This window comes from Engystomops pustulosus, chromosome 7, assembly GCF_040894005.1.
Source record: "Engystomops pustulosus chromosome 7, aEngPut4.maternal, whole genome shotgun sequence".
Taxonomy (NCBI): domain Eukaryota; kingdom Metazoa; phylum Chordata; class Amphibia; order Anura; family Leptodactylidae; genus Engystomops; species Engystomops pustulosus.
Window position 1 is genome coordinate 78,406,281 of NC_092417.1, and position 144,179 is coordinate 78,550,459.

Here is a 144,179-nt window from a genome sequence, read left to right on the forward strand (position 1 = left end):
ATGGCGGCGCCCACGCACCGCCGGCTCTTTAATGCCGCCGGCAGCTTTGCCGGCGGCGATCAAAGGGTTAACACCCGCGATCGGTGCAAGCACCGATCGCGGGTGTTAGCGACGGGCATTTGCTTCATTATGAAGCAAATGCCCGGTGAGTATGAAGAGGGCTCAGCCCGTGAGCCCTCTTCATACTCCCCCATGCGCAGTAAGACGTAAGGGTACGTCTTATTGCGCTATGGGGTTAATGCTGTATAATTGTGACACAGACAGAATTGTGGTGACGTCAGTAATAAATGTGAGGAAAAATCTGACTAACACGCTCCTTTATCTGCACATTTTTCTGTCTTGTTGGATACAGAGCAGCCGTGACACAAAACTGGTGCAAACACTTTAACCCCTTAATGACGCCCGCCTTAATAGTCGGGTGCAGGAGCATGGAGAGGGCTCATGGGCTAAGCCCTCTCCATAGCCGGTCAGTTTATGCCGTATATTGCAGCAAAGACTTACCGGTAACACCCGCGGGTGTACTGATTGCGGGTGTTATCCCATCAATAACAGCTGCCGGCGGCTTCAAAAAGATGACAGTGCATTGGCGCCCCCATCTTGGTGATGATCATCGCTCACTGTGTCATCATCGGGGAGCGGTGATCACTCGCTATGGCAGCCTCGGGTCTTCTGTCTTGTTTTAACCATTTCATTACAATGTGCAATTTGCACATTAAAAATTCTATAAAATTTATCACAAGGTTGTACAGTCCAAAAAATGGTAGCATCGGAAACTTCATCAAAAGTCACAAAAAATGACACCACCTACAGCTCCGTGCACCATAGTATAAAAAAGTTATTAGCGCCAGAAGATGGCAAAATCCCCAAATCATTATAAAACCTATACAAATTTGGTATCCCCGTGATATAAAATCCAAGCCCACAAGAAAACGGCGCATATGCATTTTTTCACCATTTCACTGCATTTGTAATTTTTTTTCCCACTTCCCAGTGCATGTCATGGAATATTAAATACCATCACTATGAAGTGCAATTTGTTATGCACAAAACAAGCCCTCACACAGCTATTTACGTAAAAATAAAAAAAAACTTATAGGGGCACATTTACTTACCTGGTACCTGCGCAATCACCGAGGTGCGTTGTCTGCCGTAATGCCCATCTTCCGCGATTCATGAAGATCCTGTGTCCGACTTCCTGCATGTGTCGCTTCCCCGCTCAGGTCCGCTGGAGTTCACCATCTTCCTCTCAGTGTATGTAAGTGCATTGGATGCGCCACAATTTTAAATGTTAAATCCCGCACGTTGTCCGAATCCGTCAGGTCATCCGTCGGCCATGCCAGCGCGATTGCGACACAATCAAATCGCCTGCGACAGAATCCCCGATGTGATCCCCGAAACCGTCGGAAAACCCAACGGAAATGCGGCCACGGGACCTTAGTAAATAAGCCCCATAGAGTTTTGAAGGTGGGGAGTGAAAAATAGAAATGAAAAAACAAAAAAGGGCCAGGTCGTTAAGGGGTCATCAACTTGGTCATTTTGCACCTTCCTGACACGGCCCTTTTTTTAAAATCTGATATGTGTCACTTTAAGTGGTCATGACTTTGGAATGCTATAACATATACAGGTGATTTTTTCGTGACACATTGTACTTCATGAAAAACAGAATTGGATTGGTGCTGATTTAAGAAAATATGTGAGGGAACATGGTGTCACTGGTAACAATAGTTGGTGACCTGCAACCAAACTATAATGTGGGTCACTGGAAAGTAAACCCCTAAAATCAACTGACATAAACCAAGAATACCTGCGCCAACCAATAATTACGGGATAAACACTAGAAATATACAGCAAGAAAATACCTATTTTAACCCCTTAACGCTCTGCGCCGTAGCTCTACGGCGCAGAGGTATAAGGGAAGTATGAAGAGGGCTCACGGGCTGAGTCCTCTTCATACAGAGGTGGGGGTTTTTGCATTTTGCACAAAACCCCCACCGCTAATAACCGCGGTCGGTGCTTGCACCGATCGCGGCTATTAACCCTCTAAACGCCGCCCGCAAAGTCGCGGGCGGCGTTTAAAAGACGGCGGCGCGCGGGCGCCGCCATCTTTTTTTCGATCGCCACGCCCCCGAACGTCATCGGGGGGCGGCGATCGGTTACCATGGTAGCCTCGGGTCTTCTCTTGACACGAGGCTACATTGTTTATGCAGGTTCGTTACAATGAGCCAGTGGCTCATTGTAATGTAAGACCTGCAAAAACGCCATATATTGCAATACTGTAGTATTGCAGTATATGGTAGGAGCGATCTGATCATCTAGGGTTATTGTACCCTAGATGGTCTAAAAAATAGTGAAAAAAAAAAGAAAAAAAAAAGTTTAAAAAATAAAAAAAATTAATAAAATATTAAAAGTTCAAATCACCCCCCTTTCCCTAGAACGGATATAAAACATAACAAACAGTAAAAATCACAGACATATTAGGTATCGCCGCGTCCCAAAATGCCCGATCTATCAAAATATAAAAACGGTTACGGCCGGCGGTGACCTCCGAGGCGGGAAATGGCGCCCAAATGTCCGAAATGCGACTTTTACACCTTTTTACATAACATAAAAAGTGAAATAAAAAATGATCAAAATGTCGCACAGACCTCAAAATAGTAGCAATGAAAACGTCGCCTCATTTCGCAAAAAATGACCCCTCACACATTTCCGTGCGCCAAAGTATGAAAAAGTTATTAGCGTCAGAAGATGGCAAAAAATTTTTTTTCTTTTTTGTACACATTCGTTTAATTTTTGAAAATGTATTAAAACACAATAAAACCTATATAAATTTGGTATCACCGCGATCGCACCGAACCAAAGAATAAAGTAGGCATGTTATTTGGAGCGAAGAGTGAAAGTCGTAAAAACTGAGCCCACAAGAACGTGACGCACGTGCGGTTTTTTTTCAATTTTTCCACATTTGGAATTTTTTTTCAGCTTCGCAGTACACGGCATGTTAAAATAAATAACATTACGGGAAAGTAAAATTTGTTACGCACAAAATAAGCCCTCACACAGGTCTGTACACATAAAAATGAAAAAGTTATGGATTTTTGAAGTTGGAGAGCGAGAAATGAGCCGGAAAACCCTCCGTCCTTAAGGGGTTAAATCACTATGTCTGGTTATGTAGGTTATATAGGTTATGTCTGGTTATATCGGTTAACTGGTTATATGTTGAACTAGATACTTTAGATTGTGAGCCCCATTGGGGACAGGGACCGATTTGGCAAGCTCTGTGCAGCGCTGTCTAATATGTGTGCGCAGCGTCGGACTGGCCCACCGGAGGACCGGAGAATCCTCCGGTGGGCCCCGGTGACGCTGGTCACGCGTCCGCCGTGTCAGGGGGCAACCACCGTAACAGGTATTTCCCCATAGTTCTGGCGCGGAGTGCTGGCGCGGCCGCGATGACTGATTTCCTGCGCCAGCACTATGTTGCTCCGCCGCCAGAACTCATAATTACTTTTCTCAGACTGTTCCGGCGGAACTCCTTTGCGGAGTGCCGGCGCAGGAGAGAAGTCTGTGTGCCGGGGCGGACGCTATTTCCTCCGCCGCCGGAACTAATTATGAATGCAGCCATCGCGTCCGCGCCGGCATCTGAGGGAAACTGCCTGGTACGGCCTCCGCGGCTGCGCCTGAATGTCCTGTCAGCTGTTTCTTCTGTCACCTTGCACACCTTGGCCGAATGGAGGTAAGTATAATTTTTTATTTTTATGGACCGGGACCATTCTGAACTGATTGGTGGAGGACTTTGGACTGTGCTGGGCCAAGGGGGGGCCCTATGAGCTGGGGAGGGGGGTCTAAGACTATAATGAGAGCCCAGACAGGGGGGGGGGGCGCTTTAGAGTGACTGTGACTATGACTGTAGTTGGCTAATAATGGGGCCCTGTGACTATACTGGCTAATTAGGGGGGCCCTGTAACTATACTGGCTAATTAGGGGGGCCCTGTAACTATACTGGCTAATGGTGGGGGCCCTGTAACTATACTGGCTAATGGTGGGGGCCCTGTAACTCTTCTGGCTAATGGTGGGGGCCCTGTAACTTTACTGGCTAATGGTGGGGGCCCTGTAACTATACTGGCTAATGGTGGGGGCCCTGTAACTATACTGGCTAATGGTGGGGGCCATGTAACTATTCTGGCTAATGGTAGGGGCCCTGTAACTTTACTGGCTAATGGTGGGGGCCCTGTAACTATACTGGCTAATGGTGGGGGCCCTGTAACTATACTGGCTAATGGTGGGGGCCCTGTAACTATACTGGCTAATTAGGGGGGCCCTGTAACTATACTGGCTAATTAAGGGGGCCCTGTGACTATACTGGCTAATGGTGGGGGCCCTGTAACTATACTAGCTAATTAGGGGGCCCTGTGACTATACTAGCTAATTAGGGGGGCCCTGTGATATACTGTCTAATTAGGGGGGGCCCGTACTATACTGGCTAAATATGGGGGGCTCTGTGACTATACTGGCTAATGGTGGGGGCTCTGTGACTATACTGGCTAATGGTGGGGGCTCTGTGACTATACTGGCTAATGGTGGGGGCTCTGTGACAATGACTATGTTGACTGCAGTATTGCTGTTACAGTATTGGCTACTGTAGGGACACTGTGCCTAATTGTGGGAACACCATTAGTATATTGAGTACTGTGTGGGAATAGTGATTATTTTGGCTTCTGTGCAGGGCACTGTTAATGTTTCAGCTACTGTTTGTGAAATATGGAACCTAAAGTTTTTGTATTGCTAAATCTGCAGAGACAAGTCCTGGCGACTTCAATATGCTAACATGGCGGACATGGAATATGATAGAGACTCCACATATCAAATGTGGGGAGTATGAAGGGGAGCTGCTGGTGGCACAGTATGAAGGGGAGCTGTTGGTGGTACAGTATGAAGGAGAGCTGCTGGTGGCACAGTATGAAGGGGAGGTGCTGGTGGCACAGTATGAAGGGGAGGTGCTGGTGGCACAGTATGAAGGGGAGCTGCTGGGGGGACAGTATGAAGGGGAGGTGCTGGTGGCACAGTATGAAGGGGAGCTGCTGGTGGCACAGTATGAAGGGGAGCTGCTGGTGGCACAGTATGAAGGAGAGGTGCTGGTGGCACAGTATGAAGGAGAGCTGCTGGTGGCACAGTATGAAGGGGAGCTGCTGGTGGCACAGTATGAAGGGGAGGTGCTGGTGGCACAGTATGAAGGGGAGCTGCTGGTGGCACAGTATGAAGGGGAGGTGCTGGTGGCACAGTATGAAGGGGAGCTGCTGGTGGCACAGTATGAAGGGGAGCTGCTGGTGGCACAGTATGAAGGGGAGCTGCTGGTGGCACAGTATGAAGGAGAGGTGCTGGTGGCACAGTATGAAGGAGAGCTGCTGGTGGCACAGTATGAAGGGGAGCTGCTGGTGGCACAGTATGAAGGGGAGCTGCTGGTGGCACAGTATGAAGGGGAGGTGCTGGTGGCACAGTATGAAGGGGAGCTGCTGGTGGCACAGTATGAAGGGGAGGTGCTGGTGGCACAGTATGAAGGGGAGGTGCTGGTGGCACAGTATGAAGGAGAGGTGCTGGTGGCACAGTATGAAGGAGAGCTGCTGGTGGCACAGTATGAAGGGGAGCTGCTGGTGGCACAGTATGAAGGGGAGGTGCTGGGGGGACAGTATGAAGGAGAGCTGCTGGTAGCACAGTATGAAGGGGAGGTGCTGGGGGGCCACAATATGATGGGAAAATGATACAGGTCCTCAATATGAGGGGAAGCTGCTTTGAGACACAATGGGACACATTTATTAAACTGGCTGCACCAATTTTCTACCGAACTTTGCACATAAATACATGTGCAAAGTACTTGCACATGTGTTGCACTGTGTCCGCCAAGACACAAAACTCTGCATCTAAAGGGGCGTTTGGGTGCCATTCACCAGAAGTGTTTCCTTTTCACCAAATTTGATAAACCAAATTTTAACCAGGTTTATAAATGGACGGTATGAGAGTAAAGTTTTAAAAAATATTTTTTTATATTTGTCATGTGGCAGCTGAAAATAGAATTTGGAACAGTAGCCTCAGCTTAATGGAAGTTTATTGAAAATATTTTATTACAATGCAGAAACCCGTAGAGATTCTCTTGACCCCTGTGTGCTCTTAGGTGTCTTTGGACACTGTCAGAATTTTCTGCTGACGGGTCTTTGTTCAGAATTAATATACCTCTGCTTTAAGCCTGTAGGAAGCACTGGAATTTACATTAATCTGAATCTTTACTGGGGTATCCTATACCTCTGCAACTTTCCAATATAATAAGCTCATATTTACTACTATCTCAAAAGTTGCTTAAAATTGTAACAGGTGTGAATTTGACACACTTAGCACCATATTCCAGGAATAATAAATTAATAAATCTGCCCTTTTATATTTGTGTACCTTTTTACTATTTTTTTGACCCCCTAGGGTACTTTAACCCTAGGGTGTCTGATTGATCCTACCATATACTTCCATACTACAGTATGGCAGGATATTGGGATTTCACTGATCATATATTACAATTACAATTTGATTCATGTTGTTGCAAAACTTCTGCCAATGCAAAGGCAGGCTGGTAGTTGTGAATAGCGTCCTCTCCAGGTCAGGAGTTGATAGGGAGACTCAGCCTACAGACACCTCAGGGGTTGCCCCAGGGAGAAACCATTGCATCAGCCTCTCCCTGCTTATTTCATGCACACACCACCTACTGGAGACCTACCAGCCTGTAGGCCTGTCCTCCGGTCCCAATACCAAGCACTGTGACCACACCGTGCCCAAGCCCGCACTAGCCAGCCACTCTGATATTCTGGGCCCCGGCTGCCTCCAGGTCAAGAATCGGCTAGGCCCCAGTGGGGGATGTTGCATTGTTGTGACACAATTGTGTCGAATCGCAGTAATAAATGTGCTTCAAGCTATGAACACATAGCAACACTCCCCTTTAATTGCACAATTTTCAAAAGTATTGGACAAAATGCAACTGTGACACAAATGTGGCGCAAACACTTAATAAACACATATCCAAGATCCAAAGACACGTTTTTTAGTGCAAACTTAGACAAAAAATACAATAATATATCTGGGCCTATGTAAGCTGACATGTGTACAGGCAGTCCCCGGATTTCGTACAAGATGTCGAAACTGTATATTTTATAATTGTAGCTCCAGACAAAAATGTATATTGCCCCAATATAGAAAAATTGGATTTTCTATATTGTAGCTGCAATGGTACCAAGGATTATCAATTACATTACTGACACCTTACAGCTGATCATTGCAGTCTGGGACTAAAGTAAAGCATCTAGAGAGCTTCACTAGAGGTCACAGTGGGCACAGGGGCCTGTCTTTAACAAGGGGTCGTCTGTAAGTCAGGTGTAGGGGACTGTCTGTATAAGTTTCTCCAGCAGCTGTGTTGTTTAATATGATGTTCTGAAGCAGCTGAGGTTTGTGTTTGGATAATGTGTGTGTTAGGAGGTTCTGCAGTAGCTAACTTGTGAATTAAGTTCTGCAGCAGCTGAGGTGTGTATTAGGATGTTCTGCAGCAGCTGAGGTGTGTATTAGGATGTTCTGCAGCAGCTGGGGTGTGTATTAGGATGTTCTGCAGCAGCTGAGGTGTGTATTAGGATGTTCTGCAGCAGCTGAGGTGCGTATTAGGAGGTTCCTCAGCCATGCCTGGGAAACCAGCCATAGACTCGGCGGGGTTATATAAGAAGGGTCTTCAACAAAACTGTTCTAATTGCTCATGGCAAACAGACTTCAACATTCAATTTCTAATCTGTTGTGGGAAAATGAAAGCTGAGCTCCAATTGGTTTCCGTGAGCAACTAGAACAGTTTTGCTCTCAGACACTTATGATAAATATTCGCATGGCATAACTTGTTTTTTTTTCTTCTAGAATTCATCTGATGCCAGAGTCCAAACTAGAAAACCCGGAGCTGAAGGTTGTGCTCTGGAATCCTCTGCAGTTGATAAGTTGCATTTTCTATTTACCATCAGAATTATTTTTTTTTTAAGTACATTTTTGGGGGCCTCCACCAACCTTTGTAGGGTACAAGCAAATTTATTTAGATTCAATATATACCTTGCATATTCAATTTTGGAAATCTGCTAATGAGGAGCATATTATTGGGGAACAGGAAATGGAAGAAACATCTTAGAGTTTTGGAGAGATATATTTCAACAAGCGTTGTGATCACTAACAGGATTCAGTGTCCTCATCAAATATTTGGGACAAGTGGTTGCTCATTCGATGTGTCAAATGTATTATGCCGCCGATCACAGTCCATCTTCCTGTAAGTTATTATAAATTTCTCTGGAGATATCTACAGCTCTATGTGCTCCCCCTTTTCCTCTTGCATTTTCTGAAACCTCTGAGGAAGAATCTCAGTCCAGAATTTGTACTCTTGGGCCTTTAGCTGTTTTGTAGCCTTCTGCTCTAAGTTTAGCTCCAGGTAGTATTCATCTTGGTTGTACTGTGGCCAATGCTTCAGGCCTGGCCCATTGGGATCACTGTAGAGGAGTAAAAAGAGAAAGTGAAGCAATTCATCAACTGCATTGTAAATATGTAGAATATTTAGTGATTTAATTTACTGTTTCTTGTGAGAGGGACACTAATTCCTGGAACATGTAAATTGGGATTTTTACCACCCTTTTGGCACTCCCTGAAAAGTGGTTGGCCGTCAGTCTTTAGAAATGATTCCAGTTATATTCATGTACTGGAGTTTTTTCCTTCTTATGGGGTTGGAACCACCGTGATCCCACAATTCCCTACTACAAAGGTGGTGCGCTGGCTGAAGACCTCCACCTTATAACCTGCACCTCCCTTCCTGCCCTGCCGGATCTGTGAGCCTACGCCTTAGAGAACCTGTGTTCCCGTTCCCATCTGCCTAGACCTCCCGTTGCTGATCCTGGATTGGACTTGACCTTGCATCTCAGCCGCCTGCCCTGACCCTGTGTCTGAACATGACCAGGTACCTCGACCTCGGGTGCCACCGCAGGCTAGTCACACCTGTGGAACGACCCGGTGGTACTCTGCCGCAGCAAGACCATCCAGTCTCTGGTGAACAGGCACTGGTGAACACCAGGTGCCACTTAGACTCCGGTCCCAGGTGTCGGCTAGTACTACCTCCCACAGTGGTCCATAGGATCCACGCATCCCGAATCCTGATACCAATCTCTTTATGTCCCAAATTGTAAAAGTTTTGCTCTGAGTAGGTCATTGTGTAGATGAGCCTTGGAAATATGCAAATAAGTTTACTTAGATGGGACTAGGAAAACCACACCTCTTTTGCTACTTGTAAGGAAGCCTCCTTACTGTCAAGCATGACTTGACGGTAAACCAACATGATGTCATTAGGCTTCCTGAAAAAGAGGGATGGTTTTCCGTGACACATCAATGGCTATAAGTCTTCACATATCTGCAGGGTGGCCTTAATTGGCAAACTCTCCATAAGATCTGTTTCACATTAGTTTGTTATCACGGATGTAAGAAGTGCTGTGCCACGGACTGATCACTCTGCTGGGGACTGAACTCCGTGCATAATATTGATATACTGAGTTTTTGTTTCCCCGATGTAATAGAGCCAATACTGTTGGCTCTGTTGCATATTGGGAAAACAAAATCTCTGTGCATCATATATCAATATAATTCAAGATATAATCCAATGTTATAGATCAATGGTTCTCAACCTTCAGTATCTGTACCCATGGGGTACATCCCCAAGGGGAACAAACTGCACCTGAACAAATAATACAACACTGTCTTTCCCATTCCTGATGTCCCCAGAATGACCAGTATAAGCCCATTATGCTGCTTCCCATGTTGCTTCCTTGGAGTAAGGGTTGCAGGTCTGATCAGTTAAAAACGGATCAGTGCAGCTTACCAGAAATGTGAACTGATCCTTTTAGTATATATCTACCTGTATATGTAAAAATGATATTGAATACAGAAGGACACAATGGAAGCCCTTGAATGCAAAGATGAACTGAGCCTATAATTAACTGTTAAGCAACCTTTCCTTTAGCATGTCCTGAATACCAGATCGCACAAAAGTTGTCTTCAGGAATTTTTGTCATATCACTTCTTTATCTGTTCATAGACCATCCTCTTTCTCAATTGCTTCCTCTCATTTCTTTGTGACTGATAAGAGTCTGGTTTTCACAGACTGTAAATTTAAAGTTAGCATCCCTCATAGCCTCATAGCTACTATCTGCATGCAGCATACACTCGTGTGCTCCAGCTTCTTACCCAGAGCGGGCAAAGTTGGCCCAGTATTTCATAATGGTCTTGCTCAGAATCTCCTCTTCTTCGTTGCTGTCTCCTGTGAATTATTACAAATTGTCAATCAGACCACAAAACATTTTCCTGTACAAGTATATAGAGTGTTATGTGTAACAACAAAAGTTAATTTTGAAAACCCAAATTTCTATGCCGTAAAGGGATATGGTAAAGCAGCAGGTATTATGTGGTATCCTCAGTTGAAATAATGAACATGGAATGTTTCTCTTGGAAAGAACTACTGAATTTGCTGATATTTGCCTTTGTATTATTATCAGCGCCCACTATGTATCCAAGCAGGCTTGAGGACTCTGACTAGTCTGTATGTAGATCACCTTTGAACAAAACATCGCTCTTCAGAAATGGACCTCCTATTACAAAGAACAGCTCATCTCCATGATCAGCCTTCACAAAGTCTGGCTTAGACTCCTTAAAAATCAAGGGACGGTGCTGGAACTCATAGAAGTAGGTTGGATTGCCAGAATCTGGAATAAAAAGAGAGGTAATGTTACATGGTGGGGAGCAATACATATTATATGGAATGTATTGGGAAATGTATCAAGCATATATAAAAAGAATTTCTGCACTTCTCATGTGTTTATGATAAATGGTATGACAAGGTTATTTTGCTTCTTTCTCTTCATACCTCTGTGATATTTAGCTGTTTTCAGTGCTGGGATTACAAATACCAGGTCTCCAACCATATCAACAAAACTGGTACGGATTTTAGCAGCATCTGTCTTATCCCCAATATATTCATCTATTAGAAGACTTGTGGCGCTGGAGAATATACCCTGAAATACATCAAAATATAATATAACTAGAATGTTGATTTGCAGAGAGAAGGAGTAGACAAGAAGCTGCAGGGCTGAGGGTGAAAACTGGTGCAATCTGCCTCTGTGCAGCTGTTGTGCACTTTGCACTGCATTATTGAATAAAGTGGCACACTTAGCTACTCCGGTCTGTTTTCAGGATGTGCGCACAGTTGCATCTCTTTTTTATTGTGCACATTACTTCATGCTGAACACAAACCGACAAGCCCTTTAAGGTGCACAGTTTTCAAAGGTGTTGGGCAAAATTCAGCCGTATACAAAAGTGGCGCAAACACTTAACAAATACACGTGCAAGCTTTAAAGACACTTTTTTTAGTGCTAACATAGACAAAAAACTGGTGCAGACACAATAATATATCTGGGTCCATGATTCTGGTAGTGGTTTAAAGGGGTTAAAAAAAACCATTGGTGGCAGGATTGGGGCGGTCTAAAAAAAAAAAAAGTACTTACCTCCCGCTGCCCTCCCGAGCTCCAGCTGTGATATCCTTCCAGTCCGTGCCGCATGTAAATAAACACGGCACAGTAGCTGGGCATGTTCTGTGCCCCTGTTTCTTTACTGGAGAAATTGCAGTGCTGGAGGCCGGGAGGGCGCCGGGAGGTAAGTACATTTTTATTGTTTTTAACCCTCCCCTTCCCGGCTACCACAGCTTTTTTTATACCCTCAGATAACTCCTTTAATGATGGAAGCAAGTTCCTCCTTCATTAGTGTCATGGAAAAATTCATATTAATTGTTGAAATATATGACAATTGGCCTCTTTTTATGTATCCAGGCAGCTTTTTATGACATACTGGGGTTTTTAAAGCCTGATAAACTCTGACCTGAAGACTGGTCTGTGCAGACCTCAAAAGACACTTGGTCATCTCTCCCCCCTCCTGCATCAGGACTTGAAAACAAAGAAACTGTTTAAATATTCCTGGATTCTCCCCCTCATTAACACTTTGTCCAATCCTGAATGACCCTGTGCACTAATTAATCAATAGGAGGTTCTGAAACCTGAACCAAACAGAGATCATATTAAACAATATGATATAGTGGAATACAGGGTTCACTCTATGGAGGCTGCCGGACAAGCTGGGTGTCTCATATTTCTCCCACCTCCAGGGAATCAGGAATTTCTTTAATTTGTAAGTTTCTGTTATTTTTCTCGCTTTTTATTTAATAACAGTTTTGCCATCATGTGTGTCATTTTATTTTGTAACTCTTTTTGTTTAAACATCCTTTTGAAAGCACTCAACAATCTTTTGTAATTAAAGCTTTTACTTTAATTTTGGTCCCTGTATGCTCTGCAAACTCATAGCCTTTTTAAAGAGGACCTGTCACCCAATTTATCGGCACTAGGAGCTGCTTACTAAAGTAAGCAGCTACTAGTGCTTGATCAAACGCCGCAGTGTTACAGTGATATCGTTACCGTAAACCTCCGGTAACGCTATCAAACACTGCGGCGGGGTACAGTGTAATCATCGGACAGCTTGCAAAGCTGTCCGATGTATTCATGAGGGGGCAGGGTTGGGGCGTAGCTAGGGGCGGTGACTGCCGCCTAGTGCAGCAGTCACTGCCGGCCTATGGAGCGAGCGGGGCGGTCCGGGAAAGAGGCAGTGCCTCGGACCACCCCCTCATGAATACATCGGACAGCTTTGTAAGCTGTCCGATGATTACACTGTACCCTGCCGCAGTGTTTGATAGCGTTACCGGAGGTTTCCGGTAACGCTATCACTGTAACACTGCGGCGTTTGATCAAGCACTAGGAGCTGCTTACTTTAGTAAGCAGCTCCTAGTGCCGATAAATTGGGTGACAGGACCTCTTTAAGTGTGGTTAGCTGTGTGACTGTGTGCTGAGTGTTCATGTCTAGTGGTGTGATGAGGTGACTGCTTGAGAGGCAAGAGTGGATGTAGATTGGGATACTTATTGGTCCCAGTATAAATTCAATAAGTGGTGGCAGTGGTCGTCTTGACAATTGTGCTGCATAGTGCATCAGGATATTAGGACTATAGAATAGAGCCACATACAAGACCCTTTTTGAAGGTATTAGGTGGACATGTGGCAGTCTTATAGGGGCATTCCCACAAAGAAAAAATGTAAAATATATTTATTAAAAAAAATTACTCAGGATGGCAAAATAACATATTATCTAATTCACTGTTATTAACAAAAATACAGCATTTCACACCTGTCTCTATCAGTACTGCTATTGTGTGTCTTGGCAAGGCATATGACCGCCTGACTATGATCTGGTCAGATTACTCTCACATGGACACTCTACTGTAAGAGCAGAGAAGAAGTAGGCAGAGGTCACTAGAGCCAGAGGCACTTCCTTTCCAGCAGCGTGAAGAGGAATGCAGCTCTACAAACAAGACATAGTAGTGCCGATGTGTGTTTTATTGATTAGGTGAGGCAGCATAGCAGAGGTTGTTATTAGGGATCTTACAATTATCTCATGACTCTGATCTGTCTCATCTCTCTTTTTCTATGTGTCAGCTATTACTAGAAGCTAAATGAAAGTGTAGCTAAACCCTGTACCATGATAATCTAAGAACATTGTCAGCACATAGAGACCGGTAGATAAGAAGATGTGCATGAACATAGCATACAGCAAGTCACTGCTCAGCTAGTGCCTGCCCACAGGGCTGAATTTTATATTTAGGAGCTAATACTGCAGTAGGAGCAAAAGTAGCAAAAAAGTGAGTAAAATTGCAAAGTAATGGATTAAAAGTTATCTTTATCGTGTTAACATCACTAATGGATTAAGATTTGATTACTTTCTTTCATGAGCAAATCCCTTCTGGGTGGTTATGTGCTGAGTTTTACATTTAGATTTAAATAAAGTTTGCCATTTTTTGTGACCCACAATCTATCCACGGGTAGTGGCACTTCCGTTAACCATCACTCTTACCAGAAACGGGAATTTCTGCAGTATTTCTTGTACCGTCTCTATTTGCATTTCTCCAGGGAATCCTGTGATGTTCATAACCTGGGAATACAACAAGGATGATTTTACCTCTGTAAATATTAGTACAGGCAGTCCCCGGGTTAAATACAAGATAGGGTCTGGAGGTTTGTTCTTAAGTTGAATTTGTATGTAAGTCGAAACTGTATATTTTATAATGGAAGTTCTAGACAATTTTTTTTCTTTTGCCCCAGTAACAATTGGAGTTTCAAAATTTTTGGTGTAATTGGACCAAGAATTATCAATAAAGCTTCATTACAGACACCTTACAGCTGATCATTACAGTCTGGGACTATAGTATAGCATCCAGAGAGCTTCACCAGAGGTCACAGTGGGCAGAGGGGTCTGTCTGTAACTATGGGTTGTCTGTAAGTCGGGTGTCCTTAAGTAGGGGACCGCCTGTACTTTCTAATCATTTTCTTCTTTGTCAGTCTCACCGATGGGAGAATCCATCCAAACTCCTGGTTGGTGACTCCAGTCATAAACGGGACTCTGTTTGCCTCTTTGTCAGCCAATATCTGCTCAGGAGGTTTAGGGAAGAACACTCCATCGATGCTTGCAGGCAGAGGCATCATTTGCTGCAGGTGAAAAAAAAGTGGCAGGTAAATGGCATACCCCATGATGTGTGCTTTAGTCCTTTGCCACCACGCCAGTTTTCAGCTTTCGGAGAGAGACCCATTTGATCACTATATGATAATAACTCTTTTAATTTTTTTTAATAAGCTAAGTCATTTTGACAGTTTTCAGTGACACATTGCACATTGTGTAAATTTATGTTATATTACTACGGAGCAATGTTACAGCTAATTTAATTGCATCAACAGCTTTGTGCTGCTTTTGTGGTGTAAAAGAGTTGTACATTTTTTACAGCAGCCATAGCTGCTTAAAATGTGCAACTTTTCTTGCCCCATTTATCTAGAAAGGCTACTTAAAAATCTGTTGGGTTTCACAGGGAGTTGTAGGCCGACACTAGTCTGGCACATTAACAGTGGGTTGCTGAAGAATTCATACTGCTTGAAGTTTCCTCGAATTACAACCACAGACTTAAAGAGGGCCTTTACCACCTCACACATGGAGCTAAATATACCATGATAGAGGGGCTGCTGCAAAAATTTGGGGCACTGAAATATCAGTCCCAATATCTGACCATTATGATCCTCTCCATTGTTAGAGGGAAGATGCTGGAGCATCTCTTACATTATCACAACACACATCCCCTCCTCTGGCACCTCCTCTATGATAATGGAGAAGATTGCAATGGTCAGATGCTGGGATCATATCTCAGGAACCACAGGGCTCGAAAAAAATTCTTTTAATCTGTGTAGCAGTCCCTACATTATGGTATGTTAAGCCACATGTGTAAGGTGGTGAAAGGTCCCCTTTAAGTGTACTTTTATTTATATTTCACGTGATCAAGCAACACAAAGTATCAAGTGTTTTGGAAGTGTTAAGAAAATAAGGTGTGCTTTTCCAAGTTTGCCTAAAAGGGGTATTCCTACGAAGACAAGATTCTTAAATATACTTAGGATAACAAAATAACACATTCTCTAATTCACTGTTATTAACAAAAATACAGCATTTCACAAGTATAATTCTAACCTGTTTCCATCAGTTATGGTGTATACAATTTTGGTTGCCCCTGGATCTGACCATAAATCTTCTGACTATGGTTGGGCAGGGCAAATTCCTCTCATGACTAGCTTCTGCTGTCTGCATGATGCAGTTGCAGAGACTGATGCAGGATGCAGTGTGCAAAGACTTACTCTACAAACTACAAATAAGATAAGATCTTTATAACAGGGGAAGGAGGTATAGCAGGGCTGACTGAGCTAAGATGTATCAAAGCTGCGAGTGTCATTGTGTTTTATATCCATCTCATGGATCTCATCAACTCTTGTCTTTGATCTGTCTCATCTCTTTTTTACTATGTGTCAGATACTAGTGAATTTTCAGTAGCTAAATGAAAGTGTAGATAAACCTGTACCCGATTATCTAAACACATTATCAGCACACAGCATCTCATAGCACAGAGGAATCATGAAGTGTCTGAGAGTCCCCGCCCACACTCTGGAATCTTACACTGACAATCACTGACTGATAGGAACTAAAACCCCAATAAAACTGAGTAAAATTGTAAAGTAAGGGGTTTAAAAAGATCTTTATTGGGATTCAAATCTGATAACTTTCTTTCATGGGCAAAGAAGTCACCTTATTAATAAACAGAGCACATCTGTATATAATGTATTCTGATAACTACATCTGTATTGTGAAGGCTCCAGAGGTATATTAGAGTACATCAGTGAACAGCATTATAAAAACCAAGGAACACACAGGCAATAGGGTGGCAAAATGTTTAGCCTGAACCGCTCACAGAGAACTGTACAATCCATCATCTATACAATTTTCAGTCTTTTAATTGACAAAACTTTGCAAAAGAACATATAATTTTCATCACACTTTAGAAATATTTTATACTTTTTGCTGCTCTATAACAAAACATATTTATAAAAATACATTTATTTTTGTGTCTGTAATGTTTTAAAATTAAGGAACACATGCAATGCACTATTTCATTACTAATAACAGTAATTGGTGCAAATTATACCACAAATATATATGCATAAGGCAGTTGTGGAACAGACATAGAACTGCTTAAGATGCGCCAAGGGGTGCATGCATTACATGTATGGTGCATCTGCAGCAAAGATTGGTTTGAAACTGGTGTATAAAATTATCTTACCATAGCTGCTCCAATAGCCTGGATCTCTTCCTCAGATTTTGCCTTCAGACAGTCCACCAAGTTGTCCCCAACACAGCCAGATATATTAGCCACAATCTGCCAAAGTGAAACATTAAACCTGAATGCTAGTGACATATTATTGGTTACAGAATTGGATTCATTCCTATTTGAAAGATCTGCTGCATATGATAATGTGAACACGCTAGGGAATAGCAACAGCAGTACAGAGAATTTACTATGAGAGAGCTAATTTGGCACCTGTATCCAGATGAGATGATGATAGTGAAACATTGGATACAAATGGGGTAAATGTTACATATTATAATATCATCTTGTCCTCTGCTCACATTTCCAACAATAGAGCAGCTGGGGCAGTAACCACAGATAAGTTAAATTCACACTGTAACTGATACTTACTTTACTGATAAACACAACTTCTTCTGTAGATCTTGCTACCAAAGCTGGCATTATGGCTACACCGCTCTCAGCAATAGCTCTGTGGAATAAGCCTTTGGCCAATGGAGACACTACCTGAATAGTTGAAAAAGATGAGAAGATCAGATGTTCTCCAAGACCAAACCTATTATAATAACCAAGAAAGCCTCACAGCAACTCACCAGTGAGGAAACGCTGACACCCCCTGCAGATTCCCCAAATATAGTCACTGTGCCCGGGTCACCACCAAAATCTTCAATATTCTCCTGAACCCACTTAAGAGCTGCAACCTGATCCAAGAAGCCATAGTTTCCAGGAGCTTTGTCATCTCCAGTGCTGGAATGGGAAAAAAAGTTAAATTCTCTTAACTGATGCAACTTGAATGTTTGAACATCTGTAGCAGATGTGGGCAAAAATGACCTCCAATCAATTTTACTCTAAGCAAATTACAGTACAGAACCAAGCTTTTCATGTAACACACATAAGATTGTGTCATCATGCAGCCTAGTATGATGGTGATTATACCAAGGTTTTTCTACAGGAGTTTGTTACTGACACATGCAGTTTATGTTACCTAAAGAAGCCAAGGACCCCCAGGCGGTACTGGATGGAGACAACAACAACATTTTCATAGGCACTCAATGCAGAACCCTCAAACATCATCGCTCCTCCCATCACCAGACCTCCTCCATGTATGAACACCATGACCTGGACAAGGAGAACACAATTTAGCATAAACGTGATGTCCACACTACAACAAAAACATTTTGTCTCCATATGGGACATAAAGTCTGAATACAGGCACACACAGCCAGCAGTGGATTATACTATGGGCACTTTAGGTAGCTACCCGGGGCCCAAGGATCCAAGTGGGCCCATAGCCAGGAGCGGATTAAGTCTGCCATAGGCCCTGGGCTGAATGAATATTATAGCCCCCAGAAGTCTAGAATTTACTATCTACATATGGTACTAGAATTAAGCTTCTTGGGGAATGGATGATGTGTATTTTCTGCCTGCTTTCAATATGCAGTTTCAGGACCTTTAAAGGACCTTCATGTGTTTTGAGAGTTGGAACAGATGTATGAAGGATTTCATAGGTGAAGGTTCTTCTGAGTATAAAATTTGGTAGGTGTTTTAGGTGACCATGGACCCCCTCAAAGGCTTGGGCTCAAACCACCTATATTATAATCCACTACTCCCCATAGTCAACAAAACCACAAAGTTTGATACTTTTATACTAATATTTAGAGATAATAAGGAGAAGTGTGACATTTGCACACAACAAATTACAACTACTGTACTCTTGTTTTGAATATGTGGCCACTGCACAGAACTATTATTCTTTCACTGAACAAAACTACTACTTCTAACCTGCACATGTGGCACAGGACAGCAATACGATTCTGATGCTACATACATGGGCTCTATACAAAATGTCTGCTACTGCTAGCTTGCATATGTGATGCAGGGCATTTTAGCATTTTGTCAAAAACTATAAAAAAAAATGTATTTAAAAATGATGCACTGAGGGTGGTGGGGGCCCAAAATGAATACACAAACCAGGGCATGAGGAAGTCTTAATTTGCCTCTTAATACAGCAGAAATATAAACAGACTCACTTACATTGATATACACACAAAACACTTACAGGTAGTTTTTCCCCCTTCACTCGATCTCCTGGTGTGAAGATATTCAGATACAAGCAATCTTCAGATACTTCAGGTATATAGATCTTGGCATTGACTGCCTTCACTAACTGCTCCATCATGTGTCTATCCTGCACACACCTGTAAATATGAATAATCAAAACTTACATGATACAATATGGATGTGTGCTAAGCCCTATTCTACGACTTTAATGTGAACCTACATTGGGGCATAGTTTGTGGCCTCCCTGGTTGAGCTCCATGCTTCTGGGGATTCTGGGGCTGCAAATCTCAATGAACCAACTGGAGGTTTGGCAAAAGGGACTCCATAGAAAGCATTAACAGTCCTGTCTATTCCCTTGGCGGACAGCGTCTTTCCTTGCAGCTTGCCGTATTGTGTTTCCACAAGTGGATGACCATCCTGCTGTTCTAGAGTCAAAAAGAGAACAGATAACTGGATATAATACATTGCCATTACATCATTATCACATCTAGAGCTTCAGTCACTCTTCTGTTATTACCTAATGTCTCCAGTGAGGTCTGGAGCTTCATTCACAATTGTGGATTGTGGATCCAGTCAGATCTAGAGTTTCAGTCACTTTTCTGTTATTATATCCTGTGTGGCATTCCAGTCAGATCATGAGCTTTAGTTACTATTATGCATTGTAGCAGGTCTAATACTCCAGTCAGATCTACAGCTTCAATCACTCTTTCACAGTCTAGTTAAATCTAATGTGATGGTATATTATGCCTTAAGGATGGTAACAGAAGCTTCCTGCATATGTACAGTAACAGAAACAAGTTTAATGTATAGATATAGTATCAGAGCCGACTTTACTGTATAGATATGACAACGGAACTTATGGTAACAGAACCAAGCTTACTGTGTAGAAATGGTATCAGAGCTAAGCTTACTGTATTCATATGTTAAAAGAATGAAAGGTTACTGTATAGCTATGGTAAGAGAACCTAGCTTACAGATACAGTAACAGAACCAAGCCTAGCAACTATATAACTATATATGTATATATAATGGGACAGATTTACTTACCCGGCCCATTCGCGATCCAGTGGCGCGTTCTCTGCGGTGGATTCGGGTCTTCCAGCGATTCACTAAGGTAGTGTGCCCGATGTCAACCAGGTGTCGCTGCTGCGCTGAAGTTCGCCGAGGCTGGAGTTCACGATCCTATACTTGGTGAAGGTAAGTGCGTGTCCCGCGACACTTTTTTTTTTTTTATGAGGCAGTTTCTCCGAATCCGTCGGGTTTTCGTACGGCCACACCCACCGATTTCCATCGCGTGTGCCAAAAACCCAGGGCAATACAGGGAAAATCGGTGCAAATCGGAAATATTCGGGTAATACGTTGGGAAAACGCAAATCGGGCCCTTAGTAAATGACCCCCACTGTATATATCAAGCATAGAATAAAGTGCCGGTGATAATAGTGTAAAGACATGATAAAAGATCCAAGTTTAGTATATAGATATGGTAATAGAACCAAGCTAATTATATAAATACCTTACCAGACCCACATAGTATATGGTACCAAAACCAAGTTTGCTACATACATTTCATAGCAGAACTAATATCAGTGCATAATTAACTTCTTGATTCTATAATATATGACAAGAATTTGTCAGTTTGGTGGATAGCAGTAAAGTCTTTCTTTTGTTAAATAATGTAGAATTATATTGCTTTAGGAATGGTCAGCCTTTTTTGTTTTTTTTTAACATAGCTTTTGGCACATTTCTACTTAATAAAAGTAAGGGGTTCCTGCTGTGATTTCAGCACAGTATAGAATGCTAATCTGTGCAACTTGTCCCTGTGTCCAATTGACAACAATAGGACTGTGTGGTTATTTATAATATGGAAGTGCTCGTGCACCAGCGCATGATGATATAGAAATATTCTGCAGCATGCAAACTTTCATTACTGAAAGTTCGCTTGCTGCAACTTCGCGCCACCCCACTCTGCCGTCAGATTCCCCCCCCCCCCATCCTTTCTGCCCCTCCACTCCCCATTGGCGGGAGGTAGCGTAAAAAGGGGAAATAATCGCAAGTGCCGGCAGATCGCCAGACATTTGTGATTATTTCAGCACTTCTACACCAGTTTTGTAGAGTAGAAGCCCTGATAAATATCCCCCTGTGTGTTTTGTGTTTTCATAAAAACCTCTGAACATTTCCTTAGTAATGTCTGGGTTCACAGCTCTTTTCTGTCATGTAGTTTATGTTAGCTATAACAAAAAGAAAAATGATATCTTTAAAATCCAGATGTGGGTGTATTTAAAAAGTTGCAATTTTGGCACAAATAAACTACGATTTATTTTTGCCTACAGCAAACATAGGCAAAAGTTTAGAAGTGGAATACAGAAGAATTTGCAACTTTTCTGTGGTACAAAAAAAAAGGTACAAAAAAACAACATGCATAATATGTCACCCTCTAAGATTCAATGTCAGCCATAGATCCAGGTACCATGATTGTGGTAATCTTCTTATATTTGTTATCCATGGCTGCCTTTCTTCTAAAACCAACTTTTAAAATTATCCTAATGAGCCTGTAAGACATCTCCATTTTCATGTGCATCCCCCATACTCTGGAACTCTACTACAAAAATATATCAGACTGTCCCTCACATTCCAACCTGATTAAAGCTGTCTACAATACAAAATAATCCACTACTATGCTCCTTCAACCAGTGTTCCTATATCACAGGCAAAGTCTTCTTTCAACTTGTAGCAGTTCATTCTAGTTTTCTGTTATTTGTGCTTGTTCATATGCTATGTATGTGAACCTCATAAAAGTGCCTTTATGACCCCAAATTCCTGTTGAGATAATTGGCAAAGGCAATATCCATAAGAAATGTTATTCCCCTTCCTGATGTAATATACTATATTCAGATCTACAGCTTCAGTCTCTATTTCAAATAAAACCCTGTCTCATAATCTGCTCTAGAGATTATATCATTATTCTATGACAGGAGTTAAACATAAAGGGTGCAGTCACAGGTTGCGCTACAGTTACTAACACATCGCTAGCACCCAGGGAGCGGGCCTTGACCTGCCTGTGTTACCTGTGAAACGCATGTTATTGGTAACCAGCACCTGGTGTCTTGTATTATTGTTTAAATGGAAGACACTGGGTGCTGGTTACCCATCGCATATGTTTCACAGGAAACGCATATGTGAGTGGGCCGAGGGCCACCCCAGGGCACTAGCACTGCATTTGTATATGCAAATCTAGCACAACCTCTGATCGCACCCATAATGCGAACATTTATAGACTGGAACAGATTTTGTACTGCAGCCACATTCAGAGCTCTAGTCACCATTGTTGTGTTTCATTGGGGCAAATTTACCTCCTGGTCCTGCCACGATCCCCAATTCGGACAGTCCGATGAGGATGAAGTCCGGTGCGATTCATGAAGATTGTGCGCCCGAGTTCCTGCATCCGTCGCTTCTTCGACGAAGTTCACCTGCTTCTTCCCGGTGCTTGTGTGTGTCTAAATGTTAAATCTTGCGCGTAGTCCGAATCCATCGGGTTGTCCGGCGGCCACGCCCCCCGATTTCTGTTGCGTGCAAGCCGGCGCCGATGCGCCAAAATCTGATCGTGTGCGCCAAAAACCCAGGGCAATTCGATGCAAGACGGAAATCGGCGGGAAACTCGGCGAAAATGCGCTCCGCGGACCCTTAGTAAATGAGCCCCATTATGTCTTATATCCCAGAAGCTGTAGTTACAATCTGTTGTTACAGTACATTGCTGTACAGCTGTAGAATTACTGGGGATTCTGAACTTGGTTGCACAACAAGATCAGACCTCAGCCAACAGACACACCCTTAAAATAGTCTTTATCAGATAAGTACAAATTAGCCTTGATATTTATGGTGTATTTGTAACTTGTATTTGAAGATTTGATGAGTCAGGGATTATATTTTCTTACCATTTACATAAGTAAGCACATTCGGGGTCATAACCTTCTTTTATTTATAAAAGAATAAAAATATGCACTTTAAATAATAGAAGCATGATAGAAACTATGCTCCTATATGTAAAGGACCATACATTTAGTTATCACATTTAGCCTTTTGTTATCCTCTTCTATAACAGACGGAAACCTCTAACCTCCTAGTATTCACTGCTTTTCACTTGTTGCCCTGCATTATAGTTCAGTAAAGTAGACTGCAGTATATTGCTGATAATGATACATATGATACAGTAAAGTGTCTTATGAGCACCATTGTTAATAATATGTTCATGAACCTTCAGGACTAATCAGGAGGGAATATTATTATCTCAACACTGCTGTGCATCATAGAACAAAGACATCCCCCAGGCTACACTTCCCAGGCTTTATATGGTTATGAGCTCCCCTGATTATTTACAGAAGGTGTGAATAGGTATGGAATAGAGAATAAATCACAGCTCAAACAACCCCTCCCCTTTGCTTTCAGATATGTGGCCTGTAAGTATTGCCTACTGAAATATAATACTTGCCCTGGCCCTCTATAGATTTAATAATAATTACCCAACCCATCCACGATACACTACAAGAAAGATCGTGTTACTGGAATGTCTATCGTAACAATGATCCAAAATCTGTCATGTGCACTAGATGAGATTATAACTTTAGAACGCTTTAATTTACCAAGGTGATTTTCAGAAAGTTTTTTCGTGACATGTTGTACTTTGCCTTAGTGGTATATTTTGTTTGACATTTAGCAATTTTACTGATTTGTATATGTTTTGCTCATCATACAATTAGTCTTACCTCCCAAATAAATTACTAACTTACATTAACCATATATGTCTGCTTTATGGTGACATTTTTTATGGTATTCTATTTTATTAGGATGATAGGAGGCTTACAAATCAATCAGCAATTTTCCAGATTTTCAAGAAAATTCAAGATTTAATTATTTAAGAAGTCTAGTCATATTTATAGGGGCTTTAAAAGTTCTATTAATTAGAAACTCCCAACAAAGCACCCCATTTTTAAATTGCACCCCTTAAACTATTCATAACAGTCCTGGTTAAGCCTTTTAACCGTTTATGCAGCGAACATGAAGTAAATCAAAATGCAGGTTCTATATGGAATTTTTTAATTTTGACAATAAAATTAATTTTATTTATTTATTATTTATTTTTATTATTTAACCCTAAAATTTAAATGTTCTTTCCAGATAAAATGCAAAAACACATAACAGATTTTGTTGTGCAGTTTCTCTCAAGTCTGAGAATACACCACATGTGGATGTAAACCACAAAGGGAAGGAGTGCCGTCACGCTTTTAGAGGGCAAACTTTGCTGTAACAAAATTCAGGTGCTAAGTGGCATTTACTGAGTTTATAACATACCAGAAAAAGTGACCCCATTTGAAAACTAAACCCCTCAAGGAGTATACTACTTTAGGGTGTTTATAGCGAATTGATTACATTGTATAAACTTTATAAATACATGCGCAAGCAGTTTGCACATTGTTTCTAGTGCAAAATCAGGCAGAAAACTTGTACAAACCCTTCAAATCAAATTTAGCACAAAAAGTCTGGATAATACAATGATTCTCTTGTGCCCATGAACTTCACAAGTGACCTAGGAATCAGCAGCAACAATCATCTGCTGAGCTGTCATTCTTGATATTCAATAGCAACCTTTGTAACAATGCCATAAATACAGCTTTGCCAGCACACGGTTAAGGGGCAATTCCGGAGAACATCAAGATTGTCAACAGAGCTGAACCAAAAGATTGAATACTACATGACAGCTACTGAGTAACATCTGAGGGTGAAAAAAAGAGGAAAGTCTAAGGGACGTATTTATGATTGACTTCACATATTTCCTGCAGTTCTAGTTTTCTACCAATACTAAACCCCTTGTGATTTCACATTTCACATTTCTGACGCTCATTTGTTCTTTTTACAATGCGCCTAATAAATTAAGGCCATGTGCCATAATATAACATCATAGTGGAAAACACTGCTAAAATGCCAAAGGTGGCAAAAAAAAACTAGCGCCAAAAATAACGAATGCCCCGCTCAGAGCTTACACTCTAAGGAAAGAGGACCCTACTGAGCATAAAAGTTTACTTTATAAGACACAGATGATCCTGCTGATATTATATTATACAAAAAAGAGGTCCCTGCTTATCATATTACTTTACACTCTACATGAGAGAGGACCCTGCTGAACATAAAGGTTTGCACTCTACGGTAGAGAGGATCTCACCGACCATAAGAGCTCACACTATACAGAACAATGACTAATCATAAGAGCTTATACTCTACAGAACAGAACATCCCACTAACCATAACAGTTTGACTATACAGAGTATAAGAAGCCAATGCCTTAATAAAAATGACCCTGCTTGCCATAAGAGCTTAAACTCTACAGGGGAGAGGACTTCCTGACCAAAAGAGCTTACATTCTACTGGAGAGAGACACCGCTGACTATAGTTTACATTCTATAGAAAAGCAGACCCAACTGACCAAAAATGCCTTCACAGTAAATAAGGCCCCACTGGAAAACCCCAAAGGGGCAAGATCAGGAGTAGAAAAAAATTACAAAGTGTACTCTGATTTATGGCTCCAGCATTGCTCTGGTCACCTCTTCTTCTCCACTAATTGGTTGCACATCACCAATACTGGAACTGGAAGATGTCCAGAACACTTTTTCCCCTTACCACTGCCCTGAATTTTTCCCGAATTCATGAAAACTTCCCTTAACCCCTTTGTGCAGGCTGAGCTCTCACCAAAGCTAACACTGGAGGGCGCCGATTGGTTGCCATGGAAGCATACAGTCTCATAGAGACTTGTAGGCCTGCCATGGTTAGTGGTCTCTAATAGCCTGCCTATTGCAGGCAATTAGATATCAGCAGTAAAAGTACTATATACTGCAATACAATACATAGTGCAAATGGTTTGTTTTTTTTCAATTTCACCACAATTTTTTTCCCAGCTTCCCAGTACACTGTATGGAATTTGTCCCATAGATAACAAGTGATCACACATCTCTATAAACTGAAAAATTTAAAAGATACAGCTTTTTGTATGAGGGGAGTAAAAAACAGAAACTCAAAAATGAAAAGGAGTCCTGAAAGTGTTAAACCTTCCTGGGAGTGAAGGCTGCAGACTGTATTCACAATTCTCATGCTCCCAGTGTAATGTGACTGTCATTGTGAGAATCGACACTGCCTGTCCCACCCACCATTATAATGTCTCCTCACCTGATCCCAGGACTCCCAGAGTCAGGGTGCACAGCACAACAGCCCACTTCAGAGCCTCCATGTGTGTGTGCAGAGTGCTCGCTCTTGCCGATAAACTCTGTGAATCCTTATAAAGAAGCCACTATGGGCTGAGACTACATGCTGGGCAGAACTAGCCTTGCACTTGTGATTGGCTGCTGAGGATTTCCTTGTGAAATAGTGTGGCTTGTGTCAGCACATGCAGATAACTGTCACTTATTACATCACATATTGCACGGTTGTAGATTTTTTCTTTACCAGCAATTAATATGTCAGAGACCAGGGGCGCCATCTAGCAAAAAGCTTTACTCTGCCTGAAGAAGACTACAGAACAAGTGCTTCCTTTTCACCAAATTTGATAAAACCAAGACAAATTACAACCAGGTTTACATGGTATAAAGGTAAAGTTTTAGGAACATTTAAAAAATATTTTTCTGTCATGTAAAAACACAATTAAGGCCAGCAGGTTCAGAACAAAAGAATATTTATTGAAAGGATTTCATTACAATGATTACAATTATTTATCACCCTCTTGCCCCCGTGTGCTCTTAATTCTTTTGGGATAGTGTCAGGATTTTCTGATGAAGGGTCTTAGTCCAGAATTCATATTCCTCTGCTTTAAGCCCGTAGCCAGGACTTGGGTTTACATTAATCTGAAGATAACCTTTGTATTGGTCGTACTGCGGCCACTGGACCAAGCCTGGCCCATTAGGATCTCTGCAAAAGTTGAGGAATGGAATCGGTATTAAAAGTTAATGGGTAATCACTATAGAGTATAACACCCTATTGATATGCTTTTTCAGACCCCATTTTAAGACCAGTATCTAGAAAAGTAATTGCTGTAAATTACATTAGTACTTTTTTGGGTAAAATAAATCTGACCTTTTTGTTACAGTGCCTCAAGGTTTGAATGTCTGATTGCTGCTAGGGAATGCAAAATATTTCATATTAGCTTCCAACCATGCCAGATTCGGGTGGGGGTGGTCTTTTTTCACCATTATACTGGGGATTTTCTAGGTGTACCTTGCTGTGTCCTACCTCCTCCTGATCCCAAAACACTACAGTTGCAGAGCTGCAGCGCAGCCTAGATATGTAGACCAGGACGAAGGATCAGTTTCCTGCTGCCTCCACACTTTTTCTTATTATTTTCTTATTATGTATTTATAGAGCACAATTAAATCCAGGATGCTGTACAATAAGTTAGGAGTTCACATACATTACATTGGGACAAAAACAAATGTGAGTAGAAATACGAAACTACAGTCATCAGAAAACAACTGGAAGGAGGACCCTGCCTGTAAGGGGTTAACAGTCCATATGCACGGCATATTATGCACGGCAAAATATAGTACATGTCCAAGATTTTTCCGTGTTAGGGCGCAGGCCGCTTGCTTCTCTATGGAGAGGGGAGGGGTGCACAGCGTTCAACCCCCTCCTCTCCAGCTTGCTTCCCGTGTGCCCACCCAGCATACATAAGTGTGAATGAATCCTTAGGGTACAATCACACAATATATGTTATGAACATACAGCCGCGCGATAGAGAGGAGGATGGGGTGACTGCTGCTCATCTCTTCCCTCTCCATAGAGAAGCAAGCGGCCAGCGCCGTAACATGACATGTCCTATATTTTGCTGTGCATAATATGCAGTGCATATAAATTGCTAACCCCTTACAGGCATATACACATTTGCATTTACATAATATGTGTAAATAAGCCCAAGAAAGAAAACTTCCCTTCAACATTCACAGCGGGATTTATTATTATAAATTATCCTATACACCAAATACACAAGATAATTGAGATAATGGTGAAATAAGGCTATTTGTGCATTGACCTCTGTACCGGCTTTAGGTTTACAATATCAGTTTGCTTAAACAACCTTTAGCATAGCATCAGAAGTAAACATCATTTAGGATTTTACCAAGTATAGGAATGTTCCATGTAGATGAGGGTAGCTGTAGCACAAAGCACACACAACATAAAAACTTACCCTTTACGAGCAAAGTTGGCCCAATATTTCATAACAGCTTTACTTAAATTCTTCTCCTCCTCTGTGTCTGGTCCTTCAATATAAAAGAAAGTTATCAATGGAATAAATCAACAAACCTTAAGTACCCCCCTGCATCCCTTAAGACTGCGCACAACCAGGAGAATAGTGAATGCAGCTCTGGTGTAATACAGGATATAACTTATAATGTATGTACAAAACTCATAATCAGTACAGGCAGGGCCGGTGTTTGGGGGGGGGGGGGGCGCAAACTGGGCATTTGCCCAGGGCTCCACTGTACTAAAAGGTCTCCCTGCATGTAGACTTTCATGGGCAGCAGACATATTGCTCTTTAAATATCCCTTGGTTGAATGCCCGGGTGAAGATACTTATCATCTATCTCCTGTCCATATATATATACTCCATTCAAGTGAAAAAACTGTGTTTATTCTATCCTATGCAACGTTTCAGCTGTATCCCAGCCTTTGTCAAGATTTGCTGCTGGACTTTTTTGTTTATTTAAATATATCTGTCTAGTTATCTATCTCCTATAATTTGTCTACAGCATATATCTGTCTATCTAACCATTTATCCATCTAGCTTTTTGGTTATTTTTCTATATATATTCTACCTATCTATCTCATATTATCTATCCATCTATCACTCGATCTTCTATCTCTCTTCTATTGTATATATCTCTCATATCCATCTTTCACATTTATCTATCTTCTATTATCTATCTAGCTATCTATATATCTATATATAATCTACCTTATATTTCTGCATTTATACATATATATATTAGTTATCTATGAATTTATCATCTTTCATATTTATCTTCTATCATCAATCTACCTATTATCTGTCTATCTGCTATAACGTTCTCCTACAGTCCCATATGACAAATTGCCTTACTATTCCACTGTTTGTAAAAGTGTTATCATTTCATAAAATAGTTTTATTTTGGGGCCCAATTTTAAGTTTTGCCCAGGGCCCCATTTTGTCTAAAACTGACCCTGGTACAGGGTAAGTAATCTATTTAAACAGTGATGATACTAAAAGAATGTTGAGTGCAGCTCTGCAGCACGGGCGTTGCTAGGGTGGTAAAAGATCCGGGGCACGGGCCCCAATGCATTTGTATCAACTTTACTGAGGCTGTATACAGCTACAGAAACCACAGGAGAAATCCTAACTTACATCCAGTGACTGCTGCTGACATGTCCACTTCACTATTAGGGTGGTGGCACACGTGACGTTTTGAACCCGCTGTTAGTACGTTTTTAGTCATGCGTTTTCAGTCAGTTAAAAAACGCATCCGTTTTTGTCCAGTCTTCCCAATTATCTTAATTAAAAACTAACAAAAATGGATGTGTTTTCTAAAAACGGGTTCAAAGCGCCACATGTGCAACCACCCTTAGGCTGGTGCCACAAGCACCGCTTTGTCTGCGCTTGAAAACGCAAACGCAGACAAAGCCGCGCCTACCGGGGCGGGCCGCGGCCCGATCGCATCAGCGGTTCTATGGAAACGCCTGGGATCAGGAACGAGCCGCCGGTGTTTTGCGTTAATTTAATGCTCCTGATCGCAGGCGTGTCCATAGAAACGTCAATGGCGATGCGATCGGGCCACAGCCTACCCAGGTGGGTGCGGCTTTGTCTGCGTTTGCAAACGCAGACAAAACGGCACGTGTGCCACCACCCTGAGGTTACGCTCACACGATTGCATTTAAACAAATACAAGACACCAGGCACTCGTTATCCATCACACGCATTTCACTGGAAACTCATGTGAGATCAAACCTAGGCCCTTCCTACTGCAACATGTGAACACGCCTCAAGGAATGTCCTCACACAGCCCCCAGTAACGTCTCCCACACATCCCTCTCAGTAATGTGCCCCACACAGATCCCCCTGTAATGTGCCCCACACACAGATCCCCCTGTAATGTGCCCCACACACAGATCCCCCTGTAATGTGCCCCACACACAGATCCCCCTGTAATGTCCCCACACAGATCCCCCTGTAATGTGCCCCATACAGATCCCCCTATAATGTGCCCCACACAGATCCCCCTGTTATGTGCCCCATACAGATCCACCTGTAATGTGCCCCACACAGATCCCCCTGTAATGTGCCCATATAGATCCCCCTGTCATGTGCTCATATAGATCGCCCTGTTATGTGCTCATATAGATCCCCCTGTCATGTGCCCCATACAGATCCCCTTGTTATGTGCCCCATATAGGTCCCCCTGTAATGTGCTCATATAGATCTTCTTATGTTCTCCCTCTCACCTCACTCCTGCAGCTCAGTGCACAGCTTCCCCCTGCAGGTCATGTGATTGTGACATCATCACAGGTCCTGCAGGGAAAGCAGTGAACACTAGGACCGTGATGTCCTGCTGACCCAGGGAGATCCGGGGCACCGGCCAAAAGATCCGGGGCACGAGCCCCGGATCTTTTGACCTAGTGACGTCCCTGCTCTGCAGCATTATATAACATGTAATTCAGGATCACTACAAGGTGAATCAGGATCAGCACAGGTTAAGTTATGTCATGTATGTATACATACTACTTCACCAGCAGAATACCATAAAAAGAAATTCTATAAAACTACAAGTTGAGATAAGGATTTGTACCTTATTTCCACACTGCAATGATTTTACTCCATCTACGGTCATGCAGCTTTGGAGTATAGTGTAAGCACACATCTTTGGTTTTTGAAAGGTATAAAGAGAAATAAATACCCCTCCCATGACCGGTACAGAAACTGCAAGATGTCAGTGAGTGGCAAAGTTGTTACAGGACTGGTTGACAGTACGGAGTACCTCAAAAGGCCAGATCTGGGATTCTGGAGGTTGTCAGATCCTTTTACTCTCAGCTCTTGAGCAGGAAGGATCTATACTGTGATGTGATGTTGGCTTTCCTGGCTGAAACTGTCCCTGAGCCAGGAGTAGAACCCTCTCTCAGAGCAGAGGAAGTCAACCTGGCAATTGAAGGGCTTGCCCTCAAGAAATCTCTAGGTCCAGATGGCTTAACTTCCGAGTTTTAAAAGACCTAAGGGGTTGTCTGATATTTATAAAAACTTTATTGGGGCTGGGGCTGTAACTAAAAATAAACCTATACTTACCTCACTTGGCACTTCCAGTGTCCCACGCAGCTGTCCATCCCTTCCCTGCCCCTGTTTGTTTACACGGCATAGCAGTCTCCAGGGACAGGTGGATGTGCCAGGCAGGTGCCATTGTCGGGGTGGAGCTGCCATGCCCTGTAAACAAACAGTTAGCAGATAAGGTAGGTAACCCTACTGTACAAGGGTTGCATATGGCAACCCTATGGTATTCCTCTGGAAAGAGAGGGCTCCTCCGTGAAGGGGATGCTTTTAGCCTTTCTTCCAGGAATGGAAGGATTTTTACACACTGCTTCGGCAGCTTCTGGGTTATGCTACCCCGATTCCAATGGGGATTCAGGGGGGGGGGAGGCAGATCAGGACCATGTTAAAAAAAACTCCCTAACAAGATGGTTCTGTTGACCCATTTCCAGAAGCCTGTGGCCCTCAGGGATTACCCAAATCTGGCTCAAGAGCTCTGAGGAAAGAGGTTGTCCGCAGGAGAAGTGTGGGGGCCTACTTAAGAGCATGGACTACTTCCTGCTATATTGTCCATTTAACACATAGGTGTACAATAGGGTGGGACTTTCCATCAATTAGCCCGGGTTGGCCGGTCTCTCCTATGCGGAGCAGACCTATGGGTCATTCAGAGGCCTGGCTGGGAGAGACCACTGCATGTTATTCCTAGTTAGCCTAGTGGTCAGGTATTACATGTGGAGATCAGGGTGCTTAGTATCGACATAGCGTAAAAAAACTCCTCCTGGATGAGGTGGTTAGGAACATTCTCATCGACCAGGTGAAGATGAGCTGACTTGAGTCTCAGAGACTGGGCACAGGGAGGGCATTTCTCCTTTGGAGGGGGTTCTCAGTTAGTGGTCCTTAGTCTGTCATCTCCCCTCCTTGGTGATGGGCTGTTTCTACATAGTAGATTCTTGTTTTGGTTATTGAGTATACAGTGATGTAGGGCTTGCAGACACCAAACATGGGTTTGTGTTCTTGTTTGATGTTGTTTAGTTTATTCTTTGTATTATGTCTTATGCCTTATGTTTATGCTGTAAATAGTTTATATAGTACGAGTATATAAAGGTGGTCCCCGGTTACGTACAGGATAGGTTCTGTAGGTTTGTTCTTAAGTTGAATTTGTATGTAAATCGGTACAGTATATTTTATAATTGTAACCCCAGACAGATTTTTTTTGGTCTGTGACAATTGGATTTTAAAAATGTTGGATTGTCATAAGAACCAGGATTAACAATAAAGTTTTATTGCAGACACAAGGAAAGTTAGGATTAGTATAGGTTAAATTATGTGATGTATGTAGAATACCATAAAAAGAAATACTAAAGAGCTCCAAGATGAGATAAGCATGTGTACTTTATTTCCTCAAGACTCACTACAATGGTTTAACTCCATCTATGGTCATTATTATGCAGGTAAGAAGTGAACAGTGTTCACAAGCAAAAACATTACTTCATCAATCAATGATACATAAATAAATGATACATATATTACCTGTCAAAACTGGTACAAGACCCAAAAAGAAGGGGGGGGGGGCACTCTTGGGTCTTATCTTTACCAAAAGACCTGACAAAAACAGGTTGAGGGTCACTAAGTAACAGTGACCTTCAACATAATTAACTTTGAATTATTCTGCAATATGACTTTCAGAAGAGAGGCAACAGGAACTCTAAGCTTTAGAAAAGCAAATTTTCAACAGTAAAGGGAGGAGCTTAAGAGCATAAACTGGGACAATGTTCTCAAAAATAAAATTGAATAAATGGAATAAAAAAAAAAAAATTCTAAGAAATTCCTGTGAAAGACAAATAGCATATGAGAATAAGCACAATAGAAACTGGAAAAAAACTATGTGGTTAACTTGTACTGTAAGGCAACAATAAAGGAGAAAGATAAGGCGTTTAATGTATTAAAAAAACAAAGCATTACAGGATTATAAAGAGAAAAATAAATTGGGGGTCAAGGTGGAAGGGGATGAGGAATGGGACAATGTATTAAATGTTGCCTTCTCAAATGTCTTTACCTAGGAAAATCTCACGGGAAATGACATGATGAGGAATAATGTAAATCCTCCATTAAATGTCAGCTGCCTCAACACCACTAAAATAGACAAATTCCTAGGCCCAGATGGCATACACCCCCTGGTACTGCATATATTATGTACTGTGATAGACAGACCATTATTTCTAATATTTGACAGGTTATGGTCCACAGGACTGGCGCATAGCAAATGTGGTGCCAATGTTTAAAAATGGGTCACAAAGTGATCCTGGAGACTATAGACCTGTGAGTCTATCATCGGTTGTGGGGGAAATATTTTAGGGGGTTTATTAGAGAAGCTATCTAGGACTATGTCACTGTGCATAACCTTACAATCCAATATCAACGCGGGTTTATGAGCAACCGGTCCTGTCAGACTAGTCTGGTCAATTTCTATTAGGAGGTAAGTTCTAGACTGGAACTGGGGAAAGCGGTGGATGTTATCTGGACTATTCCAAGATGTTTTATACAGTGCCACATAAAAGGTTGGTAAATAAAATGAGACTGCTTGGACTAGGGGGAAATCTGTGTATTTGGGTAAACAAATGGCTTAGTGACAGAAAACAGAGGGTCATCATTAATGGCACATTGTCAGATTGGGTTAAAGTTGCCAGTGGGGTTCTACAAGTGTCAGTATTGGGACCATTTCTTTTTAAAGGGGACCTACCACCACGATTCTATCTCTAAAGGTAGAACGGGTGGTAGGTGGATGAATGGGACGTAAGGATAGCCCTTTTTGGGCTAATCCTTACGTCCCGGCTATCCTTTTGTAAACTTTAATCAGTTGATATGCTAATTTAATTAAGCGGCTACTGGGGCGTGGAGTAGCCGGACATGAGGCTACTAGTCGCGGCTACTCCCCGCCCCAGTAGCCTTGTTCCTCCGCCTACCGGGTAATCTTCGGTGCGCAGCTCCTCGTAGCTGCGCGCCCTCGTGGGAATATCCTGCGTTCTGCGCATGCGCAGGACGCAGGCCTACGGGTGCGCAGCCGTAGCTCCGAGGCCGGCGCTACTGCGCATGCGCAGACGCCGGGTGCTCGGACAAGGGCGCGCAGCTAAGAGGTGCTGCGCGCCGAAGATTACATGGTAGGCGGAGGAACAAGGCTACTGGGGCGTGGAGTAGCCGCGACTAGTAGCCTCATGTCCGGCTACTCCACGCCCCAGTAGCCGCTTAATTAAATTAGCATATCAACTGATTAAAGTTTACAAAAGGATAGCCGGGACGTAAGGATTAGCCCAAAAAGGGCTATCCTTACGTCCCATTTATCCACCTACCACCCGTTCTACCTTTATAGGTAGAATCGTGGTGGTAGGTCCCCTTTAATATTTTTTATCATTGACCTCGTAGAAGGGTTACAATGTAGAGTTTCAATATTTGCAGATGATACTAAGCTCTGTAAATTCCTATGTAATTTATACAGAGGAGGATAGTATAACATTAGAGAGGAATTTGTGAAAACTGGAGGCCTGAAAAATGACAGATGATGTTTAATATAGATAAATGTAAGGTTATGCACTTGGGTCGAGGAAATGAAAATGATAATTATGTGTTAAATGATACATTTCTTGGTAAAACTGATGGAGAAAAAGACTTGGGGGTATTGGTGGATGGTAAACTCAATTTTTATTGATCAGTGTCAGGTACCTGCTGCTAAAGCAAGTAAAATTATGGGATGTACAGTATCAAGAGAGGCATAGATTCTCATAACAAGGACAAATTTTTGCCCTTGTACAAATCTCTCGTCAAACCACACATGGAATATTATGTACAGTTTTGGGCACCAGTGTGTAAAAAGGATATAGTAGAACTGGAACGGAGGCAGAGGAGAGCAACCAAGATTATTAGGGGAATAGGGGAAACTAGAATATTATAAATCTTATAACTAGAATTACTATTCATCTTATAAAAATGACCTCCTTACAATGTACAAATACCTTGAAGGACAGTACAGACATTTCTAAAGAGCGTTTCATAACTAGGCCTGTGGCCAGGACTCCTTAGTAGTAATGGGGGGTGACTCCCCTAACCCTCAGTATGTTTTTTTTTTTTGCAAATATGGGGCTTCATGGATGTATTTCCTTTATATTACAGGTGAAGCTCTTGTATAGGAAACATCTGGTCTCCAGGGTTTGTCTCCTAATCCTTCCCCCTTCTGTGGTATACTGCTCATAGGAAGCACTTGGTGATGTTTGGTGTGGCTACAACTCATAGCATAATACCGCGTGCTTCTCCAATCATGAATAATGCAGCTCCCCTCTGCTTTCTGCTGATGTGGCAATCCCCTCCTTCTTCTTCTGATGGAAGATTTTATTTGATGATAGGAGGGTCAGGGGGAGGGAATAGGGTGGTGCAAATTTTTGGAGCCCAGTGTTAAGTTCCATTGCTGTTACAGGGTTCTCTGCACTCATAACCCTGAGGTATGATGTTATTTACTAACTGCATTCTAAAAGTTTGTCCTTTCTTCCATGCTTAGATGGCCCCTCCTTCTTCCTCACCCCCTTTTACGGAAGAGATCCAGGAAAAGTAAGCATACCCTTTTCATCAGGTGTGATCAGCCATTACCTAATGACTGCAACAGGAAACATGTGTGGTATGTTCATCTACCCACCCACGAGCAAGCAGAAGCTGCTAGCTTTATTTCTTGTTTTCAAGATCAGCTGTCAGAGACTTTCCAAAACATACACTCTGCTCTAGCTTCTGAGCCTGCTAGTAAGCAATCTAGAAAGACTACAGAACAGTGTTTTTCTCAGATGAAAATCTTTCAGAGAGAGAATTATTAGGAGACTCTGACTCATTTGATGACATATATTTGCTTGACAAAGGTAATAGGGGGATATTTATCACATGCTGGAAATCGTGCGCAGCTCCTGCCTCTTGAAATAAACGGCGGGGTCCTGCGCAGAGTTTCACATATGAAAATTCGAAAGCTGCAGCGAGTGCGCAAGTGTGGGGGACAGGAACACACTATGCCGGCCCACTGCCCTTTATGATGTGCCCCCCTTTCACGCCCCAGGTGGAAGACTCAGGAAAATAATCCCAAGTGCTAACTACGAGCTAGCATTTGCGATTATTTCATGGCTTCTACGCCACTGACTTGATAAATATTCCCCAAAGTGTCCAATTTGGTCAATTTGACTATTGTGGACTTAATAGGATTACTGTTGAGAACCGCTATCCTCTGCCATCGATCACGGAGCTCTTTGTCCGCCTGCGCGGTTCCAGGATTTTCTCCAAGCTGGACCTGCGTGGGGCCTACAACCTCATTTGGATCCGCGAGGGTGACGAATGGAAGACAGCATTTAACACCCGAGATGGACATTTTGAATATCTTGGGATGCCTTTGGACTTTGTAATGCTCCAGCTGTCTTCCAGGAATTTGTCGATGACATCTTTCAAAATTTGCTGTATACGTGTGTCGTGGTCTACATTTTGGTCTTCTCCCCGGACCTTGAGTCCCACCAGTCTCATGTGCAGCAAGTTCTTGGCTGTCTACGGGATAATCCTCTCTACGCCAAGCTCGAGAAATGTCTGTTCCACCAACGAAGCCTACCTTTCCTCGGTTACATAATCTCCGACAAAGGTGTCAAGATGGATCCAGCCAAACTGTCAGCACTTCTGCTGTGGCCGCGTCCAGAAGGTCTTCGAGCCATTCAGAGGTTCCTGGGCTTAGCGAACTACTAACGCCAGTTTATCCCACATTTCTCTACTATGGTATTTCCCATTTCCCAAAGGTCACTCTTCTTCTCCCGCTTCAACCGGATGATCCACTTCCGACCTGCGGAGTAGAATATCAAGGTGGATGCCCTTTCCCGTGCCTCAGATGTCATTGGAGAAGAGCCGGTTCCTCAGCATATTATCTCTCCGGAACATTTGGTTGCTGCCGCTCCAGTGAATCTTCGGCAGCTTCCCCCTGGCAAGACGTATGTCCGACCTGCTCTGCAGAAGAGGATTTTGTTTTGGGGACCCTCTTAACGCCTGGCTGGCCACCCTGGGGTGTAACGCTCCGAGGCCCTCATCTCCCGCTACTACTGGTGGCCTGACTTGGTCAAGGATGTTCAGAACTTTGTGGGATCCTGCACCTCCTGTGCCTGTAATAAGCCTTCCCATATGAAACCGGCTGGTCTCTTGCTTCCGTTGCCGATACCCAGTCGCCCGTGGTCACACATGGCTATGGACTTTGTCACGGACCTTCCATCCTCCTCTGGCAATACCGTCATCTGGGTGGTGACAGACCAGTTTTGAAAGATGTCTCATTTTGTCCCTCTTCCAGGTCTGCCGCTTGCTCCACGTCTTGCCAGCCTCTTCTTTCAACATATCTTCTGGCTGCATGGTCTTCCTCTACACATAGGGGCAAATTTACTTACCCGGTCCATTCGCGTTCCAGCGGCGGCTTCTCCGCTCTGGATTCGGGTCCGGCCGGGATTTAATAAGGTAGTTCTTCCGCCGTCCACCAGGTGGCGCTGCTGCGCTGAAAGTAAACTCATCGCGCCGGAATGCACCGAGCTGGACCAGGTGAAGGTAAGCGGTCCTTATGCGACACATTTCGGTTTTTAAATGCGGCGGTTTTTCCGAATACGTCGGGTTTTCGTTCGGCCACGCCCCCCGATTTCTGTCGCGCGCATACCGGCCCCGATGCGCCACAATTCGATGGCGTGCGCCAAAAACCCGGGGCAATTCATGTACAAGCGGCGCAAATCGGAAATATTCGGGTAACACGTCGGGAAAACGCGAATCGGGCCCTTAATAAATGACCCCCATAGTCTCTGATCGGGGAGTTCAGTTTGTTTCCCACTTCTGGCTCTCTCTTTGCAGCCGACTGCAGGTAAAGTTGGATTTCTCCTCAGCTTACCGCCCTCAGTCCAATGGACAAGTGGAGAAGGTTAACCAGACTCTGGGATGTTACCTTGGTCATTTTGTTTCTGCTTGTCAAGACGACTGGTCCACTCTGTTGCCATGGGCGCAATTCTTGTACAATTCCCTGGATTCCGAATCTTCTGGCTCCGCTCCCTTCTTCATTGTCTATGAACAGCATCCACACCCTCCTCTTCCTCTGCCCGTTTCCTCAGATGTCCCTGCTGTTGAGGAGTTGGTGTGAGATCTGAAATCCATCTGGGAGCAGACTTGCCTTTCGTTGTTACAGGCTTCTGCCCATACCAAGCTCCAGGCTGGAAAGAGACGCAGACCTCCTCTTGTGTTCTCTCCTGGTGACAAGATCTGGTTATCCTCTAGGTGCATCCGTCTGAAGATTCCTGGGTACAAGCTTGGTCCACGATTCTTGGGTCCTTTCGAAGTCCTGACTCACATCAATCCAGTGTCCTACTAGATGCGCCTTGCCCCCACCATGCGCATCCCAACTCCAAGCCTGTCGTCCTGAACCACTTCTCCCGGCAAGTATCTCCTCCTGCTCCTGTGGCTGACTTCTCTGACATCTATGAAGTAAAGGAGATCCTCAATATGAAGATGGTGAAGAGTAAGCGGGTTCTTCTTGATTGACTGGAAGGGTTTCGGGCCAGAGGAGAGATCTTGGGAGCCCGCCGACAGCATCCTAGATCGTGATCATGTCCTACGTTTCTGTGTGCCTGTGTTCCCGTTCCCATCTGCTTGGCCCTCCCATTGCTGACCCCCGATTGGACTTGACATTGCATCTCTGCCACCTGCCCTGACCCTGTGCCTGGACCTGACCCTGAGACTGTCTCCTGCTAAGGTACCTCAACCTCGGCTGCCACCGCGGGCTAGTTGCACCTGCGGAACGACCTGGTGGCACCCTGTAGCAGCAAGACCATCCCGCTTTGCAGCAGTCTCTGGTGAAGACCAGGTGCCACTTAGACCCTGGACCCAAGTGTCGGCTAGTACCACCTCCCATGGTGGTCCAGTGGATCCACGCATACCGAATCCTGACGGATGGAAGATTGGTGATAAAGTCCATTGCCACATGAGTCCACGGCAGCTGGGTATGGGCAACGGCAGAAGAAGACCTGCAGGTTTAAGACAAGATGGTTTATTTCAGGCACAAGAAGTGCAGGAACCCACAAAATCCCATATATCCCTGACCAGATCTGGTCACCAGTAGAAACAGGACATGAGGGCGACAGGTGCTCAGCTACCCGCGAGCAATGTCCCCAAGTCAGTATCCTTTTCCGAAGGGCAGGTAGGACATAAGTCTTGCTAGGAGGAAGTTGCCGAAGGTCCACTGGAGCAGCAAGAACCAGCCATTCAGGAGTAACGATATGTTTGGCCAGAAGCCAGAAGCTCCCAGTCATCAATAGAGTAGTTCCTTTCTGCAGCTGAAAAGGTCTTGAAGAAAAACCCACAGGTGAGAGTTCAGCCTTTGGGCCCCTTCTGGGTGAGAATGGCTCCGGCAACGGATGAGGCATCAACCTCTCTACCAGGAACGGTTTCTCAGTATCAGGCTGGGTGAGAATGGGAGCAGATGAAAAGGCAGACTTCAGCTTAGTGAAAGCTTCTTCAGCCACCGCAGGCCAGAGCTTAGGGTTGGCATAATGGGAGATACCAGGGAACAGAAATGTGGAAAAAACTGCCGACAGTCATTGGTGAATCTCTAGATGGCTTGAAGTCCCTCTGGATGAGGCCACTGAAGTATTGCAGACAACTTTGCAGGATCCATCTGTAGACCCTTGTCTGAGATAATATATCCTAGGAATGGGAGACTCGTCTGATGGTATTGGCACTTCTCGAGCTTGGCATATAGGCGATTAGCCCTTAGACGGCTGAGAAAAATGACGTACATGGACCCGATGGGACACAATGTTATTTACTAAGGATCCTGCGGCTGCATTTTTGTTGGGTTTCCCGATTTTTCGGGGATCACGTCGCACACAATCGGATTGTTTCGCAACCACGTTGGCTTTCACGCGACACAAATCAGATTCGGACTAAGCGCGGGATTTAACATTCAAATTTGTGTCGCAAGCCAAGCACTTACATGCACCAGGAAGAAGGTGAACTCCGGCGAACCTGGGCGGGGAGCGACACATGCAGGATATTGGGTGCAGGATCTACGTGGAACGTACCTTGGGGATCGTGATTCGGACAGGTAAGTAAATGTGCCCCAATGTCTGGGGAGAACACCAGGATGTTGTCTAGATAGACGACAAACTCCTGGAACACCACCGATGCGTTACAGAGTCCAAAGGGCATAACAAGGTATTCAAAGTGGAGTATTGAAGGCAGTTTTCAATTCATCACCTTCACATATGTGGATGAGGTTATATGCCCCCCGCAGGTCCAACTTGGTGAAAACCTTGGCGCAAACCTTGGCGCCTCATAGACGATCAAACAGTTCCACGATCAGGGGTAGTGGATTTTCACTGTGACCTTATTGAGACCGCGGTAATCCATGCAATTATGGAGAGATCCATCCTTCTTGGCCACGAAGAAGAATCACGCACAAGCGGGGGACGAAGACTTGTGTATAAAGCCCTTTAAAGGTTCTCCTTCACATAGGCTGACATGGCCGCGGTTTCGGGAACAGACAGGGGATACACTATTGGACAGTCAGAGGGTCGATGTGGTGACAGAGTCTCTGCTTGCTTCTCTGAAAAGTCATCAGCAAAGTCCACATATGGAGCAGGGAGACCCACCAGAGGCTTGGAGGACTTCGGAAGCGAGACCGTGGAGATTGGACAAGGCAATTTTAGACAACTTGACTGGCGTTCCAGTCCCCAGCGGAGAACTTCACCAGTCTGCCAGTTGAGCATGGCGCTGCAACCACAGAAAGCCCAGAAGAACTGAAGGCATGCAACGATTTAGTACATAAAAGGAAAGTCTCTCCTTGTGCAAGACCCCTACTTGTAGGAATAGGGGTTCAGTGCGGTACTGGATCGGGTCTTGGAGAATCTGCCCACTGACTGACAAGATGACCAGTGGCTTCTCGAGACGGACCATAGGAAGACGGTACTGAGATACCAGGGCAGCATCCACGAAGTTTCTTGCCGAACAGGAATCCAAGAAGGCAGAAACCTGGAACTGGCTACCAGTGCCTGTGCTGAGAAGAATGGGAATGTTCACCTAGGGACACTTCTCCCGAGAATCTTAGGTGCATGCATTTCCCGGACGGAGAGGACAGGACTGAAGGAAGAGTTCCGGGCTGGCACAGATTCTCCTGATGTTACCTGGAACGCTCCTAGTTAGACAGCCAAGCTCTGTCCACTTCCATACAGCAGGTCACGTGCAGACAGCGCGTCTTTAACTTGTCCCGAAATTCCCTTCTTAAAGGTCACTATCAGGGCTGCTTCGTCCAGGCCAGCTCAGGAACCGAACTGCGTAATCATTGACAGATGAGTCCCCTTGATGCAGGTTCAGCGGTGCGGTCTCAGCTGAAGACGTCTGTGCAGATTCCTCAAAGACAGATTGGAAGAAAGGAGGTTATGTCAGCTGTAACTGGGTCTTTTCTGTCACAGAGGGGAGTAGCCCATGCCATGATGCCATGAAGAATGCCACCGTAGACCATTCTGTGATGAACTGAGTCAGAATAAGCTCAATGCACAGGGAGCACTAGGTGTTAAAACCCCTGCACAACTTGGGTCCCCATCATACTTTGATGGAATGGAGAGTCTCAGCTTAGGTCCAGAGGAAGGCAGGCAAACCGGAGTCACAGAAGAAGTCTCTGAGTAGCCTTCAACTGCTGCAGTATGGCGGTGACTTGTCCGAGCTGTTCACCTTGCATGGCAATCTGTTGGGACTGCTGGACCACGATGGTGGTAAGATCAACCAGCATAGGTGGCGGAACTCTGGCGGGGTCCTTGGCTGGATCTTACTGTCAGACTCTGGACCACCACGGACGATGACATAATCCAACACCTGCTAGGCAAGTCCCTTGTGTATGTGCTGCTTTAGGACAAACAGGAAATGTGAAATTTACTTGCCTGAAATTTCCATTTCCTAGAGTCCGCAGGCAGCATACAAGTTTTCCCTCCCTATATTTCTATTAAATATTGATAATCAACATGCATCATACTATGGTCTCAGGTGCTCTCATGCTCCAGAGAGGTTGCTAATTAGTTTAATTGATAACTGTTGTACTGCTAATTAACCTGTCTGTTCTAACTGGCAGTAGGGAGACATTAACCCCTTGTGTATGTACTGCCTACGGACTCCAGGAAACGGACATTTCAGGCAAGTAAATATCACAACACATACATGCACAGCACAAAGATTTTTTTTTTCTGCTGCAATGAGTTTAGGAACTATGCTACACTATATGGATCATCTCTATGATGAATATGGATATTCCTGACTGTGAACATAAAATTGGAAAGAATGGTTGTGTAGATGGATGTATGTATAATGAAGGTTGACCACAGAAATGCTCTACATACTGTGGCTAGGGTTGCACTGATACTAGAGTCTTGAGTGCAATACGATACCCAGAAAAGTATTATGATACTCCATCCCGATACAATATTTTCAAGAAAAGAATGTTTACATTGCGTTTAGAAATGCAATGCATACGACTGAGGGCGGGGCTCAGTCTGATCGCATATGCATTTCTTTGAAATTCCAGCAAGGGAGGAAAGAATCACAGTAGAACAGGCACAACCCCCGCTGCTTCTCGCTGGTTAACTCCTGAAAAATAAAGACGGTGTGCAGTACCTGCTGGAGTCTTCAGATGCAATTGGATTACTTGCGGTGCTCAAGTCCCAAAGGTAAATAGACGTAACAGTTCAGATCCAAGGATATGACGGCACTCGCTGATACGATCCACAAAGTTTATTTAGCGTACAGGCAAGCAGACATGTGAGGACGCCGAGGTCCGAAAGGTGTACCTCGGAGTCCTCACATGTCTGCTTGCCTGTACGCTAAATAAAGTTTGTGGATAGTATCAGCGAGTGCCGTCCTATCCTTGGATCTGAAGCATTTTCTTTGAAACACATGCGATCATTTACAGTTAACCAGGGTTTTGTGAGGAGAAGCTTAAGTGTTTTATGACAGTGTAGTATATGTATTGTAAAGGTTGTCCTAGTAATGTTAATATAAAATAGTATACTAAAGAGTATAATTTAGGGCTCATTTAGATGGGTGTTTTTGATGTCCATGTGCTATACTTTTTCTGCAGATGGAAAATGGACCCACTTTTTTTCTATGGGTCTGGTCACATGTCCCTTTTTTTCATGGATGTGCAGCCAGTGAGAAAAAAATTGCAGCATTCATATTTTATCTCGCATGAGGACCATGTACATCCATAGAAGTCAATGGATCCGCAAAAAATGGATGGCACATGTGAAAATTACGGATGGTATACAGATGTGAAAAAAACTTATACAATATGGTCTGAACACAGACATCATGGGGCTCATTTATTAAGGGTCCACGGACCGCAATTCTGTCGGGTATCCCGAATATTTTCTTTTTGCAGCAAATTGCCCCGGGTTTTTCGCACACGCGATCGGATTGTGGACAACCTGACGGATTCGGACAAACCACTGAATTTAAAAACTAAATTGTGTCGCAATATCAAGCACTTACATGCACCAGGAAGAAGAAGGTAAACTCTGGCGGATCTCAGCGGGGAAGCAACACATGAAGGAAATTGGGCACACGACCTCAGTGAATCGCAGCAGATACGAATCCTTGTCGGACAACGCACCGTGGGGATCGCAACAGGACCGGGTAAGTAAATGCACCCCCATGTCTGCATTTTTTCCAGAAGAGCAGCGGACATTACCCCTTATTTTTTTTAATACATTTTTATTCATTTAATTTAACTGTATTATATGCTAAATAATATTAATAATAATGTGATGATATAAAAAGAGATCTCTGAGAACATCCATCTCTATATAACAAGACACAAACCTCTGTTTCATCTTTGACTTCGATCGGGAAGGTAATGATGCACACCCATAGGTAATTATTATATACAAACATTAATCCCACATTCAATTCCTGTACTAGTTATTACACATTTCACATTGGTTTTGAATCAGTGTAGGATTTTGCTAGTTGCGGTGTTGAGGACCTAGCTTTTGTTTGCTTGTTTAGTTACCTGGAGAGGTGTCGCTGTGTTTGTCAGCAAATATCTGTTGCAATTATTGAGGTTGGTACAGTTGTATGAGATATTTTGTAAAAACAGTCTCTACTATATCCGATTGCATAAGAAGTGAAGTCCTGAGTGGTGGCCTGAGGTTAATCCAAGTAAACAAGCACTATATTGTCCCCCTGAATTAAACAAAAACAGTTTTTTATTAGAGATGCTTTAAAATGTAAACAGGTCATACATAGCCTGCATGTGTTTTAATGCATCTCTAATAAAAACTTTTGGATTTTAATTTGGAGGTGCCACAACGATCCTGCTTGTTTACTTAGTTATATTATAAGTACACCTTTATAATATGTATACCTATTAATTGGCATACTCTTTTACAGAAATTTGTGACACTATTTTTACATAAGTAGGTGGCATCTTAATCCTGCCTCCTTTATAGTATGTTTCCTTTTCCAACAAAAACATATGATAAATATTGTGCACATGATGTAGGAAAGGTTTCCTGTCCATTTTTTAGGAAGCAGCTGAAACCATGAATGCAGTCATTGCTCCCATTAACTTTCTAGCCCCAACAGGGAAACATAGCCAACTTCTTCTGCCTCTGTGTTCCAAGTTTACATAGTATCAAGAAGCTGATCAGTGAGGGCTGATCATATATTGATGGCTAATCCAAGGGATAGGCCACCATTATGAATTTCCAGCCAACCCCTACAAAAGACATTCAGCAACAGTGGCAGCCGAAAGTCTGGTGTATTTATCTTAAAAAATCTGTCCCTATCCTTCTTTACCTGCATGGAAAATTGTTAGCAACTTACCGGAAAACATGATGCCTTTATCAAGAAATGGTCCTCCTACCACAAAGAAGATCTCATCTGCATGATCGGCCTTCACATAGTTGGGTTTTAGATCCTTGAAGAGTGAGGGCCGGTGTTGGAATTCATAGAAATAGACAGGAGCTCCAGAATCTGCAAATAGATAAATCTGTGACTATATTCTGTTACTCTGAAAATGTCAGTCAGAACTTTAAAGGGCATTAATTGTTGTGGAGATAGATGTAGTACATCATGAAGCATTATACAATAGTCAGATTCTCAAATTCCAGAATAATGGAAAGAAATGGAGAGTTGACTGAAAATTTAAGGTGACCATGTAAATTACACAAATGTTAACCAAACTTATTGTGGATCATTTACTAAGGGCCCGAATCGCGTTTTTACGTCGGGTTACCCGAATTTTACCGTTTTGTGCCGATTTTCCCTGATTTGCCCCGGGATTGTGGCGCATCGGCGCCGGCATGCATGCGACGGAAATCGGGGGACGTGGCCGTCGGAAAACCGTTCGGATTCGGAGAAACCAAAGTATTTTTAAAAAAATTTGTGTTGCTTGACATGCGCTTACCTGAACCCGGCCTGCCTTGGTGAACTTCACTGCACTCCGACGGAATTCAGCGCAGCAGCGACACCTAGTGGACATCGGAGGAACTACCTTAGTGAATCGTCGGAAGACCCGAATCTTCCACAGAGAACGCGCCGCTGGATCATGAATGGACCGGGTAAGTAAATCTGCCCCATTGTTTCAGAGAGACTGACTAACCCACTAATGTTTTCAGGGGTGATGGCAAATGTTGGGGGAAAGAAAACTTAGGCGTGTTGAAATATTTTTGTTCTCAAAGGAAAAAAGCCAAAGAGACGTCTGGTATCAGCTTTTCCCCCCATATATATTAAAAAGACATTTAAGATTGGCCTAAACAAACTTTTTGGAAGGATTCTATAAAATAGGTGATGTGCCTTTGTGTCTACATAGTGTAATGCTGTGACAGCCCACATCTGTATAACTGGCATATGACATGATGTAAATAGCATCTCTGGATGTAGATGGAATATAAAATTGCATACAGTAACTCAGAAGTAGTGAGAGTGACAGGATTGCCATACAGGATCAGTCCAGGAGAAACACACTAAAGTTACTACAAACATTATACATGGAAGTAATCTATAATCTCTACTAATGTATCTCATACCTCGGTGATAGTTGGCCGTGCTGAGGGCTGGAATCACAAACATATAATCACCACATAAATCCAAGAAGTTGTCCCTGATTTTAAAGGGGTCAGTGGTGTTCCCAAAGTACTGGTCCATCACTAATGCAATTATCTCCTGTTGTACACCCTACAAAATGTACAAAATGAAAACTTTAATTTAGTGACACAATACCAGGAGATCTGTAACAATGAAGCAAACAGGTTCTATTTAGTGTGCAGATACCAGTAGGCGCTTGCTCATCAGAATGTGTTGAACGTGATCTCTTGGCAGCCCTTCCTTAAGTCCAGTAATATTAAAGGTCTGTGCACAAAACACAAAAACAACATTGAGCAGAGTGAGGTTATCCATGACAGCACGGGCATATTTTGAGCGGGTGCAGTCGCAAGCGGTCCAAAGAGGCTTAGGGGACCCATAAGGTGTCACTTTCCCATATGAGAAGACTACTACTATAAACCATACGTTCTAGTCAGGGGCCTGGCACAGATTTTGTACTGGGGCCCCTCAGGTACAAGTTATGCCGCTGCATGACAGTGTTATTTTTCATGTCTGGACCACTACTGCCATTGCAGACATAGGTCTGGAGCTCATTATAAGATCATTAGAAAACATCAATGTCTCACCATAGGGAGCACATATCCAAACTCATGATTATTAACACCAATAATAAACGGAACTGGAGCCACCGCCTTTTCAGTCAACAGCTGCACTGCTGGTTTAGGGAGAAACTTCCCATCAATCCGTCCAGGAAAAAATATTTTACTCTGCGCAGGAAGAAAATAAGGCTGCATATTAAAACCACATCCCTGTCCAGAATTGGCAGTCAAGCAATCACTTTAGGCAAATACCAAAATACATCTAATTCTTTATCGCCTTTTATACAAAACACGTACCAAGGATCCAGATATCAAAGAGATTTCATCTTCTGTCTTTTCCCTCAAGCAGTCAATGAGCACAATCTGGTCACAGGCAGATATGTTACTGACAGTCTATAGCAGAAATATTAATTGTTATATATAAATATGATTCAGGCAGAAAGCAGAAGGTGAAGTATTTACATTTTACCCTATCTATTCTCTAGAAAGCAATGGTGATTTTTTTTTAGAAAGCAGCCCATTCATGCACTAAAGAGCACCGACATCACTGAGAATACAGCCTATCCAATCACTAGAAAGCAGCAGTGACATCACTGAGGATACAACCTATCCATTCACTAGAGAGCAGCGGTGACATCACTGAGAATACAGCCTATCCATTCACTAGAGAGCAGCAGTGACATCACTGAGAATACAGCCTATCCATTCACTAGAGAGCAGCAGTGACATCACTGAGAATACAGCCTATCCATTCACTAGAGAGCAGCAGTGACATCACTGAGAATACAGCCGGTCTATACACTAGAGAGCAGCAGTGACATCACTGACAATACAGCCTATCCATCACTAGAGAGCAGCAGTGACATCACTGACAATACAGCCTATCCATCACTAGAGAGCAGCAGTGACATCACTGAGAATACAGCCTATCCATCACTAGAGAGCAGCAGTGACATCACTGAGAGTGCAGCATATCCATTCACTAGAGAGCAGCAGTGACATCCCTGAGAATACAGCCTATCCATTCACTAGAGAGCAGCAGTGACATCACTGACAATACAGCCTATCCATTCACTAGAGAGCAGCAGTGACATCACTGACAATACAGCCGGTCTATACACTAGAGAGCAGCAGTGACATCACTGAGAATACAGCCTATCCATTCACTAGAGAGCAGCAGTGACATCACTGAGAATACAGCCGGTCTATACACTAGAGAGCAGCAGTGACATCACTGACAATACAGCCTATCCATCACTAGAGAGCAGCAGTGACATCACTGAGAATACAGCCTATCCATCACTAGAGAGCAGCAGTGACATCACTGAGAGTGCAGCATATCCATTCACTAGAGAGCAGCAGTGACATCCCTGAGAATACAGCCTATCCATTCACTAGAGAGCAGCAGTGACATCACTGACAATACAGCCTATCCATTCACTAGAGAGCAGCAGTGACATCACTGACAATACAGCCGGTCTATACACTAGAGAGCAGCAGTGACATCACTGAGAATACAGCCTATCCATTCACTAGAGAGCAGCAGTGACATCACTGACAATACAGCCTATCCATTCACTAGAGAGCAGCAGTGACATCACTGAGAATACAGCCTATCCATCACTAGAGAGCAGCAGTGACATTACTGAGAATACAGCCTATCCATTCACTAGAGAGCAGCAGTGCCATCACTGAGAATACAGCCTATCTATTCACTAGAGAGCAGCAGTGACATCACTGAGTATACAACCCATCCATTCACTAGAGAGCAGCAGTGACATCACTGAGAATACAGCCTATCCAATCACTAGAGAGCAGCAGTGACATCACTGAGAATACAGCCCATCCATTCACTAGAGAGCAGCAGTGACATCACTGAGAATACAGCCTATCCATCACTAGAGAGCAGCAGTGACATCACTGACAATACAGCCTATCCATTCACTAGAGAGCAGCAGTGACATCACTGAGAATACAGCCTATCCATCACTAGAGAGCAGCAGTGACATCACTGAGATTGCAGCATATCCATTCACTAGAGAGCAGCAGTGACATCCCTGAGAATACAGCCTATCCATTCACTAGAGAGCAGCAGTGACATCACTGACAATACAGCCTATCCATTCACTAGAGAGCAGCAGTGACATCACTGAGAATACAGCCTATCCAATCACTAGAGAGCAGCAGTGACATCACTGAGAATACAGCCCATCCATTCACTAGAGAGCAGCAGTGACATCACTGAGAATACAGCCTATCCATCACTAGAGAGCAGCAGTGACATCACTGACAATACAGCCTATCCATTCACTAGAGAGCAGCAGTGACATCACTGAGAATACAGCCTATCCATCACTAGAGAGCAGCAGTGACATCACTGAGATTGCAGCATATCCATTCACTAGAGAGCAGCAGTGACATCCCTGAGAATACAGCCTATCCATTCACTAGAGAGCAGCAGTGACATCACTGACAATACAGCCTATCCATTCACTAGAGAGCAGCAGTGACATCACTGAGAATACAGCCGGTCTATACACTAGAGAGCAGCAGTGACATCACTGAGAATACAGCCTATCCATCACTAGAGAGCAGCAGTGACATCACTGAGAATACAGCCTATCCATCACTAGAGAGCAGCAGTGACATCACTGAGAGTGCAGCATATCCATCACTAGAGAGCAGCAGTGACATCACTGAGAATACAGCCGGTCTATACTCTAGAGAGCAGCAGTGACATCACTGAGAATACAGCCTATCCATTCACTAGAGAGCAGCAGTGACATCACTGAGAATACAGCCGGTCTATACACTAGAGAGCAGCAGTGACATCACTGAGAATACAGCCTATCCAACACTAGAGAGCAGCAGTGACATCACTGAGAATACAGCCTATCCAACACTAGAGAGCAGCAGTGACATCACTGAAAATACAGCCTATCCATTCACTAGAGAGCAGCAGTGACATCACTGAGAATACAGCCGGTCTATACACTAGAGAGCAGTAGTGACATCCCTGAGAATACAGCCTATCCATCACTAGAGAGCAGCAGTGACATCACTGAGAGTGCAGCATATCCATACACTAGAGAGCAGCAGTGACATCCCTGAGAATACAGCCTATCCATACACTAGAGAGCAGCGGTGACATCACTGAGAATACAGCCCATCCATTCACTAGAGAGCAGCCGTGACATCACTGAGAATACAGCCTATCCATTCACTAGAGAGCAGCAGTGACATCAGTGAGAATACAGCCCATCCATTCACTAGAGAGCAGCCGTGACATCACTGAGAATATAGCCTATCCATTCACTAGAGAGCAGCAGTGACATCTATAAAAGTGCTAACTATCTACTGACTATTAGATGTCAAAGTGTTTGGGTGGCTGTCTTTGGAAAATTATGTCACATGCAGAAAACTTACAGTACCTTCTTGATAAAGGAGAAATCTTTGGTATTATCTGCCATCAGATCTGGAATTAGGGCGACTCCACTCTCAGCAATGGCTCGGTGGAATAAACCTCTTGCCATTGGGGACATCATCTTTGGTCATCAAAAATAAAACAATGAGATCATGGATGATACAAGAAAGAGCAACCAACTATACTCTGACATTAGTCATAGAATATCAGTCGGACAGTCATATTATCTATTGAACATCTGCTTTATTGTTCCATTAAATGTAAAAAGAAAATGTAATGTATAATGGATAAAGGGGTGATGCATGTTTAATGGGATCTGTATCCCATATGTTATAGCTTCTGATTTTAAAATAAATTTCACCCTTTCACGCTCTGCATGGTACATGTACAGAGGTGGGGGTTTGTTACATATTGCAGCAAACACATACCGCTAACACCCGCAATAGGTGCCGCCATATTGGTTACAGGACGTCATTGGGGAACGGCGATCGATTGTCAGAACCGAGGCTGCATGGCATCTGCAGTTTCGTTACAAAGACCCAGTGACTCATAGTAATGAATACTGTGTAAAAATGCTATATAAAAATTGAAATCAATCCCCTTTCCCTAGAACTGATATAAAACATAATAAACAATAAAAAATAAAAAATACGTTAGGTATTGTTATGTTTCAAAATGCCTAACCTAACAAAGTATCAAAACGGTTATTGCAGGCACAAACCTATAATTTACGAAAAGCTACTTTTACACCATTTTACATCACATAAAATGCAATAAAAAGTGAGCTAAAGGTCGCACAGTCCTCAAAATGGTAGCAATGGAGATGTCAGCTCATTTCGCAAAAAAGACACCTCCGTACACTGAAGTATAAAAGTTATTAGCGTCAGAAGATGGCAAAATAACTTTTTTTTCCGTACACATTAGTTTCATTTTTGAAAATGTATTGAAACACAATAAAACCTACCGTATATACTTGTGTATAAGCGAGTTTCTCAGCACAAAAAATGTGCTGAAAAATCTCACCACGGCATATACACAATTCAATAAAATAAAATTATATACTCACTTTCCGGCGTCCCTGATGTTCGTCGCGGCTTCCCCATGCCCGTCGCAGGTCCTTTCTGTCTTCTTTCCACTGTAACAGCCAGCAGAGACGCGGATGCGGCCGCTGGTGACATCATAGTATGCGCTGGCTGGCAGATCGCATGGACACATCTCAGATGGCTGAAAGAAGACAGAAGAGGACCTGCGACAAGCGTTGAGGACGCCGGAAGGTGAGTATGTAAGTTTATTTTTTATGCGGGCTCGATATATACTAAAGGGGGCTGGCTGTAGAGTAAAGGGGGCTGGCTGTATACTTAAGGGGGCGGGCTGGCTGTATACTACTGGGGGCAGGCTGGCTATATACTACTGGGGGCTGGCTGCCTATATACTACTGGGGCTGGCTGCCTATATACTACTGGGGGCTGGCTTGCCTATACACTACTGGGGGCTGGCTGCCTATATACTACTGGGGGCTGGCAGGCTATATACTACTGGGCGCTGGCTAGCTATATACTACGGGGGGCTGGCTGGCTATATACTACTGGGGGCTGTACGGCTATACTATGGGGGGTGGCTGGTTGTATACTTAAGGTGGCTGTCTGGCTATATACTACTGGGGGCAGGCTGGCTATATACTACTGGGGGCTGGCTGCCTATATACTACTGGGGCTGGCTTGCCTATACACTACTGGGGGCTGGCTGCCTATATACTACTGGGGGCTGGCAGGCTATATACTACTGGGCGCTGGCTAGCTATATACTACTGGGGGCTGGCTGGCTATATACTACTGGGGCTGTACGGCTATATACTACTGGGGGCTGGCCAGCTTTATACTACTGGGGGGGGGGGCTGGCTGTATACTTAAGGGGGGTGGCTGGCTGTATACTTAAGGTGGATGTCTGGCTATATACTACTGGGGGCTGGCTGCCTATATACTACTGGAGCTGGCTGCCTATATATTACTGGGGGCTGGAAGGCTATATACTACTGGGCGCTGGTTGGCTATATACTACTGGGGGCTGGCTGGCCATATACTACATGGGTTTAGGCTATATACTACTAGGGGCTGGCAGGCTATACACTACTGGGGGCTGGCAGGCTATATACTACTGGGGGCTGGTAGGCTATATACTACTGGGGGCTGGCTATATACTACTGGGAGCTGGCTATATACTACTGGGGGCTGGCTATATACTACTGGGGGCTTGCTGACTATATACTACTGGGGGCTGGCTGACTATATAGTACAGGGGGCTGGCTGACTATATACTACTGGGGGCTGGCTATATACTACAGGGGGCTGGCAAGCTATATACTACAGGGGGCTGGCTATATACTACAGGGTGCTGGCAGGCTAAATACTACAGGGGCTTGCTGGCTATATACTGGGAGGCTGTGACCAATGCATTTCCCACCCTAGGCTTTTACTCAAGTCAGCTTATACTTGAGTATATACTTGAGTATATACGGAATATACATTTGGTATCATCGTAATCGCACCGAACCAAAGAATAAAGCAGAGGTACTTGAGTGTATACGGAATATACATTTGGTATCATCGTAATCGCACCGAACCAAAGAATAAAGCAGAGGTATTATTTGGAACGCACAGTGAATGTCTTGAAAACTGAACCCTCAAGAAAGTGACGCAAATGCATTTTTTTTGCCAATTTCACCACATATGGAATTTTTTCCAGCTTCCCAGTACACAGCATGGAATAATAACTAAAGTCAATGGGGCACATTTACTAAGGGTCCGTCGGACGCATTTTTGTCGGGTTTCCCAAATTTTTCCATTTTGCGCTGAATTGCCCCGGGTTTTTGGTGCACGCGATTGGATTGTGGCGCATCGGTGCTGGCTTTCATGTGACACAAATCCCGGGGCATGGCCGTCGGACAACCTGACTGAATCGAACAAACCTCAGCGGGGAAGCGACACATGCAGGAAATTGGACGCACAATCTTAGTGAATCGCGGCAGCTCCGAATCCTCGTCTGACATTCCGGATCGGCGGCGGGACGGGTAAGTAAATGTGCCCCATTGAGATGTAAAATCTGTTACGCATAAAATAAGCCCTAACACAGCTCTGTACATGTCAAATTAAAATGTTATACATTTTTAAAGGTAGAGAGCGGGAAATGAACGATAAAACCTTCTTAAGGTGTTAAAAAAGTGACCTAAAAAAGCAGGATAACAGTTAATTATTGTAACAGCTATGTAACAAGTATCCTTTAATTTTACTGACACTTTACTTTCTGTTTGCATTGGATTAGCATCAGTTCATTTGGGCAATTAAGGTTTAACATGTAACCTAGACTTGCATATTAAAAGTCGGTTAAAAGTAGTGAGGAGTGTGGTGACTGACTAGACTGCAGCTCCGTATCATATATTTAATAGGGAGCCGTTTAGGAGCCAGAAGAGCCGGCTCTTCTTAGTGATTAGAGCCTAATGAATCCGCTCACTAAGAAGATCCACACTTCCAATCACTAGTAGATGTTGCAAATGTAACAGGACCTAATATGACATCACCAGGGTCACACGACATGCTGAGAAGAGGCATGGGACATGGGGAGGATTAGATGGGAGGGGTCGGCCGAGCAGGACATCCTCCCTCTGATTCCAGGTAATATAAACTAAAGTTGAGTTATGGGGATTTAGAGGAAACAATTTTTAGCTAAAACAGTGTCAGTTAGTTACTAGGTCTCTATGAGAACTTGTCACTAGCTGTATTTATGAAAAATGTGGTAACAGATTCCCTTTAATATCACGGCTAGTGGAGCTTACCAGGACGGAGACACTGATTCCACCAGCGGATTCACCAAATATGGTAACTAAATTTGAGTCACCACCAAAATTCATGATGTTCTCCTGTATCCACTTGAGAGCAGCAACCTGATCCATGAATCCATAGTTTCCAGGGGCTTCTTCATCACCGGTGCTAGATGGTGTTATGATGTTTAATCAACAATCAGTAGGCATGAAATAATGGTTATTTACAGGTGTAGTGAATCTGAAATTACATTGCAAAGTGATATTACATAAAAAAAGCAAATTAAATAGAAATATTACAGTTTATTAGGTGTTGGCCCAAGAGATTTGGTTAAAAGGGTTGTCTGACTGTAATAAAAATGTATGTTCTGGGGCTGAGGAGGGTTTTTTTAAAAAAATAAATAAATAAACGTGTTCTCACCTGCTCTGGCTCACCCAGTGTCCTCCGCCACCTGAAAGTAGTCGGTGCAGAAATTACAGAAAGGGGCATTACTCTAACCAACTGCGGCGCTGGACTCTGGGAGCAACGGAGGAGGTGAATAATACACTTTTTTTTTTAAAAAAAACAAGCCCTACCCAGCCCAGTACGTAAATTTTTATTACAGTCAGACAACCCCTTTAACTTTATCTTTGTGTATGTTGTTAGCAGCATCGGTACTCTGGAAAAAGCATTTGTATTCCAAGATTGTAGCTGGACTTGGTGAACTAGGGGTGTTCCCTCACAACTCTGCATTAAGGTGCCCCCCAACTCTGTGCTGACCATGCAGCAGTTTCATTCAGAATTCTCACAACAAACCAGTTCAAAGATACAATTCCAGGCACATTGCTACAATCCTGAAATATAAATCAATTTTTCACAATCCTGCTGCTACTGACTGAAGGGAATTTCCAGGCTTACCTATCCATTGATCGGTGACTGCAGGGTTGCCTGGCATCACTACAGAGCAGAAAACAGACAACTCCATTTATAGTGTAGATGCCATCCCAGCTCAGTGGACACTACAGACCAAGCTGATCAACGGTGGTGCTGAATGTTGCACCTTTACTGTTTACCTATTAATGACCTACGCCTGGAAAACCGATTTAAAGCTAAAGCTGTAGATTTCTTGCATTTGAAACAATAGAGGAAAACCAGGCCTCAGCCTCTAGATGGCGCTGTAAATCATAGCCAGCCTTTGTTTTTGCTATCCCTTGTTTGTGTTGATCGCCACCTATTGGTCTGTCAGGTTATTGCATTTCTCCTGTGATTACTCTTATTTTGATTTTCAATACTCCAAAAAATATGTCTCAGAGCACTCATCTTCACATCATTGCCTACATCTTTACAATGCAGCCATATTAATCACTTACCTAAAAAATCCTAGGAAGCCTAGCCTGTACTGGATTGATACAACAACTACATTTTCAAAGGCACTTAGTGCTGACCCCTCGAACATACCTGCTCCCCCAAATCTTAAACCTCCTCCATGGATAAATACCATGACCTGAAAAGACAGGGACAAAGTTACAGAATAAAACACATAACAGTAATGTCTTAATGTTTAGACTCAATACAATCAGAGAAATGCAGGTCCTATAAGAGAACTGTGGAAAAGCTGGAAAGTTGTCAGTCATAGGTCACAATGGATTTAATTTAAAGCCTAGCTAAACCATTGACATTTTTATTGTTATAGTAAAGTTTGTAATATACTTCATTACAGAAAATAATTCTTTATCCCATTTTTGCTCATTTCTTCTCCTGCAATAAGTAGTGTTTCTGAAAGCTTTTTCAGATTCATACACAGCAATTAGAAATGATCAGAAGCTATTGATTAACTCTTTCCTACCTAGAGAATATTTTACTTGAAAATTCATCTCCATAAGGAGATAGGTCTGTTTAGTTACTGTCTGTAAAGAGTTTTTAGAAACTTTATCAGCTTCACCTTATAGCCATCAAGACCTGGGTCACTACTGTCTATAGTGCTCTAAAGGTTGGGGAAATTACATTTACAAGTTACTCACAGGCAGTTTGGAATCTTTTTCTCTTTCGGCTGGGGTAAAGATATTAAGGTACAGACAGTCTTCTGACAATCGAGGTAACTGCAGGGGAACTTCAAAGAAACTTGTCATTTGCTTCAGGGTATGGTGACTTTGAAGACATCTGAAATTGGAGAATTCTTAAAAAATCTGAGTTGATGTCTTGTTTGTATGTACGTTTGTATGTACAGCACAATAGCAAATTGCATAATCTCTCTTCCAATAAACATGATAAAATGGTCACAATGGTTTGGAGGAAAATCAATGTGACTAGTGATAACTCACAAGGGGGCATGTTCTTGGGCCTCTCGTTGTGAGATCCAGGACTCAGGGGTTTCTGGGGCTGCGAATCGTAATGAACCCACTGGAGGTTTGGCAAAAGGGACTCCATAAAAGGCATGGACGGTTCTGTTTGTCTCCTTGACGGTCAGCATCTTCCCCTGCAGTTTTCCATATTTTGTCTCCACAAGAGGGTGACTGCCCATCTCGTCTGTGAAAAGCATAAGTCACACTTTATAGATATCTTTATAAAACAATGAACATACCTGTGATTTCAGTCCTTCTGTACAGTAGCAGGCAATGATGTATTTTCACAGCAATAATTAGTCAATGTTTCCATTGTCACTAAAACTAGTGTACTGAGATCCTAAGTAGTTACAGCATTGCCCACTCTATTACCAGCTAACCCCTCCAAATCGCAGAAGTGGTTCAAACAATAGGCACTGCTTCACCTGATCCCAGGGTTCCCTGGAAGAGGGGCCACAGGAGAAATGTAAGGACCAAGAGGGCCATGAGAAGATGTAAGGCTTCTGGGCTGTAAATGTGTGAGTTAGCTGAAGCTTTCTGTGGGTAACCTGTGATCTCTGCACAAGTCACACTTTGTTCTGTGCTGCAATCACAGAACCAGCAAAAGGGCAAAGAACTGAAGGACACTGCCCGACCGGACACAAAGTGGGATCACGCCCTGAGGGCTACACATACTGCGTGAACATTTACATACGGTATACAGCAGCTGCTGGTTGCCTCATATGTGGGAAGGGATCTGATGGCTACTACACACATCCATTTTTCATCAATGTTCATTTTCACAGATAGAACACTGAGATTGTGAACCCACTACGCCATTTACACCCAATTGATGTTTGAGCCCATTGGTATTCACCCTTTCACTTCTACAAAAGATCTAGCTCAAGGATGTAGAATTCTCAGCAACAGTCTAAAGGGCCATTACTGTTTATTGTAGTCCCGGGAAAAGTGACAGCTCCCACGAGCTGACACTGCAAAAAGGCCAGGACACTAGCAACTTGGGATTCTGCGTTCACATGCAAATCACGAGGTGCTTGTTACTGATTGCAAGTGGTTCAGTAGAAAGGCTGCCGCTGAGTTGTGTTTCAAAACACAATTCAAGTTTCTCTGCGCATATTGCAATGGCTCTGGGATTTACCCCAGCGGTAATCTGCAGCCATTCTACAAATCTGCACATATTAGGCTCTACCTCACTGTGTCACTGGCGCTGTAGTGAGGTAGAGACACAGTGGGGCACATTTACTTACCTGGTCCAGTCGTGAGCCAGGGATTCACTAAGGTCCGTGCGCCCGATATCCACCAGGTGTCGCTGCTGCGCTGAAGTCCGCCGGAGTTCACCTGCTTCTTCCCGGTGTATGTGAGTTCTGTTCTTGTGACACAATTTTTTTTTTTCAATTCTCGCGGTTTTTATGAATCCGTCGGGTTTTCCGACGACCACGCCCCCCCCCCCATTACTGTCGCGTGAAAGCCGGTGCCGATGTGCCACAATCCGATCGCGTGCGCCAAAATCCCTGGGCAGTTCGGAAATATTCGGGAAACCCGACGAAAATGCACAATTCGGACCCTTAGTAAATGAGCCCCAGTGAGTTGGAGCTACAGCACCAGTGACACAGTGAGGTAGAGCCCCTGCTACAGCACCAGAGACACAGTGAGGTAGAGCCCCTGCTACAGCACCAGAGACACAGTGGGCCACATGTATCATAGTTTTGTCTCTCTGAGGTGAATTTTAGAGACATTTTGCGGCTCTTTTTTGCGCCTTATGTATGATCTTGTCTTTTCACTTGTGATACATGTTCAGTTTTTCCTATCCTGGCAGGCGCAAATTCTGGCTTCTTTTTGAGACTTTTTGTTGCAAATGTCTCAAATCCACATAGACACAAGCAACCGACGTGAGGGGCTATATGCAGGAGAGGACATAAACCATGTGAGGGAGTCATATGCAGGAGTGGACACTACTGTTAATTTGGGATTTAACATGTTGCGTTTTTAATGCATATTGAAACCTATTACAACAGCTGAGGAGAGGTTATTTGCCTAATTACATTACTGTTAACATTTGAATTTACAAAACGTATAGTAAATGCAATGTTAACACATGCATTAACGTGGCCTTTATATTGCATTTTGTAAACGCAAATGTTAACAGTAATGAAATAAGGCAAATCACCTCTCCTAAGCTGTCGTAATTAGTTTCAAAATGCATTAAAAACGCAATTAAACCGCTACGTGTGAACTCACCCTTAGAAGTAACCAATAATTTTTTTAAAAATTGCAAAAATTTCAGAATTTTGACAAAAGAGGTTACTGTGCAAAATGTTAAACAGTTAAAGCATGTGAAATAATTCCAATTTACATGTTAAAATCGGGTCCATGAAAAAAAAACTTCCTTTGCACCTGCCCTGGACCAGGTGCAGATTTGCGCAAAAAAAGTGAAATGTCGCACGGAACATCTAGAAAACAATGATACTTAAGGCACACTGCACAAAGGTGCAGACTTGAAAAAGAACAGAGTTAAAAATTGCAAAAATGGCTCGAAAACGGCAAAAGTCGCTAAAATTTGACAATTTGACCAGTTGAAACTATGATACATGTGCCCCAGTGAGATACAGCCCCTGCTACAGCACCAGAGACTGTAGCCGGGTCTCTACCACACTGTGTCACTGGTGCTTTACCAGGGGCTCACTGTGTCTCTGGCGCTGAAGTTAGGACTATACTTCACTGTGTCTCTAGTGCTTTAGCTGGAGCTCTACCTCACTGTGTCTCTGGTGCTGTACCAGGGGCTTTACCTCACTGTGTCTCTGGTGCTGTACCAGGGGCTCTACCTCACTGTGTCTCTGGTGCTGTACCAGGGGCTCTACCTCACTGTGTCTCTGGTATTGTAGCTGGGGCTCGCTTTGTCTCTGGTGTTGTAGCTAAGGCTCTACCTCACTGTGTCTCTGGCGCTTAAGCTAACGCTCTACCTCACTGTGTCTCTGGCACTGTAGCAGGGGCTCTACCACACTGTGTCTCTGGTGTTGTACCTAAGGCTCTAACCTCACTGTGTCATTGGTGCTGTAGCTAAGGCTCTACCTCACTGTGTCTTTGGCGCTGTAGCAGGGGCTCTACCTCACTGTGTCTCTTGTGCTGTATCAGGGGCTCTACCTCACTGTGTCTCTGGCATTGTAGCTAAGGCTCTACCTCACTGTGTCTCTGGCATTGTAGCTAAGGCTCTACCTCACTGTGTCTCTGGCATTGTAGCTAAGGCTCTACCTCACTGTGTCTCTGGCATTGTAGCTAAGGCTCTACCTCACTGTGTCTCTGGCATTGTAGCTAAGGCTCTAGCTCACTGTGTCTCTGGCGCTGTAGCTAAGGCTCTACCTCAGGCTACATGCACACGATGTATGCCCGCCGTACCGTAGATGAGTGCTCCTCATCCTGCCCCTCTCCATAGGCATATACAGCTCACGGCGCCGTATCACGTAAAAAGATATGACATGTCCTATCTTTCTATGGGCTACGGAGCGGTACGGTGCCGCATGTGTGCTGCACCGTACCGCTCCAATATGGTGCCGTGTGCCCATAGAAGTGTATGGGGGACGTATATCGGTCGTATATTCGTCCCCCATACATGTGTGTGAATGTAGCCTCACTGTGTCTCTGGCACTGTAGCTAAGGCTCTACCACACTGTCTTTGGCGCTGTAGCAGGGGCTCTACCTCACTGTGTCTCTTGTGCTATACCAGGGGCTCTACCTCACTGTGACTCTGGCATTGTAGCTGGGGCTTTACCTCATTGTGTCTCTGGTACAGTAGCATGGGCTCTACCTCACTGTGTCTCTACCTCGTGTCTTTCTGCTGTAGCTTAGGCTCTACTTCCCTGTTTCTTTGTTGCTGTGTTTGTAGCTCTACCATGTTGTACATAAGCTCTAGGTCAGTCTCTCTTGCTACCTCATGTTACGATGTAGAAGATAAGATAACAGATATTATCTGTGGTGCTTCCAACCCAGCGACCTGTCCCTTGAATTGCTACAGCTTCCGACCACTAGGCGTCGCAGTGTTGGAAAACGGGATATGAGAGTCCTCCGGCCTGTAGGGGCCGCTGTGGGCGGTGTGGTGTCCATTCTTGCTGGCCGGCTCTCTGTTTTGTCTCCCGCGCTGTGAGGCGGCGGAGGCTGAGGATGGCGGTGACCGGGGCGCTGCGCACTGAACTGGCGGAGGCTGTGTCCAGCTGTCGGGTGCTGGTGGTCGGCGCCGGAGGGATCGGCTGTGAGTTACTAAAGAACCTTCTTCTTACCGGATTCAGCAACCTGGACGTGGTACGGAGCTAATATGTGCAACAAATGAGTGTGGAGGTCGGGGTATAGGGAGGGAAGGTGGTGCTGTCTGGCCGGGATAAAGAAGGGCTCCATTAGACGTGTTGTTGCAATGCATGAGGCACTTGCTGTTGCCTTTTGTTCTCATGCACCTTCTTCCCCAACAAATAGCACTCCCCAAACCTTGTGCTCACAGCACCATATCGACGGTGATCGTGACCCTGCAGGGGATCGTGAGTGGGGTCCTGCAGAGGTTCAATGGGGTCCCATGGCGAGCGGCGCAGGCGAGGGGGCCCCAGTATGCAGCTGCATGGCGAGCGGCGCAGGCGGGGGGGCCCCCAGTATGCAGCTGTATGGTGAGCGGCGCAGGGGGGGGGGCAGTCTGCAGCTGCAAGGCGTGCGGCGCAGGGGGGGGGGCCCCAGTTGTGCGTCTGGGTCCAGAAAGCAAACCATTAGATGCTCTTGTACTCTGTGTTAGACCCTTAATTTTGTTGTATTGTTATTTTGCTGCAGTCACATGTCTCCTTTCCCAGGAAGAAGCCCCCAAATCTCCCAAGGATTGGAGCATTTGGGTTTTTATTCAGGGTCCAGTTATACCCTTTGTTGGGCTGATATGCCTTATTACTTCCGTAGCTGGAGGTTTTTCATGTTTCTCCATAATATTCTGTCTTTTTTTCTAGATTGATCTGGACACTATTGATGTCAGTAACCTCAACAGGCAGTTTTTGTTTCAGAAGAAACATGTAGGGCGGTCAAAGGCGCAGGTAATTACTTTTGTCTCTGGGGGTCTCATGACCTATAGCTATATGGATGACTTTCACCACCTCCTCCATCTCTTTGCATCCTTTAGGGTTCACTTATTCCAAACACGTGTTCTTTTTCTTTAGCCGCCCTGTTCCTGATTAGTGTGTAGCATCACGTGGGGTTATTTATCAGGACCTCTGCTGAAGTGGGCCGGTGCGGGGCGTTACTGTCCCTGCGCAGGCGCACTCGCTGCTGCCGGCGACTTTCGATATTTGAGGGGGTGGGGGGTTGTTGCATCCTGAACTGGCTGACTAAATTCACAAGTTTACAGTGCAGAGTGGAGGGGTCCATTTTACCATTTACAACTCATTACAGTAATTTATATATGATCTTCAGTTTGGGGGAGTTAGATGTGCGTGACAATTCTTGCCCCATCTAAACATGATTTGAGCCCTCCCCATACAGGGCAATTTATTTTCATAATGGCTACCACCAATTTCAATTGACCGTCAAGGATCATGCAGATCACCATAAATATAACAATAAAGTAAATGTATCATCTGGAAGTGAAAGCTGTAAAATGAAAGCTTGCAAAGAAAAACCTCTCTAGTACATTGCATGGAATATTAAATTGTGCGGAGCAATTGCGCGATGGAGAGATGGATGTGGTGAAAGGTTTAATGTGCAATGACTTTCTTCTATATATTCATTTTTTTTTCCTATTGTCTCATCAGGTGGCCAAGGAGAGCGTCCTGCAGTTCTGTCCTGGGGCTAGTATCACCGCTTATCACGACAGTATCATGAAGTGAGCCATTATTGAATCTAGTAACTCCCCCTTTACTATAGCTAGATGTCATGTATCTGGCTGCCTGACCAATATAATATGGTTAACTACCCCCATGGCCAAAGTATTGCTAGAGGCTTTTATTTCTGGGGCTCTGTGACCAATAGCTTCAGTAGGACTCATGGGAGACTAAATGTATCGGAAATTTCACCTGCAGTGTGGATGCTTTTTATATGCTGTAGAGCTGAATAAGACCCGTCTACAGTTATCAGGAGCTCAGTACAGGGTTGCCAGCTTGTATCCTGTTTGGCGATGCTGTATTGAGGCTGATGCTCCTCAGACTTGTACTGGGCTCACTGGTCTCCTGCTTTTGTTTTTCTACAGTGTAGAGTACGATGTTGAATTCTTCAGGAAATTCACACTGGTGATGAACGCCTTGGATAATAGAGGTACAGCTATCATTATAAAAAAAATATATCGCTTTTTGTGTTTTTAACCCTTTTTCTTGTAACCAATGAAGTTGCACCTGGTCCTGTGTGCTTTGGGGACACGTATTGAATTAATGTGGAGAGGTGCAACAGATTTGGTGGTGAGGGATTTGTCCTTTTTATCAATGTTCTTGAACAAAAAACAATTTTTTCTATTACTTGTAAAAAAAAAAAAAAAAAAATTGTATATAAATATTGGGTATAAGAACAGTGGAACTGAGGCTTTGGGTGACTTGTTCTCCTTTCACCATTGCGCAGTCTTTTCTGTATATTTACCTCTGTATTTTGTCTTGTTTCCAGCTGCACGGAACCATGTGAATCGGATGTGTCTGGCTGCAGATGTGCCCCTGATAGAGAGTGGCACAGCTGGATACCTAGGTCAGGTCACAGTCATCAAGAAGGTTTGTAATTGTAATCTGCAGGTTGTGTGTGATCATCACTGTGATGTGACCTGTACTATAGCTCATCTCTTACTCTGTTTATCAGGGGGTCACTGAATGCTATGAGTGTCAACCTAAACCCACCCAGAAGACCTTCCCCGGCTGCACAATTCGAAACACTCCCTCTGAACCCATCCACTGCATTGTCTGGGCAAAATACCTCTTCAAGTAAGATGTCAGGGTCTGGAATGAGGGGTATAGGATAAATGTGCTTGGGGCTAAGTGGCAATTTATCACTGTGACACACCTGCTATACTGTCACCAGTATGAATGTTGTGTATTCATGGATAATACTATGGCTATGGAGTGGGTAGGCCAATCTTCCAACTCCCACGCCTCAATTTCCCGAATTCCAGCTCCACAAAAATCGTCAGACTCTGACATACAGTCCTGTTTTCCTGGTCACTCTAGCAGGGCTGAGATAGATGCAGGGATTCCTTCCCAGTGCCATATTCTTATGATCTTCTAGCACAGGAGATTTACGACTGAGCTTGTACATAAACTACAGCCACATTCATATCAACTAAAAACCTATAAGAAGGGTGCACAGAATGTAAAGCCATGGATGTAAGCCCTAGGTCTTATAAGGAAAGTATTTTCGGTCACTATTGACTCAGCACCTTGACAATGTATCATTCAACCACTACAGGTGTACAAAGATCTATCAGTTTCAGTAACAGTGGCCCACTGGTTAAGACACCACCATCATTAAGGGTGTACATAGATGAACACAGTAATTAGATTGGGATACGGAACATATTTTAAACTATATAAAATCCCTAGATTATTAAAGATTTGGGCTAAGTGGATGGACACCCCATGTTTGCATTCACAAGCCCTAATACAGATTTCTCTTCTCACTTAAACAATATTTCTATGTTTTCTCTGCTTACAGTAGCTAGAGAATGGTAGATCTCTCTGGGGAGCTGGTACTTGGGAGTGAAAGTGGGGTAGTTGTGTTTTTTCTTGTTTTGTTCGTTCAAATTTTTTTTATGTGTATGCTATATTGCTTTATTCATTCTGCCACAGTGATAATTTGCCTTTAGTTTTATATTGTATGACTCAATTTACTTGTCTGTCATCTGTTCTTATTTGGAAAAACTAAACTAAAAATGATGAAAAAGGGGGGGGGGGTGCAACTTGCCACAACAGGCTATAATGCCATGATTTGTGGGCTGCTCCCTGCTGACCATCAGTCCAATGAGCACTTCCACAGTTTGGAAGTATTTGTTGGTACAAGGGGCCAGTTAGCTAAAGTGCAGGGTGGGGGGGAGTCCTCACTGCTCCTGGGCCCTCTCCTTTTGCTCTGTTCTATATTTTGACTCCTGCCACTGGCTGCATGTTTGTCGGGTTAAGGACACTCAGCAGAATGGTGCTCCAGGAACAGGAGATAACCAAGGAGTGGTAAGTCCTTGTCGGCTGTATTGTACTGCTTCCGGGTCCTCTCCTGTCGCAGCTCTGCTCTAAGTCTGATGCTTGTCGTACAACCAGCGTGGGACATAGCAAATCGGCACATGGAGGACGGAAGAAGCTGCATTATGGTGCATGGCCCTTAAGAGGAGCCAGGAAAGGAGAATGTGTGTGTGATAGATTTCCAGTAGCATTTTGTTTTTTTGCGTGACATTTTATGCTGTACTGTGAGAATTTAGGGTACTGGTTACTGGTCTGCCCCCTCAAAGTTGAGCAGTATGACAATATGGCCTTTGCACCAATAAATGTTGACCGCTCTCCTAAATCTAGGAATATAACTGACATTTAAAGGAAATTTTAGAATTTTTACAATTTTTTTTTCCCACCCTCCCCCCACCAAGTAGTTATGAGGCTTAATTTCTCAATCTAATGCTTCTGAACCTGTCTTGTATTCTTTCTACAGCCAACTATTTGGGGAGGAAGATGCAGATCAAGAGGTGTCCCCTGACACAGCTGATCCAGAGGCTTCTTGTAAGTATAAGGCTTTACTAAAATGTGCTAGGTCCATGAAAAAGGACCACTATGCTGATAGGATCCTGTGTACCGAGCACAGTGCATTAGATGGGAGCCCTTGTTAGGGTTGTACGATGCATCAACCCCTTGATACTCATTTTTGGTATTGCATGACTTCTGCTGTTGTACACACTCCAAGTACTTGTCTGCAGGGGAATACTCGGTGGAGACATCAAGCAGGGAATTAGTGGCAGAGCAGGAGCCACGCTGTCAAAGAAATATCATCTCCTGTCCATATATTGTGTTTCTACGTATCCCTCGGCTTCCCTTGACACAGAATAATCAGAAGTGTCTGAGAGCAAAACCGTTTTAGTTCCCCATGGCAACAAATCAGGGCTCAGCTTTCATTTTCCCCACAGCTGTTTATAAAAGTAACGCTGTGCTCTGACTTGTTTCCATGGGCATCTGGAACAGTTTTACCTCAGGCACTTCTGATAAATCTCTCCCACGGTCTCTAACTTATTTCATCTTATTCAATTAAATAATGTTGTTGTTCACAACCTCCACTCTCTACCGGCCATATATATACACCTAGCCTCTATCCACTTGACTATGGGTTGTCAACTGGAGGATTTTTTTTATGACTAGAGCTTCCAGAGTTAAACTGCTAAACAAACTTAAAGGATGTCTTCCACCAGGATGAAGCATTGTAAACCAAGCACACTGACATACTGGTGTGTGCCCACTCTGGCAGGATATGCTCTTTTTTTAGCTTCTTATGCCCTGTTGTTTTATTTAAAAAAGGCTTGTCAAATTTTGCAAATGAGTCTGAGGGGCTCTGTCCTCCATAGGTGTTAATGGACCCCCTCAGGCTCATTTTGCATAATTTAAAAAGCCTTTTTAAAAAAAAAAAATCCAGGGCTTAAGCTAAAAGAGCAGATCCTGACAGAGTGAGCACACACCATGTCAGTGTGCTTGGTGTACAATCTTTCATCCTGGTGGTAGATGTCCTTTAATTCACTGGTATATAGGGATGGCTCTTCTAGGAGACTTCTTTGTATAGCACTACATTATCTGTTTATATAAACAATACAGTTACATTGAATTATTGAAAATGTATGACAAAAAATAAATTATACAGTTTATAGTAACATTGCCAGGATCTCATATGCGATTGGGCTAAGCGCCACCCCCAGATATTTGCATTCTGTTTCTAAATGCAAAGTAAACGCCCCATGTGACCGCACCCCAAACATTGAATATAGATAATAGTTTTTTTCTTTTCTAGAACTTCTCCGGGTATCAGTATCAATCTTGAAATTCTGGTACAACCCTAATCCTTGCATCATAGTTTTATATGATGCTTGGAGTTTTTGCATAGTATTTCTCTGATGCATGGACTGGTCAGTCCACGGGATCTCGCCAAAACACAGGTCTGTGTGTATGTAATACTGCACCCAGTATTGGACAACCCACACTACATATCACTGCTCTTATAAATTTCCATGCCCCTGACATTTATTCTCACAACCCTAATATCTTGTCATTTAGGGGAGCCTACTGAGGCTGCACAGAGGGCCAACGCCTCTAATGAGTATGGGGACATTAAGCGAGTGTCCACCAAGCAGTGGGCCAAGTCCACAGGGTATGATCCAGTCAAGCTCTTTAATAAGGTAATTCTTTCCTGTGATGTGGTAAAGGGATGCATTGTCACACCTATGGTGTGTGAATCCCACGATTTTGATCACATCATTTTACAGCTTTTTAAAGATGATATCCGCTATCTCTTGACCATGGACAAACTGTGGAGGAAGAGAAAGGCTCCAGTGCCCCTGGACTGGGCCAGCCTACACAACAGTGGTAAGTCCGACATTTTCAACTCTTTTTCTCCATAGCACTGCAATTTATCTTATGAGCGGACCTTTGAGAATATCAGCTGATATCTGTAGTTTCTGCTTGATGTGATCTCCAGGTCTGTCTGAACATTTTGAATAGCTTGATGGCCGCTAACTTAATAATTTATGGTCATTGTTTTCTATATGGGTTTACTAATTTCTCATTATTTTACAATGATTCAATCAGTTTACAATGTTTCTTTATTTCATTGAGCTCCACTGAAATTTTTGAGGGGCTCATGTGACTCTCTTCAGCCAATGGGTGGCAGGACAGGGGACACCTTTTATATGTAGTTTATCCACTTCTTCTGTTATTTTCTTCCATAGAAAAAGACTCTACAGAACAAAACAATGCATCATCTGTTGGTTTGAAGGATCAGCATGTTCTGGATGTTGCTGGCTACGCACAGTTGTTTTCTCAAAGTGTAGAGACTTTAAGGGATCAATTATCTGAAAAGGGAGATAGTGCTGAACTGGTGTGGGACAAGGTGAGTGTCCCTGTAGATTACAATTTTCAAAGATTTAATACCAAGCTACTTTATTTTTGTTTCAACAATCTAAAAGCAATTCATCTATATTGCATGCTGATTAAAAACATCAGCCAGCCGTGGGAGAGAGCATAGGTTGTTTTGCAGCCTCAGTCTTTTGAGCCAGGCTTTCTTAGGTCCTACAGATGTGCGCTATATAAATGAAGAATTATTATTATTACAGAGGTTGCATTTGTGTGTGCCTTAAAAAGAAAAGGCCCTTGATGCAGCCCCGCTTCCAGAGCTTAGAACCTAGACCAAACATTAGGCCACTAGGCTCTCACTCAAGCCCTGCCTCCAGGCATCAATATCTCTGGCCTCTAAAACTGGATCAGTCCTCCACTGTCATTGTTGCATTTTAGGGGGAGGGAGGCAATATCATAACTTATAAAACTGGGGTAGTATTGTGAATGGAAATGGATATGCGTGTGCGTATGGTGTGTTCCTAAAAATTCCTCCCCCCAGAAAATGGAGGCAAGGTAATATAGAGGAGAGAAATCCTATAAAGAGTTACTCCAGCGCTGGCAAAAGATATAAGTGAACAAAAGATCTGATTGCAGTGTGAGTGTGTGCCTGTGCTAAGTTCAATGGCCAACAGTAGTAGTCTTGTATCCACAACAAGGTGTTGATCACCATATCGCTTGTATGTTCTGTGTTGTCTTACGATTTCCTGCACAGCTCCATCGTAAATCTCTGGCTGAATCTGAGAGTCTGGTGGTCTGCTGGGATATAAAAGCTGAAAAAGTGGCTGTAAGTGTACGTGAGCCCTGACCAGTGGCTCAGACTCTACTGCAGATACAAAAATCCTGCTGTGGTGACGTAGCCTGGGGATGCACAACAGATTTCTAATTAGTTTCAAAGGTTCACTGCCTCCTACTCAGGGATAGGTTTGTCCTCGGAGTTGGATTTAAAAGATTTAAGTCTTTCCAGGTGATGTCACCACAGCAGGATTTCTCTATATGCAGTAAGGTCTGAGCAACCAGACGGGCTCACCTATGTTTCCAGCCAAGCTTTTAACACCCGGCAGCACACTTGATGGATACCCACCACATCCAAGAATCAGATTTAGCAAGAAATTTATGTGAGCTATGATTGAAGTCATAGCTGATTAAGTCATTGCGGAAACACAATACTATAGCCAAAAAGATGGAGGAATATGGGTTAACTTTTTTTTTTTTTTTTACCATTTTTATGTTAGTGCTAAAATAACAGTGTTTTTACTTACCTGAGGTTATTCATTGGACCCCTGGCTCTTGTGTAACAAGCCACTTAGACACTGCAGTGAATTTGGGGTTAAGCATCCTTAATTTCAGCTTTTCAGATCCTGTTACCTCAAGTGCTCAACCCAATACAGAAGTCACAGTACCGTTTTTTTTAGGAAAATGCATCCATGTTTATGTAAACAGCCATAGAAGTTACTGGGTAATAAATCACAGTATATGCAACTTAAAGTTGCATTTCTAAAACAATTAGGGTTTTTAATTTGTTATAGGATGATCCCCCAGCGATGGACTTTGTGACTTCTGCTGCTAACCTCAGGATGTACATCTTCAGCATGAACATGAAGAGTCGATTCGATATTAAATGTAAGCTTTTGTGTGTGCTGTATAATGTTGGTGACTGCTAGTTACTGGTGCTGCCTGTTGGGACAGACTGGTAACTTCTCAGGACATACTTGTTTTCTATACACAGCCATGGCTGGAAACATCATTCCAGCAATTGCTACCACCAATGCTGTCATATCAGGGCTCATCGTGTTGGAGGGGCTGAAGATTTTATCTGGGAACATAGAGCAGTGTAGAACGGTATGTGGTTTATTGATAGATTCTTGTTATTGTGTTTTATCTGAAATGCATTGTTGTGAACCTATCCTGTCCTATAGGTGTTTCTCAACAAGCAGCCCAATCCTCGCAAGAAGCTACTGGTGCCCTGTGTGCTGGACCCTCCTAACCCAAACTGCTATGTGTGCGCCAGCCGTCCAGAAGTCATGGTTAAGTTAAATGTTCACAAGGTGACAGTACAAACTTTACAAGACAAGGTATGTGAAAAAGAGGGGTTATAATTATAGATTAGTTTCCTCACTCCAATACGAAGGATCAGAGATATTTATAGTTTAACTATATACCATGATGTACAGTTAGACCATAGTGTTTGCACAGCTCGGGAGGTGCAAGATCCCCTTTACCATCTCTAGTAGAAAAATAATCGGCTATCATTGTAATTGTACTAACCTACAGGGAAAAGGTACTGTTAGAAATGCTGTATGGTAAGTGTCAAAAAATAATACAAAAATGCTAGGATTTAAGTTTTCAGTCATTGCTAGGAAAAGTTAATAAACTGAAGTCCATAACGGGGGGTGGCTGTGTTTTTTGGAATCATGTACTGAGTTTCGCAGTAAGTACATCCACAGCTTTACTAATCTTCTACAGGCTAAGTCAATTCATATGCATAGAATGACTCCACTGTTCATGTGGATAGGTTACATATAGAACCTGTCTATTGGGATCAGTGATGCCTTTTCATTACTGTCATTTTTGTTACCTTGTCTACTGCCTAGTATATTTAAATAATTTTCATCTTTCAGATAATAAAAGAAAAGTTTGGCATGGTGGCCCCAGATGTCCAGATTGAAGATGGTAAAGGCACAATCCTGATCTCCTCTGAAGCCGGAGAAACAGAAGGTGAGTGTCTACTGTATCCCTATAGTCAGGTGTGACTCCATCATTTAAAAGGAAGCAATCATAGGGATAAAAGGCAACCTGGACAACAATGTTGCAAGCCCAGAGGAGACATGCCATTGTGGCTTTTCTCCGCTCCTGCCACTAATTATCGGTCATTTGAATATAGCGTATATAGCTTAACTTGTTGGTTTTTTTTTTTTGTTTTGTTTTGTTTTTTTACCCCTCTACAAAATGCAGAATCTCCTATAATATAGGACATAATTGTGATGCTGGAGATTGCATGGTTAGACTGTAGGGTTTGTTGTGTGTAACCATGAAGGCACAGAGGAACTATTGACAAATGGGAGATTACACATCAAGATTGTTTGCACAGTGGATTAATATTTTACATTTAGAAGAATTAGGTTGAAAAAGTAAATCTCTCTGCTCTTGGGAAAACCTAAAGTTAATTTCATGTACATCAGTTGAGAATGTCCTCAATGGGATTATGACTTCTCTATCATTTCCCCCGTTAAAACTTTTATATGGTTTGTACACCAAAGATCCACATGTCACGAAGTCTTCAGTGTAATTTTTCATGACTGATCATCTTTTTCTTTAAGCAAATAACAACCGAAAGTTGTCAGACTTTGGCATCCGGAATGGCACCAGGCTCCAGGCAGATGATTTTTTGCAGGACTACACCCTGCTGATTAATGTATTGCAGAGGTAAGTGGCATTGGGTGCTGGGTTCAGGAGTTACTAGGGCCACACATAAAGGCAGCTGCATGTGACTCTGTATGGCTGTAAAATCTCTTTAATTCAACCTGGAGGCGAAGACAAAGATAACAAACACATGTCCTGGTTCTGGCTTACCTGTGTGTGTCTGGGTTTTTTTTTTTTTTTTTACTAATGCCCCAGGGGAGTTTTTAGAGATCCTCAGGAAAACCTGTTTATTAACCCTTCCTATTGGAGGTGCCGCTTAAAGGAGTTTGCCCATGAAAGAAAATTCTCAAATTTCAATCCCCTAGTAATGTTTACACAATAAAGATCATTTTTAACCCGTTACTTTGCAATTTAACATCTTTTTCAATTTTTCTCAGGACCAAAAACTGTCATAAAACTGAGTAAAATTGTAAGGGGTCAACAATGATCTTTACTTTGTAAACATGACTAGGGGATAAAAACTTGAGACCTTTGTTTCCTGAGCATACATGCCCCTTTTAAAGAGGGACTCCCACAAAGACGAGATTCTTAAATATACTCGGGATAACAAAATAACACTCTAATTTACAGTTATTAATAAAACTACAACATTTCATGGATATAATTCCAACATGTTTCTATCAGTCCTGGTGTACACAATTTCAGTTGCCCTGGGATCCAAACGTAAATCAGAAGTCTAGGGTTGGGCAGGTCAGATTGTTTTCCTGTCTGACGCTGCAGTGAGCTCCTTTCTGCATCGCTCCTCTACCTGCATTCCAAGACAAGCTCACACACAGACTTCCTGTCTGCAAAGAGCGGCGTGAGGAGAGTATGGGTGGGGACTCTCTAAGCTGAAACCTCATGATTCCTCTGAACTTTGAGATGCTGTGTGCTGAGATCATTTGGGTACAGGGTTTATCTACACTTTTAGATTCTGAACAGTCTACTAGTATCTGACACCTAGAAAAAGAGAGATGAGCCTGGGAATGAGATGGATACAATCACACTCAATGACACTTAGGACACAATAACACTCAGCTCTGCTGCCTCACCTAATTAATAAAACAGTCATCACTCCTAGGTCACCCCTCCCCTTGGATCCAGAGCATATCTTGTTTGTAGAGCTGCTGCTTTCTCCTCCAGGCTGCTGAGAAGTGTAGAACCATGGCTGAACCAGGAAGTGCCTCTGTCTGCAGTGTGCTGACTGTCTCCTACCCTCCTCCTTCTCCTGCAATACAAGAGAAGCTAAAGGAATCTGTAGGACCATAGTCAGGAGTTTACGGTTGGATCCAGGGACAACCAAATTGTAAAAACCAGGACTCAGTGTGGAATTATATGTATTTTTGTTAATAACATTGAATTAGAGAGTGTTTTATTTTGTAATCCTGAGTATATTTAAGAATCTTGTATTTGTGGGAATACCCCTTAAAGAGCTACTCCTGTGACTGGTCTGTATGGCTAATTGGAATGCAAAGTTTCATATCTATATTGTGACTTCTGTTATAAATTACCTTGGAGCTATACATGATGGTCACTTTGTATTGAACTTCTCAGTGAGGAATTGGAGAAAGATGTGGAGTTTGAGGTTGTTGGTGATGCCCCAGAAAAAGCTCCTCAGAAACCCCTTGAAGAAGGTGCTAAAGGTATTACCAATGGCAGTGATGACGGCGCTCAGCCATCAACATCCACAGGTACTAAAGTAATACATTCACAATTTAGTTTGTTACATTGTAGCAGTGCAGATTAAACAGTGGAATATTCTACGTCCTCTTTACCAGTCTGATGTCAATTTCTAGTCTGTCATTTCAGGATATGGCTACAATGTCAGTACTGAACACTACTTGCTTCCTTAGGACTCTTTTACCCACAGTCAAATTTGTTCTGAAAAAATTTGCACCATGCAGGATATACAGGGCTGAATGCCGCTTATCAGTTGAAAGACTTTGAGAAGGAGCTTTATTCAAAGGAGCAGAGGAGTATCTGCAGGCTACTGTGCTCCGGCATGATGCCAGCTGCAATTTTTATGGAGGTTAATTGCAAACTGAAGACAAGCTTGTTGCAAGGGAAAATGAGGAACATTGGCAGGGTATAAGGCTCTGGTTAGAAGCAGACGTCTCTGTTATAGTGAGAGTATAGCGGCTGTGAATTAGAATTTGCTGTTGAGGTGAAGAGTCTGCAGGCAGCTATGCTCTAACCATATGTAGAAATCTGCCACCCCTCATGTAAGAAGCTTACCTGACAATGCACACGCTCTGTGTGTAAGGGACTGAGCCGCCTGATGGTTAGACCTATGTCCTACAGTGTTGAGTTTCCTGCTCCCCCACAATCTACTGACTAGACACCACGGAACAGCAGACCCATATAGCCTTTCACGGCAAGCTCATAAGCTATACTCCTTTTTATACTGACAATTAATAGACAGATTTGTCCTTTATCTACTTCCACTGCTAGACATAGGGAAAAAAGACTCAGCAGTGTGTTACGCCTGAACTGACAATCTGCACTGCAAATGTGTCATATATATTTGCAATTCTACATTTCTGTTGTAAAAATCTGCACATTCTTAGACTGGATAATATGGGATGCACCATATTATTTACACTATAAGACGCACCCTAGATTTGGACATCAAAAGAATGAATATTTCACACCAATTAAAATTCCCTGGTTGTCACACACATCTTTGCAATAGTTCCAACACAAATTGCCCTATAACAAGCACACCAATGGCTCTGCTACCATACATACATATTCATTAGCTCTCAACCACTTAAAATTACTAAACCTAAGCTCACTATCCCCTCAGTTTAGCCCCCCATCTCCCCAAACACATATAACATCAGCTTTAACCTTCTATTAATAAATCCATTCACCCCATGATTCTCTCTGCAAAACTGCCCTCTCCTTCCCCTCCAAGTCCCCACCTACTTAGTCTGTAGCACAGGCAGCTAATCGGAGCTATGCTTCCAATTACATCATTGCAGGTCCTGCCTGGTGCCTCACAAGTCAGGACGGCAGGGAGAGTGAGTGTTCATAGGAACTTCTCTCATGGAGATCTATGTCAGCATGTCACCCGATCTTCATTACAGCGGTCAGTAGGGTCTAGCAATGCTGGATCCTCCTGACCTTTGAACTATGACACAGGAACTTTTTAGTCCGAAAAATATGGTGATCACGGCAGGTTGGTGGCAGCAATATCACTTGTAAAGTCATTTCACACCTTTCCCATCCACATGATGTGTAAACAAATCTGCCTCCTCAAATGACGTTACTGATGGTATAGAATTCACAGAATGTTATAGTGATTTTCCCATCTGCCTACTTTTTGACATATCCTGTGCATATGTCATAAATAGTTGATGAACTCTCGTGCTACATCTGGCACTTGCGCCTATCTCTGGAACGGAGGTCCGTTGGTTTAAATAAAGTGTGTTGTGCATAAGCAGCCTTTCTCAATTTGTCTGTGGTAGTGACGACAACAGCCAAAACTATACGCTAGCTGCTCCCATAGGGGTGAGTTCATGCAGACACTTTCCATTTAGTTTGGCTGCTGGAAACAGACTGTTATTCATGAGATGAGACCCCCATCTATAATCTATTTAGGACCTCTCCACAGAATGTCATAAATAAACCCCTTTATTGGCTTTACTACAAATTGTGAGGTGTAGGAGGAGGGCTGCCGCTGAGCAGCAGGACTTGCTGGAGCTTATAAATTGGGCTGCTAAGTGAGATGGGGCAATGGATTTGACTGTAAATCGTGGATGGATTTTAATGAGGAAGCAACAGGAAAGTTCTTTTGTGTATTTAACCATCAATGCGAACTGCTTTGCACAAAAGGTTGGACTTTTTTAATTCATCCCAATTGGTAAAAATATTAAAAATTGGTAAATGTCTTTCTCTTTCTCTCGCTCTTTCTCTCTCTTTCTCTTTTTTTTTTCTTCTCTCTTTCTCTCTCTCTGTGTGAAAACTGAAACTCACAAAAAGGACATGGTCACATAAGAGATAAGATGCGTCTGGTAGTTGGTCACATTTGCAGAATCAAAAACACTGGAAAAGTTATAAAGCTGTTCCTTCCAAACTGATAAGAAAATCCATGTAACTGAAAATGTTCTAGATGTTGAAGTGAGAAGTTTTGACTTGAAATTCCAGTTACTTCCCTCTACAGTTGAGGTGATCATTTTTTTTAATGTTTTGTTTCTGAAGCTCCAGAACAAGATGACGTGTTAATTGTGGACTCTGATGAGGAAAGTCCCTCCAGCAGCAGTGACGTCAGCATGGAGACTGTGACACTGAAGAGGAAGCTGCCAGATGAAGAGGCTGTGAGCAACAAAAGGAAGCGGATGGAGCCATCCGCGGAGCAGGAGGATGACATAATCGCGCTGGACTGAGGGGGTCTGCGGAAACAACTGTTATTTTTTTTGTTTTTTATTTTTTATATATAAAATTCCTGTTGTGATATTTTTAGGGTGTGTTGAATGTTTCTTTGCAGCTAGAACCCCCTCATAGCACTGCCGACTGTCCCCTACCCCAGTTCTCCAGAGGTTGGAAGTCATGTTTATCTGGTCATCCATATGTTCTTGGGAGAGCAGCTCTCCCACTCTCTATTCCTGTCCCTGTGGTTACATTGCTGTTTGTAGAAGGTTTCAGGGTGGTTCTAGAGCAATGCCTTTTTCACACCCTTATTAGTTAGTGACTGTTTTCTACCAAGTGCTACATCAGATGTCCACTCCATCCTGCAGGGGGCGCTTACATGCAGTGATAGTGACAGTAACAGCGGTCTCTCTAGCAGCTCTGGGCTGGTGCTGTCATTTCTATACCCCGCCTTATATTTGATGTTTTGTAAGACTGCAGCTTTCTCCCTGTACATCTGAAAGGACCAAATAAACTATGCCATCTTGTATATACGTAGTGCCTGTGCTGCCTCTGTTCAGGGAAAGCTGGCTCTGCCAGCCACCATCTAAGTCCATCTATTACAGTACTAAGTTTATCTATCCCACCTCTGTTCATGGATTGGATTGTTCATTGGAGACTAAGTGCATCAAATAGATCATCCTGGATATGACTTGCCTATAAAGCTGATGAATCGGTGGCAGCCTAAGCCATATTATACAATCTATAAAATGAATGCCCTTGTGTATGTACATGATATCATATAATACCAGCAGATAAGGGATTGCAGATTTGGAGTCGCAGGATAAAATAGGTACAGTATTGAAGTAATGTATGTACTCTCCTGTATGGAGGGTATTATTGTATTGTGTAAGGCTCAGCTCACGCCTTTCTGTTGTCACAGCCTGTAAATTCTGGGAAGCGCCTTTCTGGGATTTATTCAAGTGACTTAAAGGACACCTGTCATCAGGTCTGTGTCACTTGTCCTGTCACTACTACCTGTTGGAGCAGCTCACAAGGATCCCATCCCAGTCTTTATCTAGTTATTTCATACATTATTCATTGTAAAATCATCTATTTTTTATCATGTAAATGAGGCTGGTCACATGGTCAGAGGCAGTGATGTCACCCCTGTTACCCCTCTCCTCCCCCTGCTCATATCTGTGTGTAAGGTATAGTAAAGCATTGCTAGTGTGTGTGCTGCATCTGCTGACATGCTGCATCCTCCTAATATACAGGTGAGAGACACAGACATCAGCTACACATGAATCTGACATGTTCTGCTGTAACATGGCTGCCTGGAGCTGCTGTATCTCTCTTAAACACACACACACACACATGCACACACACAGGCTGCAGGGGGCGTGGCCACCAGCACCAGGAAGCACATCATTATACAGCCTCACATCATTATACAGACTGTCAGTCATGCACTGGGGGTGTGGCTGTGCCTCCCACTCATGAATAAGCTGGACAGCTTGAATATGCTAATGCTTCATTGGACATTTCACAGGTCATTTGCATACAGCTTTAGGACCTCATTGCTTAGGTTTACAGGCATGTAGAGGGACAATTAAGGGATAGAGGCAATGCTCTCTAATGGCAGTTTATGAAAATATATTTAGTTTAGGGGGGGTTATTTTGCATGACGGGTTCTCTTTAATATTCATGGGGTGCCTGAAAGTACAGAACATTGCGATCGGCAATGGCACAGAAGAGGTGCCAGTGTTTCCGCCCCTAAAAATTCTCAGGTGATTTCTCTGTTTTGTTCCTACGGGTCATATGGTGAATATTCAGTCACTTGAAATCACCTAGTGGGTGGAGGTTGTCTGCAGCAAACAGGCGGCCTTGTTCACTATTCTCTCCATTAAAGGTTGCCATGACTTCAGGCTCAGTGTGATTCTACTTTTCCTCCCTATATTCTCCATTTATACTTAAAAGCGCCACATGTCAGAAAAAACTTCAGTTTCAAGCGACTGCAGGTACTGGTTTGTGGTTTAACCCTTATCTGGCTTTGCATAGAGCACACGATTATGTGGCTTCAGCTGGGTTCACATATAAGATCATATACTGTAAGTATTAGGGCTCATGCATTTTGCACTGTCAAGGCTAAAAAGAGGAATGTGATCGCTTGTTTGGTGCCTGTTTGACATTGGCATGTGACCACAGCTCACACCACCTATGCCAATATAAATGACTGCCTGTGCCGCACAGATGGGCGATAATAGGACCCGCCCTATAATTTGCAATATGGGACGTTGTCCCGCCCGCAGTACGGTGTATGGTGAAAATAACGTGGCTTTGTTTTAGCCCAATAAAATGGTTAGCACACAGCTCCATTACATGGTGATGATGCCAACCCCCAATGAGTATATTGTGTGTTATTTAGACGATAAGGGCACAAGTAAGCAGAGAAAGATCCTTTTTTTTTTCTAAGATATTACAAAGTTTGTTGTATTCATTTTCATTTATGGAAGGTATTAACTTTGTAAAGCAAAATGTTTGGATGCATTAATTATTAGGGGACATTTACCATCATTTAGGATGAACGCCCTGCCCCTACAGCACCGCCGGCAGCTGCACAAGTGTACGTTTCCCTGAAATCTTATGCCGCTTTGCCGATGCAGGTGGCAAAAAGGGGGAAATAACTGATTATTTCAGCACTTGTAGGCCAGTAAACTAGTGCATAAGCCCTGGAAAATGTGCTCAATTGACCATTATGTATATGGTGCTGTACATTTGATATGTTTACATACGTTAGATGTAAGAACAGATCTGTACAAAAGAAACAAAACTACATTTTAAGTGGCAAGAGGACCCTGCCTGTATTAGGACTCATAATCTATATGGAAGGATAGATGGAGACATGAGTGGAGGTAACAGGTGGGTTTTCAGGTTATGTTTGGAAGGTGGAGGACTATCTTACGCATTCGGTAGAGAATTCCACAATATTTGGGAAGCAAAAGAAACCATTGTGAGAAGTTAGTAGGAGAGTAAAGCAGAAGGTCTCATGGGGGGATGGACTATGAAATAATTTTAAAGACAAAATACTGCGGTAGACTATACTTTTCTGTCTTCCAAAAAATAAAAGCAGTGTGTAAAGGAGATGAATATACAGCACATGCATAGTTTTCATGTTTCAACTTCTCTACCAGAAGGGGACAGCATACAACCCTGGGAACTATTATTTACTAACCCCCCTCACTCTAAATACCAAAAGCTTGTGGGAAAAGACTGAAATAGGGGAAAGAAAATATGTAGCTGTCCCCCCCCAGGGAATAATCAGACTATTTCCAGCTTCCTCCATAACGTGCATCAGCTTTCCTATGTGAACAGTAGAACATTTGTCCCATAATTCCCTGTTAGTTCCCACTGTCCCCTTGTTCTGGGAGGTCCATGGAGGGACAGATAAACATAATCCACAATTACTCTGTTCAGCTATGTAAATGGGAATAAGGGAGGAGGGGAAGAAGATAAATGTACTATGTATCTGAAGGGCATTAAACCTCAATGTGCTCTACCTTGACCTGACCCCGGAGGTACAAAGTACAAAAAAATGAACAAACTAATGGGGGGGGGGGGGGGGGGGCAACAACATTGTGTCATCTGTTGGGATTAAACAATTTGACCTAAAACTGCACCAAAGTCCTGATTATTCACCCCATAATGCTCGTGGTGCTGTGTGAATCAGCGCAATGGCCTCTGCAGTAGTCTCCTGCCCAGACTGACAGCATTATGGAAGGTATACCAGCCATTCCTGCTCTATCCTCATTTCTATTTTTGAATGGAGTATTTCACTTTTTACTTAAAGGGGTATTCCAGGAATCAGCATAATTCATATACAAATGGGCACTCAAAATATAAGCTAATATGTAATTAGTTGTTATTTAAAATTTTTCTCAGAAAATGCTGCTGACATAGACTGTAATGAAGAATTAAAATGCTACTGGCCCTTTAATCAGTCCGTCAATTTCCTCCGCGCGGTCCGTTGCAGGACAGAAGATGGCTGCTGGTCACATGTCCACATCACATGTCCTGTAGCTGCCTGGGCAGGTCATGTGATCACCACTAAGTTTGGCTGTAGTCGGTTGGTTGCAGTGCATCCAGTATGGACAGTGGTGTGGTGATGGCAGTTATACATCATTACTATGGTAACAAAGCAAGAAAGTCTGTTATATCATCACTGTTAGCAGAGCATAAGAGGGAGGAGGAGTTACTGAGAACTAAAGGATCTTGGGACTTGAAGTTTCCAGTGGCGGCCATCTTAGTGATAACTCCACCTACTTTAGAGAGGCCATAAACTTTGTAAATCATAAAATCAAACTATTTAAGCTCCGTTTTGTGACTAATGACATTGAGTATTGTTATATTCATTTAGTTATATCATCATGGATTTTTGTGTCAGACGTTCATATTCCCGGAATACCCCTTTAAGAATGAGGAGCATTGGAGAGAATAAGCTGATTGCCTCCGGTAGCGACACCTCTGCCATACTGTATGCACTCACTGGGTGCCTGGCACATGGGTGTTGCCAGTTATATTAAGAAATACCCACGGATGTGGTTTGGGGCTTTGGAGTAGGTGGGGCAAATTCTTCCGCACTGGATGAAATTATACATGAATCATCCACCAAACCCAGGCTTCATATTTCCAGCATGAAATCCAGAGCAGTGCATCTGACAATATATCCAACATGAAAGCCATGGAGTGTTAAATAAAGTGGCTGCATGCTAAGCGTTTACCCTACAGCAACGTAGTCTACACATGCTGGTTGTGAGATGAAGATGATGAGGAGGAGGGAATTTTCAGGTCACACAACAAGACCCTGCCTCGTGCCTCACCTGCTGCCAGGTTAATTTTTAACTTCTAAGGACAGTTTTAGCTCCATTCCAATTGAGTAAGAGATCTGTACTTACAAATACCATATTTACAGTGTATCCAGATACATATTGTGCTATTCATGGTGCATGGCACACTGGGCACGTCATACACTAAGGTTTACACTACTGTACTCAAAATTATATAGTGCATGGCACCCTGAGCACATCATACACTGAGGTTTACTCTACTGCAGTGGTGGCAAACCTATGGCGGGTGCCAGAGGTGGCTCTCGGAGCACTCTCTGTGGGCACCTAGGCCATCACCCCAGAACAGAGTCATCATCCACCACTGCAGGGTACCATTGGCACATATTGTACACAAAATAAACATGCGTTTTTCATGTTACCATGTGTTTAGCTGCTTTTTTCTTCATTGCTGAATGTATAAGCAGTTGTGTTAACATTTTCACACCTGCTTACACTTTCAGCAATGAAGAAAAAAGCTTTTATAACCATGCACTTTATGTAAAACGCATGCATTTAGACACATCCCAAAATACCAGGTGTGAAAGCCAGTGTATGGCATTGTGTGCACTTATCACACACAAAGTATAACATTAACACCTTGACACCACAAGACAATATACCGTATATACTCGAGTATAAGCCGACCCAAGTATAAGCCGAGGCCCCTAATTTTACCACAAAAACCTTGTAAAACCTATATATTTTTTACTCGAGTATAAGCCGAGTTAGGGTTTTCAGCACATTTTTTGTGCTAAAAAACTAGGCTTATACTCGAGTATATAAGGTACATCGTCCTTATCAGCAGGCCATTGTCACATAAGGACGATCTATATCGTCTTGGAGATCACGCTGGCACTGTCAGTGTGCCAGAACTATTTGCAGCAGAAGACCAGCTGTTCCTGCTACATCTGCCCAGCATGAAGATAGCTCCTTGCAGGGCAGTTTAACTCATTAACCCCCGCAATCGAGTACGAACGCGGCAGCTAAGGGGAGAGAGAGAGGGAACAGAGCGATTGTGGGGTGTCAGGTAGTTGGCGGCCGGAGGTCTTTGTCTTCTAAGACAAAGTTAAAGTTAAAAAAAAAGTTAACTAAATAAATAAATAAAATAATTAATAAACCAACAGAATCCATTTCTCTATATATACTTGTATATAAAATAAAAAATAGAAACCCACCACCACCACCCAAACACAAAATAGGTATCATTGTGTCCATAGCGACCTTTGCCAAGCATCTATTACATTATTACCGTATATACTCGTGTATAAGCCGAGTTTTTCAGCACAAAAAATTTGCTGAAAAACGTCCCCTCGGCTTATACATGAGTCAATACTTGTAAAAAAATAATTAAAAATGGACAAAAAAAAATAAACTTATATACTCACCCTCCGGTGGCCCCGATGCGCAGCGCTGCTCCCCCGATGTCATAGCGGCTCCTCTTCTGGCTTCCCGGCTCCTCTTCTTGCTTCCGCGCCGTCTTCTGTCTTCTTTAACATCGTGCCGGGCGCCGCCATTGTTCTTCTCCTGTGCGGTGCGTAGTATGACGTCAGCAGCAGCGCGTCATACTAGGCGCCGCATGGGAGAGAACAACACGATGTTAAAGAAGACAGAAGACGGCGCGGAAGCAAAAAGAGGAGCCAGGAAGCCAGAAGAGGAGCCGCGATGACATCGGGGGAGCAGCGCTGCGCATCGGGGCCACCGGAGGGTGAGTAAATAAGTTTTTTTTTTTTTTTAAATTCTCGGCTGACTGTACACTACTGGGGGCAGGCTGTATACTACGGGGGGCAGGCTGTATACTAGTGGGGGCACGCTGTATACTACTGGGGGCACGCTGTATGCTACTGGGGGGCAGGCTGGGGTGGCTGTATACTACTGGGGGCAGGCTGGGGTGGCTGTATACTACTGGGGGCAAGCTGTATATTATAGGGGGCTGGCTATATACTTGGCTGGGTCTGTGACCAATGCATTTCCCACCCTCAGCTTATACTCGAGTCAATAGGTTTTCCCAGTTTTTGGTGGTAAAATTTGGGGTCTCGGCTTATACGGTATACGTATTGTCGGGGTTTAACAAATAACAAATTAAAAATTGCAATTTTAGTGCTTCCTACCTCCCAAAAATATGTAATAAAAAGCTATCAAAAAGTTAGATGTACCCTATAATAGTACAAATCTAACTGTTACCTTTTCCCACAAACAAGCCCTAATAACCTTGTTTAGATTGAGTAATAAAAAAGTTATAGCTCTCAGAATATGGCAACACTTAGGCAAATGTGGTTTCCTTAAATAGGATTTATTTATTTGCTAAAGTAGTAAAATATAAGAAAACTTGTACATGTTTGGTATCTCCTTAATCATACTAACCTATAGAATAATTATATCATGTTTATTATACTGTATGGTGAAATGCGTAAATATTTTAATTAATTAACAAGGAGCAAAACAACTTTTTCATTATGTACTGTTGCAGGAAAGAGTTAATAAATTTGAATTATTATGCTATTTTTATCATAATTAACCCATTGGAAAATACAAATTTTGTGGCAAAAACAAGCCCTTGTATGCCCATGTCAGATAAAAAAATAAAAAAAGTTATGTCTTTTGTAATTTGAGCAGTGTTGACACATTTTTTTTAAACCCAAATGTTATGTGTGAACGTAGCCTTTTTTTTTTTTAAGGCTGCGTTGACACGTGGCATTAATGTATGCATTTTCAAACGTGATACAATAACTGAGAAGAGGAGATCTGCCTAATTACATTGCTGTTAACAATGCATTAATGCAATGTTATTGAATGTGATAGACTCAGGTGTTAACATTGCGTTCACACATGCGTTTTGTAAACACATGGTTGAAAGCATATATAAATACTTTTATAAGGATTTCTACAACACAATATCATATATAAAAGATCTTTGCAAGACAACTGGGACCCCTTTTCTTGTTCTGACCCACTGTTTCTCACACTTTAGGGAATGTATCAGGGCAGATAGCAGCTTCAGCATTCATTTCAGGAGAGAGGTGTGTGTTCTGCTGTGTTTAGATCACTTAGCATTGCCTCTACAGGTACATTGTAGCAAACTCTTAGCTCTTAGGGACTACCAGGGACTTTTGATATAAAAACTACCAGATAATATGGTGCCATATTAGGAAAATGGCTTGAATATCCATACTACAGTTTACATAATGTCTGTGTAGGGTCACCAGCTCGAAGTGAAGGAGTAGCGCGGGGGAGGAGCATACGTCAGGGGTGTGGTCAAGGGATAGTATGGCGGAGCTCCTACTTGCTGCCTTGAGATAACTCTTCTAAGTGTGTTATATGTACGGGAGGGGATAAATCAATATTGTGTGTTGCAGTAGTTGTAATGCAGGAAGTGCACAGGGACTGGTGCTTGTACCCAGGCTCCGCCGCTTTGTAGTGCGGGTTATAAGGTGGGGGGTCGCACTCAGTTCTTGTACGGGCGCAGTGATTCAGCTGGGCATTGTGCGGCCGCAGCACATTCCTCACAGCCCCAGCACCGCCATCTCCCTCCGCGCATTCCTGTCCGGGAGCAGAAGACACAGAAGTGAGAGAAGCGGCGGCGGCAGCAGTAAAAGAGTCCGCCCGCCCCCCTGTCCTGTTCTCCGCCTGGCGGGGCCCCAGCTGCCCCGGATCCCTGAAACGCGCAGCCCGGGCTGGGATGAAGCTTCTCCCTCTGACACCAGCCGCACCAGTGTCCGCTCCGCCGGGGGCCCCTGCAGCAGCATGGAGCAGTACATGGAGGAGGACGTGGGCCGGCTGATGGAGGAACTGTGCCTGGAGGAGAGCCGGCCCCGGAGGCTGAACGGCGGCGGCGGCGGCGGCCACCTGCACTACCTGCCGCACTGCTCCTCCGACCCGTACAAGACGTACCCCGCGCAGCCCGGGCCCCTGAGCCGCCAGGAGGCGGAGGTAGCGCTGCCCTGCTACTCGGGGCGGCCTGGCATGTACCCCGGGGGGAGCGGCAGTCCCAGGTCCAGCACGGCCCCCGCCTGCTCGGAGCTCGGCAAGTTCTCCAGCCCCCGCTCCAGCCTGGTGGTTCCGAGCCCCCGCTCCAGCCTGGGCCAGTACGAGGCGCTGAGTCCCCGCTCCAGCTACGCCAGCACCGCCAGCGACACCAGCAAGCACTCGAGTCCCCGGGCCAGCCTCAACGACTGCGGCTCCAAGCCGAGCAGCAACCGCACCAGCGGCATCAGCATGGGCTACGACCAGCGGCACGTCAGCCCCCGCTCCAGCTACTCCACCGGCAACCCGGAGGCGGACGGCGGGGTGCACGGCGCGGTCATCAGCCCCCGCTCCAGCCTGTGCCTGCAGGACGGCAGAGCCGCCACGCTCGCCAGCCCCCGCTCCAGCATCTCCAGCCACAGTTCCCGCAGCTCCCGGAGCTCCCGCGGGTCCATGGGGGCTTACCCCGATGCGCCCGGGCCCTCCCCCCGCTCCTCCATGCTGGGGCCGGGGCTGCAGGAAGAGGCCCTGCCGCAGGAAGTCGGGGAGGTCGGCCACTACAAGCTCCTTGCACAGTCTCCCCCCCGGCACGAGCAGCACACCACCGAGCCCGGCCCGACCACCGCCTCCTACGGATACAGCTCCGCCAAGGGCTCTGCCACCCTGCACCGGTTCAAGCTGCCCTACCAGGTTACCCCGTCCAAGGAGAGCGGCCCCAGTCAGGCCGAGAAGAGGCTGGAGGCACTCACCCTGGAGCTGGAGAAGGAGCTGGAGATGCACATGAAAAAGGAGTACTTCGGTAAGAGGGATGGGGGACAGGGCAGCAGCATAAAGAACTAGGGGCCAAGATGAGTACCAGGATAAAGGGGCCTGGACCGGTCCTTGTGTGTGTGGATGAGGATAAAGGGGCCTGGACCGGTCCTTGTGTGTGTGGATGAGGATAAAGGGGCCTGGACCGGTCCTTGTGTGGATGAGGATAAAGGGGCCTGGACCGGTCCTTGTGTGTATGAGGATAAAGGGGCCTGGACCGGTCCTTGTGTGTATGAGGATAAAGGGGCCTGGACCGGTCCTTGTGTGTATGAGGATAAAGGGGCCTGGACCGGTCCTTGTGTGTATGAGGATAAAGGGGCCTGGACCGGTCCTTGTGTGTATGAGGATAAAGGGGCCTGGACCGGTCCTTGTGTGTATGAGGATAAAGGGGTCTGGACCGGTCCTTGTGTGTATGAGGATAAAGGGGCCTGGACCGGTCCTTGTGTGTGTGTGTGTGTGTATGAGGATAAAGGGGCCTGGACCGGTCCTTGTGTGTGTGTATGAGGATAAAGGGGCCTGGACCGGTCCTTGTGTGTGTGTGTGTGTATGAGGATAAAGGGCCCTGGACCGGTCCTTGTGTGTGTGTGTGTATGAGGATAAAGGGCCCTGGACCGGTCCTTGTGTGTGTGTGTATGAGGATAAAGGGGCCTGGACCGGTCCTTGTGTGTGTGTGTGTATGAGGATAAAGGGGCCTGGACCGGTCCCTGTGTGTGTGTGTGTGTATATATGAGGATAAAGGGGCCTGGACCGATCCTTGTGTGTGTGTATATGAGGATAAAGGGCCCTGGACCGGTCCTTGTGTGTGTGTGTGTGTGTATGAGGATAAAGGGGACTGGACCGGTCCCTGTGTGTGTGTATGAGGATAAAGGGGCCTGGACCGGTCCTTGTGTGTGTGTATGAGGATAAAGGGCCCTGGACCGGTCCTTGTGTGTGTGTGTGTGTATGAGGATAAAGGGGCCTGGACCGGTCCCTGTGTGTGTGTGTGTGTGTGTGTATATATATGAGGATAAAGGGGCCTGGACCGATCCTTGTGTGTGTGTATATGAGGATAAAGGGCCCTGGACCGGTCCTTGTGTGTGTGTGTGTATGAGGATAAAGGGGCCTGGACCGGTCCCTGTGTGTGTGTGTGTGTGTGTGTATATGAGGATAAAGGGGCCTGGACCGGTCCTTGTGTGTATGTATGAAGGAGGATGAAATATCAGGGGGATGTGCGCATGCATGGAGTGCAGGGACCGGGACTGATGTGTAGAAGGAGAGGGAACATCTAGAGACTTGAGTAGGTATCCAGCTCACCTGGCGATACACGGCTTCAAAGGCTGAAGTGCTGACAGCACATCCAAACGAAAAATTTGCAAAGAATGAACCAGCAAATCCACTGGGATAAATTGTAAATGCTGTTTCTTTATTTCTTCTTCTTTCTATAACCAGTACCAGATACAAGGCATATTTGGAGAGTAGTGGGTCCAGGCATCTTACATGTTCCAAGTCATTCCGACTCTTAATCATAGATGACTTGGAGGCAGAGATGACTGAGTCGGAATGACTTGGAGCGCGTAAGATGCCTGGACCCACTACTCTAAATATGTCTTGTATCTGGTACTGGTTTTATAAAGAAGAAATAAATAAACGGCTTTTACAATTTATCCCAGTGGACATGCTAGTTCATTCTTTGCAAATGTCTTCATCTAGAGACTTGTCTGTGCTGGCGGAGGTGCATATGTGAGGACATGTTCGCTGTTCACACACGGGTGTGAGGATGAAGCATCCAGGGCCTGTGTGTGTGTGAAAATGGAGAGTCAGAGGACCTGAGGCCAGGTGATGTCCAGGGACTGTTAAAGAATATGTAAGCATGGAGCATCCCAGGACCAGTAAGTCAGTGTACAGATGAGGCCACAGCATCAGGTGCCATGTTTGTGTGCCCCACCTGTGCCTGTCTTTACACATGGGTTGTGCACATGATCATTTGAGTCGGTTAATACTCTGCAGGCTCCCACACGGTTTACATAGCTGTGTAACTGTGCCATTGTATAGTATAGTTACTGTGTGTTGGTATAGTAATGGTGTAGAGTATAAACCCCCCTTTTTGCCAGTAAGGGGTCAGATCGGGGGCATTCTGTCTGCTGGTTCTTATTGTCCTTACCGTTAGAGGTGACACTTTAGTGTATATTCACACTCAATTTCATGGAGCCGATGTTTTCTACTTTACAAACTCTACTAAAAACTGATGGTTTTTAGAGAAGTATTGTGTATTAAATCTTTTTTTTTTTTTTTTAAGGAAATCAACCGCATGTCTTTGGTTTTATCCTAAGCATACTGACACACTGGCATGTGCCCCCTGAAACAGAATCCTTTCTTCATTTGCCTGTTAATGACTTATTTTTCACTAAAATGCAGATGAGCCTCTTGGGCTCCTGTGTACATCACAGAATCCCCTTCCCCGGCCACCGCTAATTATTCTTGCCTTCCTTCTACACTTATGGTCGCCTCTTCCCTTCCCCTGCCAGAGTGTCAGTGACGGTCATTGAGCCAAAAGTGGCTTCTGTGACATACACAGGAGCCCAGGTGCTAATTTGCATATATATATATATTTTAAATCCTTATTCCTGAGAAAATGCCATTAACAACTAAATAAAGAACAGATCAAGTGTGTAAGCATGATTGTATTAAAACCACTAAATCAATGTGGTTAATTTCCTTTTATGTGGTTTTGATGAATTTTTTGGCTCCCTTTTGAACTGAAACGGTTGTGTTGACTCTGTATGAACAACTAATTATTGTGGTTTAAAAAAAAAAAACATGCAAAAAATTCCCAATTAATCCAGTGGCATGGTTTTCTACGGAAAGCAAAAGGATTTGTGTATGGAAAATGCTTCAAAATCCTAGCCAAAACCTATGTGTGAACATGCCTTTATTCTGGGCAGGCCACCTTGTCATATCATGTGATGTAGCAGAGCTGAGGTGTTGGAGAGCGCTGTGCTTGAGTGTAAGAGGAAATGATGGGTCCATTTTGGACGTGAGGCTTTTGTCCGTACTGGGTGTGACCTGTCCTTTGTTTACATGTGGAGGGACAGGTCTCTTGCCCCCATACACCGTTGAGGGAGTCTGTATTCTAGTAATTGTTGGGGAACCAGGGTCACAAACTCCACAAGACTGACCCTAATCGGATGACAATCATGCAAGACATAATAAATGTCTGCCTCTAATGGTTCCTGATGGACACAGTTTTATGACTAGTACAACAAAAGTGCTCCAAAGATTATGCTAATGCACCAGCATTTTGGCGCAGCTTTCTGGTGTAAACTTTGTCTAGTCCTACTCCAGATTTCTCATCCAGCATCAGGTTAGACTACTCTACCTCTGCACCATCTTGCTTACTTTTGATAAATCTGGCCCTGTGTCACAGCGTTATGGAGGCCTAATTACCCTCAATGAAACAAGCCACCAGGGTCAGACCTGTATTGCTGGCAGTTACGGCCAAATGTATGTCTTGAAATTGATCTTGGCAACCTGAAGAGCACTGGAAGAAAAGGAGACTAAGGAGACCTCAGTCTTGGGTCTAGTCTGATATAAGAGGAACGCGGTAAAAGTGTTAGCTCCTCAGACACTGTTCCAGTCTTGGAAGCCAAGGTTGCCTCTCTTATGGTTGGGTATGGAGTACTTTTTTGCTGGTCCCCTGTGTAAAGTGGATCTTTGTGATGTGTTTCCCTTTGTGGGAGAGTGTACATGTCACAGGAATCCCTGAAAGCAATTGCTGGGGGCCTTTTGGAATGTCTCATTCACCACAAGAGCTTACACTTTACAGCAGGGAGGACTCTGTCCCAAGAGCTTAAATACATTAGGAGAGAGAGAGCTGGTGACTATATTGGCTCACACTCTGCAGAGCGAGAACTTCTTTTCTGTAAAGTGTAAGCTCTTATGGTTTAACGTAGTAGCTGCTGACCATATAAGCTCACGCTTTACCAGAGGGAGGACTCTGCTGGTCATAGGGCTGTAGAATCTTGAGTTATGTTATTGTTGCAGCAATGGGGGTAGGGTCAAATTCTTGTAGATGTTGTTGTGCTGGGAGTATTGAGGGTGTTGCTGGTTTTTGGGGTCTGCTTGTATACTGGGTATTTTCTGGAATTCCTGGGCTGCAGTTTGAGGTCAGAGGATGGGATCTGTCTACAATGGGGGATTGAGCGCGCTCAGTACAAAGAGCACGTTCAGCCAGGCTGGAGGCAAACACAAAGATTCCAGCGAAAACCTCAGTGAGCACATTCCAGCCGCTGTGGCCACCACATTAACCCCTGCAAGGCTACAGCTCTACTGAGGACGCCAGGTTTTTCTATGGCATGATGACCATGTAGGTGGCAGTCACATACACAGAAAACCTTGCACCCATGCTGTTCTGTGTACATCTGTGGAATGAGCATGGAGCATTGTATCATAGGCTATGTCTTTCAATAGCGGCACTTGCACGTCAATTTCTAGAAGGAGCGATACAGGGTAAGCAGGGACTGTAGAGATATTACATTGGTTCAGCAGAGAATCAGTAAGGTGTCATTTGCTGCTTATTATTTTATCTACTGTAAATAACGGGTTAGTAGTAGTAGCTACCCTTCCATTTATTGAACTTTATGAAGAATTGAGCCAGATATTCTAACAGGTTTACATAGTCAATGATTGGTGGCAGCATCCTCCTTGTATGGCATGCAGTATGATGGCGATATATTGAATCCAATCACACAACTCATCATCTAAAGGCTTATAACCAATGATAGCCATTTATACCTCCAGATCAGCATAGTCACACTGTTATCTGTATAATGGAGGCCTGTTTCCTTGTAACGGAAGGATAATGATGGCATAATCTTCTCTGAGGGTTGCAGTGGCCCTTTTCTTTGTAAAGGGAAAATCCCTCTAGGTTGCAGCAGATGTGAATCTTTCATTGTTGTTTGCTGGTCTCTTGTCTTGTGTAGCAATGGCGTCTTTCTCTTCATAGACACCTGTGGCATTAACACAAGGTCCAGGAATTCCTAGAATTTGTCCTGATCTCATGGGATTAGAGTCTCATCGTTTTTTTTGCTTTGGAAGTCCAGGGGAGGGGGTAAAGACATTGCTTTGTGACTCCCACCCATTGAGGAACTACAGCTCTCAGGAGCCTCTAGTAGGGAAATATTTGCAACTCATTGCAAAAACCTCTTTTGAAACTGAGGTTAAGGGGATAGCTGGGCGTTATGCTGGGTTCCAGCACCGTGTCCTCTAGAAGACTTGAATACTAATTCCTCCCATAGGTGGAGGCGCCAAGTTAATGCTTCAGCACCCCACATTGCTGCTCCATAAATAATACTCAAAGTAATTATCTTGACTTTACTTGGTACATTACTTTTATAGCACATATATCCAGTGGGCATAGAGCATGCAGTACTGGAGCCGCCGTCTGTAATTGCAGAGCCACAAAGCCTCATTTATACTGCAGAAAGCAGTCATTAGGGCGCACTTCTGGAGTCACAGGACTGAAATTAGGTGGATTTCTCCAGGAATAAACATAGGCTACACAGAATGCCTTGTATCAGGCCGGGGCATGTCTCGCTTTGAAGCTGACGTTCCGCTTGCGCCCTTGAGATGTTTCATGTCTGAGCTGTTGATTCTGCTGGTTTTGTTGGGTAATGGGGAGGTTATCTCTCACACTGGTGTTTACCCTGGTCCATATTGAAGTTCTTTATCCTGCAGTCACACTAGTGGTATCCACTAGATGATGAGAGCTGTAATCCACAAATGTTGAGGCGTTAAAGTAACGTATACAGGAATTTGCGCACAACAAAGTAGGGGGTAGGCAAGAAACCTTTTCCTCCAGTCACTGCTGAGTCACAAAATATGTGGAACCTCCATGATGTTCTCATTCTGAGGTCTTCTTATTTCTGTGTGTTGCATCTTACTAAAGGATTATTGCCCTGATGTCTTGTTTTGTTGTTGGTTCTTGGATGATATTAATGAAGTCTTTGAAATCTTTTTGTTGTCCTTTATTATATTTACAGGATGAAAATCCATCATGTACCGTACCTGATAGTTTGTTTTAATGTTGGTAAACCTAAAATGTATATACTGATGTCCAGTTAGTTTATCTCAAAGAGGATTATCCATACTGAACCCTTAGCTGTGAGACCTATTAGTTCTGTAGAATGGAGGTGAACCAGATTGTATGCAGATCTTTATAGCTTAAGATCTCTGCTTGCTGTTCACGAAGCGGCACAAAGTCTGCCAAAAAGTCTTTCCAATCTTTTCATTATCCATGGATTTAGCTTTAGTTCTATTGTCTGTAGGATGCTCTGAGGATGGTCACTTGCATCCGCAGTGGTCTGACACAGGAAGCTGTGAGGCTCATCCAGCACTGATGGATCATTACACATTCCCCGGAAGCGCTGCACAGGAACACAACGTGACTGTTTGCTGTGTACATTGGGTATCTTCTTCCTGCCAAGTTATTGCAGACATTCCAGCAGGCCCAGAGATCACCAACAAGCGCTCATTATCCCCCAGCCGCCGCTGCAGTTTAACCACTTCTTTTCTGGCAGACCAGATGAAAATTGAGTGCAAAAGGTGCCTGTTGACAAAATTGGATGGAGATGGTTCATGTTACATTTTAGACGAAGCCGATTATATCACCAGTTTTGGTTTTTTTTCTTTTCTTTTTTTTCCTTCCAGTAGGTGAAATGTATTACTTTTTTTCTAATATGACAGGATATGTTTTCGTTCCTGTTATGTAGGCTTTTATATTTTTCTGTTGAAGATTATTTAAGGTGCCAGTTTTCTTCAGCTTTCCTTTTTTTGCCAATGATGGGTACGGACTAGGGCATGTTTCAGTTTTAATGGATTGGTCATAAGGTCCATTAAAAAAAACACAAATAAAACAGATAAAATAAAAAAGTCAGTTTCCACAGTCCATCAAAAAGTTTTGCACTGGCACACGCCCCAGTTCACGCGAACTTCGGTCGATGTTAGATGGATTTAGTGGTTCAGTTTACCTGTGTGGCCTTCTGGACGGCATATTCGGCCAACATGAACTGAGTTTCATGCGGTGTGCAATTGTCCGAGGTGATGGCCATAGACTGGAGTTGACGCATTCAGGTCTTTTGGAGGTTTTTTTTTCTTTAGACATGCAGGGAGAGGGAGAAGATAACACCATCACATCACAAGTTATCTTAAAATGTATTAATCTGATGTAAATGAGGTGATTGCTGCAAAGAAAGCCCCTAAAGTATTTGCGAGTGCCAGTGTACTATTCTGCTTAGTGGTCAGAGTGACACTTGCAGGATATAGTACGCTTTATTAAATATGGATAGTTAAAACCAAAGAATCCTAACAAATTTGTTTTATGTGAAAAAAGTTCTCTTTCCCCGTGGCATGTTCCTTTTATGACCCTCGATAAGGGTGGAGATGAACCTTGGAGACATCGGACCACACCTTTATTATAAATGTCACCTTGTTTCCTTACATTAAGTTTTAAAGGGAGCCTGTCGGGGTGATTCGGGACACTAACCCTCCCACAGGCCCTCATTGGTGGTTTAGTGTTGATTTCACTGTGGGGTTTTTTTGTTTGGGTTTTTTTTTACCCGATGCCTAAAATTCAAACAACAAAACTTACCTCGTCCGTCGTTCTCTCAGCACCTGTGCGTTCCAGCAAGCGCAGCTACTGTTCCGACTTCACTTCCCACATGGCGAGAAGAGGCGCCATCACGGGAGCTTCTTGTGTGAGTCCTATGTACCAAATCAGACTCGCATCCTGGGAAGTTTTCAAGTTTTTTTTTTTTTTTTTTTTCTTTTTGAAGTCCCATGTGTAAAAAAAATTTATGGATTTGATTGTCTTATATTGGTCATGTGGGGACTGTAGAAGTGTGTTTATAAATAGGATTAACCCTGCTCTACCTGCAGCAGGGTTGAAAGGGTTAATGTTTGGTTTGGAGAAATATTTTCCCAAACCCGCTCGCCCCATTGCCAGTCTCCGCCTTGCCGCCCACATTTTTTCCAAGATCACATTCCAAGACAAGCAAATACATATCTGACGGTGCAGCCTCACCGTCTTTACCAAGGTTCCTTGTGATGTCATTCTTCTACGGAGCAAAGCAAATACTGGAGCAGAATCTGGAGTCCAAATAGGATGGAAGACGGCAGGGGGTGGGGAGTAGTGATCACAGTCTGTCGTGTGAGGGGATTGGTTTTTCTGGTTGTGACAGGTTGATGACTTTGCTCTGCCCAGGTAGTTTTATATTTCAGAGTTGAAGAAACTGGCAGAATGACACGGGAATCTCCGCGTGCATGACTAATGGAGGGTCGCACGATCTGTGAGCGTCCGCATTGGAAGTCATATGACCCTGCATAGGATGAGATTGGTTTTGGCTTTGGACATTGGTGTCTAGAGACTTTGTTCTGTGGGTTTTGCTGTCTGAAGCTGCCACCATGATGTGCTGTCAGGGTGACGCCGGGGGCAGTGATGGCTGGCTGAAATGTTAGGGCTGTGGCTAATCCTTAGACTATATCTACGGTATAAGAAAAACGACTGTTATCAGAAGCTTATTTTTAAATTAAGCATAATTATTTAAATTGTCTGCAGTCATATCTTGGGGGTGCAGTAAAAACGTTCAATGAGATACAATATACATTGTGTAACAAAAAGGATGGCAGGAGGAATATCTCCCGAAATACACATTGGATCAAAAAACTAAATATATTTATGTAAAATATTTTTTTAAAAATCTATCCAATGATGCCAAACTAGACCCTCTATCTCCACTCCCTTTGGCGCAATTTAAATCTTAAATGGGAATCCCCATATTATTTTTTGCAGATAAAGTACATTGATTTGTCTCTTTCAATTTTGGTGAAAGTCTAAAAACAAAGCTGAAAAATGAGATATTTTGATATATACGCATCGGATCATAAATCTGAAAATAAATGAGTGCAATGTTTTTTCTAGGAGCTATAAGTTGTTGTTCCTGGGTTACACTGAATGTAGTTTCTACACAAAAAAATTAATAACACCCACTACACTCTGGGGGGTGAGGGGGTCAACTTTTAGTATCTTTGCATAGATAAAAATATTTGTTCCCATTTTGATTTATGATTTCAGCGCTATCTGTCAGTGAAAATCACTTTAATTGACGGTTGATTTAGTGTAATTTTTCCTGGGGTATTTGAATCTGAAAAAAAAAAAAAAAAAGGCGGCGTTGGGTTTGGGAGATAGGAGGCCATGTTTGGTATCATTGGATAGATTTATTTTTTTTTAAGAATATTTAACCCATATATTTTGTAGTTTTTCGATCCGATGTTTATTTCACAAGATAATCCACCTTCCTGTAACACTCCGAAGACTAATCTTACACATCAATTTACAGCAGAAGAGAGATGTATGATCTTGAGAGTTTTATAGTGTCGGTGATGCTTACTTTAACACTCTTTCTACCCCATGTTGGCCATGAAAGACCTTGGTATGTTTGCTGTTTCTCATGATTCCTTCCTTTTCTCCTTTTCCATAGGTATTTGTATCAAATGTGGGAAAGGAGTGTATGGTGCAAGCCAGGCCTGCCAAGCCATGGGGAGCCTATTCCACACCAACTGTTTCACCTGCTGCTCGTGTGGTAAGTTGTCCTCTCCCCTCTCTTCTGGATATTGGGACTGATCTGCACATGCCAATCAAATACATTTAAATCTGATGTCATGGAAAATCCCTTTAAACTGTATTTTTGATACTCTGAAACCTACTGGATTTTTAAGAAGTACATTTCAGTCTCTGCTTCTGATATTTATACCCCCTTTCCTTGCATATTTTGGGATGCAGACTTAGGCTACATTCACACTAACGTATGGAGGACGTATACACGGCCGATATACGTCCTCCATAGACGGCAATGGGCACACGGCGCCCTACGGGAGCGGTACGGTGCAGCACACATGCGGCACCGTACCGCTCCGTACCCGGAAAAAAGATAGGACCTGTCCTATCTTCACCCGTAGTACGGCGCCGTGCGCCATTACTTCCTATGGAGAGGGACCGGGGTGAGCTGCACTCACCTCCTCCTCCTCTCCCCGTGCACTGCCGTTGCCCGCTACGGTACGGTACGGGCAGGCAACGGCAGTGTGAATATAGCCTTAATGTTGGATGCAGTGTGCTTCTTCATGTCAACTCATGGCGGTCAGTTCTGTAGTTCCATTCTGCTTTTGTCACTCTGCGCTATTGTGTTTTCGGACATATTTCATTCATCCTTGCAGCACTGGTTCATCACAGTGGATGATTCTGCAGCTTGGCAGGAAACATTGAGCCCGGGGGAGGAGGGGTGCATCTATTTTTGCTGCTGTGGGACAGGATATTGTGTAAACTTCACAGTCAAAGGGTGAAATTTGAAGTTTGCCAGAGATGAGTGCCTGTCCCTCCCCGTTCAAGCCACGATCATCCCCAGGGTCACTGTATATCCTGTGGGGTAAAGATGAAGTAATCGGTTCACGGTAGGATGGAACTTGCTGGTACATATAGTCCCACAGAACAGCAGGGATCATTAAATACAAAAACATTTCTGCCAATTACCGTATATACTCGTGTATAAGCCGAGTCCCCTCGGCTTATACACGAGTCTATAACAAAAAAAAATAAACTTAAATACTCACCCTCCGATGTCAGCGCGGCTTACCGATGTCAGCGCGTCCCATCTTCTTTCTTCTCCGCGGCTCCTCTTCTCTCTTCTATCTTCCGGCATGGAGGCATACTATGATGTCAGCAGCGGCCGCGGCATAGTATGCGCATGCTAGAAGAAACCATGGCCGCGTCCATGCCGGAAGAGAGAAGAGGAGCCGCGGAGAAGAAAGAAGACGGAACGCGCTGACATCGGTAAGTCGCGCCGACATCGGGGAGCCGCGCTGACATCGGAGGGTGAGTATGTAAGTTTATTTTTTTAAGGGCCGTGGGGGCAGGCTGGCTGTATACTACTAGGGGCTTGCTGTATACTACTAGGGGGCTGCTGTATACTACTAGGGGCTTGCTGTATACTACTAGGGGCTTGCTGTATACTACTAGGGGGCTGGCAGGCTGTATACTACTAGGGGGCTGGCAGGCTGTATACTACTAGGGGGCTGGCAGGCTGTATACTACTAGGGGGCTGGCAGGCTGTATACTACTAGGGGGCTGGCAGGCTGTATACTACTAGGGGGCTGGCAGGCTGTATACTACTAGGGGGCTGGCAGGCTGTATACTACTAGGGGGCTGGCAGGCTGTATACTACTAGGGGGCTGGCAGGCTGTATACTACTAGGGGGCTGGCAGGCTGTATACTACTAGGGGGCTGGCAGGCTGTATACTACTAGGGGGCTGGCAGGCTGTATACTACTAGGGGGCTGGCAGGCTGTATACTACTAGGGGGCTGGCAGGCTGTATACTACTAGGGGGCTGGCAGGCTGTATACTACTAGGGGGCTGGCAGGCTGTATACTACTAGGGGGCTGGCAGGCTGTATACTACTAGGGGGCTGGCAGGCTGTATACTACTAGGGGGCTGGCAGGCTGTATACTACTAGGGGGCTGGCAGGCTGTATACTACTAGGGGGCTGGCAGGCTGTATACTACTAGGGGGCTGGCAGGCTGTATACTACTGGGGGCTGGCAGGCTGTATACTACTGGGGGCTGGCAGGCTGTATACTACTGGGGGGGTTTGACCAATGCATTTCCCACCCTCGGCTTATACTCAAGTCAGTAGTTTTTCCCAGTTTTTGGTGGTAAAATTAGGGGTCTCGGCTTATACTCGGGTCAGCTTATATTCAAGTATATACGGTACTCTAAAATGGCATACAATCAGTTTTAAAAGGAAGTTTGATTTTGGTTAAAGATCAATCCTAGTTTTATCCCTTATTTTATCTGTTTTTGTAGTCCAAAACATCATCGGAGTTTTGTTTGATTTTCATGCCTGATCTCCTACAATACAAATTGATTGCACTAGGATGGCCTTACTTTTTTTTTTAATGCCATTTTTTTTTTTCAATGGGCGAGTTCCATGCATGACTTGGATGAGAATAGGGCAGAACATCGGATGCGTGCACAGCGCTATAGACTAGTAATGTTAGAGTCTACATCACATAGCACTCGGATGAGAAAAACATTTGTGGGCAGGAGACCTAAGTTTGAGGGTGCGTCCACACGTTCAGTTTTTCAGATTTATTTTTTGATGCCAAAACCAGGAGTGGAGTGAAAATAGAGGATGACTAGCACTTCTTAATGATAATCCTCACCCATTATCACCCACACCTGCTTTTGGCTTCCAAACCTGCATTTGAAAAACTGGTCGTGTGGCTGCACCCTTATACTCTATGTAGCCGTGCCGAAGTCGTTCCTGCTGCTGTCGTGGATTACAGGCAGTCTCCAACTTAAGGACACCTCCAACTTACAGACGACCCCTAGTTACAGACAGACCTCTCTGCTCACTTGGATCCCTGGTGAAGCTCTCTGGATTCTTTACTATAATTATTAGCTGTAAGGTGTTTGTAATAAGGTTTTATTGATAATACTTGTTCCCATGACGGCACAAAACTTTGAAAATCCAAATGTCACGGTGCCAAAAAAAAATCGGAGCTGCAATTTAAAAAATATACCAGTTCCGACTTGCACACAAATGTAACTTGGACATTTACCACTCAGATTTACTGATGGTAGACTGTCCTCTGTGACCTGCTCATTACCTTAGCGGGCTCTGGGCACTTGTTCTCCTATTCTTCAGAAGGTCCGTTATCCCAAAAAAATAACTACTACATAAATAGCTCTGGCCACTCCTAAATTATGCACCAACCCCTTCCCCACTATCTGTATTAACACTAGTACCACCCGCTAGCACAAGTTTCACCAACTTAAATTTGGTTGGTGTATTTAGACAGACCACAAAAATCAAAGCATAAAAGAGAAGACTCCAACACCAAATGATGGCAAGGGTTAAAGCGTTATTTTCAATTATCGAAAAATGTCCGAGGCTGGAATCCTAGTCTAAACGTATCATTCTTACAGCTCAGGGTTTGTTACAATGCAAAAAGAAATCTCAAAAATAGTGAGGAATGAAAGCTATGTTGCAAAGGAAAAACAGACTGGATTCTTCCCTCTTGTAGAGAGGATGGAGTCAGTATGAAGTGCTCTCATCCTGTACCTGACAGCAAAGGAAGTTTCATTTAAAATTCTTCCTCCTACTGTCACTGTGATAAAATGATCAGGGCAGCCACCTCTATCACTGGAAACCATGCCGATTTATTACCAGTTACTACTTATTTACTAGTTACATGGAGCAGTGGATCTGCTCCACACATGGAGATACTGACATTGATTTTCAGGCTGCCTTGTGTGTTAAGTCATGTGACATCAGTGCCTCATCTGCGGTGCTGGATTGTTATAGGTACAACATGAGTTTTCTCCTCTGTGAAGTCAGACTGTGACCACTGCTCTGTGCCCAGTATAATGGCCACTAGTGAGGATGGAGTCATTGCAGTTTGGAAAGTTGTGTAGTCTTTGTAAGATGCAGAATATACAGCACAAGACGCAAATGTAATGTTCTCAGCAGAGTAGTGTCTGACAGCATTTGTTATTTCTTGTCTGTGGATTATTCCTACTCTGACTAAATATTCTGCGTTGTGCAAATGTTTATCACAGACCATCAGTCATTTTGTGTCTTTAGTGCCCTGAATCAGTTATAATGAAGAAGATTCTCTGACAGTGGCTTGATGGTGTCTTTCTAAATGGAATGCTACTGCTTTCATTTATAGCATGGCGGAACCACAGCAGGAAATAATGTCAGATTTATCATGCGGTCTGCACCACAAATCTGTAGTAATTTGCACCAAAAAAGTGTCTGAAATGCCTTGCGCAACATTTATTGAATGTTTGACAAAGTTTTAGGCTAGTAAGAAAAAAGGTTGTGACCTTATAAAAGATGGAGTGGCGTAGTGTAAAGGTCTTTGTGCCAAAAAACTGCTCAATGAACTAGACCAACTTGCAATAGATGGTGCAAAGTACGACTCAACAGTCTTCAAATACTCCAGATATATCATCCAGTATCAGACACTGAAAATCTGGTGTAGTCTTACTCTGCGCTGATCTTCTATCAAAAAACACATTGATAAATTCCCCCCCCCCCCCCCCCCCCATAGTATTGTTGCGGAAGAGAGAAATGATAATACATATATTGCTGCAGAACCGAATAATCATTTCAAAAGGGGAACCCAGATTCACTTTAAAAGCAATCAATATTTTTACATTCAAAGTTTCTCTGTTTTTTTTAGTGATTATGATATGTATGTTATAGGTAGGAGGGCGCAAGGCAACTGGGATATGTTCACAAAATGTTTGGGGTCGGCAGGAACATAGGACTGCTGACATTGTCCCCATTATGTTTTTGTTTTCCGGCAGGGAGAAGATTACGTGGGAAAGCATTTTACAACGTCAATGGAAAAGTTTACTGTGAAGAAGATTTCCTGGTAAGTTGTGCTGACTCTGCAGTCCTTTTATAATGTCACTTCATATTTGTCAGCCTGCTCACTGGACATAAATATTACCGCAAGATGGATAAATGGAACCGGTCACTAGGTTTTACCCCATTAAAACTACTATCCCCCTCAGGTAGGGTATGAAATGTCCTTTCTAGAATTCTCACGCTCCTATATACAGCGACTGTACCACCGCTGCCCCAGAAACTCCAGGGAACATGTCATCAGATTTAACCCCCTTTAACCTGCCCCCTTTAGGTAGGATGTGCTTTCTAGAATTCCCTCTTTTATGTGAAATCTTCCCTGTTTAGAAATCCTGTTTCTAGGAACTATTGAACCAAAGATGGGGGCGTCTAATTTGACCTCCCGTTCCAGGCTCTAAACTCATTTCAGACAAAAATGACTACCTGTGCATCAGTCATGTGAAAATGAGCAGCAATATCGCCCATTACAAATCCTTCCAGAGGTTTAGGTTAAAGGGTGAAAAGCTGGTGACTGGGTCCCTTTAAGAAGTAGAGGCATAGAAATAAAATGGCTCTGTGGATGAATAATCGCTGCTCGCTGGATTCCAGTGTGGTTACATCACCTGACATTAGCAGCCAATCACTAGTTAAGAAATGATGTCATGACAAAGAATTCAGAGTAGAGTAGCAGGTATAATGGTGGGGGGCAGAACTGCCCTGGTGCCAGTCATGTGATCTGTGTAAAGAGTCCTTTTGTTCTCAGGATTCCTGTATTATTATAACTTATTATTATCACAGCATGGTGGGGTGTTGGGGGTTGATGAAACATTATTCCTGTTGTCTGGTTCCTCATCTTTTATAAAAGGTCAAATGCATCCTGTGGGAGATTATGGGAGTTGTAGTCTAAAGCTGCTGGAGACTGTAGATATCCATTAAGTGTTCATAAAGCACAGGCAGACCCGGGTTATGTACAAAATGTATTCTTGCGCTACATTTCTATAGAAGTCAGAACATGTATATTTTGTAACTGCTATTTTGTAACAATTGGATTTTTAAAAAAAACTTGGGTTGTCATGAGAACCAGAATTAACAATAAAGCTTCATTACAGATGGTCGTATTCGCACCAGGCTGGGTACTCCACCCCTACTTTTCTGAATTATAAGATTTTTTTTTTTTTTTTTAATTGCCGCTGTAGAGGAAGGATGAGTGCTGCTTACCCCTCCACTCTCCATAGAGCAGGGCAACCGCCATGACACAGAGAAACATAGGACATGCCTTATATTTCACCATGCCCGATGAGACAGGGTGTGCTCACCGCACAGTGACCGGGCACAATAGACTTCAATGTGGCTGCATATCAGTCCCCATTTCGTTCGTATGAATGAAGCCTTCGGCTGGTTTCAGATCACGTTTTGTGATCAGGAGTATCTCCACGTGTCCTTAAAACGTATGGCACAGATGTATCCCACTGTATGTGTACTTACAGTGGGATACGTCGGCTGGGAATGCGGGGGGGAGGAGTGTATATCGGCAGCAGCCTACCTTTGGCTGCTGTCGATGAGCAAGGCATTCCCCCAGTGATGTCACTGCCCTAATATGGACAACAACCTCACCGGGTCCTGCAGAGCAGCCTATGTACTAGGCGGGGCTGTGGGGAGAAATGTAATACGCTTCATCCACTCCCCATAGCCGTCCATTGCCTCCGCAAGTGCATATGTTGCTGAAAAGAATGGTACAGGTCGCAGGCTGAGCCAATTGCCTCGAGCCCCCCCAGAGGGGATATAGAGATTAGAGGTGTAGATTGCACAATGCTAAAGCTCTATTATATGTTCTTCTGACATCGATGTAATGTACTACAGCAACCTTATTTAAATGACTATTGTTACATGTCTTATGCTATTGTATTCAAAAAAGACAAAATTCAGGATGACAAGACTTGCCTTGTTGCATCTTTTCATCCTGCTTTTTTTGGCAGACAGAACGTTTAGTGGCCAGACAGAGACCACAACAATGCCTCAGTCTGCCACTGTTTGTCAATGTATGCGCTAACTGTATATGTCAGGTACTTTACAGCCTTAAGGTGCTGTTCACACTAGAGTTAGTCTGCAACATTTTGTCTTGTAAAAACGGGGTAACTTGATGTTTACCTGGGAAAATTTAAATAACTGAATCTGTGACCCCAGTGTGTTTGGAGCCTTAAGCTTACTAAGGATAAGGACCTCAAGCTGCTGCTCTGCTGGATATAAGTGCTGCTGCATCACCAGAATTTCCAGATTACATGAAGTTCATTACATGTCAGTGTTGGGCAGTTTCAACACAGTTTTGTTATTTTAAGAATAATTTTGATGTTTTCCCCCTGGAAATGGTCGTCTCTTGTCCATGTGTCTGATTGCACTGGATTGGCAAATGAGTGTCTATATTTGTGACTGGTACTGACAATTGCAGACTTTAGTGGTCCTTTTAATGTAAACATTGGCACCCTTTCATATCCAGTCTCTTTTCTTTACAGTATTCTGGCTTTCAGCAGACTGCGGACAAGTGTTTTGTGTGTGGACATCTCATAATGGAGATGGTGAGTACAAGTACAGAAATGTTAAAGCTTCCGCTCCTGTGCGGGGGGGGGGGCTTTCATCCGGGTCATCACTATTGTGGGATATGATCCCCACTCTCACCCTTATCTCAGGGAAGATAATCTTGTATCTTGCGGTGGAGCTTTTTCTGCTCAAGCACACGGTCAGTACATGACCCAACTAGTTTGTGTTCACTATGTCAGCTCTGGCACTTGTGAGGTATTTGCCATATGTGTGCGGACTTGTACACATTCTGCTGGAGGATGTGGGATCTGCCCCCCACAATGACACGATCTGTGTGTCTGGAGACGTCTTATTACTGCCTCGTCTGTGCTGCGTCATCGCCAATTAATCATTTAGCCAACTATATAAGTAAAGCAAATCGCTGTGATTTCCTGTCTTCTCACACTTTAGTCATCATGTGGCCGCAGTTACAGAGCAGAAATCACATTACTAAAGTTGGCAGTATGTAGAGTGTCTGCTGCAGGTGATCTCAATTTCTGTGTATTTTCAGATTTTACAAGCTTTGGGGAAGTCCTACCATCCTGGCTGCTTCCGCTGCGTGGTGTGTAATGAGTGTCTTGACGGAGTCCCCTTCACAGTGGATGTGGAGAACCATATTTATTGTGTCAAAGATTATCACACGTAAGAACCGTGCCACATGTCAGGGAGGAGGAATAAGGCCTGCCAACCCCACTAAGAGGGAGTAGGGGTACAACCTACCTGCTTCCCCTTACTGAGTGCTGGAAGTGGTATGACTGTATACAGGGTATTTAGTACTCATCCTGGTATGCAGTTCTGGATTAAAACTTGGACTATTTTCTTTGCTTTTTAGAGTTTTTGCACCTAAATGTGCCTCGTGCAGCCAGCCAATCCTCCCAGCGCAGGTAATGTCCACAGCCATACCGCATTATCTTTTCTTCAAAAAATTATTGAGCAGGTTAATCCAATAAATAGTAAAAAAAAAAAACTGTACACCCCTATAAAGATTTGTAGTTGTCAGTGAAAGTTTCCTTTCTGAGCACAAAAAGCATTCCAGACTTTATGCTTTGTTACAATGAGTTCAGGCACTGATGCTTTGAACTAAATGTTCAGACAATACTCTATAAACATTGCAAATTAACTCTTTCCTGTATATTTATATTTTATTATATAATCCTGGGGTAAAGTCTGTCAGGGCCCCGGTCTGTTTTACTCAAGCTAGTTTCAAGTGAGTGACTGGCCTGAACACTAAGCAGCTGAACTGAATACCATATGTCAGTTCAGTTCCATTGCTCACACTCCATTGCCCGCGAGCAAGTGTGGTGCAATTTACTTGCATTGTAAGCTTGCCTGAGGCCGGTGGCACAAGTGATGTCTTGAACCCGTTTTTGGGCCGTTTTTAAGCAGTCTGTTAAAAAAAAAAACGCATCTGTTTTTGACAGGTTTTACCAATTATCTTAATTAAAATTGGTCAAAAACTGAGGCGTTTTTCAAAAACGTATGTGTTTTTTTGTTTTATTTTTAAACAGACTGCTTAAAAACGGCCCAAAAAACGGGTTCAAAATGCCACGGGTGCTGCCGGCCTAAGACTGAACAAACTCATGGACCATTGGCCAGATTTCATTGACTGACCATAGTGCAGAGTACAGGACTCGTACTGATATTTGATACAGAGAGATTCCACTTACCTGTAACACAGCGGCACCAAACCTTAATCACATTGTCACTATGATGCCTGGTCACTGCCGTGTGCTGCTCCCTACAGGGAGATTGTCTCTATTCACCTGAATTTTTTTTCTCCCCTCAGGGTTCTGAGGAAACAATCCGAGTGGTTTCCATGGATAAAGATTACCACGTGGAGTGCTATCACTGTGAGGTGGGACTTTCCGGACGTGTGTCCATTTTTGTTGAAAGAAAATAAAACGGATGAATGTGATTTCAGAGGTTACCACACACTCTGGATAAAGCTTCTTAATTGGAGCGAATTGGCTGAATACCTGCACAGACTTCACATAGCTGAGGTTTTGTTACACTGAATCAGTGATGGTTAGAGAGATACCAGCATAGAGTTAAGGAAATTTGTTGAGTGTTTACCTTGCTCTGGATTGTAAAAAGCCTTAAGACTCTTAATAGAAATAAAAATGATAACCAACATAGTGAAAATGCTGAGGAATTGCCAAAAAAAGGGGGGGGGATGCAGGAACTTGTCACCACACGATAGTATATAACTGCAGGTAGTGTAACTTAGTGGCAGGTCAGACAGTCATGAAACGCCATGTGTTTATAGCAACATTGTTGTAACCTTGGACTGTGCCCAGCATTATGTGCCAGGCTTCACCTGGTTCTGTACGATGGACAGGACCATACTATTTGTATTTAAGGTCAAAGTGTGTTGTGTGTTGTGGTCATGTATTCTGAATAGAACCTAAAAATGTTAGTTGCAGTTTGATGTATCTGACTATTGCATCTCTTATGTGCAGGACTGTCACCTACAACTGAACGATGAAGAGGGTCACCGCTGTTACCCGCTACAGGGCCACCTTCTGTGCCATGGTTGTCATATCCGACGCATCAGTGTGAACATTCCTCCTGCACACCCAGCCAATTACCCCATGCATGTCACCGAGCTGTGAGGGCAAGGATTCCCATAGAGGAGAGACTGTGACCCCAGCTGCAGGAGTGCTGTGTACAGATAGCAGAGGGCAGAGCCTGTGTCTACAGAGAGCTGGAGATTGTTTTATTCATTTTATTCCACAAATTATTTATTGTCCAGTCAGCGCTCATCCCCAGGATGGTAAAATGTGGTTCTCCAGTAGTATTTTAGCACTTAACCTGTATTAACCTGTCTGCTGCTGGACACCAGAATGCTGCAGGTAGACATTTTGTTATGGTTCTGTGATGAGACCGAAGCGCTCTGTACACCCATGCTGTCAGATGTCTTCATGGTGGGGAAGTTTTATGCAAAGAAGAACCTGCACATTTCAGATCTAATTCTCTGTGCTGCCTCCTGTCATGTGACTAACAAAAACTGCAGGAATACAGCAAATCACAAGTGTCCAATTTCTGGGAATAAAGTGAGCAATGTTCATGATCCAAAATGTTAACTGCTGGCCCTGTCCTAGTGGGGTGGCAAAATTCAACATTATTCACTAACAAGGTTATAACAGGAAGTCTCATCATTGTGATGACAGTAAGCAGAAAGGCACAACCTCAAAGATCAGATCTGTCCCAGTTACTATAACAACCTACACATTCCTATTAGTATGATGTTTAGTTGCAATGGTAATAAGGTTAGCTTCTAAATAAATGAGGCTGAGAGCTGCTGAATCTTTAGTTCCACAATGATGAAACTTTCTCAAACTGTGGATTAACCATTTCACCAGGACCTAGTGACACATCTTCCTTGTCCTGAAGAGGAGAAAAAAAAAAAAACACACACACAAAACCTGGAGTTTTCTCTACCTTATTTTGTGCCATAAGTAATCTGGGCACTGAGGATGGGTCTTGAATCCTAGATCTGCAGGGGCCACGGCCATCCCAGTTTCAATGGAATTTACTTCCTTCTCCATTGCGGAATTACTGCCAATTAGGCTGCACCTCATCCCTGACCTACATTTACATTGAACAAACAATGAAACAAAGAATTTATACATTTCGAGAATCTTTGGTCTAGATTATCATAACCATCATCGATAAAACTCACATGACCAGGGCTGATATATGGAAGAACAGTCACCACGCTGTTCCCTGGTACTTTATTTATTGCGATTGTGGATCTTGCAGTCTGAGATCCCTGACACTGGAAATAACTCTAGACTTGTATGAGCACTGTGTGGACTACTTTGTATATATGAGATAGATATGAATGTTTCCATATTGTACCAGCTCAGTGCCTTAGTCATTGTAACCCCTGCCTTCTGACCACATTGCTACAGCCGTCATATCATGGAGCTTGATGATCCCTTTAATGGTGCCATCAGTGGGAGCCATTGTCAACACAAGTCTCATCACATCCAGAGCCTGACTATTGCTCTGTCATCTGTGTCAGATTTTACATTAAACTACAGTTTGTGCTTTCTGGATTAAAGAAATTGTACACCGTGACTGTAAAAGACTTGTATGTTGCAAATACTGTGCTGCAGCCATTACCTCCTTCTCTGTAGTGTAAGGGCATACAAATCTTAGTTTAGGATGACTGGCCACATTGCTTTTTCAGGTTCATTCATTTCAGAATTTCTAACTCTTGTAGATTTTCACCCAAGTTCTACATTTTTAGATTCATAAAATGGTTGCCACAGAATTGACAAGCTACTGGTTTGCTGAATAAAGATGGCAGGGGACAGCTTTGTTATCGACTGTGGTTAAAGAGCAATCTTCACCCCACATCCTTCATAGGAGCCAAATGGTGGCACCCCATATGTTAATTAGGCTTTCTAATTGGTGGGGGGATATGTAGGATAGTCCCAAACAGCCAACCTGATCGTACGGAGCCTAAGTAGCAAACAATGGTATATAGTTTATGTTCCTTTCAACACCTATACACCATGTGGTCTCCAAGCGGAGAAAAGATTGCAGAAATGAATGCAGGGTGTAGACTTGGAGGTGGTGGTCCCAAAGCCTGTTCTCTGACATTATTCCATGTTATCAGTCAGTAAACATTGGTTATTACAGTACAGTAAGATGCCACATCAATGGTCAAAATCATAGAATGACGGCAACTCAGTATTTAACCCCACGGGCTGTGTCCTGAACAGTTCTACTGTAACTAATGTCTTAACTGTAGAATATAAGTGACTTAAATTAAGTTTTTCCTTTTAAGAAATCTATTTTCATTTTCTTTGAGAGAATATAGTTTTTTCGTTTTATTATTATTATTGGACCAGCGGAGTAGGATCCACCGCCCTGTGTACCGTCTACGTTGTCCAATGTGGGCAAAGCCAATGGGATTAGCTGAACTATTTTTGTATAAATTGTTGCTTTGGTTATATAGTTCCCTTAGGACAATTGTGGTTATTTTTATTATCCGTGTTTGATTCTCTTGATTGTTTAAGAAATTAAAAAAAAAAAGTTAAAATAAAAAAAGGGGGGGGGGGGATGTAGATTTATTTATCGGAGGGAGCGATACTGATATAAGTTATTTAATGTTAAACAGACGCCTCATTAAACTCTAGTTGTTATAATCTGCTTTTTACAATAAACACTTTTTTGTAGTTTATGTTGTTCCTCGCTGTCTCATTTTAATGGGAGAGGGGAGGTGTAAAGTATTATTTTGCTTTAGTCGAGCCATAAATACTAGTGGCACCACATTGAACTGTATTAATGTGAATGTATTACTCTACAATGGTCTGCAACCTATGACTCCTAACGTGTCCTGAACACCCTTCTCCTTAGAGCACACCCGTAAGTAAAAGTGTCCATTAAGGATATCCACATAAATGCTACTTAAAGCTATTATTTCATATTTATCACTAAGGATGGAAACAGATGGAGGCTTCTCTACGCTGACTGCAATAGACACAGGAGGAGCAGCAGACGGTCCTAGGTTCTTCAGCAGAAAATGTTCTCTTCCGCAGGAAGAAGCCGCTAATTACACTCATGTATCACAGCAGATTTCTTCTCCTCGTCATCTCTCTGGGAGTAAAATCTGCTACCAAATAAGCAATGCATGGCAGAGCTATCAGGGAACATGAGGGGGCACCTAGCCATGGAAATAAACCCCTTCCTCTGGAGAATAACATTCTGATACAAATACAGAATATGTATAATTTATACCAACTGTAACTACTGTATATATTTATATACCAGAAGATGCTCAGGTTGTACCTGTATGGTCCATATTACTATGTATGGGAATATGTATAACCTATACCAGCTGTGAATATATAATTATATACCAGAGGATGCACGGGTTATACCTACACTCACCGGCCACTTTATTAGGTAAACCATGCTAGTAACGGGTTGGACCACCTTTTGCCTTCAGAACTGCCTCAATTCTTTGTGGCATAGATTCAACAAGGTGCTGGAAGCATTCCTCAGAGATTTTGGTCCATATTGACATGAGGGCATCACACAGTTGCCGCAGATTTGTCGGCTGCACATCCATGATGCGAATCTCCCGTTCCACCACATCCCAAAGATGCTCTATTGGATTGAGATCTGGTGACTGTGGAGGCCATTTGAGTACAGTGAACTCATTGTCATGTTCAGGAAACCAGTCTGAGATGATTCCAGCTTTATGACATGGCGCATCATCCTGCTGAAAGTAGCCATCAGATGTTGGGTACATTGTGGTCATAAAGGGATGGACATGGTCAGCAACAATACTCAGGTAGGCTGTGGCGTTGCAACGATGCTCATTTGGTACCAAGGGGCCCAAAGAGTGCCAAGAAAATATTCCCCACACCATGACACCACCACCACCAGCCTGAACCGTTGATACAAGGCAGGATGGATCCATGCTTTCATGTTGTTGACGCCAAATTCTGACCCTACCATCTGAATGTCGCAGCAGAAATCGAGACTCATCAGACCAGGCAACGTTTTTCCAATCTTCTACTGTCCAATTTCGATGAGCTTGTGCAAATTGTAGCCTCAGTTTCCTGTTCTTAGCTGAAAGGAGTGGCACCCGGTGTGGTCTTCTGCTGCTGTAGCCCATCTGCCTCAAAGTTCGACGTACTGTGCGTTCAGAGATGCTCTTCTGCCTACCTTGGTTGTAACGGGTGGCGATTTGAGTCACTGTTGCCTTTCTATCAGCTCGAACCAGTCTACCCATTCTCCTCTGACCTCTGGCACCAACAAGGCATTTCCGCCCACAGAACTGCCGCTCACTGGATGTTTTTTCTTTTTCGGACCATTCTCTGTAAACCCTAGAGATGGTTGTGCGTGAAAATCCCAGTAGATCAGCAGTTTCTGAAATACTCAGACCAGCCCTTCTGGCACCAACAACCATGCCACGTTCAAAGGCACTCAGATTACTTTTCTTCCCCATACTGATGCTCGGTTTGAACTGCAGGAGATTGTCTTAACCATGTCTACATGCCTAAATGCACTGAGTTGCCGCCATGTGATTGGCTGATTATAAATTAAGTGTTAACGAGCAGTTGGACAGGTGTACCTAATAAAGTGGCCGGTGAGTGTATATGGTCTATATTACTATACAGAAATATATATAACCTGTATGGTTCATATTACTATATACGCAAATATGTATAACCTATATCCAGGGCCAGATTATAGGAAGGACCCTCACCATCTTGGGATGGCATGCCACTCCTGCTTTATGAACAGCAATATCAGTGTCCTATGACATGCTAAAACAGCAGTTACTTTCTCTGCTGATGTTCTCTCCCTTTTTGAAACTGAATCTAAGACTTAACTTCTTGTGCTTCCATCTACAAACCAAACCCTGACCTCTCAAATTCTGTCTGTGGTATCACCATAACCCAAAAGGCAGCAGACCCACTGTGTCAGCGTTTTCCTGGACTCTGACCTCTCCATTGCACCGAATATTCAATCACTTGCTCATCTTGCCGCATTGACCTCAAAAACATCTTTAGCATCCATTTCTTAAAATGAAACCTCTAAAATGGTAATTGCCGCTCTGAATTCACTCTCGACTAGACTACTGTAACTCTTTACTAGTCGCTCTTCCACTCACTAAACTCTCTCCTCTACAATGTATTCTTAATGAAGTAGATAAGCTTCAAATGCTACACGGATGCCCCCAGTCTGTGCCAGTCACTGCAATGGTTACCCATCTCCTTCTGAATACAATTTAAATAAATCACCCGCATCCACAAAGCTCTGCATAATGCTGTACCTCCATACCTCTCTTCTCTCATCTCATTCCCAACCTGTGCTTTTTGATCTACCAGTAATGTTAGATTATTCTCTTCATTAATTCGAACCTCGAACTCATGTCTCCAGGACGTCTTCCCATTTGCACAAATTCTCTGAAAAGCCCTTCCCCGGACTATTAGACTAATTCCCAATCTCCAAAACTTCAAACATGCTCTTAAAACCCATCTCAATAGGCAAGCCTACCACATATCACACATCCAAAGTCCCACTGAATGGGTGGACCACTATACAAGCTCTTATGTCTCCTACAATCTCTTGTGTCACACCCTCGCAAAAAGGAGGGAAGGCAGCAATCCAAATTGTAGGTAAGGAAGTTCAAAGACAAGGTCCTGGCGCTCTGAGAAACCCCATATAGACATTGTAATTGGATAGAGCCACAGCACCGGAGGAGTTAAATTCCAAAGAGTCTTTATTTATACTTCATCCAGGCATAAAAAAGTGACGTTTCGATTCCCATCGAATCTTTATCAAGCATAAACAGCATGGTCAAGACAAACATGTATATAGAAAAAATGGTGTGACATCATTTCCCCTTAGTGACGCAATCCATAATTTTATAATCGTAATTTCATATAAAAATGACATTAAAGTATTGAATAATTCATAGTGGTCATATGTGTAAACATCAGAAAAGGACCTATATTACAAATTCTAATAAAAAACTGTTTAAAAGTCAACAAATTCCCCACATGTGTATTTAATTAGTTAAACCCACCCCTCTCATCGCTCCCAGGCGGACTATTCTCAAAGCTCATGCGTAGTTGATATGGTTGTCACAGTAGCTGAATTCATCATGTGATATGTCCGGGCTGTACGTCATCCTCCTCCATCCCGATCATGTGATCTCCTCAATGGTTCCATGACCAGAGAGCGGAAGAGGATCGGCGATTCTAGGTAAGTACGATGAAAAGAATGCAACGCATAAATCTGGCTCCGATTTATAAGAGAAGGAAAGATTAGTCTGCATAAGTGGGTACAATTATAAAAATCAACAAAATTCTGGGACGAACAAAGGGCTGCCATATATTTGAAAAGGATAATGTTCCTGTACCTCGCATGGGAAATACTTCCCTTCTTACGGGACAACTACATCTAGGCAGTAGAAAAATATCTAAATGGATCCCCACAAAAAGCCAAAAAAGATGTTATTAGTAAAGAATAAGTAAAAAAAAGGGGGTTTTATCCTTTATTTGGAGGTCCAACCATCCTTTAGATCCAGGCATACTGAACTTCCATTGGTATAACAAAGGTAGCATAAGAAAAGATACAATTAGTACCATGGGGGCAGCGTAAGTGAGCGAATTAGGCCACGCACTCGTCCATATCGCATCTCAGCATAAACACCCATTCGGTACTTCACACGAGCTAATAGGACTGAACGTATAGGGCATGATCAAGGACAAATGTCGTCAACGTCCTGACAAAGTCAATACCCCGGTATTATACCCACGTATTTGTCCAAATACTAGCCGCCAGTTACTAAAGGCCACTTTAAGAAGACTAAAGGCATGTCCTCCTGAATCAATAATTATAGTCATCAGACATACACCTCCAAGCTATAGAAAAATAGTAAAAAAGAAACAATTATAAGGGGGCATCCAAATAGATATAGTATAGTCATACCTGACACATGCAGTGGCTCCGAGCAGGGATAGGTTTAAATGTCCATAGGTGAAGAAAGGCGAGTGTACACGTAAAAAGAATCAGAGCATTACGCTTATAAGGATATATCTGTGAAGAAGACAAACATCAAGTGATTACCCATGCTGGTATCAAAAATCATCTTCAAAATTATCAACACAGTAGACCAAATGTCACTGGGCACATAAACTTCAATAAAAGACCATATTATTACAGACAAAAGATGCATGCATAGTGACAGGAAACCTAGATGATCTCACCCATCTTAAATTATTCAGCCCATTAGGCTCCAATGTGTTTAGTTCATATATCCATCTCAATTCAAGTTGTTTCAGCGTTCTTTCCCTATCTCCTCCCCTCCGAGGTCTTGGCACCCCATCTATAATCCGAAACCGAAGTTGTGAGACATGATGGTGATTTTTAGAGAAATGATCTGGTAGAAGTAGAAGATCTGTAGAAGATCTGTTTTGCCCGTTCTGATTGTGGACTTGTGTTGATTTATACGCAGGCGGCATTCCTGTGTGGTCTCGCCCACGTATAAGTAACCACAAGGGCATTGAATCAAATAAATAATAAACTCTGAAGTACATGTGTAATATTGTTTAATGTGGTACCTCTTGTCTGTTCTTGGGTGACAAGAACATGTTATTGCAGTTACAGCACCCAAGGCAAGGGAAACAGCCGGTATTCTTACTATTCCCCCTGTCCGTCTCTATATACATATCTGCATGTACTAAACAGTCCCCTAGATTTAAATGTTGCACCCATGTATGCGAATATTTTTATGGCCTGGTTTGAAGAAAAATTTGTGTACCCATCCAGCCATTTCCACTCGGTGGTTGGCTGGATGAGGTACATAGATGATATATTCTTCCTTTGGAAGGGTAATGAGGAGGACTTGTCATCCTTTGCTTGTGAGATTAACCTCCATATCACGGAATTGCAATTCACTATGGTTAAATCTAGGGAACACTTACAATTCCTCGACACAGTTGTGAGCATTAAGGATAATTGTATCTGGACTGATTTGTATTCAAAGGTGACTGATAAAAATAGTCTATTGTTGTATGGCAGTAATCACCCACAAAATATGTTGGACTCCCTCCCCTACAGTCAGCTTCTGCAGGTGAGGAGGATAGTGGCTGAGGAGAACAAGGTTGATTCACAATTGGATGCTATGTGTAAAAATGTGAAAAAAGAGGCTACCCTCCCTTATAAATTGGATTTATGCTTTGCATTCTTTTCATTGTACTTACCTGGAATCGACAATCCTCTTCCGCTCTGTGGTCACGGAACCATTGAGGAGATCACATGATTGGGATGGAGGAGGATGACGTACAGCCCGGACATATCACATCACGAATCCAGCTACTGTGACAACCATATCAACTACGCATGCGCTTTGAGAATAGTCCGCTCGGGAGCGATGAGAGGGGTGGGTTTAACTAATTAAACACACATGTGGGGAAGTAGTTAATTTTTAAACAGTTTTTTATTAGAATTTGTAATATAGGTCCTTTTCTGATGTTTACACATATGACCACTATGAATTATTGGATACTTTAATGTCATTTTTATATGAAATTACGATTATATAATTATGGATTACGTCACTAAGGGGAAATGATGTCACACCATTTTTTCTATATATATGTTTGTCTTGACCATGCTTTTTATGTTTGATAAAGATTCAATGGGAATCGAAACGTCGCTTTTTTATGGAATTATGGAATTTAACTCCTTTGGTGCTGTGGCTCTCTCCAATTATTGTGTCACACCCTCATTGTCATTGACTGTAAGCTCTTGGAAACAGGACCCTCACTCCTATTGTTCCATATGTTTTACTCTGTATTGTCTTTATGTCCTTCAATGATCTGTAAAGCACTACAGAATACAATAGTCTGCTTTAATAATAATTTTTATTTATATAGCGCTTGACACACCTGGGGAGATCAATCTGTCTATGCCAGAATTCTGGAGTCATTTGTGCTTGAATAGACTGTAGGCTCTTGTGAGCAGGGCCCTCACTCCTATTATTCCATATGACTGTTTGTGCTCTGTAATATAATATTATATTTGTATATGCCCCCTACGATTTGTAAAGTGCTACGGAATAAAGTTAATATTTATTATTATTGTGATGGACATCATATTTCTCTGCAGGCGCCATCTTGTCGTCCATCTCATGATTCAGACACCATTTTGTGTAATTTGCCTGCTTGTCCTTGAATCCTGTCTTCCTCTGCAGCTCCTGCCTGCTTATCATGTTTTGACTAGTGGGGAGCCTTCACAATACATTTAGTGATAAGATCTTGTTCTCTTGAGAACAGTGCTTTTTAGAAGCAACTAAACCTAGAGTTCATTAACATTATTTTGGGTAAGGAGCCTAAGGGGAGGTGCTCAAAGTTTATTCAAGCTAACCTATAGCATTTCAGTATTTTAGCACCTTTTCACACCCTATGAAAAGCATTTCTGTTTTCTTTATACACGGCTGCGCACCCAGAATAAAATGTGATTGAGTACAGGTTACGACCAGGTGTCTGTGTCTTCCTGTGCTGTTCATCACAGCGCTGGAAACAAATATGATCATTTGTAGGGCAGTTTATACGTTTTTCACGCATGCTTTTGGTGATCTGCTATGCTGATCTGTCACCCTCTAGAAGCAAGGGGTTGTAAAAATGACAAAATGGGTTTAGCAGCAGGCACAGCTTCACAACTGAAAGTAATATGCATAAAGAGAAAAAAATTAATTATCTTTATAATGTTAGAGGGCTTGGAAACATTTTAATATGGGTAGCTTTTAAAGTGGCGTAACCAACTCTGGTATTATTTGTGGGGTGATTTGGGAGGTAGAAGACAATTTTTAGGAGATGGGATATGGGCACACAGGAGCTCTATCTATTACATAAAGATACACAAAGCCTAGTTAATGACTGACCAGGTCAGTTGTTACTTTTCCTAGGAGTAGGTGACCTGTTACAACAGGCAATCCTAAAAGAGCAGAGAGAGCACATAGCAAAGAACAAACTCCAAAATTCAATATACCGTATATACTCGTGTATAAGCCGAGTTTTTCAGCACAAAAAATGTGCTGAAAAACCTAATCTCGGCTTATACACGAGTTAATTAAAAAAAAAAACATGAGTTAATAAAAAAAAAAAATTAATACTCACCGTCCGGCTCCCGGTCCTCGGCGGCGGCTCCTGGTCCTCGGCGGCAGCTCCCGATCCTCTGCGGCGGCTTCTCTCTTCGATCTTCACGTGCCGGCAGTCGCGTCTATGCGACTTGCCGGCGGGTGCACAATATGATGTAGCGGTGTCGCCGCTGATGACGTCATCAGCGGCGACACCGCCGCATCGCACTGTGCGCCCGCTGGCAAGTCGCATGGACGCGACTGCCGGCACGTGCAGATCGAAGAGAGAAGCCGCCACAATGGATCGGGAGCTGCCGCCGAGGACCAGGAGCCGCCGCCCAGGACCAGGAGCCGCCGCCGAGGACCGGGAGCCGCCACTTCAAATCAAAGATGAGTATCGTCGGAGGGTGAGTATTAAGTTTATTTTTTTATTATACTGAGGGCAGGCTGTATACTTTTTGGGGCAGGCTGTATACTTTTTGGGGCAGGCTGTATACTTTTTGGGGCAGGCTGTATACTTTTTGGGGGCAGGCTGTATACTTCATGGGGGCAGGCTGTATACTTCATGGGGGCAGGCTGTATACTTCATGGGGGCAGGCTGTATACTTCATGGGGGCAGGCTGTATACTTCATGGGGGCAGGCTGATTGTATATTACTTGGGACAGGCTGTATACTACAGGGGGCTAGCTGGCTGTATACTACACCCTCGGCTTATACTCGAGTCAATAGGTTTTCCCATTTTTTTGGTGGTAAAATTAGGGGTCTCGGCTTATACTCGGGTCGGCTTATACTCGAGTATATACGGTAATTCAATATAAGGAATATACTTAAGACAAATAATGCTTAAAAAATTATACCACTTTAGTCACAGCCTGTCCCTTCAACAGGATGTTCCATGCTTCTTTTTAAATGGGCAGAAATTACAAATGAACAACCCTAAGAGTGGAAGGACAATGTACACCAACATGTCTTGTCTTGTTATTAACTAAGAAGTAATAAATTCAAAGGTGTATGAAAATTTATTGCATGAGAACACGAGGGCAGCATCTTATGACATCAAGCTAAACGGATGAATCACAGCAAACAAGGAATGTTTAATAAAGAGTGTGTTCAGTAATGACCAACAAAAGTTTAACGTTACCGACACAGACGCTTAAAGTAATCTTCTAACACTTTCAATTTTTTTATTGCTCAAACTTAATACAAAAAGATAAGATCGACTTACAGTCTGAAGACACGACACATCCTGTAATTTGGAAGGCTCCAAGTAGGGGGCATGCAATTCACTGAGACACTACACACTCCACCTCCCTCTTCGGGCATGCGTCATACTGTCTACACTGGTACGTAGAAATACAACACCCAGTGAATCAGGTAGCTTTACTAGAAAAACATTCCAATATTTGTGTTTTATACTTACATATAACAGACACGCAAATAACATATCAAAACAGCATTACAGAAATACATTAAAAGTTGCTTTGTTCATTCAATCTCAATGGAAACAGAGATTCTCATTTATCAATCCAGAATACTACATTTTGCTAGAGCCTGGTCTCAGATTGCCGTCCGCAAATCCAATATAAGCCATCGTAACTCACATATTTGATGACCTCTCTCTTTGAAATGCCGTGCTACATCATTTTCATTCTTAGGCCCCTTCCACAGTTACGTTTTTCACGCACGTTTTCTGCACGTGCTTTTGACGCGCAGAACTTGCATTGCACTCTGACCCGTTGTAATCAATGGGTCTTTTCAGACTTGCGTGTTTTTTATCTTGTTTAAATCTCGGCATGCTCTACTTTTGCAAGTTACACGCGTGAAAAACGCACCATACAAGTCTATGGAGATGCATCAAAAACGCATTGCACTTTGAGACACTCGCAAGTCCAATGCAAGTGCAATGCGTTTTTCACGCATCAATTGCCATAGAAAAGATAGAGCTCAGTCCTGAGTCCTTTTCACGTGCATTATCTGGGCGTGAAAAACTGAGACACTGAACAAACTCTGACTGAAAACTGATTGCACTCTGATGCAAAATGTGCGTTTTTCACCGACCAAACACTGATCGCACCCTGATCAAACTCTGACGTGATCTGCAACGCAAGTGTGGAAGGGGCCTTACTGGCTTTCTCTTTTCCACATTCTTCATCATAATTTTTTATTCAGAAATGATTTGGTGACAGATCTATTCTCATTTAACCTAAATTTTATACTCCTTTTGGTCCGTCTAACTTAGACATTACCATAAGGGCATTTTAACATATACAGGCAGTCCCCGGGTTACGTACAAGATAGGGTCTGGAGGTTTGTTCTTAAGTTGAATTTGTATGTAAGTCGAAACTGTATATTTTATAATTGTAGATCCAGTAAAAAAAATTTTTGGCCCCAGTGACAATTGGAGTTTAAACATTTTTTTCTGTAATGGGACCAAGGATTATCAATAAAGTTTCATTACAGACACCTTACAGCTGATCATTGCAGTCTGGGAATATAGTAAAACATTCAGAAATCTTCACCAGAGGTCAGAGGGGTCTGTCTGTAACTATAGGTTGTCTGTAAGTCGGGTGTCCTTAAGTAGGGGACCGCCTGTATATGACATTTTGGTATAAGTGGGCTGATGAAAGAAGACAAAGACTTAATCGGAGAAAAATGCATGGAAATAATGGCCATATTGCCCACTGGAATGCATGGGGCAGTATTCCGGCCGTATATATAAAGCCATTTTCATACGGTCGTGTGCATGGGGCCTAACACAGACTCTGGTTCTAATAGATACTCTAAGAAAAATAAAAGCAAAGACAAGAGTTCAAGAAGAATTGAAAGTTATTAACAAAGGACTTGGTTTTGTTCCAACTCAAAACATGGAGAAATTTTACTTTACTGTTGATGGGATACTGGTCAAATGTCAAGAATACACAATATGTCACATAAAGAAAAAATTGTGTTGAAAAAAATTGAAACATCCTTCAATGATTGTAAAAAAGGCTGATAAAGGCTAAGAAGGATTATTGTGAAGAAGTACGGGAACAACTAAGCGATCCATTAGTTAATTGGAGATACAGTCAGCCCCAGGGTTACGTAGAAGATAGGTTCCATAGGTTTGTACTTGAGTTGAATTTGTATGTAAGTCGAAACTGTATTTTATAATTGTAGTTCCAAACAATTTTTTTTTTGCTGCAGTGCCAATTGGAGTTTTAAAATTTTGTGCTGTAATAGGACCAAGAATTTTTCTCTACTCTAGGCTCCATGCACACAGCTGTAGTTTCCATGTTCTGAGCATGAGCTCACTGTCAGAACAAGTTCAATGACTTCCCAACTTTACGTCCCGGCTGTCTTTTCTACCATCACTGATGTGTGCGCAGACCTAACACACAGGCTGTAAACAAAAGACTACTGGCCTGTTGATTTGCAGCACACCACAGTACAGGTAGACTTACGAGGGTGGTTCAATAAGTATCCTGGTTTGACAACAGAGGGCATTCCTGAGGGAAGTTGGTGTTATTATCGTGTGCTGCCATCTATCAAAAGGCGGCAAAACAAATTGCAGACTGATTGAGTTTGAATTTGGCAGCCATTTGAGTAAGACGATATTCCTGATTTTCGCTAAGATGAAAAAAGAGCAGTATCTTTCGGTAATTCATTTTTTGTTTTTGGATGGGAAAAAATGCGAGGAGATAAAAGCAAAGTTGGATGCTGTTTATGGGGACACTTCAACATCTATGAAAACAGTTAGATATTGGTTCAACAAATTTAAACGTGGGTGAACATCCGTTTTTGATGAGGAGCGACCAGGACGCCCGGCAGATGTGGTTATCGAGGAAATCCTTCAAAAAGTCCACCACATGATACTCGCTGATCGACGAACGAAAGTGCGCGAAGTAGCAGAGGCCGTAGATGTGTCGACCGGAATGGCAATTAATATTTTACATGATAAGTTGGCAATGAAAAAATTGACGGCCCGATGGGTGTCGCGATTGCTCACGGTGGACAACAAGCGAATGCGTCTGTTAACTTTGAAGCAGTGTTTGGAGCAATTTGAGTGAGATCCGAAGGAGTTTTTGTGTCGACTTGTCACCTAGATTCATCATTACACACCAGAAACTAAGCAAATATCAAAACGATGGATCTCTTCTGGTGAATCTGCTCCAAAGAAGGCGAAGATGGTCCCATCAGCCGGAAAGGTCATGGAGCCGGTGAACGGCGTCATCCTCGTGGATTTTTTAGAAAAAGGAAGAACGATCACTGGAAAATATACTACAGTGAGTTGTTGAACCGCTTCAACAAAAAATCGAAGGAGACACGGCCGCATTTGGCGAAAAAGATACAAATGATGCTCTGGTTATTCAAACATGGTCTTCATCACTATAACTTGACATATAGATACACTATATGGGCAGAAGCAATGGAACACACATCTTTTTGATTGAAGTTAGGTGTTACCAGGGCTGCATCTACCATGACGCACGCCATTGCGTAACTTTTAAGACGCAGCATTTCACCGCTGGTAGTATGGACTCGCCAAGCGCTAACAAGTCTGTACTACCATAAAAATCAATTACGCCAGCGCCTTTATGGCGCTGACAAAATTGATAGGCAGAGTGGTGCATCACTGTTCTGCAGGACACAGGCTGGCGCATGATGAAATCATCCCTGTGTCGCTATACATGATGCGGCTGCCGGCAGGAGAAGAGGACGAGAGGCTGCGGGGGAGCACCAGGGCTGGATGTAAGTACAAGGTTTTTTTTTTTTGGGTGTCAGCTGTATATACTAGTACTGGAAGGTGGCGGCAGGCTGTGTATACTGAGGGGGGGCAGGCTGTCTAATACTGGGGTTGACGTAGCTCTATATACTGTCTATGGGGGAATCTGTAAATAGGGTCTGGATTTTAATTACCTGGGTGGCCTTATATGGAGTAGTGTATATCATTTAATTTGGGAGTATATATATGGCGGTTATTATAAATAAATTAGGAAAACTGTATATACTGTATATACTTGAGTATAAGCCGACCAGAGTATAAGCCGAGGCCCCTAATTTTACCACCAAAAACTGGGTGAAACCTATTGACTTGATTATAGTATACCCACATGTAGTATAAAGCCAGCCAGCCCCAGAAGTATATAGCCAGCAAGTCCCCGGTAGTATATAGCCAGCCCTCGGTAGTGTATAGCCAGCCAGCTCCCAGCAGTATATAGCCAGCCAGCCCCCTTAAGTATACAGCCAGCCCCCTTAAGTATACAGCCAGCCCCCTTAAGTATACAGCCAGCCAGCCCCCTTTACTCTACAGCCAGCCCCCTTTAGTATATATCCAACCGGCATAAAAAATAAAATTAAATACTCACCTTCCTGCGTCTCCGACGCTTGTTGTGGCTTCCCGATGCTCGTCGTGGGTCCTCTTCTGTCTTCTTTCCGTTGTAACAGCTGGCAGAGACGCGTCCATGTGATCTGCCGGCCAGCGCATACTATGACGTCACCAGCGGCCGCATCATTGTATGTGCAGGCCGGCAGATTGCATGGACGCGGGACGAGCATCGGGAAGCTGCGACGAGCATCAGGGACGCCGGAAGGTGAGTATGTAAGTTTATTTTTTTTTATTGTGCTGAAAAACTCGGCTTATACACGAGTATATATGGTAAATCGTGTGTGTGTATATAAATTAGCAAGGTGCTGTAGTTCAGGGGGTGTGGTATATATAATAAATTGCGGGAGCTGTAAATACTATAAATTAATCGGTGGGGAATATAAAGGATGCTTTGTCTGTGAATTCAGCAGAGATAAACCATGGCTGGAAGAAATCATAAAGGAGTCCTCTTCCTGATGGAGCAGATCATCACCTGTAAGGTACTAGATGTCACTAATGTCTGTGTCTAATGACTGACTACTAGTGTGTGAGGTAGCATCATTGGGTGCCGGGGAAGGGGGTTGAGGGGGCAAAATTTTCAATTTTGCCTCAGGCAGCAAAAATGATCGAATCGGCCCTGGGTGTTACATTCAGTCACATTGCCACAGGTATATTAAAGAGAACCTGTCATGCAAAATAACCCCTATAATCTAAATAGATTTTCATAAACTACCATTAGAAAGCATTGTCTCTATCCCTTCATTGTCCCTCTACATGCCTGTAAACCTAAGCAATGAGGTCCTAAAGCTGTATGTAAATGACCTGTGAAATGTCCAATGAGTCATTAGCATATTCAAGCTGTCAAGCTTATTCATGAGTGGGAGGCACAGACACACCCCCAGTGCTTGACTGACAGCCTGTGTAATGCTGTGATGGCTGCTACATGTGCTTGCTGGTGGCCACGCCCCCTGCAGCCTTTGTGTGTATAGGAGAGATACAACAGCTCCAGAATGCAGCCATGTTACAGCAGAACATGTCAGGTACTTGTAGCTGATGTCTGTGGCTCACACATGTGTATTAGGAGGATGCAGTATGTCAGCAGATACAGCACACACACTAACTATGCTTTACTATACATTATACACATACCTGAGCAGGGGGAGGAGAGGGGAGGGGTAACAGGGGTGACATCACTACCTCTGACCATGTGACCAGCCTCATTTACTTAATAAAGAAATGATGATTTTACAATGATTAATGTATGTAATGACTAGATAAAGGCTGGGATGAATCCTTGTGAGCTACTCCAACAGGTAGTAGTGACAGGACTAGTGGCAGAGACCTGATGACAAGTGTCCTTTAAATCCAGCACCTAGCCATTCAGTCTGCCTTAACAAAACATTTGTGAAAGAATGGCTCGCTCTACATCACTGAATACCAGCGTACCACTGTAATAGGATGCTGCTGTTGTAACAAGTCAATTCATGAAACGTCTTCCCTCCTAAATATTTGCAGCTGTAAAAAGATGCAGGTAAAATAAAAGAAAAAAATGCCCTTTTCCTATAGTCATAGAGGATACCCCCTTCTTGGTTACAGGCCTTAATATAGTCCTTTAGGACAAGTCTTAAGACTGGATTATTTGTACATTGTAATTAGCTTGTTGCCCTGTATTTGTACCATAAGGGCTCTGCCACATCATCATGCCAAGCTTATGAAAAGCTTAAAGGGAACCTGTCACCAGGAGACCCATTTTTAGCACTCCCCCAGTCCCCACAGAGCATAGTAAATATATTCTGCCAAAGTGTTTTTGTATAACAAATTGGTTTAACTGAAAAAAATATGTTATATTGTACCTTTCATTAGCATCTGCTGTGTGACTAGGCAGTTGCCTAATGGGAGGGGCTGGAAAGGAGCAGTACCCCCCACCCACCCTTGGGAAACATGTGACCTTTTCAAATATATAAATAACTCCCCACACTCGGGATTGGCTGCAGAGGAGCAGGGAGCGTCGCTAAGGCAAGTGATGGGTGTTTTCATATATTTGAAAAGGTCACATGGAGTAGCTGTTCCCCAAAGGTGGGGGGAAACAGCTCCTTTCCAGTCCCTCCCATTAGGCAACTGCCTAGTCACACAGCAGATGCTTATGAAAGGTACAATATAACATATCTTTTTTTCTTTAAAACCAATTTTTAATACAAAAACACTTTGGCAGCGTATGTACTATACTCTGTGGGGACCGGGGGAGTGCTAAAAATGGGTCTCCTGATGACAGGTTCCCTTTAATTGACTGAGTAGAGTGAGGTCAGGACTTCTTGCATTATAGAAAAATAAGATAAAGGAGTCCCTGCTTTCCAGCAGAAAATCAGCGTACGGGGTAATTATGTGTTCTATTGTTTTTGTGCTTCCCAACCCTCACTTTACTTATCTATGTCCAGCAGTTTCTTTGCTATCCTCCTCAGTGTATCTTGTCCTTGCAGTTGTTGTTCCCAGTGTGATAATTTTTTTGTGAGACCATTGATTTAGGGTGGTTTCACAGGCGTTTTTTTTCACATTAGTCACTTTTCACTGAAACCCTTTTGGCTTATGGACACCTGCAGATTGGTTCAGTGATTTTTCACTGTGCTATTTCACACTTCAGTTTTCTTTCACTAATCAGTTGTTGTCTGTGAACTCAAAAACAACAGGTTCTAAACTGATCACTGAAAAACTGAAACTGAAGTGTGAAAATCCCATTAAAAGGATGGTTCAGTAAGGCATCAGTGAAAAAAAACACTAAAGTCAGGAAGAGAAATCCAATCTGTATGTGTCCATAAGACAAAATGGGCTCAGTGTAATGTAATGGGTTCACTGATGTACAAAAAAGCCAATGTGAAACCACCCCAACTCCTAGAGCAGTGGTGGCGAACCTATGGCACGGGTGCCAGAGGCGGCACTCAGAGCCCTTTTTGTGGGCACCCAGGCCATCGCCCCAGCACACCAGACAGGACTCAATGAATTTTCCTGCAGTTCCAAGCAACTTAAAAGATGCTGCTTTCAGTCATATTTTGATACTAACTTTGTTACTAGGGACTGTAGGAAGAGGGAGAATTAGACAGGGTCGAATAATTTTTGGCGGACCTCCTGCTGGCCCCACGATTCTCTGTGTACAGAGGGACACTGGAAAGAAGCTAAAATAATGGAAATTTTCCATCTTTCTACTGTGTTGCTGTCCTCAGGAGGCCAGTATGATTGAAAGATGTTGAACAGGGAGCAATAAGTTACTGCTTTAATTTTTGGTTGGCACCTCACGATAAATAAGCAGGGTTTTGGTTTGCATTTTGGGCACTCGGCCTCTAAAAGGTTCGCCATCAAAGTCCTAGAGGGAGGGGCTGCTGATCCTTGCTCACTGTGGAGGGAGAAGGGCACATGGTCTGTGCAGCTCTGTGAGTGCAGAAGTCTCCTGCAAAGAATAGTAAGTTACATGGGCCCCCCTGTTCCCCATCAGTCTCAATTTCAATGCTGAATTTTGCTATTTTGCTATTCTATATCCCCCTCCATGTGATGAAATGTCCCAGGCTGGCTACTCTCTCTATATATAAGCTTAGTAGATTTACTTGTTGGGATATCACTGTATTTTCTAGTCAGCTACTCATGAAAAAACACAAAGCATCATTGACACTGTTGGCAGGAGGTAACAAACTCAGCTTTAGGGCAAAGTCAGAAAGTTTAGTCTCTACCCACTTTACTGCTGGTGAGGAAGATTTTTGGCTTAAGAATAAAAAAAAATTACATAACTAAGAAAAGAGTGAGAATACAAATAAGTGCATCGATTTGTATGTGTTGAAATGGATAATAGGATAAGACAATTTGTTAAATATAATATATAAAGCTGAGTGTGAGTGTGTGTGTGTGTGTGTATGTATGTATGTATGTATGCTAAAGGAATCTGTCAGGTTTACAATCACCAAATTTTGCACAGCTGTTCTCTGTGACTAAGAGAACGTCATAGACTCGGGTTTGACATAGGGGGAGATTTATCAGATATGTCTAAGGTGAAACTGAACTGGAATGGCCAGAAACAGACCGTCAAAGAAAGAGACTGCCAGAGATAGACAGTCAATGGGAGAGACTGCCAGAGACAGACAGTCAATGAAAGAGACTGCTAGAAACAGTGAATGAAAGAGACTGTGAGAGACAGTCAGTCAATGAAAGAGACTGCCAGAGACAGTCAATGAAAGAGACTGCCATAGAAAGACAGTCAATGAAAGAGACTCCCAGAAACAGTTACTCAAAGAGACAGAAGGGACGGTCAGTGATAGAGACTGTCAGTGACAGAGGCAGTATGAAACAGTCTATAGATACACATACAATATTTTTTGTTAACCCATTCTATTTTGTTATAGGTAAGAGCAACTATTTACTATCCCGGGCAATGCCGGGATCTACAGCTAGTATCATTATATATCCAGAGTTACATTTCAACCCAATTACACATCTTTTCCTCTAGTCCCAGCAGACTCATTTTATCTACAAACCTTGTATGCGGTACAATATGAAATGTCACAGAAAAATCTAGATATACAACATTCACATCCTCTGTCACTCCCATCTTATAACTTACATCCTCATAGAAGCTGATCAGATTAGTCTGATTAGTCTCTAGTAAACCCATGCTGATGCTGGTTGGTAATGTACAATAGAAAAAGCAGTATACATGCTATATACTGCAATACAGAAGCATTAACAAGTAAAAATTCTAGTCAACCCCCACTGCATAAAAGACAAAAAAAACAAAACAAAACATACTTTACAAATATAAGAATAATCCCAAATGGGAAATGCCATAATGGAAAAGAAATTCAAAACAAAAAAGCTTTTGGAAGGCAGGAGATAAAATTAGACGTAAGTTATGGTGTTAATGAAACTGAAACCTTACACATTAACAGCCTAATTACAGCTATCATCTTGCACTTCATGCTTTCCCTACGATAGCATTTTTGCTTCTACCATGATCACTTCTAATTCTTCAATTTTGATTTGACGTCTACTGACATTAGTAAATATGCTCGTCACCATTCCTTTATTTTCTATTAAATGAAGTCTAACACTTCCCTGAGCTTTATAATCCGCTGGCAGATGGTGAAGAAAATTGCACTAGGTTGGAAAAATATCTTTATTCTTTTTGTCCATTATGCAATTTGAGAGAATTTCCCATTTTAATCCATATGCAAACCCGGCAAACCCACTCCAGCCATGTCATTAGCACATGGAGAAATTGATTCCTGGATTACTTCCTATTCCATCGGATAAGCAGGGGAATTGTTTTGTGCATCAGTTGCCTACTTCATTACCAAACGGATTAAACTGGGAATGTCTTGGAAATGCTGTTATGGACAGAAGCAATGCATTTCTCCACATCATGCTGCCAGTAGATTATAACAATTGCTGGAAATGATATACTCCCTTTAAGAGCCTACCTTTCACCAGTGCTCCTTTTTCATAAAATAACTCTCATGGAGGGATGAGGAGTCCGACTGAGGTACGTGGGACCCCATCGTTTTCATGATCTGTGGGCATCTCATCACTGAGACCCTTACCAATCCGCAAGTTATCCGCAAGTTATCGGTAATTTGAATCCGTGGGAAAACCCCTTTAACGACCAGGCCCTATTTTGTTTTTGCATTTCCATTTTTCACTCCCTACCATCCAAAATCTCTAACTTAATTTTTCTATGCAAAGAGCTGTGTGATGGCTTGTTTTCTGCGTACTAAATTGCACTTCAAAGCGCTTCGGTATTTAATATCCCATGCTGTGCATTGGGAATCGGGAAAAAAATTCCAAATGCTGTGAAAATGGTGAAAGAATGCATTTGTGCCATTTTCTTATAGGCTTGGATTTTATGGTTTTCAATGTGAGCCTCAAATGACATGTCTACTTCATTCTTTGGGTTGATGCGATTACGGGGATATTACATTTACAGGCGGTTCCCTACTTAAGGACACCCGACTTACAGACAACCCATAGTTACAGACGGACCCCTCTGCCCCCTGTGACCTCTGGTGAAGCTCTCTGGATGCTTTACTATAGTCCCAGACTGCAATGATCAGCTGTAAGGTGTCTGTAATGAAGCTTTATTGATAATTCTTGGTCCAATTACACCAAAAATTTTGAAACTCCAATTGTCACTGGGGCAAAAGAACATTTTTTTTCTAGAACTTCCATTATAAAATATACAGTTTCGACTTACATACAAATTCAACTTAAGAACAAACCTCCAGACCCTATCTTGTATGTAACCCGGGGACTGCCTGTATATAGGTTTTATAATGTTTTCAGACATTTACAAAAAGTAAAACTTCCTGTACAAAAAAAATTCTTCATTCTGCAACTTCTGGCACTAATAACTTTTTCATAATTGGGTGTATGGAGCCGTGGGTGGTGTCATTTTTGGCGACTTTTGATTATGATGTTTTTAATGATAGCATTTTAAGGATTATTCGGCCTTTTGATCATTTTTTAATGAATTTATTATATTTTTCAGAATGGAAAAAAGAGGCATCTTCAACTCAGCCTGTGAGCCATCTCCATGCAGCGTCAAAGGTCGGTAATGGGTTAAAATATCACTGAACGCAACACATCCTGGACTGCTTACCCAGAACTGCGGGAGGATGCATCAAGTCACTCAACCGGACTGACAAACAATGTGATGGAGTGACTGTCTGGATGCCCACAGAGAATTCTACTGGTGCACCACTGGCCTAGTCACTTTGTTCCCACATAGGGAGCTGATAAGAATGCATAAGAAGATGAGCCTGTTATTTATTAGCCAGTCTGGTGCGACCTTTCAATCTCCTTATATACAATATAGAATTGAGTAATCGATTTTACTGAACCTTTTTGTAAAAACCAAGTAGTCCACAACTCAAATTTTTTGAAAATGTCATGTGCTGTGAATGTATAAACACACAAAGGATTGTCAGTAGCTTTTCAACAATCTTTCCATAAATTAATTCCACCAGTAAATGTGTGAAACTTTATAATATATCTTTCTTCCTTGTCCACCTAAACAGTTTTTTTCTACTCTGAAGTCTCTACTGAATTCTATCTTGCTATGAAGACAGACAAAAGTTTGTTGATGTGTCAAATTACAGAAAGTAAAATCTATACAGAGGGAAGGGGATAGGAATGAGTCACAGCAGCTAGTTCTCCATGCAGCCACAGTAGAGGCTGTGTTCACACATTGCGTGTTGAAACGCAATACAACAACTGAGAAAAGGAGATTTGGCCAATTACATTGCTGTTAACATTTCACAAGAGAAAGCAATTTACAAGAGAAAGCCTGGAATTCTCCTACTCTTTAAAGGGCATCTACCAAGAAGGACTGTATTCAAATGAGCCTGAGAGGCACTGGTAGATGTACTTTAAGCAGTAGAAAAGGCAGTCTTTACACTAAGGTGTCTGACAAACGCTCAAAAGGAGAACCTGTTAACACTGAAAGATCTAAATTAACATCACAATTTGGAGCTGAAGATAGAACTGGTGTATAGTCTGCCAGCGTAAAGTCCAGGGCTGCACTCTGAACCTTCAAGGTGGAGATTCCGCTTTGCAGAAAAGGATCAGACTAATCTCTGACATAGAAGACTGGTCCCATTTTCCCTTAGAAAATTTGAGAATCTTGGCACTCGTTTATTTGCGACTAAACAAAAGGGTCAAAATAACCTAGTCTGAAAGTCTTCTTTTTCTTAAGTCCCATTCAATCACCATTCTCAAAGACGCAGCTAGACGAGGGTGATAAACCAGTCTCAGAAGATCCTGGCACTGTGGATGCTCCAGGTAGTCTCCTCTCAATATCTCGATTAGCAGAGGGAACCAAGATCTTCTCGGTCAGAACGGAGTTATTAGGAGTCTTTAATTCTGGATATAGCCCTGGAGAGTAGAGAAAAAGGGGCAAAAGCATACAACAAGCCCTGATGCCATGGTTGGACAAGGCATCTACTCCACATGAGGAGTCTACCCGAGACAAGAACAAATACTTGATGGTTTGTACTGGAGGCAAATAAGACTATTAACAGCAATCCCCATTTCTCTGGAGAATCAGATTGTTTAAGGCTACAAGCAGAGACTTATTAAAGGAACTATTTAATATATGTACCAAAAAAATACAGTACACTCAAAGAATAAAATTGTCAGATAAAATGAAAAGGTTGAAAACAATACACATACGATACTTACAAAAAGTTAGGAAAAAGGAAACAAAAAACTCTTGCTATTGAAATAGGAAGAAATTCTTTGGCCCGTGGACTGGGCATAGACAGCGATCCAGTCTTCTAGTCCCCCAAACTGAACCAAAGCCATGTGGCTGCTTTACCAATTTAAACTCAGGGGAATTTTGACCCCCACCCCTGGCTGTGATGTCATTGTGAGGGGGAGTTTTTCTATCCCCCTCTCATCAGTGAGGTACTTTCTGGGTGTGGGGTTTTATTAATGCCCCATAACTTTTGATTGGAAGATGGCACAATTGTGCCATTGCTTCCAATCAACCGGGTACCTTATTCCCATTAACCCCATACCAAACTCTTAGCCTAATATCAGGGGTGTTCTGCTATTGGCTGCCTTCCCCTGGAGCTAACATTCCGAAGTTTTGGAGGGAAAAAAACTGCTGCTTCTTTCATCCCCATTCCTGAACCACACACTGGCCTTAGGTGTCAATTCCACCACTTAGGAAGACCATGTGTCTCTGATCAACAGAGACTCCCTGCCAGGCCCCTCTTCCTGGCTGGTTGTAAAAAGCAATGTGCCCATTCAGCCATGTGCTCTGGCCAAATGGAGCCCCAGGGCAGGACATGATTGAAACAACACAAAGAAAGACAAGAAAGAAAATAGAAAAAAAAACTGTAGAGTAATAATATTATCACAGGGGCCAATGCTAATAGCGCCTGAAAAACCGCATATAGTTCCCTGGCATTCTAGAAAGCTGAGCTCCACACTCACTGAAGTCCGAAACTCCCTGGACCATTGTCCCTTGTGCACGGGCTCCCCAGCAGTACTTGCTTGTGTCTGTAGTAATAGTGATATCAGCAGAGGATATGCATGCAACTTCTGCCTAGAAATTCATGGCAATCTTCCACAAATACAGGGACTTCTTTAGCTGCTGAATAATGGATAGCCTTTTTGTCTAGTGGCTGGCTTGTTTTGTCCCATGATAACAAAATTTCTTGCAAATTCCTAGTATGTACCTGTGACCAAGTTACCACCAGGATTGTGGAGGTTAACAGACCCAAGAATTAAGGAGACAGAATTCCCATGAATAAAAACATAGATTGAATCTGAAAGGCACATACCTTTTCTTGAGGGAGGAAAAATGTAATCAACACTTTTTATAATGTGATGGCTAAAAAAGGCTCTCTTCGGCTTGGGGTAAGATTTGACTTTACTGGATTAATAAGCTAGCCCAATTTTGTCAGGGTTCCGTTGGGGCAGAGATTAGAAAATGATAGAGTAATATTTTGATCCCCTTTAGATGGAAAAACCCAGACACCTCACCCAGAATCTTTGTAAACACTCTTAGGGTTACTGAAAGACCAAAAGGCACAGCTTGAAATAGGAATTGTTAGGCACGGCCTTCCAACCATAATGCAATTCTCGAGTACCTCTGAGAGTCCGTTTAATGGCACATGGTACTAAGAGGAGAAATTATCTTTTTCCAAAATGTTTATTGAAGAACAGATAGTCCTCATCTTTAACTATTTGTACTTTAAGAAAGAATTGAGATTCTTTAAATTGAAGATTGCTCTGAAAGACCGATGAATAAAACCCCTTTCCATGCTGGTTCCAAAGGAGTGGTACTAACATTGTTTTGCAGGAGCTTCAAAATTTCTGCTTTCAAAGCCTTGATTTCCAGAGTCCTTTAACATCATAAACCTGTTCGGAGCATGGTCCTGGAACTCCAGCCTGTTTCTCGAACAGATCAGATCTGTTACCCATGGGGAGGAGGATAAATCCTTCCAAGCCTGATGACACAACTACAGTCTTCCCCATTCAGGGAGCCTGTCATAAGTGAGGTTATTGGGATTAAACAAAACTCCTTTACCTCAACCTCTGGGTGCTTGAGTTCTCCCTGGAGCTCCTTTCATTTAAAAATCAGGTCTCCAAAAGGACTGTTGATTGTGAAAAATCCATGGGGTCCTTCAATAAACCTAGATCTTCAAAAGGAAGTGAGGATTTTTTGGTGCAATTGGTGCATCACTTAGGGAATTGCATCCCATAGCAGCAAATCTTCATCGGCAAACTAGTACTTCTGCTAAAAAGTTCTTTGACACTACTTGTCAGACTCTTTCCATTATTTTTAATTAGGGCACTTACGTTCTTATGGACCGGAAACACTCTTCTCACCTAGACCCTGGAACATCTGATCCTGTATAGACATTATCTGGTCTGCGGTCCGGCTTACACTTCATCCTGGCAATCCCTAACAATCCCTCAACAAATCCTTCAACTAACGCAAGTATTTGGTATATACAGGTGGTCTCCTCCTTAAGGACACCCGACTTACAGACGACACCTAGTTACAGACGGACCCCTCTGCCCACTGTGATCTCTGGGGAAGGTGTTCATCCTGATGCTGCACAGACTAGGCTTCCCCCTTTTTTATATTTAAACAGTCCATCTTGCCTATCCAGTTGTACTCCAGTTCCCCACAAGGATCTATGGATCGCAGTTTTTATTAATTGGACCTGAGGAAGAGAGCGGTACGCTCTCGAAATGCGTTGTACACCTTCTGGAAATAAAGATCCACTTTTGCACATTCCCCTAGCCTGCTTCTTTGTAGCGCACCGTACAACCCTGCTTTTGTATAAACCAAACAAATACTCATTTTAAAAGGGGCAGAGGAAGCACTCCTGGTGTGCCATTATTGAGGCGGGGGGAATAAAGATAACAACTCATCTACAAGCTAGAAACTGTTACACCCCTGTACATAAATCAGATTACAGAATTCTGATGATGATCACTTAACAGATCATGGTACAACCACAGCCAAAAACTGGATATTTTAACCACTGAAACCATATTCTGAACATGTTTAACAATTTCCCATAACCACAAGTATATATCTGAATATTGATAAAAAAAAATCTGTAGATCCCCAATTAATGCCGATATGCAGAATATGTAACCATGAAGCTATTAGTAAGTAGACAGAGAGAACAGAGTGCTGCAGTGCCGCATGTACGTCCCCATAGACGGCAATAGCGGCACGGCGGGGATCCGGTGCCACACATGTTTGGCACCGATCCAGGCCGCACACCGCAAAAAGATAGGAGCATGCTCTATCTTTCGGCAGATGTGTGGCCGTGTGCCACTATTTCCTATGGAGGGAGGAGGGGTCACCTCCTTCTCACCTCCAGCACACAGCGGTATGCCTGCATGGTGGGCATACCGCGTGTGAATGTACCATTAGGAGTTAGAGAGATTGGAGCCATGTTCTGAAGGTCTGTAGAAGTCAATGATGTAATCTGCAACACATTTCACTATGTTGTATGGAGGTTGTACAGACAGGCAATGAGCTGTAATAACCTGCAGAACATATAAAGCTGTGAGGAGGATGGGGCAATCTCTACAGGTTAGTGATGTAATACTCTGCAGAACATATGAGGTCTCCTATGTGTCTAGAGGACAGGGATGTAAGGGTTGGCCCAGGCTTCCAATCTACTACTCTAATTGCGATTGTTGAGGTGTTAGTCAGGTAGAAATTGGCAGTTGTGATAATATTGTGCAATTTACAACTCAGACGTTTCCCTGACGATGCTGCAGATTTGTCGCCACAGGAAACAAACATTTAATCCGTGACTATTCAGGCAGCGGGAATCCTTTCCCTGAGTGCAGCGGCTCAGCAGCCATTTCCACAGTTGCCAGAAAAAGCTTCTTCCCCAGAAGAGGAACATGTACCACAATAATGTACCCAAAGAAAGTGGATGGATTTACAGTATCACCCAATAAAATAATACAGAGCTCCTATAACCAGTTGTCCTTCTATTTTATTATATTGATATAATAATAGTGATATACAGATAAACTATTCTCACCAATTGTTACAGCCATAGCATATTCTGAGCAAACTCTTCTCACAGTGTCCTGCATATAACATCTGGATCATTTAGGGTGCTGCGTCTCCCTGTGCTGCTGAATGCTTTCTAGGTCAGTGGTTCGTCTAGACTAGCACAAAGTAACAATCCCCCAACTAACGCAAGTATTTGGTATATACAGGCAGTCCCCTACTTAAGGACACCCGACTTACAGATGACCCCTAGTTGAAGACGGAGCCCTCTGCCCACTGTGACCTTTGGTGAAGGTCTCTGAATGCTATTACTTTAGTCCCAGATTGCAATGATCAGCTGTAAGGTGTCTGTAATGAAGTTTTATTGATAATCCTTGGTCCCATTACAGCAAAAAATTTATAAATTGTCACTGAGGCAAAAAATTTTTTTCGTCTGGAGTTACAATTATAAAATATACAGTTTTGACACAAATTCAACACAAGTACAAACCTATGGAACCTATCTTGTACGTAACCCGGGGACCGCCTGTAAAGGGTTTCGGCTTCTGGATTAAACTATAAAACACTTTTGAACACTTTAACTTACCAAAGCTATTTTGCGATAGTTTTTTCGTCACGTAAATTCTGGTTGATAAGTTTATTTATAAAATAAAAATTGTCATGTATGTCATGCATCTGAAAAATGGAACATTGGCTTTCTGTATTTTCATGGAGATTTCTGAATTTACTTTTTTTGAGGATAATTTTTGTTTTAATGAGCTTTTAAATATATAATATTAGAAACCTCCTATATATCACTCCATTTACAAATCTGCACCCCTATTAGAAATAGCTTTAGGAGGAATGTTAACCCTTTGAGATCTTCATAGTAATTAAATAAAAATGGATATGTAACTTTGAACAGTCCAATTTTGTCAGTAATACGTCCATTTAGCCTTAAACATTACACATTTGCAAAAGATAAAAGTTTTACCAATATTAACATATCTTATATAATTTCTCCTGAGTAGGGCGTCATCCCACACCTGGACGTTACTTGTTGTATGGACGCACAGCGAGGCGCAGAAGGGAAGAAGAGCCACACATTAGCCAGTTTACAGTTTTGCCCTATATAATTTAGTGTTTTTTAGTTGGTTCATGGATGCACTTTTGTGAGCTATAAAATATTTGTTTTTCAGATGATGTTGCCAAGAGAGGTTTTATTTTTAACAGGATGAAATGCATTTTTCAGCAATACTATTTTACAGTGGCTATGCCCTATTGATGAAAATATATGTGATTGAGGTCTCTATATCTCTTTACAAACCTTTGTATTCTATATACATCACTACAAGACAAACGACTTACATACAACCCCTGTTTCCCCCCACTGATGTTTTATTCTACAAAATTAGTAAACTATAATAGGAAATAAAAAAGGAAATGTCACAGGTGCCCCCGCGATCCGTGCTCCGCGATGTGGTGGCCCTGCTCCCCCGGCCCCGACTTTACCTCTCCTGGCTCCTGCTCAGCTCCGGTCCCGACTAGGCCGTGATTCTGCTCTGACTGGGCCGCGCGGCGTCCCTGCTCACTAGGGCATGCGCGCCCTCTAATTGGCGCTGGCTAATCCAGCTAGCCTTTATATTCCAGCACCTCCCTTCACTCTCTGCCAGATCATCAAGCCATTCCACTGAAGAGAAAGCCTCCTGTGTTCCTCCTGTGCGTTTCCATACACCTCCGTGTTTCCCGTGGTCCTGTGGCGTTCCTGTGGCGGTCCTGTACTCATGTGGCACTCCTGTACTCCTGTGGCACTCCTGTACTCCTGTGGCGGTCCTGTATCCCGAGGTCCTTCCTTCCAGAGGCCCTGCCATCCCGAGGTCCTGCCATCCCTGTGTCCTGTTTCCAGCTTCCCTACCTTGGCTGCCACCGCGGGCTAGTCGCACCTTTGGAATGACCTGGTGGCACCCCGCCACAGCAAGACCATCCCACTTTGCAGTGGGCTCTGGCAAAAACCAGGGCCCACTTATACCTCGATCCCGGGTTGCGGCTAGTACCATCATCCCCCGCGATGGTCCAGGCAGTCCAGAGACTTTAGCCCCAAGAGACTCTCCCACACCCCTGTGTGTGACAGGAAAAATATAGAAATTTTGTATTGCTGTAATCATGCTGACCCATAGAATAAAGATTAGTTGTTACTTCGGGTATACTGTGAACACCAAAAACACACACAAAATTAATACATTTTCTTATGGTTCAATATGGGGAAGTCAATGAGCGGTGCTATTACCCTATTGGCTTAGATCACCCAGCCGTCGTTAAGCGACGCCATCTAGTGGTCATTGCTAAAATAACACCATTAGGTCAACTACGCATGGTTACAGAAGGAAATAAAGAAGGATGTTGCATACTAGACTACAAAAAAGTAAATTCATAGATAAAACATAGCCATAGACACATCCAAATCCAATACAGATTTAGATTCTTAATAAATCCAACTAAAGTCTCCTCCAGTTCTGGATGAATGAACACTGTACAGTACCAACCTCCTATTTTCCTATTACTCCTATTGGTTCATAACTTTCTATGAGACCCAGTCGCCCTCTGGTGGCTGTACACACAAACACTATTTGTGACTTCTAACAAGGAAAAAAATATTCACAATCCAAACTATACGCAGCTTATAAATAACAGAATATCAATATCTAGCCCATGTGAGGGTAGGCATTATGACCTCATGACAGCATGAAATAAGGCAGTCAATGTTTTCAGTTCACAGCTCTCCATTGACATCATAGATATAGGTGAACTACATAGGACATAACATAAAGCATGGCAAGATAAGAACCTTGATGAGGCACAGCCAGGGGTGTACCAAGCCTGTCTGCTGCCTGAGGTGAGCCATAGAGAGACGCCCCCCCCTCCCTCCCATATATGTAATATATCATATATCAGGGAATGTCAGGACCAGATAGGGTATTGCCTAAGGGTATTGTACCGCCATGGAGTATAAAATGCATACAGAATATCGCCATGTAGTATAAAATGCATACAGTGTACCACCATGTAGTATAAAATGCATACAGCGTCCCCCCATGTAGTATAAAATGCATACAGTGTACCACCATGTAGTATAAAACGCATACAGAGTACCGCCAAGAAGAATAAGATAGATACAGCATACCATCATGTGGTATAGAATGCATACAGCGTGCATATATACACACACACATATACATATATACACACACACGCATACACACACATGCAAAGATAAATACATTTACCTTTGTTTTAAGGTCTTGGGGTCTTGGTAAGTTCTGCGTTGTCCTGCAGCGGCGGTTTCAGGCTGGGAGCGAGGGTTGGGGGGAAAAGTGCCGGGACCGCGGGGGAGGGTGGGGGTCGGGGCCAGAAGCCAGCAGCGAGGGTTGGGGGGGGGGGGGGAATTGAGAACTGGGACTGCGGGAGCAGGGTCGGAGCCGGGAGCTTGGGTTGGGGGGAGTGGAGCCGGGACTGCTGGACCAGGGTCGGAGTCGAGAGTGGAGCGGGGCACGGAGGGTCGATCGGAGGGAATCGATCAGAGGGGAGAGCAGCGGGGGAGTGGCGGTTGTGGGAGGCAGGAGCGGAGGTATGCAGGGATCGTAATTATGCAGGGGCGGGAGTGTCGGCCAGCGGCTGGAAGCACAGAGGTGGACAGAGCACTGGAGTGCCGGAAGCACGGTGGCGGCAGCAGCGGGGAGCGTGGTCCGGCACGGAGGGCTGCAACGCACGGTGCCGGGGAACCTTGTGCCGGCCGGTGCGGAGTGGGAGGACGTTGCTGCCCCCTCGTCGAGCAGGAGGCGCACCGCCTGAGGCGAGATGCTCAACTCGCCTCATGGCAGGTGCGCCCCTGGGCACAGCGGAACCACTATACAAAATTGTCCCGGATCCAAACTTGGCGTCAGAAAACGTAGCAGCAGCAACGGTGCAAAAAAATTATCCTTGGTGGTGCTCAACTTTATGAAACAAGAATGTCCAAATATAAAGAGAAAAAAGAGCAGTGGCACTCACAAAATCGGATGCAGCAAAAGGATGACTTTATTAGTCCATATGGCAAAAACGGGCAGGCAACGGGCCATTTTGCGCAACTGTGCGCTTTCTCAACCCTCTGATGAAACTGCTTCCGGGAAGCCAGTATTAAAGGCCACCGGATGTGGGAGCGTCAGAATACGAACCAAAACCTGTTACGGAGTCCTCCAGAAGTTATAAATAGTGCAACAACGTGAGACAATATAATCAAATATGTGACACCATATACCAGTAAGTTAAAAACAAAACTAATCTCAGAGGCACGGCAAAAGATAGTATACATTCATTCATATACTTAGCGAAGTGTAATGTTCGCATTAAATAGACTAACACTCCGTGGGGAATGACAAGAGTACTTTCAACTTACATGTTGCACCTCCATCTGTCCTAACGTTCTTGGAAGTTGTGGCAGACGAGCCAGTTCCTCGGCATATCATCTCTTCTGTACAACCTGCTCTCCGGAAGAGGTTTCTTGGGACCAAGAAGAAGAGGAGGAGGCCGAAGGGGGGAGGGGGGGTACTGTCACGGGTGCCCCCGCAATCCATGTCCCACTCAGTGGTGCTTCCCCCCAGCCCTCAGCAGCAACTCTTACCTCTCTGCTCCCGTCCGGTCTGGTCCCTGGCGCATTCTGGCTCCCTAAGGCGCACGCGCGCTGGCACTCTAGGAGTTATAGGGCCAGCGTCCCGCTGATTGGCACTGGTACTTTCGGGTTTCCTTAAAGGCCAGCTGTTCGCAGGATTCCCTGCCGGATCTTTGTGCCCATTACCATAGAGAAAGATTCCTTGTGTGTTCCTCTGCATCTTTGCCGCCTGACCAGACTTTGTGTCTGTTCCTGAGGTTGAGCCTGGACTCCGATTCTGTACCGCAATCTCGGCTGCCACCACGGGCTAGTCGCACCTGTGGAACACCTGTGGAACCCTGACGCAGCAAGACCATCTTGCTTTTCGGCGGGCTATGGTGAATACCAGGTGCCACTTAGATTCCAGTCCCAGGTGTCGCTAGTACCATCTCCCACGGTGGTCCAGGGGGTCCACTGACCCTGAATCCTGACAGATACCCTCTAACCCTTTCCAGCTATGGTTTACATTCCTTACCCTGCTGACAGATCAGAGTCCAATAAGCATTTCCATAACTTATGTAATATAACTGATCGAAGCTTTCATTGGTGGAGGAGGCTGAGAGCATTGAGTGCGGCTGAGAAGTTCATAAAAATTATAAGAGTTTTTCTCACCGTTAATTCGGTTTCCATTAGTCCACCATGACGGCCCCACTTGGAGGATGACCGCTTGACCTCTGTAGGGACAGGAAGCAGAGAAGTTAAATACTCCACCGCTGCATCCACACTCCAGTGACTACCAAATAACTACACTGGCAGAGGATGCAACCCAATTTATTGCATGTTAAATCACATACAAATTTCAGGTATAAATACAGTACAACAACAGTACATATGGGAGAATATATATGGACCGTCATAGTGGACTAATGGAAAGCGAATTAACGGTGAGAATAATTCTCATTTTCCATTGTGTCCCTCATGACGGCCCCACGTGGAGATATAACAAATTATTGACGCTTCAGGGAGGGACAACATCCTGTAACACTTTTCTACCAAAAGCTAATTCTGTTTTGGGTGTCTATTCTATAGTGTTTCACAAAGGTCAGCTGACTAGACCATGTTCCTTCCTTACGCATTTCATTTACTGATGCTCCTCTTTTTTCAGCCGATGAAGCTGCTATAGTCCTTGTAGAGGGTGCTCTAACAGTCCCTGGAACTACCCATTTTTGGGAATCATAGGATTCTTTGAGGACTGTTTTTATCCATCTTGCTATAGTGGCTTTAGAGGCTTTAAACCCCTTGTTTTTCCCGTTAAATTGTAGTAGGATGTTGTAGTCCTTTCGCCACATTTTAGTCATTTCCAGTTAAAAGAGAAGAATTCTTCTGACATCCAGAGAGTGACATTTTTTTTCCTGCACCGACTTCGGATTTTGACGTAACGTGGGCAAGATGATTTCTTGGCTCAAGAAACTTGAGGGAACCTTTGGGACAAAATTTTTATCAAGCATTAATGTTACCCTGTCTTCAGACACTTTCAGGTAAGGTTCTTTAATGGAGAGTGCCTGGCTGGCCGATGTAATGACTATAAGAAAGGTTAACTTTAACGTTAGTTCCCTAATGTTTTTAGAGTCTTAAGGTTCAAATGGAGGACCAGTTAGGAAGTTTAGGATTATAGATAAATCCCACCTAAGGATAGCTGTTTTAAGAGTAGGCTTAAGTCTAGAAGTGGCTTTTACAAACCTCCCTATTCAATGGTGCTGGTTTTTAAGCCCTTGTCAAAGCCTGCTTGAAGGAAATCTAATACCTGAGAAATATTAGGGGAATATTGATCAGGAATATTAGGACCACAAAATGGGACAAACTTTTGCCAAATATGAGAGTAAATAGCAAAAGTAACAGGTCTGCGACCTGTGACACAGGTCTCCCTGGTGACACAGATAAGCCACCGTGGTAACATTGTCTGAGTAGATCTTCAGATGACAGAACTTTAATAGATTCTTGCTGTCTTTCAGGGTTTTCTAGACAGCTCTCAACTCCCAATAAATTGAAGAACGGGACTGAATCGATGGGGACCCTGGGTAAAGGTCTCTTTGAATTTTGCACCCCATCCGGATAAATTTGCATCCGTCTGGACTGCTACAAGCCATGGATGCCAAGGAACGCCTTTTCCCAAGTTCTCTTGATGAGTCCACCAGATTAAGGATCCCTTGACCTGGGAAGGCATTTCCACCTTCTGATCTAGATGAGCTGGATTTTTGTCCCAAATAGTCAATATCCAGTTTAGTAGTCTTTGGGTGAGGGTTTGACTCCACTGTGTGAATACAGGATGTTAACACTTTAATTGCCTCTCTTATGGAACAGATGTGTTTTTCTTAGAATTTCCTTATTTGTTGAGCTAGTTTCAGCATCTTCTCTTCTGGAAGAAAGGACATTTGGAGTGACGAATTCAGAGAGACGCCTAGAGATGTAGTAGTCCTGCTGTGATCCTGATGCAATTTGTTCCAATTTATGATCCAGCCCAAACATCGGAGAGTGACAATTGTAGGGTCACTGGATTAACTCTTGTTCTGTTTTTGCGATGATTAGGAGATCATCCAAGTATGGTATTATGACTACTCTTTTGATCCTCAAATAAGCCACTATCTCTATTACAATTTTTGAAAAGGTCCTTGGAGCCGACGAGATCCCAAATGGAAGGACTTTGTATTGGTTATGACCTATATTTCCTTCTGGGGTGAGAACAGCAAATCTGAGAAATTTTTGGGATGTTTTGCATATCGGGACACGGTGTTGGTAGGAGGAATCTTGCAGATCGATTGTGCACATGAATGCTTCTGGGTGGATCTGAGTAATTGCCAAACTTACTGTTTCCATTTAGAATTTTCTGTATAGAATGTATTGATTTAGGTTCTTCAGGTTGCAGATCATTCTGAATGAACCATTGTTTTTTTTTATTAGGAATAATGGAGAATAATGCCCTTTCCCTATGATGTCCAGACTTGGACGGTATGTATTTTTTGGGAGGAAGTGATGTAAATTCTAGCCTGTATCCATCTACCAGCAACTTCAGAATCCAAGGATTCTGTGTAATTTTTGTCCATGCTGGTGAAACTTCAGGAGTCTTCCTTCCACTTTGGCGTCATTTCCTGAATGATGGGGTAGCATTTCTGGCGCTAAGGAGGAAACCTCTTCCTCTGCCTCCTTTGGGGTAACTCCATTTCCCCTGCTTTCCTTTCACCCTATACAGGAATTTCTTTTCCTTGGGGTCTTGAAAGGATTGTTTCTTCTGAGCTGACTTCGCCTCCGGAAAGCCCTTTTTCCTGTTGGCTACTTTTTTGAGGATAGTATCTAATTCCTGTCCAAAGAGTGTTCCCTTGAAATGGAATCCCACAGAGCTTAGATTTTGACCTGAAATCTCCACTCCATTGTCTTTTTTTTTTTCAACTTACTTTTTTATTTTTGAAAAAGACAAACAAACAAACAGTTATATACAGGCAGTAGGTCACTTTATTACTGGGTTGGTATAAGCATATCAATACAAGCAGAGATGATTAAGTCATGCAGGACCCCTGGTGGTAGCATATATAAAAAGACAGTAGAGACAAATTAAATTGTATGTACAACAGTAAGGAATAAAGTCTGATGTAGTAAGAGTCTCTCATAGCTTCCAGACCCCACCATCTATAACACCTTATGTGACCCAAAATAAAGGGAAAAGAACTAAAAGAGGGACCTAAGGTCCCAAATATTAACAGAATAGAAAGAAAAATAAAACATCCATGGATCTTTTCCCAAAGGGAAGCTAGCATCAAGGGTTAAAATCAGACAGTTAAGATATAGGCAGGTTGTCTCCGTTTATATTCCAAGAGGACCAAATTTTAAGGAACTGGTCCGTTGTTTCACTCCATTGTCCTAACCAGAGCGCTCTTCTGGCCGCATTTGAAAAGGCCCCTTCGTTTGAATCTCACTCCTTCCGCTGAGGCATCAGCGCTTAAAGCAGATGCCGACTTGCGTGTGGGGATGGTTCCTAGAAGTATGTCCCATCTTTGATGTGGTTTTCTAACTCTGACAGCCAGAAAAACAGTGTGCGTGCCACCGAATATTGGATTTCAAGTTCCACATGGCTGAGTCCCGTTTTGTTCAATAGACTGTCTGCCTTACGATCCATAGGATCTTGAGCTGTATCGCATCCTCAAAGGGAAGATCTGTCTTCTTAGCGATTTTAGTAACTTGGACCACCACCTTAGGGAAGGAGTTCCATGTTTTTGTCTCATCATCATCAAAGGATAAGCGTTTTTGTGTTTAATGTCTAATGTATTTAACATTTGAAATTATCAGCCTATTATACCAATAGTTTTTCTCTTTGTTTTTAGGATCCCCAAAAGTTCGTTCCCGTATGGACTTTGGTTCCTCTATGTCTTCAATCTTTCCCTGACAGCTTTAACCCTCCAGACTTGCCGGGTCTCGGTGCCTGGAGAGCGCTCGCGGGCCAAGCCCTCTCCATAGCCGGTAAGTCTTTGCTGCATATTGCACCGATTGCGGGTCTTCTCCTGCTGATCTCCGCCAGCAAAGCTGCCGGCGTCTCCAAAAAGATGGCGGCGCCATCTTTCTGAGGATCGTCGCTCCCCGTGACGTCGTCTGGGAGCGTCGATCCGTCGCCATGGTAGCTTCGGGTCTCACGAAGACCCGAAGCTACTTCGGGTTAACCCATTCATTACAATGTGCTATCAGCACATTGTAATGTATGAGTAGTAAAATACACATATACTGCCATACTGTAGTATGGCAGTATACGATAGGATCGTACAGACACCCTAGGGTTAAAGTACCCTAGGGAGTCTGAAAAATAGTAAAAATAAAAAAATTAAAATGTAAAAAAAAAAAATTATAATAAAAAAACCTAAAAATTCAAATCACCCCCCTTTCCCTAGAACTGATATAAATAAACAGTAAAAATCATAAACTCATTAGGTATCGCCGCGTCCGAAAATGCCCGATCTATCAAAATATGATAACGGTTTTTCACTGCGTTTAAAACCGTAGCGGAAAATCGCGCCCAAATTTTAAAAAGGCACTTTTTTGCCATTTAAAAAAAAATAAAAATTCTATAAAAAGTGATCAAAAGGTCATACAGTTCTAAAAACGATAACATTGTAAATCGGCACCACCCACAGCTCCATACACCAAAGTATGAAAAAGTTATTAGCGCCAGAAGATGGCAAAATCCCCCCCCCCCCAAATTTTTGTACAGGAGGTTTTAATTTTTTTAAATGTATGAAAACATTATAAAACCTATACAAATTTGTTATCCCCATAATCGTACCGACCCAAAGAATAAAGTAGACATGTCATTTGGGGCGCACAGTGAAATCCGTAAAATCCAAGCCCACAAGAATACAGCACAAATGCGTTTTTTTACCAATTTCACTGCATTTGGAATTTTTTTTTCCCGCTTACCAGTACACGGCATGGAATATTAAATACCACCATTTTGAAGTGTAATTTGTTACACAGAAAATAAGCCATCACACAGCTCTGTACGTGGAAAAATAAAAAAGTTACAGATTTTTTAATGTGGGGAGTGAAAAATATAAACGCAAAAACGAAATGCGGCAGTTAAGCAACTGTTCCAGGTCTTCTGATGCAAATAAATCTCTCGACTCCATTTTTACTGCTGTTGATGGAGTCTAAAGAATCCTTAACTGATCGCTCTTCTGACTCAGATTCTGATATGTATTCTACCCTCTGCCTTTTTTGTAAGGGTTCTTGGGGTATGAGGCTAGCTATAGAAGACGCTAATGAACATCGGACTTCCCCTTTAATAAAGGTCCTCATTTCGTCCATAAAGGAGGATTTTTCCTCTCTTAGAAGGTCATCACTACAGCCCTTGCCAACTGCTTTCTTACAATCACTGGATAATTTGTTAAAGCACATATTGCATCTACAGGAACTAACTTTTCTCTTCTCCATATCCTTCAGAGGCTGATCTTTAGGATCTTGTTTCTTCTTCTATGTAGGGACCTAACCCCCCCGAAACTACTCACAGGAGCCATAGGTAGGAGTTCCACTGAAGTAGCCTCCATAATGTATGAGTCAGCGTTGCCAATGGTTATATACAGCACCAAGATTATATATACACATATAGAATTAGCTTAATCCCTTTACTGTATATAGAACATAATCCCCTTATTAAGGAATACTATAGGCTCATACTTGCCTTAGAAACACAGAGAACCGTGAGGTAAAGGCATAAAATGAAGTCAGAGGTGGCAAGCAGTACACATCTGTAAAATATATATTATGTGTGAGACGCATCTCAAACAATTTTTGGGTATACTGCAGTATTCATAAAAGGTACCTGATTCCAATCAGTATAGGAGCCGAACCCGGGTGCAGAAAAGCCAGTATGGCTCGACCTTAGATCAGGGTGCGTACCCACCATTGCTTCTTTTAAACTTACTGCTCCACGCTATCCATTCCGGATCTCCAGCCAGCATGTTAGACAGCCTATTTTGTTGTAGTCCGGGTGAAGTTAGCCTCGTGAGACCGGGGGCACAGCCAGAACTCCCGGGGTAAGAGGAAGAAAACCTTTCGCCGTTGCACGCTCCACCGTCACTGTCCCCCTTGGTAGAAGAAGCAAGGAGAGATTTTCTCTACTCCCTGCTTTGTGTAGGCACAGGAAGACACTGGAGTGTGGATGCAGGGGTGGGGTATTTAACTTCTCAGCTTCCTGTAACTAGATCTTCGATGGCATCACCCTGGTCACATGACATGAGGTGCCCAATCTCTCTTTTTTTGAACACTTCACAGGGACACAGGACACAAGATGGCAGGGAGCCACGTAAACTTTAATATAAGTTTTAGTTTAAACCACTAATGACACAAGCTGTCCTAGAATTCATTGCAGTGGAAGCAACCTTATGGGATAACTAGTTAGCAACACACAAGACAGTATTATTGCGATTGATATGATTGTCTAGTTGAGAGGATATAGTTACACAACCACATTTCCTAAGACAGTTGTCCCAAGACCAAGGCTCTGCTGTGGACATTTCATTAACCTGTTCATGCTCTATGTCACAGCAGTGGCTCAGTGGTTAGCACTACAGGGTTGCAGCACTGGGGTCTTGGGTTCAAGTCCCATTCATGTCAAAATCTGCAAAGAGTTTGTACTCTCTGGGGCAGATTTACTTAACCGGTCCATTCGCGATCCAGCGGCGCGTTCTCTGCGCTGGATTCGGGTCCGGCCGGGATTTAATAAGGTAGTTCCTCCGCCGTCCACCAGGTGGCGCTGCTGCGCTGAAAAGCATCTGAACGCGCTGGAGTTCACCGGCTCGGGCTGAGTGAAGGTAAGCGCGTCCCGAGTGACACACTTTCCGTTCTTAAATGCGGCGGTTTTTCCAAATACGTCGGGTTTTCGTTCGGCCACGCCCCCCCGATTTCCGTCGCGCGCATGCCGGCGCCCATGCGCCAAAATCCCGGGGCAATTCAGGGAAAATCGGCGCAAATTGGAAATATTTGGGTAACACGTCCGGAAAACGCGAATCGGGCCCTTAGTAAATGACCCCCTCTGTGTTTGCATGGGTTTCACTTCAAAACATACTGGTAAGTTGATTAAAA

The 144,179-nt window shown here is 43.3% G+C and overlaps 4 protein-coding genes and 1 long non-coding RNA gene across 7 annotated transcripts; 2 read left to right on the forward strand and 3 right to left on the reverse strand.

The window, feature by feature from the left end:
- Positions 1-7,051: 7,051 nt before the first annotated feature.
- LOC140070463 (fatty acyl-CoA hydrolase precursor, medium chain-like) lies at positions 7,052-26,295 on the reverse strand. The gene is made up of 13 exons (XM_072117015.1): positions 26,123-26,295; positions 19,131-19,335; positions 18,909-19,047; positions 17,835-17,968; positions 17,443-17,596; positions 17,243-17,356; positions 16,826-16,921; positions 14,523-14,663; positions 14,032-14,109; positions 10,952-11,099; positions 10,641-10,790; positions 10,276-10,348; positions 7,052-8,537 (listed from the first exon to the last, which is right to left on the reverse strand). Exons 1-13 carry the CDS (start codon positions 26,181-26,183, stop codon positions 8,351-8,353), a joined length of 1,680 nt encoding a protein of 559 aa, XP_071973116.1. The 5' UTR covers positions 26,184-26,295; the 3' UTR covers positions 7,052-8,350.
- A 312-nt stretch (positions 26,296-26,607) lies between these two features.
- Positions 26,608-57,067, reverse strand: LOC140070464 (pyrethroid hydrolase Ces2e-like). The gene is made up of 13 exons (XM_072117016.1): positions 56,910-57,067; positions 56,464-56,668; positions 56,164-56,302; positions 55,513-55,646; positions 54,178-54,331; positions 50,356-50,469; positions 47,222-47,317; positions 46,952-47,092; positions 46,554-46,631; positions 46,310-46,457; positions 45,105-45,254; positions 28,131-28,203; positions 26,608-26,857 (listed from the first exon to the last, which is right to left on the reverse strand). Exons 1-13 carry the CDS (start codon positions 56,968-56,970, stop codon positions 26,689-26,691), a joined length of 1,662 nt encoding a protein of 553 aa, XP_071973117.1. The 5' UTR covers positions 56,971-57,067; the 3' UTR covers positions 26,608-26,688.
- Positions 57,068-60,562: 3,495 nt separating this feature from the next.
- UBA2 (ubiquitin like modifier activating enzyme 2) lies at positions 60,563-75,842 on the forward strand. Its single transcript, XM_072117017.1, has 17 exons — positions 60,563-60,777; positions 61,455-61,538; positions 62,253-62,323; positions 62,687-62,751; positions 63,091-63,191; positions 63,277-63,398; positions 65,104-65,171; positions 66,705-66,826; positions 66,914-67,013; positions 67,376-67,536; positions 69,068-69,161; positions 69,268-69,380; positions 69,458-69,613; positions 70,160-70,256; positions 70,859-70,964; positions 72,495-72,631; positions 75,144-75,842. Exons 1-17 carry the CDS (start codon positions 60,640-60,642, stop codon positions 75,326-75,328), a joined length of 1,920 nt encoding a protein of 639 aa, XP_071973118.1. The 5' UTR covers positions 60,563-60,639; the 3' UTR covers positions 75,329-75,842.
- Positions 75,843-83,633: 7,791 nt separating this feature from the next.
- On the forward strand, positions 83,634-107,155 carry LOC140070466 (Wilms tumor protein 1-interacting protein homolog). 2 transcript variants are annotated; one of them, XM_072117018.1, is made up of 8 exons: positions 83,634-84,935; positions 94,459-94,560; positions 99,348-99,415; positions 101,898-101,960; positions 102,473-102,603; positions 102,794-102,845; positions 103,748-103,816; positions 104,421-107,155. In XM_072117018.1, exons 1-8 carry the CDS (start codon positions 83,918-83,920, stop codon positions 104,571-104,573), a joined length of 1,656 nt encoding a protein of 551 aa, XP_071973119.1. In that variant the 5' UTR covers positions 83,634-83,917; the 3' UTR covers positions 104,574-107,155. The 2 variants fall into 2 exon arrangements, with proteins under 2 accessions (XP_071973119.1, XP_071973120.1); XM_072117019.1 differs by lacking the exon at positions 83,634-84,935 and adding an exon at positions 93,034-93,182.
- Positions 107,156-110,435: 3,280 nt separating this feature from the next.
- On the reverse strand, positions 110,436-115,862 carry LOC140068853 (uncharacterized). Of its 2 annotated transcripts, none has more exons than XR_011848591.1 (3): positions 115,804-115,862; positions 111,427-111,534; positions 110,436-110,693 (listed from the first exon to the last, which is right to left on the reverse strand). It is a non-coding gene; the product is annotated as an uncharacterized lncRNA (long non-coding RNA). The 2 variants fall into 2 exon arrangements; XR_011848590.1 differs by lacking the exon at positions 115,804-115,862 and adding an exon at positions 111,705-111,947.
- Between the last annotated feature and the right edge of the window lie 28,317 nt (positions 115,863-144,179).

Bases quoted from the DNA above. Each gene is read 5' to 3' on its own strand.
- LOC140070463 (XM_072117015.1), bottom strand. From the start codon at position 26,183: ATGGAGGCTCTGAAGTGGGCTGTTGTGCTGTGCACCCTGACTCTGGGA. The intron at 19,048-19,130 runs GTAGGTTCACAT...TCATATTTACAG, and splicing joins GCCACAAACTATGCCCCAAT to GTGTGTGCAGGATAGACACA. The intron at 14,664-16,825 runs GTAAGATAATTT...TTTCACCTGCAG, and splicing joins AGGCTATTGGAGCAGCTATG to CAAATGATGCCTCTGCCTGC.
- LOC140070464 (XM_072117016.1), bottom strand. From the start codon at position 56,970: ATGGCCCTCTTGGTCCTTACATTTCTCCTGTGGCCCCTCTTCCAGGGA. The intron at 47,318-50,355 runs GTACTGTAAGTT...TTTCTGCTATAG, and splicing joins ATTTCTCCTTTATCAAGAAG to ACTGTCAGTAACATATCTGC. The intron at 28,204-45,104 runs GTAAGTTGCTAA...TTTATATTGAAG, and splicing joins TAAAGGCATCATGTTTTCCG to GACCAGACACAGAGGAGGAG.
- UBA2 (XM_072117017.1), top strand. From the start codon at position 60,640: ATGGCGGTGACCGGGGCGCTGCGCACTGAACTGGCGGAGGCTGTGTCC. The intron at 63,192-63,276 runs GTTTGTAATTGT...TCTGTTTATCAG, and splicing joins AGGTCACAGTCATCAAGAAG to GGGGTCACTGAATGCTATGA. The intron at 69,614-70,159 runs GTATGTGAAAAA...TTCATCTTTCAG, and splicing joins TACAAACTTTACAAGACAAG to ATAATAAAAGAAAAGTTTGG.
- LOC140070466 (XM_072117018.1), top strand. From the start codon at position 83,918: ATGGAGCAGTACATGGAGGAGGACGTGGGCCGGCTGATGGAGGAACTG. The intron at 99,416-101,897 runs GTAAGTTGTGCT...TTTTCTTTACAG, and splicing joins ACTGTGAAGAAGATTTCCTG to TATTCTGGCTTTCAGCAGAC. The intron at 101,961-102,472 runs GTGAGTACAAGT...GTGTATTTTCAG, and splicing joins GACATCTCATAATGGAGATG to ATTTTACAAGCTTTGGGGAA.